The following is a 144,179-nucleotide window of genomic DNA, read 5'->3' as shown; positions in this document are numbered from 1 at the left end:
AGGCTGAAAAATTTCAATTGCATATCTCCCATCTTTTTATTCATGGTTTCTCTTCTCTGTTACCCATCTTCAAAGTCCATGCCCTTCTTTACTCCTAAATTTAATGTGGATTTAGTGGATGAAGGGCCAAACTTGGAGTTCTGAATCTTGAGTTCATACCCTACATTTATCAGCTGCGTGGCCATAGGCAAATCATTTAAAACTCTGGAGCTGAAAGGACCTTTTGAAGCAATCTAAGCCTCCCACCTCATTTCATAGATGAAGCTGAGGAGGCTCCGGGAGCTTAAAAGAATTTCCTGAGGTCAGACAGGTAGTGGGTGGTAGAATGGGGATGGCACTTAAAATGAGTTGGGTTAAGTTGGTTCTTCTAAATGATTTGTAATAGAGTAAGTAGATTTATAGTAGTGGCAAAAAGATTTTTACAATAGCATTTCCAAATGTCACGAATTGGAAACAACCTAAAAGCCCAACAAAGGGGAATGGTTAAATAAATTGTGCTAGATGACTATAATGGAATATTATAATGCAATTAAAACAGGCAAGTATGAGAAATAGAAAAAATATGGAAAGACCTTCAGGAAATAATGCAAAGTGAAGAAACCAGAGAACCAAAAGAATAGAGAACACACTAACTATGACCATATAAGAAGAAAAGTTAATTTGGAATAAATGGGCAAACAAAGAATCCTAATGGTGACTGAGAGGGAGTGACTGGGAAGTTGTTATGACATTTTCTTTGTTGAAATTCATTTATTTAAATGTAAATAGTTGCAAAGTAAGTTTAATTGGCTGTACTGATGTGAAATATTAAGTTTATAATAAATCATTTTTAAAATGTACTACAGGTCTTCCTGAGAAATAGTTGTTATCACTTCATTAAAATAATTTGACTGTTAAAATGTACATTATGTTCAAATATAAATCTTATTTGGATTGGTTGTTTTTAAGGGAAAAAATAGTAGTGAGAGATCATGGAATGTTAGAGCCAGAAGAGGCCTTAGATAATGTAGACCAATTAAAGAGGGGGCCAAAGAACAACTCAAAGAAAGAATTAATGATGTAAAAGAAAATGATAATGATGAAACAACATATCAACATTTTTGGGTTGCAGTTAGAGCGGTAATCATAAGAGAAGTTATATTCCTATAAACATATATTAACAAAACAGAAAAGGTAGGATTAATGGGCTGAAAATGAATTTTAAGAGTTAGAAAGCCAACAAGTGAACTCAAAATATGCACAAAAGAGTAGATAATGAAAAATAGAGGAGAAATAAACTGGAAACTAAAAACGCTATGGGAAATGATAAACAGAAATAAAAGCTATTTCTTTTACAAGATTAACAGACTTGATAAACCTTTAGCCAACCGGATTAAAAAGGAGAGAACAGAAAAACAAATCAACAGAAAGCAAATAGACACGGTGAAATCACAGCAAAACCAGAAGAAATAAAAATAATTATCAGAACCAGTATGCATAGTTATATGCTAAGAACTCTGAAAACACAAAAGATACAGGAGAATGACTTCAAACATATAAAATACCCAAAGACCAAAGAGAGATCCTAAACAATCCAATCTCAGAAAAGGAAAAAAGTAGTACCTGTAAAGAACTATGAAAGGATAGTGAGAGGAACTTCTTCCTAGTCCTGATGGATTCATATGAGAATTCTATCAAACTTTTAAAGAACAATTAGTATCAATACTTTACAAATTATTCTCAAAAATTGAGAAAGAAATAACTCTATCAGACTCCTTTAATAAAACAAATACAGTCCTGATACCTAAACCAGGCAAAAACAAAGCACATAAAGAGAACTATAAACCACAATAATTAATATTTATTTAAAAAAACATGTCAAAAAGAATATAATAATTCATTACAAGCAAATTGGATTTTTATAAGGGATGAGAGAATGGTTATAATGTAATTAATTTTATTAAAAATGAAAACAAAAATCATTTATTATCTGAATTTATAAGGAAAGCCTTTGACAAAATGCAATGCTCATTTATGCTAAATGTCCTATAAAGTATAAGCACAGAGGGAACTTTTAAAAAATATTAAAAAGGATCTATCTAAAACCAAAAGCAATCATCAAATGCAATGGAGATAAACTGGAACTTTTTCCAATAAAGCAGGAATAAAACATGAATAAAGCAAGGGTGTTCACTATCCTTTTATATAGTTTCAGAAATGGTAGCAATAGTAATAAGACAAGAGAAAGACATTAAGAGTATAAAAATAAAGAAAGATAAAACTATCCCTATTTGCTGATGACAGGAATCAGTAAGTATACGAATTGAGACACTTGATAGTGTCTACAATTTGTGAATTACAAATTACAAATTCAAGCCACAAAAAATCAATAGCATTTCGATATAATGGTAAGCAAATCCAAGAGGCAACAATAGAAGTGGAAATTCCATTCCAAATAACTACAAAAATGTGTAAAATACCTAGGAATCACTCTAACAAAGTACATAAAAGTTTGGCATATATTTAAGTACAAAGCTTTCTTTAAAGAAATAAAGAATAACTTAATTAACTGGAGAAATAAGACAATGCTCATGGTTGGATTGTGTCAATATGATACAAATGACAATATGACCAAAGTAAATTTATAGTTTTAATGCTATACCAGTAAAACTATTGAAGAAATACTTTAAAGGACTTGATAAAATAGCAAGTCATACGGAGAAACAAAAGATCCAGACTATCAAAGGAAATAATAAAATAAAAAGGTAGGTGGTAAAGAGGGAATAGTGCTTCAAGAACTCACTCTATCATAAAGCAGCCATCATCATAACTATCTGGTATTGACTAAAATTTTTTAAAAAGTAGATTAATGGAAAACTAGACAAAGAATAAGAAAAAATGAACTCAGTAACTGAGTGCTTTATAAATCAGAAAAGATAAATGACTTAAAAAAAATCTCCCTACTTCATTAAAAAAAAAAAAAACTTCTGGGAAAATTGGAAAGCTATCTGGAAGAAATCAAGCTTAGATCAACATCTTATTTATCCCACAAAAAATTCTAAATGGATATGTGATCTTAAGATCACGTCACAAAAAATTAGAAGACAATTAGAATGTATACCTTTCACAGCTATATGGTAGAGGATGGATGTATTCACAAAAAAATAATGGATAGAGACAATTATAAAAGATAAAATAGCTTTGATTATGAGAAACTGAAAGGCTTTTGCCTTTCAATGCTTCTATAATAATAAGGTAAACAAGTGAATGGGAAAAATCTTTGCATCAAGTTTCTCAGATAAGAGTTTGGAATCCAAAATACATAGACATCACATATATACATATATGCCATATGTGTATATGTATATATACAATCTATATATAAATATACATTTACATATGTACACATATACATATGAATGTATTTTTATGAAAAGCCATTCTATTAGAGAATGGATAAGTGTAAAAGGATACGAACAAATAGTTCTCAGAAACGAAAACCATTAATAACCATTTGAAAGAATGCTTCAAATAATTAACAATAAGAATAATACAAATCAAAATAACCTTTAGGTAGTACTTTAGATCCAACAAACTGGCCATGATGACAAAAGATGGGGATAGTCAATGTTAGAGGAGCTGTGGAAAGATAGGTAGGTTAATGAATGGAGCTATGAATTAATACAACTATTTTTGAATGCCATGTGGAATATGCAAATAAAGTGATTAAAATACCAATTTCCTTTGACCCAGATATCCTACTGCTAAATTTTTACCCCAAGAAGAGCAAGGACAAGAAAAAATTCCCCATATACACCAAAATATTTATTGCAGTACTTTTTGTGGTAGCAAAGAATTATAAATAAATTAATATTTATCAGTTGGTGAATGGCTAAACAAATTATGGCACATGAAGGTAATAGAATATAACTGTACTATAACAAATGACAAATATGATGAATACAGAGAAATATGGAAATATTTATACAAATCTAAGTAAGTAATCAGAGCCAACAAAACAATGCACAATGACTTCAAAAACATAAATGGACAGAATAAGCACAAAACAATAAATCGTGAATGTTTCAAAATTACAAAAAATGACCGTGGTCTCAGAAAAGCTAAATATGAAAACACTTCCATCCTACTCCTTTAAAAAGGTAGGATGTTGATGCCATAGGAAAATGCCTAGAGCATCAAAACTCACAGAAGAATGTGCTGAAATCATCTTCTAACCAAGAACGGCTTGGAAGGTCAGAAGGAGGGAGCTGCTGTGCTGATACAGGAGTCAAGCCCAACCCCACAGTCACCCTGACATGGATCCAGTCCCAGGAAGGCCTCACCAGAGAAAGACAACCCCCCAGAGCCTCTGAATCAGCTGCAGTGCCAGTGTCCTCTGGAACTAAGTTCACAGTCTGGTGAGAGGGCTGAGCCCTTGGCAGGGGGGAGACTACCCAGGGGTCTATGCTGGTGCTAAGGCAGAACTTGGATTTTTCACCCCTGCTGAGAACCAGGAGGTAGGCTTGAGTAGCAGTGACCCAGGTTGGGGAGGGGCACAGGCTCATCAGAGCTGACGAACACAACACACAAAGCTGGTTGATTAGAAAGTTGGTCTGGGGTCACCTACAGACCAGGGAACAGGCTAGGTGAGTGAAGATCCTGCTCCTCCTTAAATCATACCACTTGGGACCTTCTGAAGCTTGGGATAGTGCAGCCTGGAAACAGTGCCCCACTTTAAGGAGCTAAAAGTCAAGTAAAAGAAAGGCAAGATGAGCAGACAGAGAAAGGTTAGGATCATAGAAAGTTTCTTCAGTAACAAGGAAGACCAAGGGGCACCCTCAGAGGAAGATGTCAACATCAGGGCCCCTATATCTAAAGCTTCCAAGAAAAATATGAATTGGTCTCAGGCCATAGAGGTGTTCAAAAAGGACTTTGAAGATAAAGTTAGAGAGGTAGAGGAAAAAATGGAAAAGAGAAATGAGGATGATGCAGGAAAGACATGAGAAAAAAGTCAACAGCTTGAAAAGACAAATTGGCCAAATGGAAAAGGAGGTTAAAAAAAAAAGCTCTCTGATGAAAATAATTGCCTAAGAATTAGGATTGAACAAGTGGAAGCTATTGACTTTATGAGAAACCAAGACACAATAAAGCAAATCCAAATGAATAAAAAAATAGAGGGCAATGTGAAATATCTTCTGGGAAAAACTGCTGACCTGGAAAACAGGTCCAGGAGAGATAATTTGAAAATTATTGGTTTACCTGAAAACCATAATCAAGGAAAGAGCTTAGACACCATCTTCCAAGATATTCTCAGGGAAAATTGCCCTGAAATTCTAAAAGAAGAAGCTAAAATAGAAATTGAAAGAATCCACTGATCACCTCCAGAAAGAGATCCCAAAAGGAAAACTCCTAGGAATATTATAGCCAAATTTCAGAGCTCTCAGGTCAAGGAGGAAATATTGCAAGCTGCCAAAAAGAAAGAATTGAAGTCCTGTGGAACCCCAGTCAGGATAGCACAAGATCTAGCAGCTTCTACATTAAAGGACCGGAGGGCATGGAATATGATATTCCAAAGGGCAAAGGAAATGGGATTACAACCAACAATCACCTACCCAGCAAAACTCAGCATTATCTTTCAGCGGAAAAAATGGGACTTTAATGAAAAAGAAGACTTTCAGATATTTGTGATGAAAAGACCTGAACTGAATAGCAAATTTGACTTTCAAATACAAGACCCTAGAGAACCATAAAAAATTGGAGCTGGGAGACATACCTGGGGTCGTACAGCAGGTGACTGTCTTGTGTCTGAAGCTGGGTTTTGCCTGGGATACCCCTGGGTCCAGGGGGGGATGCTTTGTCCACTGTGTCACTTAGATAGGTACATCTTTAGGGTTAAATTGAGGGGTGAAGGGAATTCACTGGGGGAGGGGGAAGGACAGAGGTAAAATCCTACATGAAAGAAACAGGAAAAGGCTTATGGAGTAGGGGAAGAGATGGGAGAGGAGCAGGGCAGTAAATAAATTTTATACTCATCAGAAAAGGCTCAAAGACCTTAAACTCATCAGAGCTGTCCCAAAGAGGGACTAACTCACACACCCAACTGGGTGGAATAATCTATTTAATCTGGGCAGTAAATGAGCCTAACACTCATCAGAATTGGCTCAAAGACCTCAATCTCATTAGAATTGGCTCAAGGAGGGAATAATGTACACACTCAATTGGGTGAAGTAATCTCTCTAGTCCTGCAGGAAAATAGGAGGGGAAGGGGATAAAGAGAGAGTGGCAAAAGAAAGAAGGGCAGAGTGGGGGAGGGGACAGACAGAAGCAAATCCCTTTTGAAGAGTGATAGGATGAAAAAAGATGGATAATAGAATAAATATCATGGGGAAGGGAATAGGATGGAAGGGAAACAGTTTACAATAGTAATCATGAAAAAGAGAAAAGGGGGAAAATTGTACAAGAAATATTTATAGCAACTCTTGGTGGAGGCCAAGAATTGAGAAACAAAGGAATGTCCATCAATTGAGGAATGATGGAAAAAGCTGTGCTATATGATTGCGGTGGAATGGTCTTGTGCTACAGGAAATGACAAACAGTATGATCCCCCCAAAACCTGGAAAGACTAATGAACATCGATGTATAGTGAAGTGAGCAGAGCTGGGAGGACATTGTGCATAGTGACAGCAGTATTGTTCAATGAGCAATTGTGAATGACTTAACTACTCTCAGCAGTGCAATGATCCAAGACAATCCCAAGGAACTAATGAGGAAGCTTACCATGCACCCCTATGGAAAGAACTGATAAAAAGAACACTTGTGGATTGTACATATATAATCTGATTGTGATCTTGTGGAGGGGGGAGGAAAGAGAGGGGGGGAGGGAGGGAGAGAGAAAAATTTGGAACTCTAAATCTTATCAAAATGAATGTTGAAAAGTACCCTTACATGTAACTGGACAATAAAATAAATAGAGTTAAAAAAAAAGGTAGGATGTTTACAGTTCTGGTACACCACATATATTTTCAGACTTTTCTATGTATTAGTTGGTTTTACTGATTTTTTTCTTTTAAAAACATTGTTATATGGGATAGCTCTTGGGGGTAGAAGGGAAGTGGGAAGGCTCTTGGGAGGAATGCTAGTAATATAATATAATTTATTTATTTAAAAAAGATATACTAAAATTCCTACAGCCTACCAATGAGGAAAATGAAGTCCGCATCTTTTACCAAGATAAGTTCTAGATGAATATATGCCAAGATAGAAAAGGTCACATAGTAAAACTAGAGAAACAGGGAAGAAATTACCTTTCAGATCTATGGATAGATGAAGAGTTCATGACACAATACGAGATGGGGAAGATTATAAAAGATAAAATGACATTTTGATTACATAAAATTTCAAACATTTTGCAAAAATAAATCCAATAAAGCTCAGACTAGAAGTAAAGCAATCAATTGTGACAAAAAATCTTTGCAACAAGTTTCTTTGACAAAGGTTTCATTTTCAAAATATGAAATAACTAAATTAAATGTATAAGAATGAGAGCAATTCTCTAATTGATAAATGGTCTAAGCATCTGAATAAGAAATTCTCAACCAAAGAAACCCAGGATATCTGTAGCCATGTGAAAAAAATGCTCCAAATCAGTAATAGAGAAACGCAATTGAAAGCAATTTTGAAGTTCAATATCATACTTATCAGATTGGCAAAGAAGATTTTTAAAAAGGAAATGATAAATGTAGGAGGGGCTGTGGGTAAACACTTAATGATGTAGTTGAGTGGTGAATGAGTACAACTATTCTGGAAAACAATTTGTTGTTATTCCACTTCTCCCTCTTTTTTGCATCCCCTAACCCTGTTGTCCTGCACTACGATCTCTTCTCTAGCCATCTTGACCTTTTGGTGAAGCAGTTCATCTCATTTCTCAAGTTCCTTTTTTTTAAATCTACTGAAGATCTTGCCATCTAGTGAAACTGCTGTTTCCAAAGTTACCAATGATCTCTAAATTGACAAATGTAATTGCCTTTTCTCAAACAATATCCTTCTTTACCTTCCTGCAGAATGGTGATGTTCTTGTTTCTTTCCTCTGTTCTGCACCCCCAGAATTACATGTGCCCTATTTTGTATATGTATTCATAAGCATCCCCTAAGAATAGGAAAATGAGCATTATTTTTATTTAATGGATTTATAGTCCATTATATAGTCCATATGGTCCAAACAGTTAGGTTGTTTAATGATTTTACTAATGTTTTTATATTAAAGAATAAAGGCATAGATGGCATGCTACATGTAACACAAAACTGGAAAAAATAATTAAAGTATTGGGTGATGGTAAAGATCAAAAAAAGATATTCTGTTAGAGCCTTAGGCTGGAAAATAAGCTGAAACTGAATAAGGATCAATATAAAAAGTCATATACCTGGGTTTTTAAAAAATCAACTTCAAAAACAAGTTGGGAGCGGATTTGTTAAATATCAGTTTGTATGGAAAAAAAGAAATAGACATCTTGGGAAAAGACATCTGGGGCTGCTAACACCAAATCTGAATGTCTTTGTGTCACTCTAATTCAGTAAATAGTTGAGATTATCTTGAAGGGTAAGGGTGAAATATTTCATTTGCTAACTTGGCTACCCTGTTTCTCGGGAAATCTTTGGACTTCACTATAGCAGAGTTGCTAGAGATAGTTATAATTTGTTAATTATAATATCACAAGATCAAAAATTTATTGCAGGGGGGCATCTAGGTGGTGCAGTGGATAGAGCCCTGGCCCTGGAGTCAAGAGGACCTAAGTTCAAATCTGGCCTCAGACACTTAACACTTACTAGCTGTGTGACCCTGGGCAAGTCACTTAACTCCAACTGCCTTACAAAAAAAAAATTATTGCAGGAAGGGACCTCAGAAATAATTTAGAACAAGTCCTTTCTTTTACAGATGAGGAAACTGAGGCACAGAGAAATTAAGTTATTGATAAGATATGGGTAAGGTCATACCTGCAGTAAGTAGTAGAGCTGAGACTTAGATTCAGGTCCTGTGACTCCAGTTTCCCCTTTACTTATTCCAGTTCCTTGTAGTAAAACTTTGCTAGCTAAGGTAGTATGTATAATACTAGAAAGAACAGAGGCTTGAGAAAATTACCACTTTCCTCATATGTAAAATGGTTTCAATATTACTTGCATTACAACTCCACTCCACGGTTTCTTTAGGAAAGAACTTTGCAAACTGTAAAGACCTATCAGCAAGAGTTGTGCTCCTAAACGCTCCTAGAAATTATGCCAAGGGCAGTGGAAGGGCTGCCAACACAATGACATAGTTTGTATGGGATAATTCTTTGTAGCAGCTGTTTTGCTGGTCTATAAAGCCATCAGGCATCTTGGTGATGACAACAGAGTACAGACCAAATAGTTTCTTGAAGTATTCGTGGTATGACCCCCTACCTAAGGATGAAAGGCACAGGAAATTTTATCTGAGAAATATTATTAGACTGTCATGGGAAAATTGATGGTGGGCCTCCTCATAGACTGGTTTTTCTCTTTGAAAAGAGTAGGATATTGCAAACTCTAGGACAATGGATTTCGGCAGTCATTATAATAGCACTTACTATTGCTTAATGAATAGCTAACAAAACTACTTTTATTTACATGTTTACATTCCTATCCTGGTTCCTCTCCTCTCCAGACTTTGCCGTGTTCAAGCAGCCTTCTTTATCTGGACTCTGTCTCTGCATCCATCTCTCATTGGTCAGTTCCCCCTGCAAGTGTCCGAGTCACCACCAGCCATGCTCACTTTCTCAATCCTAGCTTGGTTCCACCATCCCCTGGTTCAGGTACCTTCTCTCCTTTCCTCCTGCCCTTCTGCTCCCTTACATGTGTTGTCTTCCTCCATTTGAATGGGAGCCCTTTGGGAGTAAGGACTGTCTTTTTGCTAGGTATTTTTATTACCAGTGCTTATCCCAGCGTCTGGCACATAGCAAACACTTAACAAATGTTTGTTGTGATTGTTGTGTAACCTAGCATGTGTGCTTACAAATGGGGAAATGGTGCCAATCTCCCAGGCTAACAGTTATCGTCCCCGGGTTCTAGGTGTCTAATTTGGCATTTACTGTTAGCATTCTCTCCAAAGGGTTACTTTCACTTGTCTTCCCCTCCCCCTAATTTACTACCCTATATTTGCTCTTGTAAAGAATCATAGATTTAAAGCTGGAGGGGATCTTGGTTCAACCTGCTCATTTTACAGATGACAAAAATGAAGTCCAAGGAAGTCCAATGACTTGCCCAGGGTCGCATAATTTTTCAAGTGTCAGAAGTAAGATTTGAACTCAGGTCCTCCAATTCCAGAGCCAGTACTCTTTCCATTATGCTGACTTCCTGAACATTTTTTTTTTAAACACCACTTACCTAATTTTCTGAACTTATTTAGAAATTTAAATGTATATTTCAGGGTATTGCCTTCTGTTCCTCAAGATTAGCATGGTTTACTCTCCCTTCCAGAAGATAATCTAGCTCGCTCTAGTTGCTCACTCTTTTTTTTTTTTTTTCTTCCCAAACACTATCGCTCCTCTGGCCCCAGACCTATCTATAGTGGGATGGTTTCCAACCATATCAAACAAACAAACAAAATTTCTTTTCCTTGTCTTCAAGTCCCCCTACCAACTTAAAAACTGCGTTTAACTATCCCCCCATCTATCTAATTTAAGGTTAGCATTAGGGACTGGAACTGTTGATTTTTTGGGTATAAGGAAAGAAGAAACTCCCTCTCCCAATGAAAGCTGCCACCTTCTCTGCAACTTATAATCTTAGACAGTTAGTTGTCTGGAGCAGAGATATCAAATATGGTAGTGGGCCACATGTAACTTACAATACTCCTTAGTGAAGCCTGAACCAGATTGAACTGTAATTGGGAAATAATTAACAAAATAAATAAAAATATAACAAATAAATATGAGGTTTTCTGCGTCAATATGTGGCCCACAGAGATCTTTATGTATGTATGGTTTAGGGGCTTTTATTTCTACTTGAGTTTGACACTCCTGGGCTGGATCCCTGAAAGTTTGAGTAATTTGCCTAAAGCTACAGAGATAGTATGTGTCCAAGGTGGGACTTGAACTCATGTCCTCCTGACTCCAAAGCCAACTATACATTCTATTTGCCCACATGAGATATAAACTTGCTGTGCCTGGCATTGTTTGGTGGCTCCTAGCTTTGGGATTCTACATCAACTATTGCCTCAATACATGAATGCCATGATTATTTGAATGATTGTATGAGGAGAGAGAATTCAGGCCTCCTCCCTTCACTTCTGCTATGAGTTCATCACAGAGAAGACAGCACATTTATAGCAATATGCACTAACAGTTTCTGCAACCACCCCTCCTTCCCTAAACTGCAACTTTTAGGACTATCTGCTATTTGATGAGAGTGACTTTGCCAGCAACTAATGTTGATAATTTCTTTTTTACTTTGATGGGGCATAAACTGAGATGGAGACTGAAATATGAGAGGGTTTAGGAGACAAAGAGCTGACTGCTCTGTGATCAGGAGAAACATGATTTAGAGTTCAGGGGCAGGGGTGGGGGGGTGGGGAGTGAACAAAGCTTAATATTGGTCACATTACAGGGCATCTAGTAGGTGCTAAGTATGTGCTTAATTAAATTCAAAAGAAATTAAAGTTTTTACTCCTAAAAGTTAGAGTGTTAATATGAAGTCATTTTATGTTTTTATCTTTTTCCTATCAGTGGCAAAGTTTTCTCAACCAACCTCATGAAATGTCCAGGCTCCATGTTAATTGAATCTCCACTAAAGTCCTCTGAGACCTTGTAGGTGGCTATGGAAGTCCTACTAAGTTAGAATGGTGTTACATACATCACACTGTTACATTTTGTGGAGAGACTCATCACAAGTAAGCCATCTTTTACCTTATGCTGATAGCAATCACATAGATCTTTATAATGTGTCAGTAATAGAAGAATATTTTTAGCCATGAATCTCATGGCAGACCATTAAATAAAGGCATGGATGGGTTGTGATCAATGTCAGTGAATAAAGTTTCAGTCATTTTTCAGTTGTGTTTGACTCTTCATGACCCTGTTTTGGGTTTTCTTGGTAAAGTTACTGAAGTGGTTTGCAATTTCCTTCTCCAGCTCATTTTACAGATGAGGAAACTGAGACAAACAGGGTTAAGTGACTTGTCCAGGGTCACATAGCTAGGAAGTGTCTGAGGCTAGATTGGAAATCAGGAAGATGAGTCTTCTTGACTTCAGACCAAACACTTTTTCCACCAAAACACCTAGTTGCCAGTGGAGAAAGTGTCCACATTAATGAAATCACAGCTCTTTTGATGTGTTTAATTATGTTCATTAAAATAACTTCCCCTTTGGGGCAGCTAGGTAGTACAGTGGATAAAGCACCAGCCCTGGATTCAGGAGGATCTGAGTTCAAATCTGGCCCCAGACACTTGACACTTACTAGCTGTGTGACAAGTCACTTACTAGCTGTGTGGCAAGTCACTTAACCCTCATTGCCCCACAAATCAATCAATCAATCAATAAACAAACAAATAAATAAAATAAAATTTTAAAAACTTCCCCTCAAATTTATTGCAAAAATACAGTATAAATTCCATGAAATAGCTAACGATTGATTCTTCTAGTAATTCTGGTATAATTGCTCCCTCAGGGATATTACTTCAGAGATTTGGGGAACTCTGGGATGCCAATTCTCACTCTCCACTAGTGTGTGTGTGTGTGTGTGTGTGTGTGTGTGTGTATGTATTACTTTCTGTAACATTTTGGCTCAGGTGTCATAATTGTTTTACTACTCTAATGAAAAGAGCTCACATTTCTGTAGTATTTCAAGCAGAAAGGCATCTTGAAGGAAAGACAAGAGACAGTGTAGGACAGATCAGCCAAACCATCACCACTAGCACCAACACCTTGGACACCACCTCCCCTCAGACCCTGATGGAGGCAGACCAGGACTTTGAACCTAAGAACCTTGGGAATAGCCGTGCTTCCAGCTCAGTATCCACAACTATCACCCTGGGAAGCAATCCCTGCCAAGATGCAGCCTGGCCACACCTTCTGTAGGAGCTATGTAGCCATAGCTACTGAAGACCCACAAAAGAAAGTTCTGGCCACCAAAGTCCTTGGCATCATCAAATGGTTCAACATAAGAAACTGATAATCATTTCATCAACAGAAATAACATTAAGGAAGAGGCATCGGGGCAGCTAGGTGGCTAGTACAGTGGATAAAGCACCAGCCCTGGATTCAGGAAGACCTGAGTTCAAATCCAGCCTCAGACACTTGACATTTAATAGCTGTGTGACCCCTGGGCAAGTCACTTAACCCCAATAGCCTCACCAAAAAAAAAAAAAAGAAGAAGAGGCATCACCACTGACTTCACTGCTGAACCTAATAACCATGGGTCTTTTCCATCTGACTTACAGTTGAAATCTGCCATCTATGTTATCTCTTCCATTATAATATAAGCTTCTTGTGAGCATGGATTGTCTTTCTTTTCTATTTGTATTCTTAGCATTTAGCAAATTATAGGCACATAGCAAACATTTACCAAATGATTTTTCATTCATTCTTTCCTTTACACTATGTTTTTCTTACCATGTGCCATGCAGCTGGTGGTGTAGTAGATAGAGTACTGGACCTGGATTCAAGAACTGAGTTCAAATCTGGCCTCAGATACTTATATGTGTGACCATGGGCAAGTCACTTAATCTCTATTTGCCTCATTTTCCTCAAGTGTAAAATCTGGATAATAATAGTATCTACCTTGCAGAGATGTTGTGAGGATCAAATGATAGTATTTATAAAAAGCATTTAGCACAGTGCCTGGCACATACTGGGTCCTATATAAATGCGTATCCTCTTCCTTCCTCACAAAAACCTTCTGAGGTAGTTAGTATTATTTGTCCATTTTACACATGAGGCAACTAAGGTTGAAAAATTGACCGATTGCCCTGTCCTCATGTAGCTCAAAGTATCAAAACTAGGATAGAAACCTAGTTCCAGCATTCTTTCCACGAAACTATACTGTCCTGACCATTCTGTTCAATGTAAAAAATATGGAATAATATCCAATTTATAAACATGAAAACAAATTGAATCAGGCTATAAAAAGTCATCTCTTTGTAATGCATTTAGGAAACTTGATTGTAATTTTTAAAAAGAATGATATAATTGTACCATAGTTGTCAAAGAATTAAAGTTGTAGCTAGCCAAGAGGCAAGGGAGAAAAACATGGAAGTACAGCTTACAGTCTACTGCCAATGATGGCTTATGAAAGAGATGAGTCATCACTATTACTACAAAGAAAGCTGACTGGACGAAGACATGGGCTGGTCATGTATGTAACAAGGATAAGAGATGACAAATAACCCATTTCATTGGTATTCATATAAAGAGATCCACAGGAAGTTCCCTAGTACATTTTTGGATTCATGAAAGTGTAGATTCAACTCCAACAGCCAGGTGAGGCAAGCTTTCCAGGTAATTTCAAAATCATGCTACCTGTCATGCCATCGTTTCCATCTCCCTAACCTTGAACTCCTTCCCTGGATCCCCTGGATTTGAAGAGCGAACTTGTGCCTTATCTTGCAGGAATCAGTCCCCTATGCCATTCTCTGGGTATCTTCACACTATGTCATCTTCAGTAAAGCCATCACTCTTACCTATCAATATAATCTTGGATTCTGTCCCGAGTTCCCTGGCTCTGAAAGGCCACATCATTTTCTGGGACATTTCCACACAATACTATCTGCACTCCAACCATCATCTCCATCTTCCTCCCTCCAAGATCTTGAGAGCCTTCCCCAGGAAGGTGAACTTTCACTTTAGGTTACTCAGAACTAGGCTTCCATGTCAATTCCAGGCCACCTCCACATCATGCCTGTGATAGAATTCCTCCCCATTCCCCTTTTTTAATTTCCCTTTATGTGTTGTTTTCCCTCTTAAACTGTAAGCACTTTGAAGTTAGAGATCATCTTATTTGCTTGTATTTTAATGCCCAGAAATTAGCACAGTTTTTGACACACGCTAAGTATTTAATAAATGATTTATGTGTGTGTCTATTTGTAGAATGAGAAGGTGTGATGGGGTGCAATCTTTACCACTTCAGGGAGTACCCACATTGATGAGATACCAGATCCAAAATAATGAAATCATCATGACAACTATAAATACCACACTATTCTAAAGATGGTCATGCAAAGTACATCAAAGTCAAATCTTCATTACATCTTTATTCTGTTTTCATGAATGAAAGAATAGTAAATATTGTGGGCCACAGTATTTCTTTTTTTTTTAATTTTTTTTTTTTTAGTGAGGCAATTGGGGTTAAGTGACTTGCCCAGGGTCACACAGCTAGTAAGTGTTAAGTGTCTGAGGCCGGATTTGAACTCAGGTATTCCTGACTCCAGGGCCGGTGCTCTATCCACTGCGCCACCTAGCTGCCCCAGTCCAAACTGAACTGGCTTAGACATCTTGGTGAAGTGAGTTGAAGCAAATGGTATGTATACTCAGGTTATTAATTCTTTTATTAAATAAAAAATTATTAAGCACCTAGTATGTGCAAAGACTAAGCTGTACACTGTGAGGATAATGAAAGTAAGACATGATCAATCAATAAACATTTATTAAATATCTACGTGCCAGGCATTATGCTAAGTGTTGGGAATACCCAAAGAGGCAAAAGACAATTGCTACCCTCAAGAGGCTAACAATCTAATGGAACATGACAACTATAAACCAACTACTTATATCGTTGAGTCATATCCTTGCCACAATTTCGTACATATGACTCAGGGTTTGTATTTTATATACAGTTGGTTTAAAAATGCTCATGATTGTGGAAACATTCCAAAGCAAGAACAGTGTTTACATGCCTGGGGATTTATATGGATAAAGCATACTAATTTGATTACTTTTTGTGCTTTGTACCCAGTGGATGCCCCAATTAGGTCCACTTGTCTGTAAAGGACATTCACGCACAATATGGACAGTCACAAGTTGATAAGTCATACAATTTAACATAAATTTAGAATGTACAATCTAATGGTCCTCTTGGAATTTTTATTTAGGTAGAGGGGATGGTAAATGTTTATAAATAACTATAACATATATTACAATGTTGGGGCAGCTAGATGGCACAGTGGATAGAGTGCTAGGTCTAGAGTCAGGAAGATTCATGTTTCTGAGTTTAAATCTAGCCCCAGATACGTACCAGTTGTATGACCCTGGGCAAGTCACTTAACCCTGTTTGTCTTAGTTCCCCATCTGTAAAATGATCTGGAGAAACCACCCCAATATCTTTGCCAAGAAAACCCCAAATGGGGTCATGAAGAGTTGGACGTGACTGAAATGATTCAATAGCAACATATTATAATATTAAGGATCATTAAGAGAGGTATAAGTTGCAATTGGAGTTCAGAGGTGAGAGAGATCATATCCACTTTTAGGGATCAAAGGATGGGCAGGTAAACATGAGGGTATAGAATAATTAAGAAGAAAATAGTGAAAAAGTAGAATCAACTGAATTTGATGACTGATTGAATGTGGAAGAAGAGTAAGGGGGATAGATGAGTCTCATTGTTATCAATAGGTTTTTATAGTCCCTGGCTCCAAAAGTACAATTACTCCTTCCTGACTCATAGATCATGTAGGATCACAATGCTTGAAGGGCTTTCTGTGCTCATATAATCTAACCAGTGATGGTTCTTTACACAGGTAAAGAAGCTGAGTGAAGCCCAGAAAGGTGAGATTTGTTTCCCCCACCCGAAATGCCCTTTCCCCCAGATGCTTATCCAAATTTTACACATCCTTCACAATTCTACTCATCACTAATGCAATCTCTTTCATTCTCCATTGTTCTCTTCACTTTCTCAGCATCTCATGCATTTACTCTACTATTCATCTTGGTGTGTAACTATACACGGTAATGTAAAGACAGTGTTATTTGAATTTTCATGTATGTTAGTGCATTTTTTCTCCTTCTAGTTCTAGTTCCTAGAAGGCAGACAGATCTATCACCTGGCACAGTTATGCTAAATATAGTAAATATTCAATAGTCGATCAAATATTTATTGAAGGAATGTCTGCTTTTGATGGTTAGAAGATTTTCAGAAACCTATAAAGACTACAGTGGGGAGGGAAGATCCATAGCAACTTTATAAAGAGATTGATCTCCATAAGAACAGGAATTGAAACTTGAAGGCAGTGAAAAAAAGTCACTAAAGTTAAGAGAAAACTAGAAGAAAAAATGATTGATATGAATCAGACATTTCATAGATGCCTGCTTTTTTCCCCCCTTTCTCCTTACATTCCTGTGCTGAAGATAATCCTCTACCTAACTTTCCTCTCCACCCTTCTCATTCTTTCTTCTTCTCTTGTCACTTCCTCCTCATTGTCTTTTTATCTGTTGACAAGTTGGGGTTTTAAAGCTACTGAATTAAAAATGCATCCAATTTCGCTATTAAGACACTGACATTCAGCAGTTCTTTTTTTTTTCATGTCTTTTTTGCTGTGTAGACAATGAATATGGAGCCAATGAAAGACAAATTAAAATAAATTGTATAATGAGACTAATTATTCAGGGGCCATGTGTTCTTTTGGATAGTCTCCTGAGAATGGAGCAACACTCTCTAAGTAGCCCTGCTACAATGCTTTTCTAATGCCACCCTCTGAGTGGTCAAGGCCTCTCAGACTCAGCAGCTGACTACAGGCCACTGGCCTCAAAAGGGCATTAAGAGGGGGAGAATCAAGCAACTGAGGGATGACTCATGTGACATACTTTCATTCTACAGAAAGGGTCCAAATGGAAAAAGGGTTCATCATCATCATGTTATCAACCAGAGAATTGTCCTGAAGATTAAATGATTTGAGAGATTTTGTTATTTAATGACAAATTCACCAAACCTGTTCTTAAACAGAAGATTAAATCATATGTGATGTTTTAGTAAATCCAGAGACACGGAGAGTTGTGTGACATCTACAAACCAACTATTTATATAGTTGAGTCATGGCCATGCCACAATTTTGCACGTATGACTCAGGGTTTGTATTTTATATACAGTTGGTTTAAAAATGCTCATGGTTGTGGAAACATTCCAAGAGCAAGGATAGTATTTACATGCCTGAGGGATTTATATGGATAAAGCATACTAATTTGATTATTTTTTGTGCATTTTACCCAGTGGATGCCCCTCTTTATTATCTTTGATCAGGTCCACTTGTCTGCAAAGGACATCCTTACACAATATTGACTCAGGCACACATATCATAGATTAAGAGAAGGAAGGGCCTGTGGAGGTTACTGGATCCAATGCCCTCATTTTACAGATAAGTAAACCGAGGGCCAGAGAGGTCACATAGTAAGTGGCCAAGGCCACATAGCAAATGACAGCCTTGGTATTCAAAGCCAGGTCTTCTGAATCCCAAACCAGTGATCTTGCTATCTTGCCTTTCATACTACTTCCCATATTCTCATAGGCACAGAAAGGGAGGTACCAGTGTACCTCTCTCCCAACTCTCTAATCAGAGATGAGAAATAAGGAGGGAGGTGAAATTGGGTTCCAGGGGATTATGTATCAAGTCAAGGGATTAGGGTCTTGGATGTGGGTAGTGGGGTTGACCTAAGGGAGAATGTAGACAAAACTAGAGAGTGGGAACAGGCATTAAAAAAAGTAAAGGAGGAAAGATTGGATGGGCGAGTACTAGGGACAAGGAAGGGATCCATGAAGTAGGCCTGTCCAAGGAACATCAAAAAGAATACATTTTGTCTTGTTTTGTTTTTGGCAGGGCCATGAGGGTTAAGTGACTTGCCCAGGGTCGCATAGCTAGTAGGTGTCAAGTGTCCGAGGTTGCATTTGAACTCACGTCCTCCTGAATCCAAGGCTGGTGCTTTATCCACTGTGCCACTTAGCTGCCCCCAAACTAATACATTTTTATAAGATTAAACTTGTTTCCTTGGATATCTCTAGCTCTGAGCTGATTTGTATATAATCATAAAACTAAACAAAATGTAATATTCTTGATTTTGGCAAAACATTTAATAAAATGTTAAGAAATTTCACTATCAATTAATTGGATTTGGCATCTCACATTAAACAATAATTTAACCTTTTCCCCAAATAACAAATGAAAGCAATTAAATATATCATGATAAAATGACTCTTCTATCTGAAGTAAAGAAACTATTGGATACTTTTCTGGGCAGTATTGTCTTAATAATGAATCTGGTTTAGCTCAGTGAGACATCAATCAATGAATCAACCAATAAGCATTTATTAAACACCTACTATGTGTGAGGCAGAGACTACGGGATACAAAGATAAAAAAATCCGCATTTGGATTTATGGCTTTCAAACTATAGGGTGAGAAAATATATACCTATATAAGGATGTAGAAAATTAATACATGCAGAAAAAATAGAAAATGAATGCAAGGTAAAGAGGAAAGATCTTAGAAGTTGAGAGGATCTGAAAAGATATTTTTTGGGGAGAGGGCTGGAAAGTACTAGGTATGAAAATAGGAGACAGAGTACTATATATGTGAGGAACAGATAAAAGGGCAGTTTGGCTTGTCCATAGAGTATAGGAAAGAGAGTTTGTATAATGAAGTTGAAAATTAGTATAGGTCTAAATTGTGAAGAGTTTTAAAAGCCAGAGTAGTTTGTTTTTTATCCTAAACACCACTGGAGTTTAAGTATGGGAGTGACATGAACGGATTTGTATTTAAGGAAAATCCCTTTGAAATCTGTGTGGAAGATGGATTGGAGTGAGGACATACTTGAAGCAAAGACACCAATCAAAAGGCTAGTTGGTGGCGCAGTAGATTCAGTGCTGCACCTAGAGTTAGGAAGACCTTATTAGTTCAGATCTAGCATCAGACACTTACTAGTTGTGGCAAGTTACTTAACCTCTAGATGCCTCTAGTTTTCCTCAACTGTAAGTGGAGATAATAAAACATCTACACTCCCAGACTTGTAAAGATCAAACAAGATATCTATAAAAAATCTAAATGCTCAGTACAATGCCTTATATACTGTGGAGGCTACATAAATGCTTATTCCATTCCAGTTGCAATGATCTAGGTGATAGGGATTAAGAGTCTGAACTAGGATGGTGGCTGTGTGAGTAGAGAGAAGGGATCAAATCCAAGAGATGTTGTACAGATAGAAACAGCAAGATTTGTATATATGTGTATACTTATATATACACTTATATACAAATATATAACATGTATATATAAATACAGAGATACATGCATACATTAAATAATTATACATTATATATGTGTATATACACATACATATATACACACACACCCACCCATAAACACATATATATGTATGTATATGCCACATATACACACGTGTGTGTGCCACAATAAAGCACAACAGAAAGAAAAGTGCAAAATCACTCTTAGTTCTCTGTGACCCCTTTCCACTTCTATAATGATAGTGGCAGAATGCTGGAAAATGGGACTGAGAGTGATAAGAATTACACAAGTCTGAAGACTGTGTATGAGCATAATTTTCCTGTTAATATTCTCAATAGGAGCTCCTCTTGACATATGACAAGTGGAATTGAATCTTATCACTCTTGGCCTTCTTTTAGAATGACAGTCAGACAACTGATCCACCACTCATCCAGCACCTACTGGGCATCAGGCACTGGGCTAAATTCTGGGGATACCAGTAACAAGCCAGCAAGACAGTCCTAAAGGAGCTTCCGTTCTAATGGGAGAAAACAGTGTATAAAGGGGGAGCTGGAAAGAAGGAGGGGAGTGAGGGCAATGTGCACAGGTAAGGAGAAGGAAGAGTTTTGTGGGAGAGTGAATGAGGTAAAGCAGGACTGGAGTCATTAAGATGGTGACCCCTGAAGGGAGTCACTCCTCAGCAGAGGATGGACTCAGGGCTAGAAGGTTCTCCAGAGTGAGGAGCTTCAGAGAAAGAGAAGAAGAAGAAAGAAGGCACAACTAAACAGAAGGGTAGTTTACAGGATCCCTTTAAGAAGCCAATCAAGGAGCAGTAGCATTCATTCAGGATCAAGGAGCATTCATTCAGATAACAAGAAAGATGATTTCATGCAACCTTGGGTCATTTTGTATCCTAGTGCTCATGGTAAGTTACTACAAAAAGACCATCTGGAAAAGAACTGCTTTTCTATGTACCAACATCTGTTGCAGAGAATGAATATGAATATAAATTCTATAAGGATTTTATTCATATACACCAACTTAGCAATTTTAGTGCAATAGTGAGGAATGGGCAAGGATAGCAAAAAGTATGTTGGGAAATATGATTCAGAAATAAGGAATGAGAGAGTCCAAAGACTTGTATGATACAGAGAAGCTTCATGACTAAGTAACATGGATACGTTCTTTTAGAAAGAATCAGAAAGCACTAGATGAAAGCACCAAGTAATATCACAAAATGAAACTGATTATATTTAACAGATTTTTAAAGATGACTTGTGACTAATGCATGAGTCATCTTTGAATTTGTGTAGTGTTCCATCATTGACATGTTACAGACTACATCAACATTAATAGAAGCCTGGGAAGAATAATTAAAATGAGAAAGAGATAAGGCACCAAATGAAAACAAGTAAAATGTTAACTATCTAAACAAGTTGGAGTTAAGGACATTAACGTCACTTACAGAAATTTCATACAAACTAAGGTTCATCTGTCTTTTTAAGCTAATCATGCAGTACTCACCACTACATGTTCTTTGGTCTAGCCAAATTGGCCTTCCTACAGTTCCTAATGGATATCATTCCATCTTTTATCTCCATGTTTTAGCCTGTCTCCTATAACTGGAAAGTACTCTCTTCCTCTTGGCCTTCAAGGCCTCCTCCTTCAAGCCTCAGCTCAAATGCTATCTCTCATATGAGGTCTTTCCCAATTTCCTTAGTTACTAGTCTCTCCTCCCAAAAACAACCTTATATTCATATCATAAGGATACATGTTATTTTCTCTAACAGAATTTAAGCTTCTCAACAGCAAAGACTTATTTTTTTTGCCTTTTTTAATCCAGCATCTAGCACAGTATGGGCACATAGTAGGCACCTAATTAATGCTTACTGATTGATCAGACTGCTATAACAAAGAGACCAAAAGAATTTTTAATGTGCCTTAAAAAAAACCAAACAAACAAAAACTTGACTTGCTTGTCAAGTGTAAAGATATGGCAGCAAAGGACAACATTAGTTTAGAATAAAAACTCATTTGTAAAAGTTTGTAGTTGTTAAGAATGTTGAAACATTATAAGCAATATCTCATTATAAGACAATGAGCAGCAGTGAAAAGGGAAAACTTATTAAAAGAACACTTGACTTAATACCTAACTAAGAAAAATTATTCAGAAAGCTTTTAAGGATGAAATAGGAAGGAGGACAAAAAACAAACCAAAGATGGAAAAGATATGTAGAGATTTCTTGTTTTTGTTGTTGTTAAACTCTTTCGCCATCAAGGTTAGTAGGTCTGTGATCTACCACATATAAATGCTAACAGAGGGATAATACGAATGGCACTGAAGATAACAAAAATGGAAAAAGCACCTAGACTAGAATGACTGTACAGAAAGGAGGTCTGTGCTAGAGGTAACAATTTTGAGGGTGTTGAGAGATTGATTTTCAAGGTATCTAGGAGAGTGGTAAAAAATCTCAGCTATTATTCAAAAAGTTGATAGAGATTTACTTATCTATGCCTCTACTTTCATATACATATATATACATACACACATACACATATATTATATATTATATACATACATATACATACACATACATACATACATATATATAAACAGTGGGGACCAATTTTTAATTGGGGAGTGTTAGCTAAACACAACCAGGATCAGTAGGATCAAGGGAAAGGAAATAAAATGGGGAAAGGGAAATTATGTAACCTGAACATCACAGCTGCCCAGGAATCAGCTGAGAATACACAGCAGCATCCTGTCACCTTCCAGCTTCCAGCTAGAATGGTGAATCTCCTCCCTCCTTCCCAGCAGACCCCAGGCTGATCACACACAGTCCTCAGCCAATTGGCTGGCCGCTCTGACAGTCACATGACTGCCCTCACTAGGCCTCCAATCATTATAATTTTGCCAAGCCCACGTAGGCATCAGCGAGTGGTGATTATGTGAGGTGCCAGCGCCATGGTGACGGCTACAACCAGTGGGTGGAGCACTGTGCCCTTTGCGGAGCCCCAGAGGCAAGTGTGCGTGCTGAGGTTGTTTTTTTTTTTGTTTATTTCTAGCCAAAAGACGGGGTCATAAAAACCTCAAATAACAATTAATTCTTTACAATATATATAGAGTGAGAATAGTTTGCACATACCTTAAGAACATACTTCATAAGAGTTTGGGAAGGAAACTGGAGGGTTTCAAAAGCAACAGTCTATGGCAAACCATATATTTATCATTATAAAACTGACTTAAAGATGTGGAGAACACAAGTGCCTATTAATTATTAAATATAAAACAATTCAATTTGGTAGAGAAAAATATTTCCTTGAAGACTCCTATCTAACTAGGTGTGTTGTATATATTCCAAGATTATGTAAGATTTCTTGGAAATAAAACCCATAGCAATAGAGGTAACTTTATTCAACAACTTTCTGATCATTAATATCAGGTGATGAAGAAAACATGTCCTAATTAGTGATTGCCTCTGTTGCCCAGTACATCTAGACCTGGTCCTAACCACGTTTAATTTTACTCCCTGGTCATCTTTTCACCAACTGCCTTGCCACTGGGCACACATCCTCCATCCTTCTTCTTGGCCTTCCTCACAACCCTTCTCAGTTTTTGAACCATGATAAAATCAACTCTGTCATTGCTTCTGTAAAGGACATGTCAACAGACTCCTCCTATGGCTCTACCCACCATGTAACTTTCCAAAACACAATGTTCTTCTGCCTTGCTACCAGTCCCATATATCTCAAGCTTCTTTAGGCAAGGACTCTTCATTTTTTGTTTGTATCCCCAGCACTTAGCATAATGCTTTGCCCATAGTAAGTTCAGAATAAATACTTTTTCATTCATTCCTTCATTCAAGGAAGAGTTCAAATCCAAGGGAATTTCCTAGAGATGATCGAGTTCTTTGGATATTCTTGTTTGTGAACTGCATCAAGTCCCAGAACACTATAAAGTCTCATGGATGAGGTTATAATCCTTTCACAAAGAAAAATCAAATAGATTAAGAATGCTCACTGTACAATGACATGCAGCTTGGTGAACAACCTATAGAGATCATCCATATGTTGGGTTTCCTCAAAGCTTTAGGAAAACTACACTGATAGTTTGGGGATACCCTGTCTATTTTGTATGAACACTGAATGCAAATGGATAATGTGTTGGGCACAGGAGACTGTGCTGGATTATTTGGGGGAAATTGCAAAATTCTTCTGATAACTCTAAGCTTCTCCCCAAGACAAAGGTCCATCTTTTTTAAACATCAGTATTCTTGCAATGCTGTCATTAGGTTCCAAAGTATGGGATACTACAGCCTCTGAGAGACTGAAATGGAGACTTACTTATTCATAGGACAAGGAAGAGGACCTGGATAGTCACCAACAGGTTGCCATACATTATAAATATGAAACAAAGGGGAAATGGAATAAAGGATGTCACCAAAGAAATGTATAAGTAAAAATAAAGTGGGTTGATTGGGTGGAAAGAGGAAAGAATAATTGTTGAACAAATCATGGTGTGCTCCCATGACATTCTTGGGATATCATGAGAAAGCAAGGGGGACCTTCACCCTGGGCATTGGGTGGACCCTCATTGGTGAACTTTGGGAAGAACATGGTCAAGACTCATTCAAAATAGGCGAGCCTAGATGAGCTGTAATCTGTATCATTGTGCCGTACTGATGAGATCACAGTTCCATTTGAACACATGCAGTAACCTTATTCAACAAATAAGGAAAGTTAGCAGCAATCCAAGGTTTGTGAATTTCTGACAGTCACCTACTCAGGTATGTGTAATTTAATTGAATTTTTCTGGCTTTATTGTTTATGTCAAGCAAAAGCTACAAAGCTGTATGAATTGTCTTATTTTATTTTCTCTATAACTTTCAATATTCCTTTATTACAAGAGGTCAAAGAATCAAAGAGGAATAGAAATTTAAGAGGATTTTCGGAGACTGTTCTTAAGGTAGTACTAGGATGAATTTGACTCTAATCAAGAATTCAGGAAAAGAAAATCTTCCCATGTTAAAATGCCATTTGAGGTAAGATGTACTTTAAAGTGGTTGGTGGAAAAGCTGGTTGATTGTTCTCTTGGACTTGGAGAAGTGGCCTTAATTTGAAATAAGCAAGTCAACATGAAACTGACACTACGTGATTTATTGCTGAGTTTTCTCCTTGATGAAAGCCAAATTAAGAATTAAAATATATTAAAAGTTAGTTTAGCCAGTTGTTTTAGGAAGTATGATTTTTCTTGTTGTTGTGGGTAAAAGAGGAAAATGAAAAGAGGATGCCATCTATAATTATGAAAAGTTATAGGAAATAGCTCTGATTAAGTTTATAACTGGTGAGGTACTTAAACTACTTTTTAATTGAATGAAATGCAAATTTAATTTAAGATCTATGCTAGTAACTTTTAAACTCTATTCTAGTAACTAGGGCAGCTAGGTGGTTCGGCAGATAGAGCACCAGGGCCTGGAGTCAGACCTAAATTCTAATCCAGTGTCAGACTCTTCCTTACTATGACCCTAGGCAAGTCACTTCACCCTGTTTGCCTCAGTTTCCTCATCTGCAAAATGAGCTACAGAAGGAAATGGCAAACCACTCCAGGATCTTTGTCAAGAAAATCTCAAATGGGGTCCGAAAGAGTCAGACACAACTGACATGACTGAAAAACAACAGGCTATGCCTGACAATACATTCATAGACACACAGATTATATTATCCATAGGGACTTTCACAGATTAAGGAGTGCCACTGGAGTGACAATAAGTACTTTGGGATGATTACAAAGTTACTTTGAAAAAAAATCTGTATTCTTTTATAAAATGAGCAGTTTCTCTAATTATTGTCTTCCTATCATGGCACATCTAAGCAACTCCTAAAAATCTAGATTTCAAGGACAGAGCCTCTGGAAGGCCTCTGCATACAATACACTGTGATCTGAAGCAGAATTAACAAGGCGAGTTAAAAGAAAGAATTTTAAGAGATGGTAAAAGGAACTAACAACAATTTAATTAAACAAATGCTCATTAATGACTATTTACAGGGTAACCTTAGGCACTGAGGGGAGGTCAGAGGTGAATATCAAAGTTGCTCTCTTTAATGGATTTGCGAAAGATTTTTCAGATAACATTTAAAAATAAATGTCAAGGGAAACAGAAAGATTAATATATTGTGGATTTCTTTGTTTAAATGAGAAGATCATCAATTAGAATTTAGGCAAACTAGGTTATATTCTACACTTGTGATTATAATAAGTAGTTAGTAATAGCTAGTATTTGTGTAGTGCTTTGGATTTCGCAAAGTGCTTTATATGCTGGCTCATTTGATCCTCACAGCAACTCTGTGAGACAGGTACCCATTTTACAGATGTGGAAACTGGGGGAAGATGACAGAGGTTAAGCAACTAACTTGCCCATGGTCCTAAGTATCAGAGGAAGGAGTTGAACTCCAGGTTCAGCACTAAGCTGTCCCACCTAACTGCCTTTTATCTTCAAATGCAAAAAATGTTTCACTGCAGACACTGATCACTATTAAGTGGAAATTTCATTTACCTAAACAAAAAGTTTGGAAAAATTTGAACAAATCTCTCATTGAATCAGGCTACAGCCCAAGTTGCATTTATGCCCATAGCAAGGCAAAGTGGAGGACCTTTGCCCTTCCTCTACCTAGATTCAAGGTTCCCTTGGTAATTAATTCTCAGGAAGGTGAGTAACTGATACTGGTCCACTACAGGTTTAGGTGTTTTGGCTCAAAGTACATGCATCTACATCTGGGATGATTGACTTACAGAAATTTAGGACCTTAGAGATTATCTAGCCTTGGTCATCCATTTTACATATGAGGAAACTGAGGCCAAGAGACATGAGTTATCCAAGGTTATCAAGGCAAAAAATAGCAGGGCTGAATCCTTTGACTACAAATCTGCCGCACTGCACTGAACCGCCCCTTTTCTATACCTCGATGGTGCCATGGAACCTTGAAGTTTGAGTTGAAGCCATGGCCAAAGATCCAGAAAACCAGAGAGTCTTAAAAAGGTTGGGTATATCAAATAATTTTCAGAACCCAAGAACTTTGAGAAGGCAGTGCCTCCTCCATTCTAACCCTCCTTCTAGCCCAGGCACTTGAGCAATCATTGAAGGGAGTAATTTTGAGGAGGAGCCCACCTTCTTCACCACCAACACTACCTGCTGACCAACTGCCCAAGAGTACTAGCCTCTGCTGCACACCCCAGATCACTTGTCCTACTTTCATCCTGAGTCCTACAGGCAACGTTTGGGGAAGAAAACTCTAGAGAAGTAACTTGCCATAAAGTTACTGAAGAACCAGACAGGAGAGTTCTTGCTTCCAAAATCCTTGGCATTGTCAAATGGTTCAATTTCATAAATGCATGTCATTTTTATCAATAGAAAGGATTAAAGAAGACTCACTACCATTTGCTCTGTTGCTGTATCTTAAAGACCATGGGATCTTTCCATTTGACTTATAGCTGAAAAGTCTTAAATCTCCATTAGATTGTGAGCTCTTTGTGGGCAGGGTTTGTTTTTGTCTCTCTTTGTATCCATAGCATGTGGCACATAGTAGACACTTGATAAAAGCTTGTTGACTTGACTTGATTCTTTCATTCTCCCTCTCTCTACCTTCTTCCTTTGGTGATCTCATTCTTCTTAAGTTTTAAACTATTCCTCTAAAATATGCACATCTATCCTTGATTGCATTTGCAGCTGCCTACAGGCATATTTTCCCCTTTTTGCTGCCACACCTGCTGTTCTTATGGACTTAGCTTTTAGTCAATGGCTTCATTGTACTCTTAGTCATACCTGCTAGAAACCTTATTATTGTCTTTTAGTCTTTGCCTCTCCATCACTCTCTTCTCTTCTCCAACACCATTTGCAATCAAACTGATTCTACCTTTGCAGTACCTCCAATATCTCTGGATCATCTCTTCCTTTCCATTTCCACTACTGCTCCCCTAGTTCAGGCCCTCAGTATTGCTTGTATGGTCTATTTTGATTGATTCCTAACCATCTGACTTCTAATTTATCTATAGTTTTAATACATAATGCTACAATCAGGTTAACATTTCTAGCGTACAGATTTACGCATGGCACTCTGGAACTCAAAAACCTAATGACTAAACACTGCCTACTGTTAAAAGGTCAAACTCCTTTATCTGACCTTTAAAGTTCATATTCTGACTCCAACAAACCTTTCCAGTCTTATTTCCCACATATGTTGTAATCCAGCTAAAATGGACTAACTTCCATCCCCTGAATGCAACCCATATTTCTCTGCCTTAATATTTTTGTTTACACTGTACCTTATGTTGGAAAGTCCCTTTTTTCTTTTAAAAAAAATACATTTTTTATCCATCAAAAAAACTTCTACCTTCTTCTACCTTTTAACCCTCTCCCATTGAAGAAGTAAGATTGAATTGGTCATGTCAAAAATCATGGCAATCTGCACTCTGAATTCATCACCACTCTCTGGAAATGGGCAGCATCCTAAGTCCTATGAAATCACTACTGGTCATTGCATTGATAAGAGTCCCTAAGTAGTCCACAATTATATGTCTGTACAACATAGTTGTTATTGTTTACATTGTTCTTCTGGCTCTGCTCACTTCATTCTGCATCAGTTACTACAAGTCTTCCCAGTTTTCACTGAAACATTTTTCTTCATTTTTTCTTATAACACAATATTATTATTATTTCATCACATTCATATAGCATTATTTATTCAGCCATTTCCCAATTGATAGACACCCCCTCAATTTTTAATTCTTTGCAACTGCAAAAAAAGCTGCTATAAATATTGTGGGTGTAAAAAATTTTTTTGTACATGTGGGTTCTTTTCTTCTTTCTTTGATCTCTTTGAGGTTTAGACCTCTAGGAATGGTATCATTGGGGCAAAGGATACGTACCATTTCACAGCTTTTTTGGACATACCTCTAAATTAAGTTGCTTTCCAGAATGTCAGTTCACAGCTCCACCAATGGTGCATTATTATACCTGTTTTGCTGTCCTAGTTATTCCCTTTCACTCTTCAGGCTGAGCTAGAGGCTGGAACTGAGATGCTGATTGGCTCCTGGGTTCAGGAGTACATAGCTGCTGCTTGCTTTTGAATTTATTTCTCACTCAGTACTCAGCTAAGGACTTCTCATGGCTCTTCACCCAGGAACTTCGCTTGCTATTTGTAGGTCCCCTCCTCAATCTGCCCTGGATTCATGACCCAGAACTGTATACCCTGTGGCGAGTGCTGCCTCTTGCCACCAGTTCCTTCAGCCTGCAAAATGTTATGCCCCTTTGTTTGGGTCTGGGACTTCTTCCTGTCCTCATCCTCTTTCAATTGGTATACTGGAAAGCCATGTACTCCTGGCTAGACTCCAGCCCTAGACCTCTGTGTCTGTTTCTCTATGTCAACCTGCCAAAAATGGCTTGTAATTTCTTTTCTTGGATTTTGCAACCAGAACTTGGTTTGGTGCATATTTTAGATCTTTGTGGAGGAGTTATGGTGGGGAGCTAGGCTAAATATCGCTTCCTCTCCCCTTTCTTTTCTTTTTTTTTGGGGGGGTGGGGTGGGGCAATGAGGGTTAAGTGACTTGCGCAGGGTCACACAACTAGTAAGTGTCAAGTGTCTGAGACTGCATTTGAACTCAGGTCCTCCTGAATCCAGGGCTGGTGCTTTATCCACTGTGCCACCTAGCTGCCCCATGCTCTCCCTTTTCTTGATAAATCTATCTGTTGAAAATTCTTCAAGGTCCAGCTTAAATTTTACATTCTCCACCAAGTATGCTGTGATCATTTCCCCACAGATATGAGAGGTGATGTCTAACTCTTACTTTACCCCTTGTTTGTAGCTTCTCATTCACTTTTCATATTCTAAATTGTGTGATAGCTATTTGTATTTTAGTTATCATATCTTCCACAGAAGGTTGTAAGGTCTTAAGGGCAGAGACTATGTCTTATTTGTCATTGTATCTCCCCTTTTACCTGGCACAGGATATGCTACAAATGGCCTAGTTCAATGCTTCTCTTGTATGGTAGGCATTTGAGGTTCTTAAAGACTATGGTGGCAGAACCCAAGTTCTGGAAGAGTCTACCAGCTGTAGTTGTTTTGAGTATGGTTTCAGTGATAGACTTTGCTGTTCAAAGACAAAGCTAGCTACGTACAATGAGGGTCATCTCTCTTAGATCGGTCACTGGATAATGAACTGATTGTTGATATACCTTGCAAAACAGAAACTAATAGAAAATGGTCCTCAAACTTATACATACTATATACAGTGCTGGTGGTAGAGAGATGGAAAAGGAGTTAAAGGGACAAAGAATCATAGTTTTTAGAACATTTACAAATATCAACTATGGGTATTCTAAATGTGAGATCTTTGTCCTCTGAAACTCTAGTAGATAACATGAAATAAATTCACATTTCATCACAGAATATATAAAAGGGAAGGAAAAATAATAAATGCTGAAATCCTTGTGCCAAACCCAAGAATGGCCAGTCTCAGTGTACTTAACATATGAAACAGAAGGGAAAACAACAAATCTGTGTAAAGTGTAACAGATTTTTTCTAATGTTTTATAGTAATATACTCTCATTGCAAATAACAACAGAATCATTGCGTTTGTTTTCAAATGACTCAGTACTCAATGGGCTTGACTGTGGGGACGTGAAAACAGAACCTAAGGAGGTAAGATCATGAAATATCGTTGAGAGCTGAGTCTGTGTCACACTTTTAAAGACAAAGCAACAAACGCTAAAGAAGGGGAAGTTTCTAAAGAGTAGGAAAAAGGTACCAAAGAAATGACTGAGTAACACCAGAGGATTATCATGCCATGTACCTATTTTTTCATCTTAATAAAATGAGAATTGTCCGTAAGGTACATGCTCTGTATATATCTTTTGGTAAAAACGTTTTTAGGGAACAGTTAGGCTTTTCCAGAAGATTTTCTAAAGTAGACCACATCCTCACAGTTACAAAATTTCCAGAGAGTGGAGGGAATACAAGATTCCTCTGTGGCCATTGTTTGCTGATTATAAGAAAACATTTTATTTGGTAGAGCAAAATACAGCCTTAGATGGCATTATTGCTAGTCTGTTGGCAGGTTCCAACTTGAAGAATTGGGTCATTTCCATGCCACAATGAGGCATCAGAGGAGGTCTTTAGTGAAGACTTCCATATTGTTCTAATAATAATAACTCACATTTGCTGAGGGCTTTCAGATTGCAAACTGCTTTCCTGTACAAGTTGGTGACTGTGAGGGCAGGTACAGTGTCATTATTCCTAGTTTACAGATGAGAAAAGTGAGGTTCGGAGAGTTGAAATCATTTCCCCCAGTCACACAGATGGTAACTGAAGAAGTCAGAACCCAAAGCTTTTTTGATTCCAAGTTCAGATCTGCCTATTTTCACTATACTGTACTTAACTACTGATTTTTACTTTTAGAGTGAAATAACATCCTTCACTCTGCAGAAGTGGCAAGAAAACTTTAAGGAAATACAGCTTAGTTAAATGAAAAACAATACAGCTTTGGAGAAGTATATGTTTTCAATAGGTTAAAAGCCCCCCCCCCCCATATATATATGTATGTATACATATACCATATATGAGTCGGATATCTAGGTTCAGTGGATAGAGTGCTGGGTCTGGAGTCAGGAAGACCCAAGTTAAAATCTGGCCATAGCCACTTGTTAGCTGTGTAACCCTGGGCCAGTTGCTTAACCCTGTTTGCCTCAGTTTCCTCATCTGTAAAATGAGCTGGAGAAGGAAATGTCAAACCACTCTAGTATCTCTGCCAAGAACTGTCCCGCCACCCCCAAAAGGAGGTCATGAAAAATTGGGCATGACTGAAATGACTGAACAACCACCACCACAATATATGAATATAACTGCATTTAACGAAATTCCTTTCTATTGGTTGTATTGGAAGCAATGATAAATGAGAAGCAAGGCGGAAATACAGCATTAATATGTAAAACTGCTTTAATTAGCTATATTATTGACCAAAAGCTACTGTCTATCACTTATTCCCCATGTGATAAAGGGCACCATAAAAGTTTCTTAAGTAAAACCAGGTGGAGAAACACTGATGTAGCAGCTGTCTTCACTTTATGTTTCTCATTGAAAGCAGTTTCCCTGTACTTTTCATTCAAATAGCTTGTCCCCAGAATCTAACTTGAAAAAAAATAATCAGACAGTTTTCTTCTGGAAGGTCTCCTGACTTATTATCATTGCTTTTTGGTAGAAATTGAAATCAGAAATTGTTACAACCAACAGAAACAGGTGTCAACAACAGTGATAATCATAAAAGTTCAGAGGCAAGGAACATTTAACAAACCCTTTTCATTTTACAGATAAGGAAACTGAGGATATCCTAAGCCTAAATCACAGCTTGCTCAAGCAACCTGACATCTACAGATTGAAGACAATGCTTCTGCAGTATATTTCATAAGGAGGCAGCTAGACGTCACAGTGGCTAGAGCATGCGGTCTGGAGTCAGAAAGACCTGAATTCATATTTGTCTTCAGACACTTACCATCTGTATGACTCCAAAAAAATCATTCAACTTCTACTTTCCTGGGTTTACTCATATGTAAAAGGTGGATAATAACTGTACCTAGATTTCAGGGATGTTGTGATGATCAGATGTGATAACTGTAAAGTGCTTAGCATACTGCCCATCACATAGTAAGAGATATAGAAATGTTAATTATTGGTATTTATTTTTATCATTAATTATTGTACAAAGATATGGTTGAGGAGACTACTAATAACCTTCAAGTATTAGTTACCACATAGGAAGGGTACCTTACACTACCTCTCTAGCCATCTCAGAGTCTCCATTTCTGGCCGAAAATAGGCTTCTGAGCCAACACTGTGATGCAAGTGACATAGCTGTGGGCATTTTCTATTAAACTTTTGACAACACAAGGATTGAGATCCTTGGCAGTACCACTGTAGAAATCATTCCCTTTTTGTTGTTTCAAGTCTAACATCTCCATTCTAAGGGTATTTGGGCTTGTGATTTAATCAATGTGGGAGACTCTCAGTGTGGAAAAAGTCCTCCACTGATGCCAATCGGCCACTCAACTACAATTTATAGTCTTGGGGGATTGCTAGGGCACTGGGAGTTTAAACAACTTCCCTATGGTCACACAGGGACAGTGTGTAATTTTGATGTTAGATGTTTCCAACTGCAAGGCCAGCCTTCTACCTGCTATGCTACACTTCTCATTTCTATTACATAGAATGGCAACCAATGCATTTAAATTGCTAGACTACTTTCCCCACATAAGTAAAGGATTTATTAAGCAATAACTATGTGCCAGGCACTGTGGTAAGCACTGGGAACACCCACCACCCCAGTTTTGGAGTTATGAGTTATATTGTTACGTAGTAAAGTTTTACAGTAACATTTTAGGAAGCAATATTATTTAGGGGAAAAAATACTGTAACGTACCTGTTTTTCCCAGTTCAAAGTCTTTGGTGTAGTGAATAGGAGACAGGTGGACTTCTTAGTTTATCAATGATGTTATTTTGCTATGTGAATGCGAATAATTTAGAGTTCTTTTGAAGAAATAACCAATCTTATGAGTTTGTCAATATCACCTTCATTTGGGAAATGGATATAACATATCTGGCTGTATGCCTTAACACAAAATATTTTCTTTTTGTCATTTTGGGAGAATGTTTTTAGTAGATCCATATATTATTACATATAATTATCTCAGTATCTCCTAAGATATAATCACACGCTCTGTGTGTGTGGTAGTGGTGGGGTTCCTGCTCTAAGATATTAAAAATTTGTACTTTTTTTGTGTGCCTTACAATTGGGAAAGCACTGTCTCTCTGTCTCTGTCTTTATCCTCTTCCCTCCCTCCCTTTCTCCTTCCTTCTTCCTTTCCTCTCCTCTCTCTCACACTCACATACCTCTGTATGTCTCTTTCTATCTCTGTCTCTTACTGTCTATCTCTCTGTGTCTCTGTCTCTGTGGCTCTATGTCTGTGTCTCTCTCTTCCTCTCACTATTCCCCCCCACCTCAACATTACATACATGCAGATATTAACTAACTTTAAATTCACTGAAAGCAAATGGCCTTTTCCTCTTTGGTCCACATGCACCACCTGGTGGTGATGTAAAGCATTTCATACACAGGAGAGGTTATGGGGAAGGGAGCATGTTAATTTAGGGAACAGAACTGGCATCTATCAAAATATTGACTCAGAGTGACAATTATATTACCTTGCAGAAGAGAGTTAATGAAATACTTGGATATCTCAATGTATAACTTGGCCCAGGAAGTCAAAGAAGGAAATGACTCATGTTAGGAAGTAGAATATATTTTTCTGTCAATCACATGTTTATATCCCTTGCATTTTTACATGCTGCCATTAATGTACTGTGCTACTTTCTTTATAGATGGATGACTTCATAAGAGTACCTAATCTGTAAAACCTATTACTATTTTCCACGAAGATATTTTAAAGCCAGCTATGTTTTCTCTTGCCTGAACTAAAATGAATTATGTCATAGTTATCAAATTTTAGAGCTGGAAGAGACCTTTGGGAGATAATCTAATCCAATTCCCTTATTTTACAGTTGAGGAAACTGAAGCCCAGAGAGGTTGATTTTCCCAAGATCATAAAGTTAGTCAGAGGTAGACCTCGGACTATATATTCCAAGTCTTCTAACTTCCAGTTCATCCATTTCAAATGTAAAAAAAATCATCTATCAGAATTGCCTCATATAAAACAACTAATAGCCTTCACATGAGAATAATACATGCTTATGTTAGATGTAAAGTAAATTATATAGCCCTTCTAAGTGAGCTAATATTACCCAATAATTTAAGTCTGACAGTCCAGGGGCAGAAGTATAGCATGTACACATGAAACTGTGGGAAGATAGGCTAAAAAATAAAACAAACCCTGCATGTATGAGAAAAAGCACATTTTTAGTCTGAGAACATAAAACACGTGTTGAATTGCTGTAAAGGGAGAGTCTGTTTTTCCTTTTTCTCTGCCTCATCCTTTTCATAAGAATCAGAGCAATTTGTTTCTAGAAAGTAAGTACCAACTTTGAGATTTCAGTATAAACTATGTTCATAGCTCCCTCTGATGACCATTGGACACTACACAAGTCTCCTTTTATTCTTGCTGGTGCATTCAACTAACAGCTCACTGGTTAAGTTTTAATTGCTTCCAATGAGGTCAGCAAAGGTATTTATCGAAAAGCACTGAATAACAGACTCTACACACACGAGCACGCATACACACACACACACGCGCGCGCACACACACAGAGAAAATCCTCTTGCGTGTTGATTTATGGAAACAATTATGATTCTGCTGGAGTCTCTCAGCTGAGAAATAGTTTTTAGCTACAGTAGAGAGTCTCATGTTGCAAAAGGCAGACAACAGAAATGGAATACTTATATATCCAGCTGTTATCAAGAGAAACAAGTAAGTTATTGTTATTTGTCCTTTAAAATAACGTTTAAGGTTTTCTAATAGTTAATTTCTTTTTCTCTTTTTGTTCAGAACTAGAGGGGAGAAGCAGAGTTAACAGATTTTCTAGGCATGCTGTTAAGATCTATAGCAATTACCCTGCATATAGCTTATGTAAAGATAAGGTTGAAGCTCTCCAGAGCAATCCTGACATTTAAAACCAGACAAATGTGGGCAGTTCTGTAGAAAATAATTGGTTAACCACAAAAGTGAAAGCATGAAATAAAGAAATGTAGAAGCATTTGCACTTAGCTAAGAATAAGTTGAGAAGTTTATTTAAAGCAATAGCCTTAAATACAACATTCTTATTAGGAAATAGCAAATGGAAATGAATAATATAACAAGGAATGTATCTGTATGTATATGTATATACTAACATAAAATGTATAGACAGTCAATTTAAGAGATTGACGTCCTCTTTGGGAGTACTTTTTGTGTGAGTCAGTCTTTAAAAAGTATAAGTTAAACCATACCCACTAATAAATGAAATTGTCTGCTGAGATTTATATATGCAACTTTTCACTCCTTCCTCCCCCCCTTCCCTTTTTTATTGCTTTCAATACAAACAGAGGATTCAAGTAGCAAAGCAGGTCCAGACAACTGAGCTTATTACAACCTGTTTTTTGAAGGATATCTCAACTGAAAGGTACTGGAGGAGCCATCCTCCTGATATCAGTGACTAAAAAGGATAAGGATCCCCATTTGGAAAGAACCACCAATCTCAATTAAGTAGATCGACCATTCACTGCCAAGGTAGAAGGAGGTCAATGACCTAGGAGCAACGGTCCAACTTGAGATTGGATTTTCATTATGGTATTCCTGAACACCCAGGGCACTGCACTATAATGCACAAATGGATACTGACATGGATCCTGCCAACTCTGCTCTACACATCATGCTTTCACATTATCTGTCTAGTGGGCACCATAGCTTTCGCTTGCAATGACATGACTCCAGAGCAAATGGCTACAAATGTGAACTGCTCCAGCCCTGAGCGACACACTAGAAGCTATGATTACATGGAAGGAGGAGATGTAAGAGTGAGAAGACTTTTCTGTCGAACACAGTGGTATCTGAGGATTGATAAACGAGGAAAAGTAAAAGGGACACAAGACAAACAAACTAATTATAGTAAGTATGCCTCTATTTTTAAAAAACCTATAGTTTATAAGTCTTGAAAGTATGTAAAGAGGTAAATTTTCAGTAAGTCAGATGAGTCCTCTGTTTTCTTTTTTCTTTCCTCACATTAATCTGAACAAGCTTTTCTCAATTATTTAATATTGGGGTGTTTGGATTGTGTCAATGTAAATATTTCCTTGGTGCAGTATAGATCTACTGATATAATCATCCTAGCTGGTAAACTGAGCCAACTTGAAAAAATAAAATTACATGTCTTATTCTCAAAGTGCTCATGAAAGTCAAACAAAACGTAAGTGGAACCGTTCACAAAGAAATGATTTAATATTTTCAAGTTAACTTAATAGAAGTCTAGTTTGGTATGAAGTGCTCATTAAATGATGACTGAAAAACCTTACCATTACTTAGTTTTTAAACAATCTATTTTATGATTGAGTACTATACTCTCAATAGCAATGCTTTACACTTATGTAATAAAGAGGAATCTGGGTGTTGTTTTTTTCATCAGTTCATATTGTTATCGGTATATATTAAGTTCCTGTCTACTGGCCAAAAAAACCACAGGCTGATTCTTCTCTACATTTTGTTTATTTGAGGTCTTCTTTGCATGAGTTCTATTTTATTCTATGCATATATGAATGCAAAACATTTCAAGAAAAAGAAAGCTAAAGTTGAAGAGGTGTTAATACTCATGACTTAAAGGTCTTCCATCCCTCCCCCACTATTTTCCATTTAAACTACCCAAATGACAAATTCTATTTTCTGTTTTGAAAGTCTATTGCTGATTATATTAGTTCACTTAATGAAAGAAAAGATATTACTTTTAAAAAGAGTAAAGGGACCAATTTCCTCAAATAATATATAAAATGCTTTGGGAGAAAAACAATTGGGGGATAAAATTACCAAGAGAAACTAGATTTTATTTGTTTGCAGCACTAAAAAGCAGATGCTGCAATCGTATTTCATCTTGGCACTGTGTGTAGTAAGTTCCACTGAAAATGATCACATCAAAATAATGATAAAATATGCTTTTTATTATAATTTTATGCTATTCCACCAAATAAAGTACAGTTACACAACTTTTTGTATTAACTATAGGGTCACTTTAATGATTTCTTATTATCACTTAGGATTTAATCATCACCCCCTCTGATTTCACTAATTGTATTATTTTGGTTCCTGAAGAAGTCCCTAGTGGTAATAAATCTTGATTCGTTAAAAATTCATTCTGGGAATTTTTTTAATAGATTTCCTCTCATGAGAAAAACCAGAGTATTTACTATAATTATCTAATCTAGAGGCTACTGAGATGTCATATATTTAACTAAGTGCAGGGTGGGAGAAAGCATACTGGCTTTTGGGAAACCTGGGTTATACTTCCATTTCTGTCACTAACCAGCTTGTGCAATACCTTCTGGGACTCAGTTTCCTCATTTGTAAAATGAGACTTTTTTTTTTACTAGTTTATCTTGAAGGCTCCTTTCAGATCTTAAATTTTATTCAAAATCTATCTATATATGCATGCATATATATATCTAACTTTCCACATAGGGGTATGTAAATGCTTATGCCTCAGCTCATTTGATAAACTTTTCATTTTATAAATGAGATAACCGTGTATTCACTCATGCATAGTACCACAACTTATGTATAAATTGTGCTACTTTATATTCAGGAGGCCATTATATACATGTGAATATATGATGTTGTTAACATTTGCACCCATATTTGCTTTTCTACACATGTATGTGCAGTTTTTTTTTAAAGGACCTATTAGATACTTATCACTCACAAGGATTGAACAATTAGATGCGAATATAATGAAAAGTGGGCAGGATGGCAAGGGTTTTAATCCTTGTTTCCCTATTAGCTATCTGTGTGATTTTAGACAAATTAAGAAGTTTCTCTAGGTCTCAGTTTCCTCATTTGTAAACTAAAGCATTTGGATTAGATGACATCTACGATCTCTTCCAGAGCTTAAGATTTCTGATGACAAGATAAGCTGTCAAAACTAATTCCATGTGGCAGTGAGAGCGATTTAATTGACCTGGAATGGATCTTGGAGGTCATGTAGTAGTACTGCCATGTTCTCCACTTCATTATGGTTCTAAATAACACTAAAATATTTGCATTAGAACAGAAGAAAAAGAGAGAAGAGATGGGCAAAGGAAGCATAAAGTTCAGTGTCAAAGCAATAGTGTACATTTTAAAAATGGCACTTTGAGAATCTAGTTGCATTGTCATTCAATTCAGAATGCAATTGTATTGTATTTGTAATAAACTTAAAGTATGGATCCACTTGGATTTTCTTAAAACTCTAAACCCAAATCTACTGTACCTGAGACAAACTATGATTTGGACCCAACATGGTATGGATGAACTCTGAATAGTCAAAAAATTAATACCAATTTGGTAGACCATCTCTTCTTTAAATTATTATTTCTATAGTTAAAAGAAGAAAGACTAGTCTATCTTAGTCTAAATTAGAATGCCATGAGACCTTTGTATGTGAAATGGCATAATATACCTTAGATAAATTTTGATACTAAGATTTATCTTGATCTTATAAGCTATTTCCTACACAGAGAGTGAAAACCTTGCTTCAGAAGGTAAACTTTCCAGGAAAGGGTACAAATCAGATCAGAAACTTCTGGCAAACTCTTTGCTTGCAGCTGTTATCAATTTTTTTACAATTATGAGAACTTATGAAATACTGTCATTTTCACATCTGAGGCTGATTTCTTTAATAGTAATAATAATAGCTACAATTTGTATAGGACTTTAAGGCTTGCAAAGCACTTCAGAAATATTATCTCCTCTTAGGCTCACAACCCTGGGAGGTAGATGTTATTACTTACTTCCATTTTGCAGATGAGGAAACTGAGGTATACAGAGGTTAAGTGACTTGCCCAGGGTCATACTATCTGAGGCTAGATTTGAACTCACGCCTCCTTGAATCCAGGTCCAGTGCTTAATGTATTGTACTACACATAGGTACCCCACAATATCTTGGAACACACTATAGGTTTCCCTATAATCATAAGAAGATCAAGTACCTTGCTGCTACAGGATATTGGTGTTAGGTAGAAAGAAGCATTCTACTTGAATTAGACAGAATCGATAGAAAATGATGCTAGGAAATTCTGGGGATAGATAAAGATCTTGACAACCATAAACTACCACATGAAAGTTGGAGGAATTTACTTGCATCTTTAATGTTTTCTGAAAACAAAAGGTGCAGCTTGATAGCTTTGGAGTTAGAATACCTTCCCTTTATGCATTGAGTAGATAAAAAAAACGGGGACCATATCTTCAAACTGCTTTGTAATCACAACACTAAAGAAATACAGAAAATATGGAAACAGCAATTTAATGATGATTACCACCCACATCTGTTGCTTCCCCTTTCATCAACAAGAGGTTGAAAGCAAATTAGGAATCTGAGCAAGTTGAAGAGCAGAGTTAATAACAGTGTCAATCAGACAGTCAATAAACTTTTATTAAACACCTACTATGTGCTAGGCCCCGTGTTAAGTGCTTGGGATATAAAGAAAGGCAAAACATTTTCTGCCCTTGAAGAGCTTCTATTCTATTGGAGAAGACAACATACAAACAACTAAATACAAATAAGATATAAACAGGATAAATTGGAGATAATCAACAGAAAGAATGGACCAACATAGTGTCAAATAACAAAATCAGTGACTTTATTTGTAATCTCTAAAATTTATTAATTACTAATGAGTTCAGATACCTTTTGTCAATGTGCCTGTCTGAGACAGTTAAATTTCACATGAAATTCTGGTTGCCGACAAAATGACCAACTTTGTTAAACAGAATTATTACTCTCTCAGTTATTAAGAATCTTCTCTCTACCACCATCATATACCTGACTTGAAGGAGCAAATGATGCTGATGGATGTGGACCGGGGTTTTGGCAAAGTGGTAATTTCACTAGTACAGGTAGCATAGAAGTTAAGGCATAGGAATCAGCATTATGAGGGATTGGTAAATGAAGGATTGGTGCTCGTAAATTCTACTATAGGAGAATTATTATTACAGGAACTCAGACTTATGACTATGATATCCCGAAAAAGGGTTTTGGGATTGATGCTATATGTTACATTCATGTGTGTGTGTGTGTGTGTGTGTGTGTGTGTGTGTGGTCAGGGGAAATGGGATAGGGTGTAGACTTGTAATTTCACTAGTGTGGGGAAGCCCTGTGGATTCAGCCTATTTTAATGCATAAGAGGACTGCTTGCAAGCATTTAATAGTTATGTGATTTGCTTGGGATTACACAGCTAGTATATGTCAAAGTGAACCCAGGTCTTCCTGACACCAAAGCTAGTGCATTTTATATTGTATGAAGAATGAAACTGAGCTACCTTAGGCTGCTCATGCCCTTTTTTTTAGAAGAGAGAAGGAAGTAGAAAACTATTCTATTGCCTCTGAGCAAGAAAACTTCAAAATGGGTTCATGAAGAGTGGAAAATGACTAAATTAATGATGAACAGCAACAACAACAACAACATGGGAAAGTGGAAAGAGTATTGGATTTGAAGTCAGAGGAGCTCGGTTTTAATCCTACCTTTATTGCTTCCCACCAGAGAGATTTTGAGCTAATCATTTAATCTGCTCGAGCTTCAGCAATCTCATCTGCTTGGTCTAAATGGTTTCTAAGGTCTCTAATAGCTCTACACTTATGATGCCTTGATCTGATTTCAGATTCTTCCCTACCTGTGCCTGTATTGGGTTTTAAGTAAAAATCAGCTTAGCTTATTAGATGTTTTATTTAAACTCAGAATCTTGGATATATAATAGACAAGTGACAGATAGGGCATCATGCAAGTAAAAAGAAATTCTCAAAGAAATTCTAAAATAAAATCATAACCAGAACATATTATTTATTTATTTATTTGAACATAGGGCTTCTTAAGGGCTAGGGAGAAGATGGGTCAGGCTGTCACTGCCAGGCAGGATAGATGCTAGAGAGGTAGTCTTGGAGGAAGTAAATGCAAAAAAGGTGTGTGTGTGGCGGGGCATGGGGGGGGGGTTGTCTCTTACTTATATCAAGGACTAAGAAGTCCCTGACCATTTATCCTCTCTGGCTATTCCAGACTTAGCCGTTATGCTGGTTACAGAAAAATAGACCATTAACTTGGGTCTATGTGAAACAGAGTAATAAGAGCAAAATGGATCTTTACAACTCATGACCCAAACTGAAGAACCAGTTACTTCCTCTGAAGCAGGATAAATATTATTAGGCATAGCAAAGACCCTGTTTACAGCTGGTATTCTATTGCTGGTGTCTCAGATCTTTTCCTGGGAGACTGGGCTGGAGGGAGGGGTGGGAGAGGACGAGTAGAAGGGACTGCAAACAAGAATGGCCACCAGCAGCCAGAGGAAATCACTCTGCACCTGACAGAAATAACACTGCTATTTCAGTAGGGGAATTGAGGTGCCAAGTGAGAACCAGCAGAAGCAGCACATTGAGAAGCTCATAGCAACTTTGAGAGACAAATGTGATGGACAGTCCAGATTATCCCATAGAATTTTCTTGCTTTCAGCATCCAATTACAAGAGAGTCAACTCCTCCTCCCCAATGGTCAATATTGCCGCCTCCTTTAAAACAGCAGAAATGTTTAATTGCCACACACCACAGCTCTGAGAGGAAGTATCCCTCGCTTAGTTATAATTGAGCACCATAAGTTCTGTAGTGAGAGAAGGGATGGGCCTTCTGAGGAGCAGCCAGCAATTTGGCAATAGTCTTGGACAGTTCCACTATGATGGGATGTGACCTAAGAATTGGACGGGGGGGGGGGGTGCGGTGGGGGGGATGGGGTGTGGAACACAATGGTGTTGTCGGATAGGATTTGGCAGAGAGAACTTGAGGAACTCAATTAGTCAACAATTCTTTGGGTAGGATCCTGCTCAAGAGTAACCTCTGCTAGAGACTGGTAAATATAATTTTCAGTCCCTAAATGTGGAAGTTGTAAGATCTCTTACTTTCCAACCTACTTCTAGCAAGTGATTTACTGTAGAAGGAAAGAAAAGTCACAACAATTTTTTCAAAAGGCAAAAGTAATACTTTTTTTTAAAAGGTAGGCCACTAGGACTTGCCTATTGAATCTGAGTCAATGGACTTGATTCAGAAGGTAGCTAATTCTAACCTGGTGATCCTTTGTAGCCGTTCTTGGTAAAGTAGTCAATCAATAGTCAGCCAGTCAACAAAGCATTTATTAAATGCTTTCTATGTGCCTGACACACTGTGTTAAGGACAAGGGATACCCCCCTAAAATATAAACACAGTTCCTGTTCTCAAAGAGCATATTCTAAGGAGAGAGACAATACATAAATAACTAGGTACCTATAAGATGTATTAATGTGAGGAAATATGGGAGGGGGAAGCAGCTCAGAATCTCAATTGCAATGTCTCCAAAGTAGGTGAAATAGACATTATTACTTGTGGTAGGTCTTAGAAAATTTCAAGTATCATTTTACAATTTTTCATTTTACAGATTCCCTATACCCTATTTCCTACATAATTCCTTTAAATTTTGGTCCCCATTAGCTTATCCACCTCTACCTTTGTAGATCTTTGCCTGACCTGTCTAGGACCCATTAGCCTAGAGAGTCAATGCCCTCTCTTGTTTTCTAGATTATACATGCGGGAAGTGGTGATAATTGAAAGAACTGCATATCTTGAACCATTAAGACTCAGTTCTCTGGTGCCCTTACTCACCTTTGGACCCTTCTGTCCTTCCCTGAGGTTCACAGGTGGTGATATAAGGGGAAGAAATTCCTGCTCAGATGACACCAGAAAGGATGGTAACTGTTAATCTAGAGCAGGGGTTCTTAACCAGGAGTCCATGGATAGATTCCAGAGGATCCATAAATTTAGATGGGGGAAAAATTACATCTTTATTTTTACTCACCTCTAGCTGAAATTGAACATTTCCTTCAATTATAATTGTAGGTATCTAACCCCGCTAGTATCAGACTGCCCAAAGCATCCACAACAACAACAAAAAAAATTAAGAATCCTTGGTAGACAGTCCTGAGCATGGTGAAAAGAGCATTAAACTGGAGACACAGCTTGTGTACAAGGTTGGAATGAAGCAGAAAAATGATCATAATGTCCTTTATTTTTCTTTGTTTTTGCAAAGGCTTGTTCCTAATTCCTTTAGATCTGTATTAGCAAAGCAGTTTCAATGAATTAGGTAAAGAGTACCCCTAGGACTGCACTGGGGGAAGGATTTGGATTCCTAAGATTTCTTAAGGAGAGCTCCCCACACCCACTTTCTTCTTTCCCAAAGTGGAAAATCAATCGGTAGGAAGAAAAGGCATGATCTTTGATTATGTGAGCTATTTCTTTCCAACACAGTCCAGTAGCTTTAGGTAAATCAAGGGGGCTTCCCTGCAAACTTCTATTTTCCCTGTGGTATATTCAATTTCCTTATAACCAGTGATACTGGAAAATAAGCCTCCAGAAAGTCTGAGAAGCTACATAAAAGAGCCACTACAAATATCTTTTATTGTTTAACTCTATTTTGGCCCAGTTCGCAGTTTTATCATTTGTCAAGTGAGGAGGTTGGGATCATATGATCTCTAAAGTCTCTTGAAACTCTAAATCCTATGATCCTATTGGCTTTGGAGATTTCTATCTCAAGGCATGCCAACTCAGTAAGTAAAGTAAGTCTCGTCTTGATTCTCATACTGTGTGAGTGGGGATGCTAGAGTAACATTCAATTCAATCCAAACATTTATGAAGCTCCTACTATGTGCAATGAACTCTGATTGGTGCTGTGGACATAAAATCTTACACAGAAGTTTCTGCCTGCAAAGGGCTTACCTTCTGCTTCTTGGGATACCACCCACAAAGATACATATATGAACAAAGGGAGTACTGGGGGCAAAAGAGATTTAAGCAAAGTGCTGGAGAAATAATTTGAGGAGGGAGAGATCACTTTCAGCTGGGGTGGGAGGTCAAGAGAAATTCAGTGGAGGAGATAGCATGTAAGACAACTCATGGTGATGGGAGAGAAAGATTCTGAAAGGTATAATTAAGGAAGGAGTTCATTGCAGGTACTGAGGGAGTGGTCCCGCCTGGAAATACGTGAAGCATCCCAAAGTATTAAAAGTGGGGTTCTTGTTTTTTTGGGGGAACTGGTTGTTAGGGATCCTTCAGTAATGTGTAGATACATATCAATAATAGAGGGAATGAGGAGAGAGGAAAACTAATTCAACACTGATGTCTTGGTGTAGCATTACCATGTTTAGGCAGTGATACTATCTTCACAAGGGCCATGCCTGAAGAACAGTGAGCAGGAGCTAGTTGTAGCCAAAGTAGAGTGATTCGTTTGTATTCAGGTTAGCTCCTCTATGGAGGAGTCAATGGAATCACTTTACAGGGAAGAGTTTAGGGTACCTCAAAATCTTTTAAAATCAAGAGTTTAATTATGTGTATGAGGGAAGGGTCAAGAAGAGAAGGGGGAAGGGGAGGGAGGAGAGAAAAAGAGAGAGTGAGAGACAGAGGAGACAGAAAAAGAGACAGACAGAAGACATAGAAAGTCATAGAAACAGAGATGTAGACAGAACAATAATTAGATTTTTGATTTATAGTGATCATACCTTCATACATGGTAAGTACTGAAAGGGCTTAGATATATTGGAATCTCAGAACATCAGCTCTAGGATCTTTCTTCAGGAAAAGGTGGGTGGGGAGGAATTTCCTTTTAAATTTATAGTGACCATAGCTTTATATAATAAGTAATAACAAGGTCTAAAGATAGTAGAATATCACAAAACATCAGTTCCAGGACCTATTTTTGCTAGGGATAAGGAAAAGGGCCAGAGCTAAAATTTCCTTGTTCGTCCCTGTGGCAGTGGGACAGGATCAAGGAACTAAAACAAAACATGAACTCTGGGAATATTGGATTTAGTTTAAGACTGCAGGGACAGAGTTTAGAAGAGATTAGGGTAGTTGACTGTTATAGTTGTTTCTTGGACAGGAGGTGTATTTTTATTAGTCACAGTTATAGGGAGCATTGAGCTTTTAGTAACCTTTGCTTACTATTCAGGATCATTCTAAAAACTCATTTATCTTTCAAGGATAATGGAAGGTGAAATAATGCTTTACAGATTTAAAAAGCATATTTATCATGTTTTAATCAAAGATACCACATTTTCCATTTTATCTGTTTACAAGATCAGTAATTAATGTTGAGAAAATGAGTTGGGACCAATTTGTACACAACTTTACCCAATAACTTTTCCCCAAATTCTAACGATTGTTTAAACCTAGATTATGACAAAGTTCCATTCAGTTAGGGGTTTGTTTCAATTGTTGCCTAGAACTGGTTTGAGTCGATGTTGTAGTTAGTGACAGAGAGATGGGGTGGGGGAGAGGGAGAAAAGAGGAGAGGGGGAGAGGTGGGGTGGGAGGGAGAGACTTGCCAGAGGTTTTTATTAGAGGTAGATAGTCAAGATTTCATACTGAATGAGTTGTAGTATGACTCTACAAATCACCATATCTTCCCCCCCCCCATTTTTGTTTTTGGTGTGAGGCAATTGGGGTTAAGTGACTTGCCCAGGATCACACAGCTAGTAGTATTAAGTGTCTGAGGCCATATTTGAACTCAGGTCCTCCTGAATCCAGGGTTGGTGCTCTATCCATTGCGCCACCTAGCTGCCCCGCCCCCATTATTTATCTTCTACTAGATAAAGGCTTTTGAATCTTTTTTTGGTGTTATGGATCCCTTTGGCAGTATGGTGAAACCTACGGACCTTTCCTCAGAAAGATGTTTTTAAAGGAATAAAATAAAATGCATAGGATTACAAAGGAAACCAATTACATTGAAATAGTTATCAAAATTGAAAAAACAACAACATGACTACAGGTAAAGAAGCATAGTAAGACTGTTGGTGAATGACATTAGGTCTATTATAATCTAGTTCTATATTGCTTTTCTTATGGGCCATGGAGCACATTCTTTACTAGGGCAAAGGAGGGAGCTTCCTCCATTTCTGAGCAACATTCTCACCCACAGCCTGGGGCTGTATAAGAATGCCTTAAAGCATGAATTCATCTTTCTTGTATGATTGAACCTTTTGGCAATCTAGTGAAGCCTATGGGGCTCTTCTCAGAATAATGTTTTTAAATGTACAGGATTACTAAGGAAATCAATCATATTAATATACAGTAATAAAGGGTTTTTTTAATTAAAAAGGTTCTTGAACCTCATTCCAACTAACTATGCCTTCTAGGTGCCCTACTGAGTACAAGCATCATTCTGAATTCTTGGGGAATGATCTTATCTGCGTATTTAGTCATTGTATGCCCCTAATACTTCTAACTATTATGCCTTGAGTTAAAAATAATAGTTTTGAGAAGAGCTGAAAAAGGGGGCAACTAAAGGTTAGTACTCTAATCTATAAAGAGGAATATGATTGCAAAATCTTTTCAGGCACAAATAGGACAAATATTTAACAGTTTGCCCAAACTCAGAACACTGGAACAGGAAAGGAAACTTTAAAGTGAAGGGCATGGGACAGGAAAAAATATAGGAATTTTGCTTTCTAGTGATAATAAACCTTTGGATATTATTAACCCCAAAGTCTCAAGAGACTAAAAATACAAAACAACTTCAAGGATTCATATAAATTCACATAATCATTACCATTCTCATCATCATAGCTCACATTTATGTAACGCTTTAAGGAATGCAAAGAGCTCTACATATATAATTTCATTTGATTCCCCACAACAACCCTGAAAAGTAGGTGCTATTATTATTCCCATTTTACAGATAAAGAACCTGAGGCTGAGAGAAGTTAAGTGACTTGTCCAGGGTCATACAGCTAGGGAGTGGCAGAGGCAAAATTTGAACTCAGATCTTCTGACTTCCAATACCAACACTGTGCCATCTAGCCACTGGAGAATTGAAAAGGCTCTTGAGAGGTCAATTTGATTTGAGCTTCTAGAAAAGTGTTCCATATCTTTAATAATTTTCATCACTTCTCTTAATCTCAATTTTCTTCACTGCACTGGACATGATGCATAAGGGCTTGAGTATCATGAAAGAAGGACTTTTTCCAAATGTTTAGTCTCCATATCCCTTGATACATAGTCTTATTGGCTTCTTTTTTTTCATCAGGGTGCTGCATCGTTGACTTACGTTCAGTTTGTGATCAGCTATGGACAATATGTTTTTCTGTTCTGTTCTTGTGCCAAGTTAATCAAGTTAATTGGCATCCTATTCTGGAATTATTATTTGCTTTTATGTGTATCCCCTTCACTCATTCATTTGACAAGGATTTAGTGCTAGGCACTGTTTCAAACAGTTCCTGCCTGCAAAGTTTATAGTCATTTGGGGAGAAACAGCATAAACACAGATAAGTAAATACCAAATTTATATTATGTAATGTAATTCACAGGGGAAAGGGCACAAGCAACTAACTGGGAAAGATGAGGATAAGAACCTGTGAAAGAGGTGACATTTGATCAGAGCCTTACATGACTTTGGAGATTCTATTTGGAAGGGAGGAGACAGTGCATTTCTAGCTTGCACAAAGTCATGGAGATGAGAGATGTAGTATCTTATATGGGAAACAAAGTAGGCCAATTTTGCTGGAACATGGGGCAGAGTAAAGGAGAACACCGCATAATAATTTAAGAAAGGTAGTCAGGAGCAAGACTGGGAAGAACTCTCAGTGTCAAATAAAGGGGTTTTGTATTTTGCCCTAGAGGCTAAAATAGAAAAGGCCTGGAGAAACCATTAGAATTTCTGGATAAGGGAAATCACACACAGATACCAATGTTTTAGGAGTATTATCTTGGTGGTGGTGTCGAGAGTGGACTGGAGAAAGAAGAAATTGGAGACAGAGACCTATTATGAGGACATTGCAATAGTCTAGGCTGTGATGAGGGCCCCCTCAATGTGAATGGCAGCGATGGGGATGAAAAGAACACAGTGGATGATGTGGATGCAGAAGTGACAATACCTGGCAACGGTGTGGATATGGCAGAGAGGATAGGGGAAGGAGAGGCAATAACAGATGACCCTGAATTTGTGAACCTGGGTCATTGGACGGATGGTGATGTCCTCAACAGAAATAGGGAAGTGAGAAAGAAGGGAGGGTTTTGGGGAAAAGATAATGAGTTCTGGTTTGGACATACTGTGTTTGAGATGCTTATAGGATAAATAATATGTATATATTTGTGTATATATATATGTGCACACATATATGTGTGTACTTTTGTGTGCATATATATGTATGTGTATATATAACTATTTGCATAAGATGGTACTTGAAGCCACAGAAGCTGATGAGATTTCCAAGACAGAGAGAACAGAGTAGAGAAAAGAACATCATCTAGTATTATTTCATCTTTTTTTTTTGTTAGGGATATTCATTCAATAATCATCTTTTTTTGTTATTGTTGTTGTTGTTATGTAGAGTACCAATTACCTCCCCTGAATTTTAGATCATCTGAAAATAAAAGTAGTACACAGCTGGGTGGCACAGAGTGCTGCACCCAGAGTCAGGAAGACTCATCTTCCCGAGTTCAAATCTGGCCTCAGATGCTTACTGTGTGACGCTGGGCAAGTCATTTAACCCTTGTTTGCCTCAGTTTCCTCATCTGTGAAATGAACTGGAGAAGGAAATGGCAAACCACTCCAGTATCTTTGCTCAGAAAATTCCAAAATGAGATGATAAAGAGTTTGAAATGACTCAACAACAACAAAGAAAACGAGCATATTCTTAATTCTTTGTTACACATTATAAATAAAAAGGTTTTTGAAAAGAAATAGATATAGGACTGGTACCTGATGCAAACTGCTTAATAAATCTCCTTCCCTCCACTCTAAGTTTAGGTTTAATCACTACTAATGATCCTTTGGGTGTAAACTTCAGGTCAACAGAAAGGACAAGAATGGACTTCCCTAGTATGTTAAAGAACTTTCACATAGAATGATACCAGAAGCTTGTCTGAATTCAAGGCAGAGCACATCTATTACTTTCCCTTTGTAAGCTCCTTGGGGCAGGATTGTTTGTCTTTGTATACCTAGTACAGTGCTGGGTACTTGGTAGCCATTTAATAAATGCTTTCTGTTTGGTTGATTCTCTGTCATAAATGAAAAATTAATCCTACTGGGAAAAAGCCATGCTCATTCCATACTCTTTAAGGTAATTGCAAATTGATTGTGTGTTCAAGTTTGGGGATCAATAATGGTCACCAGGGGAAATTTCTGCTGTAGATAACATTTGTTTGGGGGTGTTCTACCCCATCCTATCTGCCCAGGTGCCCTATCCTGTTCTAGTTCTGCCTGATATCAACAAATTCCTGATAATCAATGTATTAATTAATAATGGATTATGCCATGATCCCTCCTTGGGAGACATAAAGGAGATGATGGAAGATAGAAACACTTTTATGAGCCAAAGGATTTAGGCAATCACAGGGCAGGTGGGGAGGTTACACTTTGGGTCTGGGGGCTACTACTGAAAAGATTAGGCCTAGGCTCAGTGGCTAGAATTGTAGGGAAAATTTATCTGATGGCACGAGGGAGATCCTACCCTTATGTCATCTTTACTCCTGTTCTGGTGAGCTAGATGGTACAGTGGATAGAGCACCAGGCCTGAAGTCAGGAAGACCTAAATTGAAATCCAGTTCCAGACACTTACTATCTGTGTGACCCTAGGCAAGTCACTTAACCTTGTTTGCCTCAGTATCCTCATCTCTAAAATGAGCTAGAGAAGGAAATGGCAAACCATTTCAGTACTTTTACCAGGAAAACCCCAAGTGGGGTCACAAAGAGTCAGACATGACTGTAAAACAACTGAACAACTCCTTTTCTAGGAGCCCAACTATAGGTCCCTAACTATGTCTTTGCTGGCCAGCTTGGCCTGACTTTTTTCTACTGCAGGACTTTTTCAGAGAGTTTCACTTGTTGGTTGTTAGACTTCTCTTATTCTCCTATGAGGAGATGAATAAATGAAAACTAGGCATGCCACCATTCAGTTGTTAATTCACCCCTACTCTAATAATACCCCTTAATAACTCACGTTTACATAGTGATTTAAGGTTGAAAAAGAGCTCCCCAAGGGGGCAGCTAGGTTGTGCAGTAGAAAAAGCACTGGCTCTGCATTCAGGAGGACCTGAGTTTAATCTGCCCTCAGACACTTGACACTTGCTAGCTGCGTGACCTTGGGTAAGTCACTTAACCCTCATTACTCACCATCAAAAAAAAAAAGAAAAGAAAAGAAAAAGAAAAGGAGCTCCACAGCAGGCCCTGTTATTTTGGGTACATTCTTTTTTCTAATACCCTTTAATTATATCTTTCTCTATTTTTGTTTGCCTTTATATCTTTTTCATAACTCATTTACATCAGTCAGTTGTGTACATATATTTTCTGTAAAAAACAATCACCATTATTAATCATTCTTCCTGATAGTTATTAAATGCTCAGGGCATCTCACTAACCTCAAAGATGAGCATTATTCAAGGCCACTTCCACTCTCTTTCACAAAAAGTTCTTGGGCAGTACAGTTAGAATTCGAATATGGGGGGCAGCTAGGTGGCGCAGTGGATAAAGCACTGGCCTTGGATTCAGGAGGAACTGAGTTCAAATTTGGCCTCAGACACTTGACACTAGCTGTATGACCCTGGGCAAGTCACTTAACCCTCATTGCCCTGCAAAAGAAAAAAAAAGAAATTGAATATGGGATCGAAAGGCCAAAATGAGAAGTTACTCTGGTGTAGGTTGCCGTTTAAGAGCTCTCTGAAGTCAGCTGTATCTCTAATTCTTGTGTTCAGTGTAATTATACAATATTTATGTACAGAAATAGCCAGTGACTTAAATGATTACATCCAGAACTCCAACATTCTACATACAGTTTGGTCATTTCAGGAAACATTGGGGTGGTCAGCGAACTCGCTACCCAGAATTATGTGGCAACTCAACAGGAAACTCAATGAGTTCAGTGTGTGGTTACTCAACCAAATGTCTAGTTATGCATTAAAATATGCTCTCACTTTTCAATTTTGCCTTAAATATTCAATGTATTACTAATAACTGTGCACAATGAAGTTGAGAATGCCACAGGGGAGGTGGGAACAAAGAGGGAAGAAGACTGGTTTCCAATAATATTTCTTCTTATCTTGAAAAAGGCAGGTTATACTGACTCTAGTTAGCTAAGTGACTTAGAGCTAAGAAGAAATAAAGGAAATAAAGATGTATTAAACGTCTACAATGTGCCAAGCACTATGCTAAGCACTTTAAAAATATTACATTTGATCCTTATAACTACTCTGGGAGAAAAGTTCTCTTATTATCTCCATTTTAGAATTGAGGAAACTGAGGCAAATAGAGGTTAAATAAACTTGACCAGGGTCATACAACTAGCAAGGGACTGAGATTGGATTTGAACCTTAGGTCTTCCTGATTTAGCATAGAGACCACTCTACCTACTTCACTTCCTAGCTGACTAGATAATAATTAATGGGCCAATGGTATTTAAAACCATATAGTAATTTGAAACATGTGGTAAGAAAAATTGCATCTGAAGAACTACATAAAGATTAAATGGTTTGGGTGTTTGCCTCCTCATCTTTTGTGATTCTCACTCATGTTTTCCCATAACTCTTCTGTAAGAGGTACTAATCTAATTATTAAATAACAAAAATTTTACTCTTAGTCTCCTTTTTACAAAATTTCCATGTATTTTCCTCCAAGTTGGCTCAGACACTTTAAATTTATTTTGTTTACAAGTTGCACTATGATTATATTTTTACACCTCCCCGACACATGAATGAAAAGATATTTGTACCTATACTCCTTATTAAATTTATGTATAATTACTGCCAAAACGATTTAAAAAATTCAGTGTGCAAGTCTTTCTGGTCTGTCTTAGAAATTAGGCCCGATAATTCTCTTCTCAACAGGCTCCCAAATCCAAATAGAACACAAAAATAAATAAAGCAAAAAGCAGAGCATTTATTCTAACAAAAACTATTGAAGAATAAATTGATAAAGAAATAGTTGTTTGGTAAATTGTTTCTGTAGTTGGCCATCATTAACTATTTCCTAATCCTCTTTGGAAGGATTCTTGTAAGAAAGGGTCAAAAGAAAGAAAAAGAACATAACCAGTCAGTGCTACAGTAAAATATCTGGAATTTTTGCTTTCTTACAGTACTGGGTGATCCTGGAAAAAAGTAAATCCTGGACAAATTGCCTGACTTTCTTGTTCCTTATTTTTTCTGAAAACTGAACACAAAAATATTAGTCATCTACTGACCTCTCTAGAAAGATTCAGGCCAGTGCCTACTAAAATTACTTCCTTGGCAGGTTCAGGTAGTTGCATTCTTTTAGGTCGCTAGAATATTTTTTAAAAATTACTATGCTTAGCATTAATTAATCCTAAATCAGAGCAAACTAAATTATCTATACTAATGTGGAGCCAGAATAACCTACTTATAGTAGTAGTGAATAGAAAAAATGACCATAAGTAAGAAGACCTGAATTCTTTTTTGGCTTTGCTTTCTATGGGATGTTATCCAAGTTATATTTACTCCAGGCTCCAAGTTTTTCATCAATAAAATGAAAAGATTGAACTAGGCGATCCTTAATAGCCTTATGTTTTGTAATTCTAATCTGAATAACAATAATATCCAATAATAATAATTCTCACATATATCATTTTAACATTTACAGTCTTGTCACTCCACTCCACCAGACAAGTGTTTATAGAAAATTTGTTGTTTGCTGAGTTGCCTTAGAGTTTTCCCTTGGATTGATGATGCTCAAGCTGACTTTGAGGAAGGAGCAATGATCTTGGGGAGGCAGATTAAGGTGAGATCGAGGGTACAGGTTGAGGAGACAGTCTTGGCAAGAAGGAGAGAGGGGACCAGAATGAATGTAGAGAAATTTTTAAGTAGAGAAGATGGGAAATGTGGTATAGTGAGAAGACCATTAGATTTGGAGTCAAGGGACCTGGGTTCAAATACCAGCTTTACCACTGACTACCTATGAGACTTTGGGCAAGTCATTTACCTGGCCTGGGCCTCAGTTTCCTTGTTTGAAGGGGTTAGGCTACAAGTCCGTTTCAGCTCTATGGTGCAGAGATAATTGCTGTGAAATTAACTTGATTTCAGCAAAGTAAAAGGTTGATCTACTTAGAGAAAAGAAGACTGGGATGAAAAAGATTCAGACTGGTCATTTTTAGTTTCTTGTTCTTGTGGTTGTTTTATTCCCCATTTGGTTACTCTTATCCATTCAATGAATGTTTTCATTCCATTAAAAAAACCACACACATTCATGATGTGTTCTAGGTACTGAGACTGAAGATAAATGACAAATTAATATAATTTTGAATCCTTGAAAACAAGGACAATTGTTTCTTTGATATCTTCAGGGCCCACAAAATGTGTCTTTATACACAGAAAATGTTTAATTATTTTTTTCCCTTTAGGATCTTTCACCAGTGATTCCTTTTCATATTTCTTCACTCCAGTTGTTAATTCACTTGCCATCCCAACTAGCAACAACTTATTATAAGGCATTCTGTATGACATACCCCTATCCCCAGTCTGGGACATTTGAACTTATCACTTACTGGTCTAGTGTTAATTGTAACTTTTCAACACATTTTCCCCTCTAGGTTGTCACTATACATAGTTTGTGAAATGGAGAGTTAAAAGAAGCATTTATTCTACCTGGGGCAAATTCAACATGTGCTTCAATTAATTACAATTTTCAAACAAAAAATGTTTAGATCCCCAGTTATCTGCATAATTGCCATAAAAGATAACTTTCAAGTTTATAATAGATATTCTTTCACAAACTCATAGCAAGAGAGGGAAATGACATATCTAAGGAATTTTTAAAATAAGAGGTTATAGGAGTCAATGAATGCATTCTTAATGAATGGCTCATTTCTAATCCAACAAAAGGGTTTTTTTTAATGAATAAATAGGTTATTCAATTTATAACAATACCTTTTTTTGCCTTTTTAGTATATTTAATAGAAATAGTTGAACTACAAAGGATATGCATTTCTAATTTCAGTTTTCTTTGGTCAGTTTGAGCTTAAAAATAAATCATATACACACACATTTTATATATGTACACATGTGTATATATGTACATATAGACATATATACACACATATATCTAATCTGTGTGTATTGTCAGCAGCAGCCAGGATTTGAACACAAATCCTTTGACTCCAAATCCAGTTCTCTTTCTCTTATCCCATGATTTGATTATAATCTTGTATATTCTCCATGAATCTAGAGGTAAGTAGGTAGTGCAGTGGATGGACACACACACACATATACACAGTTGAATATGATTTCTTCCAATCTTTCTTTGAATATATGATTTCTGCAGAAACATATATATCTTTCACATACATCATGCATAACACATAAAACCACAATGTATATTTTGCATATGAATACACACGTAGATACACATACATTTGCATATATACACATATACACAATACCTATGTGTATATGTGCATCTCTCTCTCTCTCTCCCCGCAAATGCCACTGCTAGTGACAGTTCCTAGTCTGGGATATGACTGAAAAGGCCAACCTATGAATAATAGTTGTTTGAAAGACCAAGACTATCCCTTTGACTTACTGCTAAAGGTAGTATTGGTGAATTCTGCTGCTATTGGCAACTGTTATGATCATATACTTCTTGACACATTTGTACAAAGAGAGCCAATCTATTTTCCCTTTCAACATGTTTTTGTTGATGTGTGTCAAACTTAGCTACTTATTTTACTTTTCAACAGTTTCTGGAATTATTTGAAGTTGTGTTTTGGTATGTAACCTTAAGATTTCACTTGACTATTTGTAGTTGTTTCATCACTCTCAGAATGATTGGACCATGGAGCTAGTGTTCTCTACTTTATCCCCATAATAATAATTGCCAGCATTTATACAGAGATAGTGCAGATTTGGTTCTAGACCAACATAATGAAGTGAATATTGCAATAAAGCAAGTCACATGAATTCTTTGGCTTCCCAATGCATATAAAAGCTATGTTTACACTATACTGTAGTTTATTAAGTGTGCAATAGCATTATATCTAAAAACAATGTACATAACTTAATTTAAAAATACAATTCATCTGAACCTTGAGTCAGTTGTAATCTTTTTGCTAGTAAAGGGTCTTGCCTCCAGATTGATAGCTGCTGACTGATCAGGGTGAAGTTTTGGGGGACTCTGGCAGTTTCTTAAAATAAGATGACAATCAAGTTTGCCATATAGATCGACTCTTCCTTTCACTTCAACATTTAGAGTCTGTTGTAGGGTTACTAAGTGGCCTCATTTCAATATTGTTGTGTCTTAGGAAATAGGGAAGCCTGAGAGGAGGGAAAGAGATGGGCCACAGCAATCAGTGGAACAATCAGAACAGACACAACAACATTTATCGATTAAGTTTGGAGTCTTATATGGGTATGAGTCATGGTGCCCCCCAAACAATTACAATAGTAACACCAAAGGTCACTCATCACAGATCACCACAACACATGTAACAATAATAATGAAAAAGCTGGAAATATTGTGAGAATTAACAAAATGTGACACAGAGATGATGCAAGTACATAACTGTTGGAAAATGGCTCTGTTAGACTTGCTTGGCACAGGGTTGCCACAAATCTTCCATTTGTAAAAACCACGATATCTGCAAAGTATGATAAAGTGAAGCACAATAAAACGAGGTACGCCTGCACACTACTTTAAGGTCTGCAAAGCACTTTACAAATATGATCTCACTCATTCCTCACAACAAATATTACCTCACTTGATCTTCCTACCTGGGTGGTAGGTACTATTATTATCTGCATTGTGGTGATGCAGTGGACAGAGCACAGGGCCTGCAGTCAGAAAGACTCATCTTGGTGAGTTAAAATCTGGCCTCAGACACTAGCTGTGTGACCCTGGGGCAAGTCACTTAAGCTTGTTTGCCTCAGTTTCCTCATCTGTAAAATGAGCTGGAGGAGGAAACAGCAAACCACTCTAGTATCCTTGCCAAGAAAACACAAAATGGGGTCACAAAGAGTTGGCCACAATGGATAAAACAGAACAACATCAACAACAGAAAAAGAAACTGAGGCTCAGAGATTTCCTCAAGTCCAGAGTCAGCAGCACAGCCAGGATTTGCCCACAAGTTGTTTGGTTCCAAATCCAGCTCTCTTTTTCTTTTTCCATGATTTTTTTATCATCTTGTGCATTCTCCATACATCTAGGGGTAGCTAGAAGGTGCAGTGGATAGAGGGCTAGACTTGGAGTCAGGAAAACCTGAGCTCCAATATGTCCTTAGACACTTACTAGTTGTGTGACCCTGGTCAAGTTATTTCCTCTATGTCAGCCATAGTTTCTTCATCTGTAAAATGGGAATAGCAATAGCACCTGCCTCTTAAATAAGATATTTTCAAGTGATTTGCAAGCCTTAAAGTGCTATCATTTTAAGCTATTACTATGATTGTTATTGTTATAAATATTAGTGTGGCAAAGATGTGAAGAAGCAAATATTGAATCAATGAGGGCAGACCAATGAAGTCCCAGGACCTTATTCTTTGTAATCCTGTCTTTGGGGGCCCCTAACTGTAATGTACTCTATTCACTAAAATCAGATCCCCTTCAAGACAGCGTCAAGGCAAGCTACAGCCACCTACCCCATATTTCTTACTGAAATTTGCTCTTGTTTCCTCTTCTACTTTGATGAACTAGGTTGGCCAACCCACTGTAGAATGAAAGCTGGAGGTCCCCATTGCCATCTTCCCCAGAGTTTTGACCCTCATTCAAGCTCTAAGCTTCCAAAGGCAAACTCATTCAAGACAGGAAAAACTTAAGAGGTTATAAGCAATACAGTTTCCCTCCTGGAATATATATAGAAGGGTGGCATCTTTTATTCCTATTTATTATGAGGTAGAAGACTGCTTCAATGACCTACCAATTTCTACCTCTTTCCATACTTTTTCATCTTTCAAGTCATTGGATTTAGCTCTTTACTTTCTCTCCTTCTCACGTTTTTCACCAGTTGTGTGGTCTTCATAAATTCCAGGACCCCTCTCTGAGAAGTTTTAGGTATATGGAGCAGGAGAGTAAACCTATAGTGTTTTCTTATTTGATGTTAAATAATGGTGGATAAGTGATAATGACAAAATGGCTCAAGAAAGGATACGTGATGGTTATGATAAATCTAAGTTTTCTAGTCACATAAATGATTCCAATGCCTATTACTGTGCCTTGCACATAACAAGAAGGAAGAAAACAAGTATTTATTAAGCACCTACTATATACAAGGTATTATGCTAAGCACTTTACAGCTTATCTCATTTAAGCCTCTCAACAAACCTGGTAAGTAGGTGCTATTATGATCATCCTTTTCCAGTTGAGGAAACTGAGGCAGAAAGAGGTTTAATGACTTGCCAAGGGTCACACAGCTAGTGTCTGAGGCTGCATTTGAACTCAGGTCTCCTTCACTCCAGTCTCAGTACCCTATTCACTGAGCCACTTATGTAGGTGTTTCTTTTCTTTTATTTCTTTGTGTGTGTGTGTGTTTTTGTATTTTTTTGTAGGCAGGTGTTTCTTAATAAAGGTTTGTTGACTTGAATTCCTTATTATTCTCAGTTAATTCTATTTGCTCTGAGACTTGACATCATATTAGTTGCTGGCCAACAACTCTCTCCCTGCTATACTTCTAATCACCCAGGCTCCCACAAGAAAATAATGATCTTATTTATTTTATGCCCTGTATGTCATTGTAATACTGAATCACGTATGGATGGCTATCACTAATGAAGCCTGCTATAGGTTGACAGCACAGGACTTTGATTTTCAGGCTTATGTCTCTGAAAATAACAGACTCTGTGTAATTGTCCAAAAATATTAGTAGCTCTCCTTGAATATTCAAGGCAAAAACAAGGTAATGAAGAGAGGGGAAAGAGGAAAAGAGGGAAATGGAGGACTGGCAACTTAGGAGAGAAAATAATCTTAAATTGTGGTACACATTCAAGAAATTCCACAATCAAGTCCTGATTCAATTTAATTGAATTAAATTTCAGGCCCACGTTTATTAAGTACCTACTATGTGGTGGGGATAAAAAGAAGAAAAATAATAGAGTCTCTCCCTGGATCACACTTTGTGGGAAGGCACAGATGATGTACTCAGATGTGTGTGTGTGTGTGTGTGTGTGTGTGTGTGTGTGTGTGCGCGCGCGCATGTATGTGTATACACACATATAGATAGATCAATAGATGGATGGATAGATGGATGAGTTGAAAGAATGTATATGGAGAGTGAATGAGTTCAAATCTTGCCTCAGACATTTATTGGATGATGATCATGGTCAAATCACTTAACTTCTCTGTATCTCAGTTTCTTCATTTGTAAAATGAGTAGATTGGACTAGATCTCTAAGAATACTTTTAGATCTAAATATATGATCTCATGATTCCATGTTGGAGGCAAAGAAGAAATGAAGACAAAGTATTCCAGGAAAGGAGCACCTAGGTGGCCCAGTAGAAAGAGCACTGGGTTTGGAGTCAGGAAGACTCATCTTCCTGAGTTCAAACCTGGCCTCACTTACTAGCTTGTGATCTTGAGCAAGTTACTTAACCCTGTTTGCCTCAGTTTCCTTACCTGAAAAATGAGCTGGAGAGGGAAATGGCAAACCACTTTAGTAACTTTGCTGAGAAAACCCCATTTGGGGTCATAAAGATACATAATTTAAATGACTCAAAAACAACAAAAATTCTAGGAAAATTTGAAGAGAGAATTTTTATTTGGGGGATCTAGGAAGGAAGACTTCATGAAAAAGATGGTAACTGAGCTGAGCCTTTGGGGATGATGAGAAATAAGAAAGTTGGAGATGAGGAGGCCTGGGAGATGGCTTTTGTGAATACTTGGAGATAGTAGTTGGCATAATGAATTTGGGGAACAATGAATGGTCAAGTTTGGTTATAACATAGAATGTGTGAGGGAGAGTAATGTGAAATAAGACTAAAGAGATGGGTAGGAGTTTGATTGGGGAGGCTTTTAAGCACCAAGCTAAGGAGTGCACATTTTATTCCACAAACACTAGGAAGTTTCTGAAGTCTTTTGGGACCTGAGCATGCTCAGACCTGTGCCTTGGGAAGATTATTTGGATTGCTGTGTGAAGGATCTAGCCCCCCCCCTCCACTCTAACTCCCCACTATTTCCCAGTGCATATCCTCTGCTCAAACTGTGCTGCTCTTCACTGTGATACCTTCTTCCCTTCTCTCCATCTGCACCATTCCTACCCATTCTTCCAGATTTAGCTTTTCCCCCTTTTCATCCATTCTTTTTCTCTGTTAACTCTAGTTCATGGCTTGCTTTCCCTCCCCCCACCCCCTTTTCTAGAGGCAATCAGAATTAAATGACTTGCCTAGGGTCACAAAACTAGTAAATACCTGAGGCAGGATTTGAACTCAGGTCTTCCTGACTCCAGGGCTGAAGCTCTATCCTCCATGCAACCTAGCTGCCACCTAGCTGTACCCTCTTCCTCTAGAACTTGCTACATGTAATGCTAGTTTCATACCCATCAAATACTGCCTTGTTTTCATGTGCCTATGTATTATATTTTCACCTATATTTTAAATTCCTCTGTCAGGGGCATCCTTTTGTACTTCTTTATATCCTTTAAAGCTTTGTGTAAAGCGGATATTCAGTGATTATTTGATTAGCTTTTATCCTTGGTTCCAAAGCAGCATTGCATTGGCAAATATTTAATAACCACCTCTGATAAATCACTTCCTAGTTTCTTTTCTTTCTTTTTTTTGGTGGGGCAGTGAGGGTTAAGTGACTTGCCCAAGGTCACACAGCTAGTAAGTGTCAAGTGTCTGAGGCTGGATTTGAACTCAGGTCCTCCTGAATCCAGGGCTGATGCTTTATCCACTGTGCCATCTAGCTGCCCCTCACTTCCCACTTTCAAGCTTAATCTGCATCATGAACAATTTCTCCATCACTTTTTAAAGTCTAGGCAAACCCAACGATGAAGCTTTGATTTGTATCATTTGCCAGTTTCTGAGGTATAAATGCTTGTGCTTAAAATTTAACCACCATGTCTGGCCAGCCAGTACAAGCTGCTTGTTTGAGCTGGCTTCTGCACACCCTGGGTTCTAACCCCCAGATCTTCACACAGTTAGAGAAACAACCAGTGGAGTTGTATAAGAATTCAGTCATGTACAACAGCAGCTCTCTTTCATTGCTGTGTGTACCATCCAGTCCCAGACTCCTTGCTCTTGCTTGTCATTTATTCTTGTTCTGTGTCTTGGTTGACACCTACTTTATTGCCCAGACTTTGATACCCACCAAAAAATCTCCAAGCTCTGCCAGCATCTTTCTATGTTGCTCATCTCATTAATCAGGTGTGTAGGGGCTTGGGGATTGCTAGAGTCATGGGAAGTCACTTAACTTGATTTGCCTCAGTTTCCTCATCTCCTTTAGTGAGTAATTAGGATGGATGTTAAGAATGACAGTGGGATGAGCAGTAGTAATTCTGGGGAGAGGGAGTGCTCAGGGCTAGGGAAGTAGCATTAGGGTAGCAAAGCTCTTCTGGGACATGGAGCAATTGACCACATTTTCTAAAACTAATGACCAGGAGGGAAGTTAGGTGGTACAATGGATAGAGTGCTGGGCCTAGAGTCAGGAAGACTCATCTTCCTGAGTTTAAATCTGGCTTCAGACATTTACCAGCTGTGCAACCCTAGCCAAGTCACTTAACTTGGTTTTCCTCAGTTTCCTCATCTCTAAACTGAGTTGGAGAAGAAAATGGCAAACCATTTCAATACCTTTGCCAAGAAAAAACCAAATTGGGTCACAAAGAATCAGACAACTGAAAAAACAACTCAACAAAGTGACTAGGAAGGATAGGAACAGAAATGATGGTGTGAATAGGAGAAGGCAGGGGTAGATAGTAGAATTTGAGGATAAGAAAGAGGTTTAGAATGGGTTTGGAAAACAGTCTTAAGCAGTCAAATTACCCCAAACCATGTGAAACATGAAAGCAGGAATGAGGAGGCCTCCTGGACAAAACATTTCGTCAAATCATAGAACAATAGGTTTTGAGAACTACATGAACCATTACTTCCTTCTTGAACTGTATGTTGTTGTTGTTTAGGGTTTATTGTGACTTCCAAGACAATGGTAGAACTGAGACTAAAACCTCATAGTCCTGTCACTAAGTCCAATGTTTATTCACAGTCATTTCATCCCTCTACCAGTAAAATATGCTTGCTATAAAAAGAATTTGATTCTCCAGTGGGAGAAAAACATCTGACTGAAACAGTGACAAACTTCATGCTGTAATATGAAAAGTGAAAGCCAAATATAGAGCATTTCATATATTTTCCTTTTAAAACTTTCTATCAGTAATTCCAGGACACTGAAGGAATAATATTTAGGTATTAACTAGAAATTATAAAAAAACTGATGGTTATTCAATTACATTTAGTTAAAGAGACAATTATTTTGAGGATATGTGAAGGAAAATCATATCCTAAAATAAGAACTCCAAAGAAGACTTATTTGTCCAGGGAAGTTTAACAAAAATCACACTGGGGCAGACTGATATTTATCCAGCACGAGACTGATTTTCTGACAGTGGCCAAGGTTTTTTCTGTGGGATATCTCCCTAAAAGTAATACCTTTGATCATAGTAATCTCCTCCCCTCTCATTTCATCCCCTTTTTTCTTACTGCTGACCACTATGCTCATCTTAAAAACATACCCCCAAAACCCTGTTTGACCCCGCTAGTCCCTCAATTTATCAAGTTTTCTTTCTTTTTTTAATTTATTTTTTTTCAACCTTTATTTCTTCTTGGATTGCCAAACTCCTAGAAAGAATCATCTACACTCACTGCTTCTGCTTCTTCAGCATCCACTCACTTTTCAATCTCCTGCAGCCTGGTCTCCAACCTCACCAAATGATTGAAGTTTCACTTTGAAAGGTTACTAGGGGTAACTTTAAGGTGAAATCTCATGGAGTATTTTTCAGTTTGCCTAATTCACTCCTCGGCTGATTTTAATATTTCTGATTACCCCCAGGAAACAGAAACTGAGAGAAAAAACATGGGGAGGGAGAGAGGCTGGTAGAAATGAATACCGGTTCTTTATATCTTATCAATCTTGTTGGATGAGCTGTACAATTATACAGCAGTAAGTAATGAGGCAGCTAGATAGATGGTTCAGTGGATAGAGCACTGGGCCTGAAGTCAGAAAGACCTGAGTTCAAGTCTAACCTCAGATACTTACTAACTCTGTGATCTTGGGCAAAAGTCACTTAACTTCTGTTTGTCTGAAGAAGAAAATGGCTACTCCAGTATCTTTACCAAGAAAACTCTATGCTTCGTGGGCTCATGAAGTTGGACACAATTGAATGACTGGACAAAAACAAGTAATGTATAATTAAGTTGGGAAAATAGGTAGAGAACAAGTTGTGTAGGTTTTTAAAAAACAAACAAACCCACTTCTGCTTCTTTGTAGAGGTGGAGATCTATGGATGTGGAGCACTGTATATGATATCAGACTTTTTTGGATATGTAAGTGTAGCTGAACTGTTTTTTCATCCTATTTTTATTCTTTCTCATAAAGGAATGTTCTCTGGAAGGAGGAGGAAAGGATACATTGGGAAATACAGGTGATGAAAAACCAAAATATAGCAATAAAATTTCTTTTTAAAAAGCCTAACAAAATAATTTCTATTTTATCCCAGAGGCAATCCATTGGGGATTTACTGAGCAGGGGTGTGGCATGATCACATTTATGCTTAAGAGATATTATAAAGGCAGGATTGTCAAGATCTGGCAATTGATATGCTGTATGGGATGATGGAGGGTGAAGAGTCAAGGATAATTTTGAAGCTATGAATCTGGAAGGGTGGAAGGATAGTGGTGCTTGCAAAAGAAATGAGAAATTGGGTAGAGAGCTGAGTTTTGGTTGAAAGACTATGAGAACTTCTTTGGACATGATGAGTTTAAGAAGTCTCTAGCACATGTGGCTTGAAAGGTACAATAGGCAGTTTGTGGTGTGGGACTGGGACTCAGGAGAATGAATGTGTGAGTGCATGCATGTGTGTGGATATATGTGTGTGTGTGTGTGTGTGTATTATGCAGAGAGAGAGAGAGACAGACAGAGAGACAGAAACAGAGAGACAGAGATCTGTGAGTCATCTGCAAAGAGATTATATTTAAACAAGGAGCCCCACAGGGCCAGGTCCTTATTATCTATGGCCAGCCCTGCTCCCCAGACATGTACAATAATTTAACTGTTTCCCCCTTTTTTGTAAATTCGTTATGGAAACAATTATAAGCTATAACAAAAAAGAGAGCCAATGAGGTTATCAAGAGAAAAAGCATAGGTAAAGAAGAGGATCTAGAACAGAACCTTGGAGTATAACCAAAATTAGGGGGCATAAAGTGGATGATGAGTCAGCAAAAGAGACAGGATGGAGTAGAACCAGTAAGAGTAATGTCAAGAAACTCTAGAGAGAAGAAAATAGACGAAGATGGTCAACAGTTTCAAATAAAGCAGATTCATAAAAATATGAGGAATGAGAAGATACCATTGGATTTGGTAGTTATGAAATTGTTTGTTAACATTGTGAAGTTCAGTTTCAATTGAGTGATGTCAGAAATAAGATTAGTAGCCACTTAAGAAATCCTTATTGCTTCTTGATTGATTCAATTCACTTTCAAAGAAAGTCAGGAAAATTCACAATGTCACTAATATGATGCTACAGAAGCAGCTCAGTAATTCAGTGAATAGAGTCCTAGTTTTCTGAATCAGGAAGACCCAGGTTCAAATCTTACCTTAGACATATACTTACTGTGTGACCTGTTAAGAATTCTTATGGAGAAGCAGTGGATTTTATAAAACACTATGAAGGACAAACATTTCAAACCAATGAATGGGACAAATCCCTTCACCTATGTCAGCCTGTTTCCTTATCTATGAGATAGGATAATAATATATACTATGACATAATAATATTAACATAACATATAATAATATAACACCATAATACGTCACAGAAAAATTGTGAATATCAAATGGAAAGTACTTTGCTAGTTGCTATTCATACCACATATTTATACTACTCCTCTAGGTTGGTTGCTAGGTAACCACTTTGGAAATCATATATTCTTGCCACCCTGACATTGACAGGCAATTACCTTTTTTTTTTTTTTTTGTAAGTTCCTACTTTCTCCCTGATCAGTAGGTGCTGTTTTTGACAGGCCTTAAATGTTCTATGTTAGATCCGTGTCTTGTCATCTTTGCACAGTTGATGTTTTCCCCTCTGAAATCTATTACAGTAAGCACTATTTTGACCTTACCATCTGTTGCAGGCAAGTTTTAACTTGTTTTCCTCTGTGCATTTTCTTATACACATATCTCTTTATTGAGAGTAATTCATTCACTAGTTTGAAATGCTGGTGTTTAAGGTGTTTTATAAAGACCATTAAGTTTTCCATAGGAATTTTCAGTAGTCTATCCTGCCAATAAAAATTAACAGGGGAAGCTTCCTCCATCAAAATTCTTGCTCAATCTTTTACTTTTCTGATATTTTCAAGTTCTTTGTTAATGAGTAAAAATATATCCTCAAATCCCAAACTGTATAATTTCCCATTTTATTCACAAACACATATTGATACAATCTTTATCTGTGAAATCTTTTATTTCTCCTCTTTGACTACATTATTGCACATCATTGTAGAGTCACAAAAAGCCACATTTTAACTATGCTAATTTCATTGCTTTGGGGTATCTGGGGACTAAATCAATGAGAAAGAAAAGAGAAATTTAACCTGTTAGTTAATCTTGGTTGATGCAGTTGGTCATTTCACCAGAATTCAATTAAGAGTGAAATTTACCCATTTTGTACTAGTTAAAGATGGATTAACTATCAAGAACAAATCATAAGAGTAAGCATCAAATTAGAAATAACACATCGTGGGGCGGGTAGGTGGTGCAGTGGATAAAGCACTGTCCCTGGATTCAGGAGGACCTGAGTTCAAATTTGACCTCAGACACTTGACATTTACTAGCTGTGTGACCCTGGGCAAGACACTTAACCTTCATTGCCCTGCAAAAAAAAAAAAGAAAGAAAGAAAGAGAAAAAGAAAAAAGAGAAATAACACATCTGACTAAAAGCTCAGTTCACAGAGGCATAAATTTAGAACCATAAGGGAGCTGGGAAGCCATTAATCCAACTCTGTCATTTTATAAAGAAGAAAATAAGAGAGGTTAAGTCATTATTATCTGTTTATTTACAAAATCTCGATCCTAAGGTGCTATTGTTAAAAAAAAAAGAGTGAAGTGAATGAGTAACTACCAAATACATTTCTGGGGGTTTTTATTTCTGAAACCAAAACCAATTATTCTAACAAAGGAGATTTATTATAGAATAATGTTTTTCTCTCATTTTAGTCAGTGATTCCAACAGAGAATCCATATTCACTATTAAACATTTAGAAATCTAGTTTTTAGTGCTCAGGCAAATGTATAGTGAACCCAGTGGTAGACAGCACAACGGATATTTCATTTGTAATTAGCAAAAAATATAGAGAACCCCTTTTGTGGCAATATCTTATATAGCAGTAGTATTTTCCTCAGTGAATACAGACCATAGTCAAGTCCCCATTTTTCTGCTATCTTACTTTACCACTCAGTTCATTTGACACTACTTAATGAATAACTAAGATTTAATTCTCAACTTACTCATTTGTCAACTTCTACAGCAGGATTCCATGTGGAGAGAAACTTAGAACAATAACAAGAAATGGGAGAAAGAAATAACCAGAGTATGGAACATACTTACTAGATTTTCTAGGAATCAACCAACAATAAGCAATTATTATACACTTACTATGGGCCAAGCACTCAGCACTGAGAGATACAGAATTAAAAGTAAAATAATCCTTGATCTAAAGAAGCTTACATTCTAATGAGGGAGATAACATGAAAATAGATAAGAATATGTGTGTGTGTGTGTGTGTATATATATATATATGTATACACACATATAAATAGATTTTATATATATACATATATATACATATATATACATATACATACACACACACACACACACACATATATATGCTAAATTAAGACTATGTAAACTGGAAAGGGAGTACATTAGCATGGACTGCCTTTTCCTTCTGTTTCTGTTTAACACAATGCTTTTGCACACAGTAAGTGATTCATTAATTAGTTTATTAGCACCTGGGAGAACAGGAAAGGCTTAGTGCAGAAAGTGGTGCTTGAGCTTAGTCTTGATGGAAACCAGGGATTCCAAGAGGCAGAGGTGAGGGAGAAAGCACTCCAGGCATGGGAGACAGAAAACAGGAATGCCATGTGTGCAGAATAGCAAGTAGGCTGGATCACAGAGGAGTAAGCAAGGGAGTACAATGTAAGAAGACTGGAAAGTTTGGGAGGGGCCGGGTTGTGAAAAGATTCAAATGTCAAACAGAAGAGTTTCTGTTTGGTCATAGAAGCAATCGAGGGTCACTGGGGCTTACTGAGCAGGGATTGGAATGATCAGACCTGTCTTTTAGGAAGATCACTTTGGCAAACTGATTAATGGATAAGATTGGAGCAGCGAGATGCTAGAAATAGGAATACCAAATAGGCCATTGCAATTGTCCAGGAAAGAGGTGATGAGGACCTGAATTAGGCTGGTGGCTGTGTGGCTAGATTTTCAAACTCTCTGACTCCAATATGCTTCCAAAGAATCTGAGGTTTGGAAGGTATCTCAGTCAGAGAATCATAGAGGGTGCTAACAAGTGCAGTTATGGTCATTAAAGGACCTGTGGTACCTGTTCCATCACTAGGTGGGGCATAGGATCACAGACATTCCAATTTGGAAAAGACTTCAGAGGCAATCTAATCTAAACCACTCCTTTTATGGATGGGGAAACTGAGCCCTAGGGAGGGTTAGTGACTTGTCTAAAGTGACACAGGGGCAGCTAGGTGGCGCAATAGATAAAATACTGGCCCTGGATTCAGGAGCACCTGAGTTCAAATCCGGCCTCAGACACTTGACACTTACTAGCTGTGTGACCCTGGGCAAGTCACTTAAACCTCATTGCCCTGCAAAATAATAATAAAATAAAATAAAAATAAAGTTACACAGGCAGTAAGCATCAGAGCTAGGATTTGAACAAGGCCCTCTGACTCCTGAGCTGATGCTTTCCCCACTGTATCATGTTGCCTTCTTACCAATTTATCCTCCAAAAGTCATCTCAAAAAGGATGGCAAATGATCAAGCAGCCTCTACTTGAAGACCTCTAATGAGTGGGACCCTATTATCCCCTGAGGAATTCCATTTCACCTGGGGATACCTTTCATTGTTAGGAAGTCCCATCCCATCCCCCATGTCCAGTCCCCCCTCTCCCCACCCCACCCCGACATTAAGCCCAAATCTGCCCCTTTGAAATTCCACGTTAACTTTTGGTTTTGTTCTCTTGTGCCAAATAAGTCTAATCTCTTTTATGGATGATGGCCTGTCACATTCTTGAAGTCAGTTATCACAGTAATACTAATGCAGTATTTATAAAATACTTTAAGGTTTTGCAAAGATATATGTATATATATATATAAAATACATAAGATGAGTATAAAATTTAAAAAGATATAAAAGATGTGTGTAGATAGATACATGTATCTATCTCTTCAATCTCACTTGATTCTTACAACCATGTGAGGTAGGTACTATTATCATTCCCATTTTACTGATGAGGAAATTGAGACAGAGATATGTTAAGTGATTTGCCTAGAGTCACACAACTAATAAATACCTGAGGCAGGACCTGAACTCAGGTCTTCTGTACACTCAGCTCCACACTCTCTCCACAGTATCACCCAATTGCCAATCATATGTCCCTTGACTCTTCTTTCTCTGGGCTAAGCATCCCCAGTTCTTCTGAATGATCCTCATGTGACAGGAGTCCATCTCATCATTATCCCATCTGCCCTCCTCTGGAAGCTGACTGCTTTACCACCAAGCACATGTAGCTCTTAGAACTGAACACAACAATCTAGGCTTGGTCTGACCAGGGCAGAGCACAGCTGGAAAATCAGCTTGTTATTCCTAGAAGCAATGCCTCTCTTCAGCTCAGGACTGCATTCACTTTTTGTGTCTGTCACATCTCATTGCTGACTCACATTGACCTTGTAATACATTAAAGAGCCCCGTTTTTTTTTAAGACAAACCGCTATCTAATCATGGTTCTTCCATCTTGTATTTGTGAAATTATTTTTTTAAAATCCAAATATAACATTTTATATTTAATTCTCTTGAATTTCATCTTATTATATTCACATCACTATTTTAGCCCCTTAAGATCTTTTCAGATCTTGACTGTCATGCACTTTGTTAATTATCCTTTCCAGCTTCATGTTATATACAAATCTGATAAATATCCAATCTATGTCTTTGTTCAACTCATAAGAACTATTAAATAGGATAGGGTCAAGCACAGATTGCTGAAGACCTTCTGACAAGCTAACACTGAACCATTCATGACTTATTCCACCCGATAGTCCAATTAGATTCAGAACTGGTTGAATATCTTCTATCCCACATCACCATCTCTCTCTGTTCCTCACTGTCTCTCTGTCTCTTTCTCTCTCCCTGTCCCTGTCTCTCTGTGTCTCTCTGTCTCTAAAAGTATGAGACACTGTATAAAATGCCATGAATCTTCAAATCTCATCACTAGCACATACTGGCTGTGTGACTCTAAACAAGTGATTCAACTTCTCAGGGCACCAAGCAACTTTCTAAGACTATATGAGTTGCAGAATAGTTGCCAATTTGAATTGGTAGAGGAAGTTTTCTGGTTAGGGAATAGCCTGGAATGATTAACTCTTAGGTCATAAAAAAACCCCAACAACACAACAAGCATCAGCTTTATACAAATGCAGAAAAGCTTGCTTGCACACTACATGTAGCATTTCTATTTAGCCCAAGGTCAATAAACAAATAAGTAGTCTAATAACTAGGGAACAATGTAAAATAAACATAAAAAATCTACCAACTTGCTGTGAGTTTGCCCTTCTCCCCAAATCCAGAAATCTACCTTCCCCATACATAGCATTCAGTTGGGCCCAGGAGTGCTAGGAAATGTATAGTATTAGTTTATTATTAGTACCCTAGTGCCATTCTCCTTCAAGTGGACAAAGGAGTTCCCATTTGGATCTTGACTCCCCATATGAACTCTGGTTCATGGAACTATGTTCATAGAACTGAAAATACAGGGAATTGACTCATGATCCATGTATACTGGGGATTCTCATCCTACTTACACCACGGAGTATTGAATTGTATACAAACCGGAAACCAGGACATTGATGCTTTCCCCCTTTTCAGTAGCCTGGTCACTGGTGGAAACCTCTTGACTTCCTCTGGTCACAGTTAACATCATGGAGCAGGCTTTGCAGATTCAACAAGTGACCTTAGCAAGGAGCAATGCTTCTATTGCAGGGCCTAACACTGTTTGCTATCTGACTTCCAGTTCAAACATGGACTCCCTCTAATACTTCCTGTCCTCAATGTTAGCCACAATCACTGCAGCTTTAATGGAGGGGAGAGTTCAGAAGGGGCAACTAGATGTAGAGCTGGGCTACATCACAAAAAGCCAACATCGCTTCAGAAAGAATAGGCCATGCCAGATTAATCTTATGTTACTGCAGTGGCAGCCAGTCAAGCATCATTTATTAAGTACCTACTATGCCAGACACTGTGTTAAGCACTATGAAGGATAATTAAAATTTATCTAGATTTTTAGAAAATTATTTTTTTCTCCCCATCCCCTTCCCTTCCCCTTTTCTTCCCCTTTCCTTCCCCTTTCCTCTTTGAAGGGCAATGAAGGTTAAGTGACTTACCCAGGGTCACATAGCTAGTTAGTGTCAAGTGTCTGAGGCCGAATTTGAACCCAGATCCTCCTGAATCCAGGGCCAGTGCTTTATCCACTGCACCACCTAGTTGCCCCAGCAAATTATTTGATAGTCTTTCATAGCATTCTTGAGGAAAAGGGGAAGAAATGAGGGCTAGATGATGGTACAATCAGATAGATTGGGTATTGGTTAAATGGTTAAACCCAAAGACTACTGGGTAATGATTTATAATTTGCTTTAACTATGGTTGACTGCTTTTAGCATGGCTTTAATAATTATTTAATTCAAGTATTCATATCTCGTGCTAAAAATTCTTTAAAATTTAGTGCTTTGTTCAGATATGTGAAGGCCTGCCAGTGGCAAGTTTAGAATGAAGTGCCAGAGAAGATTCTGACATAGAAATTATTCTGAGTTCATGGGAATCTATTCCTGAGGGAACATGTGAGGGCATGAATTAGGCACGGGTTAAAATGAACATGGACGGGAAAGGGCATTGCAAAAATAGTTCTACATTTTTCCTGCATTTACTATGACGAGTAAGAGTGAGTAAGTATACGAATGAGATGAATAGGAGAGTGACTGACATTTAAAAGGTTAATATGGTCAGTTTTATCTTTGCACATTCTGATTATTTAGAGCTGTAAATGTTTACCATTTCATCTGGTAAGGTTTCTAGCACATCTTACTTTCAGCCATGCTGAAAATACACAGACAAACCCCTCACTATTTATAAAGCTGCTTCTGTATTTCCCTTTCTAGCCAAATTCTGGGGGGAAAAAATCATGGACACATTTAAAAAACACACAAATATTTTCAAATAGATGAAGCTTTGATTCTAGGTTAGTGTAGGACATAAGGTATAAAAAGCATTTTCTCTTAATTTATTTCCTCCTCTGATGCAATTAAGATGCAATTAAGATGCAATTAAGACACTTAAATGATTTGTGATACTTGCCCCAGACAAGGTAGGGCATAGAATCCTAGACTTGCAATTTGGAAAGGACAGCAGCGGTCACTGAATATAAGCTTGCCCTGATGCAAGAAGCCCCTCTAGAACAGACTGGACAAGTGCTCAAGTTGGCCTCAGCATGAAGACCTATGCGGAAGGGAAAGTGACTGATTCTCAGGGCAGCTCACTGCATTTTTAGGTCACACTCACTGTTAGGAAACTACTACTACCACCACCACCACCACCACCACCACCACCACCACCACTACTACTACTTCTCCTTCTTCTTTGGCAGGGCAATGAGGGTTAACTGACTTGCCCAGGGTCACACAGCTAGTAAGTGTTAAATGTCTGAGGCCAGATTTGAACTAAAGTACTCCTGAATCCAGGGCCGGTGCTTTATTCGCTGTACCATCTAGCTGCCCTGGAAACTTCTACTGCAATAGGTTCAATGCTCCTAGTCCAATCCTCTAGAGTCAAGCAGGACAAAGATAATATCCCTTCCACCTGTCAATCCTTCTGATAGTTAAGGGTTTCTTTGTGAACTTCTACTAATAAGCAACGAAGAAAAGGAAAACAGAGATTTCAGAGTCAGAAGGAATAAAATGTAAGTGATACTATGATTTGAAGGGGATTCTAGGCTAGACATTTTAAAAACTAAAAAAAGAAAAAAAAGTGAAAAGTGGCTGGTTAGAGGACAGAATTAATAGTTTAGAGCCGAAAGGAATGTAGTTGCTTCAGTTCAATGTATTCATTTTATGGATGAGGAAATTGAGGTTCTGGGAGGCTCTGTGAACTTGCCCAAGGTCACCCAGCTAGTTAGCAGCAGAGGCAGGATGAAAGCCAGCCCAGTTTTCTTGACACAGACTAATGTTCTTTCTAATGTAACATGCTGCTCCAGACATATTCAAACATCAACATTAGAAAAATTCTTTTTGTAAAAATCCAAGAGACAGACCTATGAAGGTGACAAGTAATATAAAAACAAGACTGCTTTTAAAAATATTTTTTGTATTTTATTGTAACAACAGTAAATCATGTAGAAGCTTTTCTTTTACTTTTTAGAACTGAAAGCTATAGGAAGTGAGGAAGAATCAAAGTAATAGAAATTCTAAAAGCCTCCAGATTTAGCTTCATTATGGGGCTTCTTGCAGGGCAAACCCACATGCTAGGGCTTGAATCGGTTTCATGGGCCACAGGGGAAAGCCTAGAGGCTGGTTCACTGTTACTAAAATCCTGTCATTCACAAGAGATTACTTTTGTGACCTTTGCACAAGTAAAAAACAAAACAAAAAGTGATATACCCTACCCTCCAAATATGTTAGACATAGGCAAAGTGAAGTGGACCGTACTTTCTCTTTGCATGGGGTAGAGTCTCTATCAATAAGTTCTTAGTCACAATTTTTACTGTGTCACATGGTATGCAGAACATTGACAGATAGGAACTCTTAAGTCCTGGATGTGAACTGAGGAAAATATCCTGAAGATTCTTTAGCTCTGTGATACCCAAACTAACATGGCCACAGAACACTTTTGGCCTTAAAACATAAAACTGTATGCAGAACATACAGATCATGAGATCAAAAATGTAGAATTGAAAGGGACCTCAGAGGCTATCCGGCGCAAACTTCTCATTTTACAGATGAGGCCCAGGGAGGACAAGTGACATGTCCCCAAATCACATTGCTGTTAAGGGTCCAAAGTGGGATATGGACACAGGCTTTACTCTATAGCCAGTGTTCTTTCCATTGTATTACATAGAGATGTGGATATATTTTCACATGAAATATATGTATATATTTATAATATATATGTACACATGTATGTGACCTTTTTGTATGAAAATTGGTTTTGATTTCCTCTGTTTTGCTCCCACATTTCTGTGAACCTCATTAATCTAGAGCTAGAAGGGATCTTGGGGCAGCTAGGTGGCACTGTGGATAGAGCACTGGGCTTGGAATCAGAAAGACTCATCTTCCTGAGTTCAAGTCTAGCCTCACATGCTTACTAGCTGTGTGACCCTGGGCAATTCACTTAACCCTGTTTGTCTCAGTTTTCTCATTTGAAAAATGAGCTGGAAAAAGAAGTGGCAAACCACTCTGGTATCTTTGCAAAACAAACCCCAAACAGGGTAATGAAGAGTCATACGTGAATCAGTAACAACAAAATAAGAAACCTTAGAGGCTTTTGGATCCCCTGGGGCAAAATGTTTGTGTCAAAAAATAGTATGTAGGGGGCAGCTAGGTGGTGCAGTGGATAAAGCACTGGCCTTGGATTCAGGAGAACCTGAGTTCAAATCCAGGCTCAGACACTTGACACTCAACTAGCTGTGTGACTGGGCAAGTCACTTAACCCTCATTGCCCTGAAAAAAAAAAGTATGTAGATACATATGAATACACATATAACATATACATACATATACATATATTTCTTTATATCCAATGCATACAGGAATATGATTAATTACCTCATATAATCCCTCAATTTCCATAAGATGTAGTTCAAGCACTACCTTCTATACAAAGTCTTTCCTTATCTGCTAATCTGTTACTACCATAATTACCTTGAATTTATCTACCTTATATTTGTTTTATATTTATTCTTTGTATTTCTTTATACATACACACATATGTATCATACATTCCCACAGCACAGTGTGCCAGGCACCTAGCAGATATTTAATAAGTGTTTGTTCATTGATTAATTTAATTAAGTCTATTTTCATAGAAAAGGCTGCAAATAAGAAATACTTCTGATGCACAAATTATTTTCTTTAAAATTTTCTTTTGTTCTCTAGTTGTTTCAGTCGTGTCTGACTCTTTGTGACTCCTTTTGGGAGTTTTCTTGGCAAAGACACTGTAGTAGTTTGCCATTTCCTTCTCCAGCTCATTTTACAGATGAAGAAACTGAGGAAAAGAGGTTAAGTGACTTTCCCAGGGTCATTCAACTAAATAAGTGTTTGAGGCCGGATTTGAACTTGTGTCTTCCTGACTCTCAGTCTGGCACTCTATCCACTGCACCACCTACCTGCCCTTAAATATTTTAGTTGGAGAAAATATTGCTGGCATTGCAAATTTGTCAAACAGTTATCATTCAAGTAGCATAGAACTACAGGATTCCACAAAATATAATTTGGAATATTGTCCTCCAAATAGGAAGCAGTACAGTTCTGTGGCTAGGTGATAGGACTTGGAGTCAGGAAACCTAGATTCAAATCTTGCCTTGGCCCCTTACTAGGTACATGACCCTGGCTAAGTCATTTAACACCTTAGTGCTTGAGCTTTCTCATCTGGAAAGTGGGGATAATAATAGTACAAACTTCACTGGGATGTTGTTAGGCTATAATAATTTATTTAAAGTACTTTCTTAAAGCAGTATAAAAATGTTATCATCACGTCAAATTCCCTTTTAAAATAGGGAGAGTCTGGATCTTTGATTTCATTGATACAGGGAACACTCATGTGAGGAAACTCTCTCTACCAATGCACTTCCCTTAAACTTATAGGCTTAGAGAGTTGCTTTGAACACAGAGATGAAGTGATTGCCCAGGGTCACAAAGCCAGGATGTGTCCGAGATGGGATTTGAACCCAAGTCTCCATGGTTTGAAGACCATCTCTCTTTCAATTGTGCCAAGCTGTCTTTCTTTTTAAAAATAGTATCTTTTGATGAGTAGAGAACATTTTCAATTCAAACATAGCAAATATATTGTAAGTAAAACAATATCCAGGGAATACAAGATCATTTTAGCACAAGGAGTTGCATATCTAAAAACGGATTAAGCTGGCTGATCCTTGGATGGGGGTGGGCGGTACAAGGGTGTCTTGGGAAATTCTACAATATGAGATAGTAATTGTGATAGTATCAACATGGTATAGTGAGAAAAATACTGTACAGAGTATCAGAAAGCCTAGGTTTTATTCTTGGTTTTACCACTAATTCATTGTATTACTTTGAACATATTTCCTCACCTCTCTGGTCCTCTGATGCATCAGAGGGTTCTAGTCAGTTTGACAAACATTTATTAGGCCCCTGTTCTTTACCAAGAGTACTGTATGGGACACTCAGAGAAGTTGTAAAAAAATCTAGATAAGACAGGATCTCTGTCCTCATAGGGCTTACAGTCTAGAGGATAATATGACATATACTCTTATAAGACAATTGATTCAGCCTGGATAGTGTTTGGTAACAGTGCAATCATGTACAAAAATACTGCTATCTTGGTTGTGTGTGGACAAATATGCATGCAAGCACGTGAAGCATGTGTGTGGTGGTTAGTTACAAGTCCTTAAAGCTACTATGCATCTATTGTTTTTAAAAAAGTTAAGTACATTCAAACAATTAATCAACAATCATTTAATCCATGGTACCTACATAGAGGAGGAAGGTTTTGTTTTCAGCTGACAAGAATGGATAAGGAATCATCTGGTGAAGAGAGGGGAGGCAGGACAATCCAGGATCACAAAAACAGCATAAGCAAAGGCCTGGAGGTAGGAAAATATAGGGTATGCTCAGGGACAGAGTAGTCTCAATTAGCTGAAGCAGAGAGAAGATATGTGGGAGTAGCCTGAAACAAGGCTAGAAAGGTAGTGAGCTACCATATGTAGAGAGCTTTACATGTCAGGCAAATGGGCTTAAACTTTAACTTGGTTAGTAGTAGAGAACCACTGAACCTTTTTTGTCAGAGGAGTAATACAAACAGATTTTATTTTATTGAGAAGAAGAGTAGTTTGGGGAAAAAATAATTGCATCTGGCATCAGAAGACTAGAGTGAAGATCCTGACTCTCTTACTACTTGTTTGACCATAGATAAGTTGGTTCATTTCTCTAGGCCTCAATTTCCTGTTTTGTAAATTTTAAATGGTAAAGTTGCAGGATATTAGCTCTGGGGGCCCTTCTAGCTGTAAATATATGATTATTCATTTATCCAGAAGGAAGATTAATTTGTCAGCAGTATGGAAAATTGATTTGAATGGGGGAGAGAATATAATTGAAAAGATCTGCTATGGGAGTAGTCTAAGTTGGCCTATACTAGGGAGGTTGCAGTGGGGATAGAGAAATTTTAGAAAATTGGGAGATGTGATAGAAAAAGAATTGATAAGACAATATTTGATTGGCTATAAAAGATGAGGGAGAGTTGAGTCAATGATAAAATCAATGTATAGACCATGGGACCCTAGCTGAACAGACAGAGATAGAAACAATTAAGTGAGAAGGAGATTTAGGGGAAAATAAAATAATCTTAGGTTGGGATTTGCTAAATTTGAGGAACCAGTTGCTAGGTGGCATAATGGATAGAAAGCTGGACCTGGAATCAAGAAGAACTGAGTTATAGTGCTACTTCAGACACTTATTGGCTGTATGATCTTGAAAACATCACTTGACCTGTCTTATCACAATCAAACATTGTTCTAGGCACTGGGCAGTTCGATCATCTTCAAGTTAAGGATAATAGCTACCATCTCATAGGTTTGTTGTGAGAATGAAATAAGCTGGGGCAGCTGGGGGGTACAGTGGATAAATCAACGGCCCTGGACTCAGGAGGACCTGAGTTCAAATTCGGCCTCAGACACTTGACACTAGCTGTGTGACCCTGGGCAAGTCACTTAACCCCCATTGCTCAGCAAAACCAAAAAAGACAATGAAATAAGCTAATCTACATAAAGCAATTTGAAAACCATAAGGCATACACACATATACATATGTTTTATATATATAACACATATATAACATACATACATATATATACACACACACACATATATATATATGTATGTATGTATATATAAAACCTGCAGCTACTACTACAATGATGATGACAACAATGGCTATCTGCCTAAGGTATAGATGTAGGCAGCTGGGGAAGCAGATTGAGAAGTTTCATATAGAAGTAGTAGCCAGGTCTACAGATACAGGGCAGGTAGGTGGCACAATGTACAGAACACTGGGCTGGGAATCATGAAGATTTCTCTTCATGAATTCAAATGTGGCTTCAGACACTGGCTAGCTGTGTGACCCTGGGCAAGTCATTTAACACTGTTTGCCTCAATTTCCTCATCTGTAAAATGAGTTGGAGAAAGAAATGGCAAACTACTTCAGAATCTTTGCCAAAGAAAACCCCAAATGGGGTCAGAAAAAGTCAGACACAACTGAAACAACACAGCAACAACAACTGCAGATACAGATTTGAAAGCTATCTAATAGGAGTGTTAACTAATGAGGCTAAATGGCACTGTCAAGGGAGAGAACAGTTTTGGTAGTGCAGTAGAAACTGAAGACAGAGCAGATAAATAGGGTTGAACTAAATGATCTTTCAGGTCCCTTTTAGCTTTAACATTTTTAAGAAAATAGGGCCTAGTCTTCACTTATATAACAATAACAACACGAGCTTTTATAGCGTGTTTTAATTTCAAATTGATCATCATCTTTCATACCAGTCTGCTTATAATACAGTGAAACAGAACAATTATGACTCTCTCAACTTTACATGTTGGGAAACTAAAACTTGGAAGGGTTAAATGATTTGCCTAATATTATTTAGCTACTTGACAGAAGGGTCAAGGCTAGAATCCAGCTTTCCTGGCTAGTGTTTTGTTCCTTCTGCCAATCCTCAGCTGCCAGGAACACATTCCAGTGGGTTTCACAAGGGAACTGTGGATAGCAGCCTTCCATTATGAATGTTGAGAAGTTTCATCTCAAAGTATGGATTTCCATATTGGGGTCATAGATTTAGAAATGGAAGAGAGCTTTGAGATCATCTCCTTCATTTTAAAGTTGATGAAACTGAGGGCTACGGAAGCGAATGGGTTTCCCTGACCTCACACAAGCGATAAGTCATAGAGACAGGATTTGAATCTTGATTCTCTGATTTATTCTCTCACCCACAAGGGCCTAGAGAAAATAAGTTAGATCTTTATTCAAAGAACTTTCAATACTTGGGTACAAATAAGGCAAAAGGCAAATGAAATCAGGACAAATGTGAAATTTATCTCATAACACAGAACCGATATTTAATATAGTTACATGCTTAACTTGTACTGTGACTGATTTCCATGTGTAAATATTGATTGAGCAAACCAGTGCTGGGAAATATAACATTTGTTCACTTTATACATAATTATGATACCGAGTATTTCTCTAATCAATAGGTCAATGCAAAAAATGAACAATCAAGCTGAGAGTGGAAAATATAATTGTGCCATTAACAAAACCATTAATAGTTATTTCCTCTAAATATAATATAATTTTCATTGGGAAATACAAATATAAAGGGAGTATTTATGAAGTGTATATATATATATATATTTACAGTTTTATATATTTACCTAAATTTATATAGGGGCAGCGAGGTGGGAGAGCAGATAGAGTACCACTGTCATGAAGACTCATCTTCTGGAATTCAAATCTTGCCTCAGACAGTTACTAGCTGTGTGACCCTGGGCAAGTCACTTAACCCTGTTTGCTTCAGTTTCCTCATCTATAAAATGAGCTGGAGAAGGAAATGGCAAAGCACTCTGATATCTTTGCCAAGAAAACCCCAAACAAGGGTCACAAAACGACTGAACAACAGCAAAAAAAAATTACATATCTTTATATAGCGCTATAAGGCTTATGAAGTACTTTACAAATATTATGCCACTTTATTCCTACAACCATCCTGAGAGATAGGTGCTATTATTATCCTTATTTTACAGATGAGGAGACCGAGTCTTAGAGAGATTAAGTGACTTGCCCAGAGTCAGTCACACAATTAAGGTATGAAACCAGAATTGAAATTAGGTCCTCTGTTTTACCACTAGGCAACCTAGTTGCCTCTAACTTTTTATAATTGCTACATTCATGAAAAATTGTGTGAGAAATGAAATTTTTGTTGTTGTATTGTGAAAAGTATCAGACAGGCAGCAAGAAGATGTGAGTTTTTGTCTTGCTGCTAATTAGCTTTGTCACCTTGGGTAAAGCACTTAACTTTAGAGAGGAAACATGGCTTAGGGGATAGAAAGTTGGCTTGGAGACAAGAAGAACTAGTAAGGCCCACCTCTAACACATAAATGCTATGTGACTAAGATTCTTACGCTGCGGAGAAAGTGCTGCCTCACCTATAGGGGAGGAAATTCCTGCTTTCAGCTCTAAAATTTCACAATTTTGTGAATCACCTTTTTCTCCCATGTTATAGTTTCACAAACATTTTAATCTTTATTTCTGATTGATCCCTAAGTGTCATTGTTTGCAAGCAATTGAGCTTTAGGCTCCCTCTCTACCCATAATAATCTTAAACATTTAATTACATGACAAATATATTGATATATTGTTTCAGGATTTCTAAAGCACCCATTTCTCAAAAACCTGCTAAGGCAGGTACTGCCAATATTACATATCTCCATTTTATAAAAGTTAAAATATAGGTTGTGATCCATCCATAAAGACTTAACATGGGAGTATCCAAGCTATGGCTCAAAACCAGATCTTCAAATTCAACTAACTCCAAACTTGAGTATATACCAGGGAACTGAATATTTAAGGCAATCCTTGACTTTTTGGGACTTGAGTTTTTGTAAAAGCAAGGACCCTGCTATAATGTAAGTTATGAACCCAGACGTTATCACTATGAGAAAGTGATGCTTTTATACACTGAATTTCCATTACTGGGTCACATCGGTATTGTTGTTTTGTCTTTTTCCACCCTGTTCTCTATTTCTTTTGTTAATGTTTTTGCTTAGTTTCATGGGTATAATTCATGTTCCAAGGCACACATTTCTTTTTTAACACAACTCAATTTGCCCTGGGGCTACATACATTACACTTGATAATAAAATGTTAACCAGCTATTTCAGTTTCCACAAGCCTGACAAGATTGTAACTGGGTGTGTGAGGGGCTCTAACAGAATTGCTCTGGAATCTTTTTATTAACATCCAGCGTCATCTAGCTATGTGCTGAAAGGTAGCATCCATCCTGCTTCAGGTGACCCCTTGTCATGTGATCAGGCCTTATTATTACCCTAATGATAAGAGATTTAGATGATTATCAACATAGTTACATTAATAGGGACATTAACTTGACCCAGAAATATTGGTTAGATTTATTTCGTCACAGCTGAAGAAGAGGATGTATTCTAGAGGACAGAACCTTGGGTAGGGTGTTCAGCATATGTGAATCTACTAGTTATTATCTGTGTGCCTTTGATGGGTCATTACTTTTCTCTCAGTTTCTTCATCTGTATGGCGATGGGGTTGGACAAGATGACTTCTGAAACCCCTTCCCATTCTAATATTCTTTTACCTCATTCCTCTCCACTCACTGTACAGTCCAGTTAAACAGGCTTCCTTGCAGTTTCTCCAACATAACACTATCATTTACACTGGCTGCTCTCCCATGCATGGAATGTTCTGGCCCCTCACCTCAAACTCTTGGTCTTCCAGACTTCTTTCAAGACGATGCTCAAAACTCACCTTCTTCAGAAGGTCTTTCTGTAGCTATTGATGCCTTCCCCTTTCAAATGACCTTCCATCTTTGTTGTTTGGTCACTTCAGTCACATCTGACTCTGTGACTCTATTTGGGATCTTCTTGGCAAACATACTGCCTTGCCATTTTACAGATATGAAAACTGAGGCAAACAGGATTAAGTGACTGGCCCAGGGTCACACAAACGCTAAGTATCTGAGGCCAGATTTGAACTTATTTGAAGATGAGGCTTCCTGACTCCAAGCCTGACACTTTATCCACTGCACCACTGAGCTGCTCCTATATACTACATAGATCTTACATGTACCTAGTTCTTTACATGTGGTTTCCCCCATTAAAATGGATGCTCCTTGAAGACAGGGACAGTTTTTGTTTTTTCTTTATAGCCCCAGACTTGGCAAATTTTCTGACACATATTAAGTTGTTTAATAGTTATTTGTTGAGGGGGGCGGCTAGGTGGTGCAGCAGATAAAGCACCGGCCCTGGAGTCTGGAGTACCTGAGTTCAAATCCAGCCTCAGACACTTGACACTTACTAGCTGTGTGACCCCAGGCAAGTCACTTAACCCTCATTCCCCCACCCCAAGTTAGTTATATGTTGATTAATAAGCTGCTATGTTAAGTTGAGAAAGTTCATGGGACAAGATAGATGGGGTACTGACCTGTCAGCAGGGGTTAGCTAGAATTTGATATATTTATAACATCTTTAACCTATGCTCTTTGGTACATGAGAGAAAGCAAAAATGGAAGAAAATGAGTCCACTAAGGACAGGTAGATGTCAATGAAGTCCAGGATGACAATGGGAAAACTTCTGGGAAGGATCCAGGTGGGTGCTTGTCTAGTATGCCAACAATTAGGATTGCAGAATAGAGTTACTAAACTATAAGTATGTACCTGACCACAACACATTAAGGGCTTGCATATAGACCAAGGATTCCTAGTCTCTGACCTATAGTATAACTAATGATACTATTTATTCAAGTATCTTATAAACAAAATTAGGTTATCTATCAAGCATGCCCAGATCTGACTGCTAGATCCTTAAGAGATTTTGATCCTTTGTAGGCACAAAAGGAAGGTGAGAAGAAGAATAAATGGGGGTTAAGAATCAGAGGGAAAAAAGATCAACTCTAAAAAGCCTTGTGGTAGGGAAAGGAAAGAAAAATGACAAAAGTTGTTGGGGAAATACAATAAAAATTTCATTTTAGAGTTATTCTTTCTCGAATCCCTGGTTATTTTGGTCTTAATCTAGTTTTTCTAAGCTACCACTGCCTCTTTAGTGACAAAATGATGTTTTAAATTCATTAAGTTCATTAATGTACATGTATATAGAGAGGAAGAGAAAGAGTGGGAGATAAGGAGGGAGGGAGAGAGGGAGAGAGGGAGAGAGGGAGAGGGAGAGGGAGAGGGAGAGGGAGAGGGAGAGGGAGAGGGAGAGGGAGAGGGAGAGAGAGGGGGAGAGAGAGGGGGAGAGAGAGGGGGAGAGAGAGGGGGAGAGAGAGGGGGAGAGAGAGGGGGAGAGAGAGGGGGAGAGAGAGGGGGAGAGAGAGGGGGAGAGAGAGGGGGAGAGAGAGGGGGAGAGAGAGGGGGAGAGAGAGGGGGAGAGAGAGGGGGAGAGAGAGGGGGAGAGAGAGGGGGAGAGAGAGGGGGAGAGAGAGGGGGAGAGAGAGGGAGAGGGAGAGGGAGAGGGAGAGGGAGAGGGAGAGGGAGAGGGAAAGGGAGAGGGAAAGGGAGAGGGAAAGGGAGAGGGAAAGGGAGAGGGAAAGGGAGAGGGAAAGGGAGAGGGAAAGGGAGAGGGAAAGGGAGAGGGAAAGGGAGAGGGAAAGGGAGAGGGAAAGGGAGAGGCGGGAGGGGGTGGGGTGGGATTTTGCTAGATATTAGGAAAAGTCTCCTAAGGAATCTAGAGTTTCCTGGACATGGAAGATGGCATAGAGAGGCATAACACATACAGATTTAAATGAACGAAAAAGTATTTACCAAGTTTTTACTATGTGGGAAGTTTCATTCTAAGGGCTGGAGATTCCAAGAGAAAAGTCAGAGTCTTGGCTATCCAGGATCTCCCATCACATCCTAATTGGGAGGGCAACACATAAAGCAGATTCAACTGCAGGATGGAAAGAGCCTATGGTCCTCAGGGTCAGTGACAGGGCTCTTTTCACTAAAGCTAACACACTGAATAATGGAATATTGTTTTTCTTTAATAACATATGACGTTAAATAAACTCAGCCTAGAAAAATAAAACCAATAAAGACATTTCTTATGTTCTTACTCTTTAAAAAAAGTCACAGAAATCCTTTTTGGAATTAAATGGGAAATTTCCCCCACTGCAAATAAAAATGTAGGTGAAAGGAGGATATAATTTTAAAAATAAACGTTATGCTTGATTAAAGTTTGATTGCTGAACTTGCCTGTGAAGTCTAGCACCTTTTGATGACAGTGTAAAGCAAACAATGACTCTCTTGGTCTTGTTTTTGTGCCTAGATGAAGTAGCCTCAACTAAAATTAACTTGGGTTGTCAACAAACTCAAGTTCTGCTCCAGGATTTCTGTAAAATGCAATTTCCTGAGGCATTATATCTCAGAGAAAGATTCTCTTGTTACAGTCTGGGATATTTTGGCAGTGTACTTTTATCTAATTATCTTTTATTTATTTCTTTTCTTCTGTTTTTTTTCTGTTACCATTCCACCAAAGTCCATGCCTGGGAAGAGCTAAGACACCTAGCTCTGCAATCCCTTGTCCAAGCAGCCTCTTTTCCCCATTGGCCATTTTCTACTCTGCCTTTGAAAGCATAACCCCCACCTCACTCCATTTCTTCTGCAGGTGTCATCAAATCACCCTACCATTGCTTCTGGGAAGGGTACATTCATTGATTATCCATTGCTCCACTTACCAACTTGACTACTTTCCAGGCCATAATTCCCTTCGCTGGCTACTACTCCTTTATATCATCTCCCCTATTAGAATGTAAGTTCCTTGAGGACAAAGACTGCCTTGCATTTGTATTTGTATCAACAGTACTTAGCATTGTGCTTGACACACAGGGAACATTGTATAGATGTATTTTTAAAAGACTTTAAATTCATTTCATTCCTATACCATAGAATTTTAGCCATGAAAAAAATCAAGATCATTTAGTCTAATCTTATTTTACAGATGAGAAAACAGGCACAGAAAGACTAAGTATCTCACCCAAATTATAGAACACCACTACCACACCAACACCACAGAAATCAAAGATTTATTAATCTCCTATTGTGTACCAGACACTGGGGATAGAAAAACAAAGTTGAGGGGTAGCTAGGTGGCACAGTGGATAAAGCACTGGCCCTGGATTCAGCAGGACCTGAGTTCAAATCTGGCCTCAGACACTTGACAATTACTAGCTGTGTGACCCTGGGCAAGTCACAACCCTTATGCCCTGCAAAAGAAAAGAAAAGAAAAGAAAAACAAAGTTGAAAATAAACAAACAGGAGAGCTGTTGTTAGAACTGTGGTCTTAACACCTGAATTCCTTCTGCTCTACCCCACTGACTAGGCAAAAGGAAATTAACTGACAAATACAAACAAAGGAGGATAAGAAATTAAAGATGATCTGAGAAAAGGTTACTGTGGTAAATGATCAAAGACATGTTCAAATTCCATTTTATGGTGGAGTAAATGTAGACTCAGAGAGGTTAAATGACTTCCCTAAGGTCACACAGACAATGAGCAAGAGAGGTGGGATTCGAACATAGGTTCTCTGAGTCCAGAGCAGATTCTATTTCCATTGATCCATACTGAACCCAAAGGAGTTTAAAATAATTGATCTGGTTGCATGGCATATTCAAGAACATGTTAAAGTCATATTCTCTTCAGAAATAAACAAAATACTGGTCCTAGAGTCATGAGGACCCAAGTTCAAATCCTGTCTCAGACAATTACTAGCTGTGTGACCCTGGGCAATTCGCTTAATCTTGTTGCTTCCAAACAACAAAACAACAAGAAAATGCCTGCTTAAAAAATCTTTTAATTGTGTCATGAGAAGTATAGTCATGTCTGTGACCGAAAGTGTTCTGAAATTTCCCTGTTTCATCTAGAATTCCTACTTTACTTGATAACCAAATGTAGAGAGGTGCACAAGGGGATGTGCATCGTACAGTTCCAGTTTATCTTTGCTATCATTTCTTATCTAACATCTATCTTGGTAATCCAGAATATGCAAACATTTAAAAAATCAGAGGAAAAAGCCTTTACAAACAATGAAGAGCATCAACTGTACAGAATATTCAATTGTGTCTTTGTGACTGTATTTGGGGTTTTCTTGGCAAAGATACTGGAGTGGTTTTCCATTTCCTTCTCCAGCTCATTTTACAGACGAGGAAACCAAGGCAAACAGGATTAAGTAACTTGCTCAGGGTCATAGGGGCCTAAGTGTCTGAGGCCAGATTTGAAGTCAGCAAGATGAGTCTTCTGGATTCCAGGCCCAGTGCTCTGACTACTTAGCCACCTAGCTGCCCCAGTATAGGGTATAGATGATAATGATAAATTAAAGTATCATCAGATAAATTTAGTTTGTCAGAAAGCATCAAGCCCCTCATGCTCATTCAGGTTGTTTGGTCCTGCATTTTAATCTGGTTCAAAGCTCTCGTGTGTTGCAGGCAGGTCACATAGGCCCTACTTTTGACACCTCATTCTTTGAAGGACCTCATCTAGCCCTCCCGTCTCACGACCTCACTATCCAACAATGCTAGGGACACTGCCTGTGAAGTCCAACCCCAGTATCTCTAGACTATTTTTCCACTCAGATCATTTTTCCTTGGTCTCTTGACTTTTGCACCATTTGGTTTTCCTGTTTTCTCTAGGCCTGATGCTTAACCAAAACCCAATCCATACCAGCCTTTTTTTTTCCTTCTCTGGTTTCCAAAATTGTAGATTCTTCTTTCTCTATCCATCTATTTTCTGTTGAAAGGTGAATTTTCTGGGAAAGGTGAATTTTGTTACCTGTATGACATTGGGCAAGTCATTTTATCTCTAGGGACTTTGGTTTCCTTTTCTATAAAATGAGGGGGTTGGACTAGATGGCCTTTGAGATCCCTTCCAATTCAGATCAAGGATGGAATGATTTCTGGTTACCTGATTTCTAGTGACGGGAAAAAGGAGGTTCCCCAAGGCAGCTCTATTTACTGGGTTAGCGGTACCATGCAATAAGAGACAACATGGTAGAGAGGAAAGAACATTGGATTTAGAGTCTGAGGAACTGGATTTGAATCCAGGTTCTATTACTTGCCACCTATATAACTGGGCCAATAATTTCACCTCTCTGAGTTTCAGAATTTTCTCATCTTTGAGGTTATACTAGATAACCTATAAGAGGTCCTTTATAGCTCTAACAATCTCATATCTATAGGGGGGAGTATTTATTAATCACTACTATGTGCCAGGAACTGTGCAGGTATTATTTTGTTTGATCTTCACAACAAACCTTGAATGGTAGCTACTATTATTACGTACATTTTATAGTTGAGAAAATTGAGGCACAGGTTAACCGACTTGCGCAGGGTCACACAGCTAGTAAGTATCTAAAGTCAGTAGGGGGGGGCGGGCAGCTAGGTGGCACAGTGGATAAAGCACCGGCCCCGGATTCAGGAGAACCTGAGTTCAAATCTGGCCTCAGACACTTGACACTTACTAGTTGTGTGACCCTGGGCAAGTCACTTAACCCTCATTGTGCTGCCCCCCCCCCAAAAGGGAGATCACTTGGTCTCCCAAGATAAAGTCAGTACTGACTCTAAGCCCAAGAATCTATTTATTGTGCCATCTAATGCCTATTAATTGAATGGTATTAAAGAAATCTGCGTTGTAGACAGAAGTCAGTTAAATTGTATCATTTGTTTTTTTGGGGGAAGGGATCATACTACCTTTCAATTAAACTCTTTGAGTTTAGTTGATTAATACATTTCTGTTATGTCACATAATAGATGTATCAAGAAATTTCAACCTGTTCTCAAAATCACTTTACTACATAGGTTTTAAAAAAATTGATATTAGTATTTTTAAAGCCTTCCTCTTCTATTCACACAGAAGGCCCCTATGCTAGATACTGTGAAAGCTATCAGTGGTATCATGATTTAGGAAAAGGGCAAATGTCAATTTTCAAAACAATGGAATCTATATCTTCTAGAGCTGACCAATGAGCCTGACTTTGAGTGGTGGTGAAATTCCAAAACATTATCAAAGAACTGATTGGTGAACATCTAGAGGAAGAAGCATCTGATTATGAAGAATCATCATGGCTTCATCAAGAATAAGTCATAACAGAATAACTTTTTCTCCCCCTCTACAATAATTTTTTTTTTGGGTGAGGCAATTGGGGTTAAGTGACTTGCCTAGGGTCACACAGCTAGTAAGTGTTAAGTGTCTGAGGCCAGATTTGAACTCAGGTCCTCCTGAATCCAGGGCTGGTGCTCTATCCACTGTGCCACCTAGCTGCTCCTCTACAACACTTTTTGACAGCCTAACTAAACTGGCTGACTAAGGAAATGCTGTAGATAATAGTTCACTTAAGCTTTAGCAAAGACTCTCTTAAGTCTCTCATGCTACTCTTGTGAAAAAAAAGGTAGATGTGGGCTAGATTATATTCAGGTAATGTGTATTTAGACCTTGCTGAATGTCTTCATGTTTCCCTGTCAACTGGGAAGCAGGTCTCCATTGGAGTGCCCCAGGAATCTGGGCTGGGCCCTGTGTTGTTTCACATTTTTGTCAATGACTTAGAAAAAGGCAGAGATGGTATACTTCTGAACCTTGCAGGTGATATAAGGTTGAGAAGGGTGGTTAAAGCATGGGACAACAAAGTTGAGGTTTAAAAAGATCTTGACAAGCTAGAACACTGGGTCAAATCAAGTAAGATGAAATTTTAAAATGATAAATGTCAAATCTTATGCTTGACGTGGGGTGGCAGAAATGGATAGACAATAGCTCCTCTGAATAAAAAGATCACAGACTTAAGAGTTAGAATGGGTCTCTGAAGTCTAGTCCAACCTCTTCATTTTACAAATCAGAAAAATAAAGTCTAAAGAGATTCAGTGACTTGCCCAAGGCCACACAGTTGGTGGGATTGTAACTCAGGTATTCCTGACTCTAGGTCCTATAGTCTATCCACTATGCTGATCTGGAGGCTCCCCCCTTCCCCCAATTAACCTGTGAGCTCCTCACCAGCAGGGACTGTCTTATACCTTTCCTTGTGCCCCCTGGGCTTAGAACAGTGCCTGGCACATAGTAGGCATACAGTGACTGACTCCATATGAGATAACAGTGTGAAGTGGTCACCGACAAAGCTGAAGTGATTTTGGGATTCATTAAGGGAAACAAAAATTCCAGGAATAATGAAAAACGCTACTCTGCTTAATTCTGCTCAGATTACATCTAGAATGTCTTATTCCATCCTGGGTGCCACATTTTAGAAGAGACTGAAATGAGAGAGCATCTTAAGGAGGGAAAAGCATAATGGTATCAGGGCTTCATGCTATTTCCATATGAAGACTGGTTACAGGGACTGGGGATTTCTAGCCTGGAGATGAGCCAACTAAGGGGGAACATAGAGCTCTGTCTTTAGGTATCTCTGAAGGTCTGTCACTTGGAAGACAGATCAGACTTCTTCTATACCCAGAGAGTAGAACCTGAAGCAATGCATGGAAGTAATAAAGGGACAATTTTAAGCTTGCTGTAAGGAAGAACCTTTTAGAAACTGTTCAGTTGTTCAGTTGTGTGACCCCAAGGACTTTGATCCTTCCTTGGCAAAGATACTGGAGTGGTTGGCCATTTCCTTCTCCAGTGTGTTCCCATTTTACAGATGAGGAATTGAGGCAAATAGGGATTAAGTGACTTGCCCAGGGTCACACAAGTAGTAAGTGTCTGAAGCTAGATTTGAACTCAGAGTTGCCTCATTCCAAGCCTGGTGCTCTATCCATTGTACCACCTAGCTGCCCCTAGTCGAAATAGATTTACAAGGACTGTGTAAAAATGGAATAGGTTGTTTCTACAGCTAAATAGCAGGTTCTCTCTGTGGATGAAAGCAGTTGAAGTCTTCAAATAAACATTAAATGACTAATAGTTAAATATGCTATAAATGGGAGGCTTTCAGGTCACTTTTTTGTTTTGTTTTGTTTTGTTTTGACAGGGCAATGAGGGTTAAGTGACTTGCCCAGGGTCACACAGCTAGTAAGTGTCAAATGCTTGAGGCTGGATTTGAACTCAAGTCCTCCTGAAACCTGGGCTGGTGCTTTATCCACTGAACCACCTACCTGTCCCCCAGGAAAGATGTTCCCTGTCCTTAAGGAGCGTATAATCTAGTGACATCAACTAGGAAATACCTAGTACATTTAAATAGTGACAATTAGCAAATAAGCTTTTTCTTGGCTTGGAGCCATCTTTAAAGGTCATACATCTCATAAATATGCATTTCCAGCATGTTTCTAATTAGTTATTGTTAAAAGGTTTCATTTTTATTTGGATTCTTTTTTATCCAAGTTTTTCCTGTAATTTTTCCAATTTAAGATTCAACACACTGTACACATTTAAAGATAATATTCATGAGAAGAAATTGTTTATGAACTAAGTGCCTAGACATCACTTTATGGCAATGCCAAACTCTTGTCTTTATAGAAATCATGGTGAACTTTATGCTCTCATACTTGCTGACTTTCATACAGAGTACAAAGGTATAAGGCAAAAAACCCCTCAAAATCAAGTTTCATAAAGCAGTGTGATTAGTTACAGTTATTGTGAATTTCTTTGAAGTTTTAACAATACTTCTTTTAGAAATTTAGCATATGAAGTGAATTTTATAAAGACACGTCACCCTTAAAGATAAGTACCTACCTACAGGTATATTTTACCCACTCTTTCCTAGGCTATATAATTTTTACAACATCTTTCATTCCTGATTTGCTAAAAGTTACATTTTACTTATACATTTGGATAGATCTGTTTTCTTCTTGGGGTAGGTACTTCTTTCCACTGATTCAGGCCACAACTCCTCTGTAGCTCCTTATACTAAATGATTCTTGTCCCAGGGGCAGCTAGGTGGTGCAGTGGATAGAGCAAGAGGACCTGAATTCAAATCTTACCTCAGACACTTAATAGCTGTGTGACCCTGGGCAAGTCACTTAACTCCAATTGGCTTAAATATCAAGGGCCATCTCCAGTCATCCTAATGTATTTCTTGCCACTGGACCCAGATGGCACTCTGGAGGGGAGAGTTTACTCTGAAGGTTGGTGACCTTGCACAGCCCTCTTCCCTTAAAAATCCAGTTCAGTGTAAGTCATGACATCACCCTCACGCCATGGTCCTCTTCTAGAATGAAGGACAAACAACAACAATTCTCATCCCTGTCTTTCTATAAATCTTCAAAAGAGGGTCCATAAAACACACTGGAACCGTTCCCCCATTGTACTCATGCCATCCATCCATTATCTCTCACTTTCACTACATGGCCAATCTCCAACCTCCTTTTCCTGTTATACATGTATGACCTTGGTGAAGCAGGTCGCCTTGGTACCGTGCTGCAGCCTATTTATACTACGTGCCTTCCATTGCCCTGGGATGATGTTATTTGTAATCTTGTCTCTTCCAAGGACATTGTATTCCAGGGTTTGTAGCAATATAGCACTAAAGAGATAATTTGGTGTTAAAGAAAAGGTTTTTCACAGCAGTGAGCAATCTGTGTTTACAAACTTCCCTCCCCTCTTATTCCAATGCCCATGGAAAGCATTTATAGGTTCTTCCAAGGCTGAAAATCTTCAAAGACGAACCAAGCTAATAGACTAAATGTATCCAGCCTAGTTAAGTCTGGCTGCTGAATAATACACTTTTCAGCAGAGAAGCTTGTGAAGACCATATAGATGGGTTGTCTGGTACTCATAGCATACTGAATATGTAGCAAAAGAATCAATGGACTCATTCGATGAGTTGTCCATCCAGCTGCATGCTTCTCACCATCTGCATATGATGATTCTCTCCCCTATTTTGTCTATTTAGTAGTACATGGCTATCTTTGACAATATAAATAAGAAATGAATCCCTTTGACTTTGCTTAAGGATTATGATTTTATTATTCTGTTATTATCTGATTAATGCTTAACAAGATCCAACTTTTCTGTAGGGTGAGGTTTTGCCAACTCCTGGATTTATCAGGAGTCTCTTGGAATCACAGAGTCTTTTTAGAATTGTCTAAGTTGCCTCCAACTATAGCGCATGGCCAGGAGTGTGACATAAAATGTTTAACAAGCTACTCTCTGGGGGAAAAAGTATTCTGGATATACTTTTAAGTTTAATCTACATTACCGACATTTTCTCATTCATTTTTTGGGGGGGCAGGGATGGACAATGAGGGTTAAGTGACTTGCCCAGGGTCACACAGCTAGTAAGTGTCAAGTGTCTGAGGCCTCATTTGAACTCAGGTCCTCCTGAATCCAGGGCTGGTGCTTTATCCACTGTGCCACCTAGCTGTCCCCCAATTCGCTTTCTTAAGTCTAGATCATCAACAAAACAATAAATGAAGCCCTGCTTTGTAGTATTTGCTGGCTTTTCAAGGTGTAAATGATCACACTGAAAATTTAACAATAGCTCTCATGAGCTGGTTTTAATCTGACTCCAGTACACCCTGACAAATCAGGTTTGTTTTTTGTTTTTTGTTTTTTGTTTTTTGTTTTTTGTTTTTTTTTCCCGTGGGGGTCATACTATTGAGTAGTAGTGCAGTCATTTTGTACTAGCAGGCCAGATTAGGAGAGCGTGTGATGTTGAAGAGTGAAGCAGTAATATAAGTTGCTCCTTCCTTTTCACTAGTAGAAATGGTAGAGTAGTATAACAACCTGTTTCCTCTACTCTCTGCTCCCTTTCATAGGAAAATTTTTTAAAAATCATTTATCCAGTGCCTTCTACATACTGAGCTTTGAAGGGATATGGATTAGGCATGAGATATGATCTCTGTCTTGGAGGAACTTCAAATCAAATTGGGGAAAGAGATGCAACAAAAAGTGAAAAGTGAACAACAAAGGAGTAAATTATTTTCTAGGTCTCTTATTCTAAATGTTGCCCATTCTATTCACTGACACATCAGTGGCACTTTATTCATCTGATTTGTTTATTTAAAAGAACCTGCTTCCTCAGTGTTCAAGGATGTGGGATTTGTTAGTGTGAGTAGGGACTTCATTGATGCAGGTCACAACTCCTTTAGAGCTTAGAGGACAAGAAGAGAGGAAATCATCAAAACCTACATTTTTCATATGACCAAAAGAACTCTTCTTCTGCAATTAAGAAAAAAAGCCACAAACATTACCCCCCTCCCCTTTTTTTCTCCTAATAATGAGCCTTGGGACATGTCACAGGATTGGTATTTGTAAACTTTAAGGTATTCTAGTAACATTAATTAATACTACTGTCATATTAATATTAATATAATGATGAAAAATCTGCTATGTTGATTTTTGAGATCTTTTTAAAGATTTGGTTATTTTACTATGACAAGCATTCATTGCTTTTGGAGGGAGTTTCTTGCAGATAGCTTGTCCATTTTCATCATCGGCTACAATTTCTTTTTATGTCTGTGTAGTTCTTTTGATCATATGCTTCTACCTAGTATTTCTGACATTACCTTTATTTTTCCCCCTTTACTGGATTTAATTTTTTTTCCAAATACTTTTCCTTTAAAGAACACTCAAGGGGGCAGCTAAGTAGTGCAGTGGATAGAGCACCAGCTCTGGAGTCAAGAGGACCCAAGTTCAAATTTGACCTCAGACACTTGACACTTACTAGCTATGTGAGCCTGGGCAAGTCACAACCCCAATTGCCTCACAAAAAGAAGCAGAAGAAGAAAAAAACACATTCAAATTAAGACCAATTATACTTGTAGTAAAGTTTATGTGAAGAGCACTGGGTCTGAAATCAGAGGATGTGAATTTGAATCCTGCCTCTATGGAGGCAGTTCATATATTTGGGCCTCAATTTCTCTCCAAGGTCCTTTCCAGCTTTAAATCCTATGATGCTCTTTGGAATAAACTAGATTCCAAGTTTTTGAAGTCAGAATTATAGGAATTGATGGTGGTTTGGGTAGAATGGACACATAAGAATGGCATTAATTTTTTAATGTGAATATTTTATTCCTCAGGAAATCAGCAAATGCTACAAAGCAGGGCTTCATTTATTGCTTTGTTAATCGTATAGACTTAAGAAAGTGACTGAGAAAATTTTAATAATGTATATTAAATTTATAACATGCATGTGTTGCTTCCCCCCACCCCCCGCCCCTCAGAAGGCTGCTTGTTAAATATTTTCCATCATAGCCATGCCTATGGTCCACAGTTGGAGGCACCTTTGAAAATTCCAACACTCTTGGTAACTCTAAGAGACTTCTGATAAATCCAGGAGTTGATACTACTACCATAAGCCATACAAATGTTACCACCATCTTATACTGTGCCATGTATTGAGCCTTCTGTCTCTACTTCCATAGACACTTCCAGAAGTCAAGGGTGTGTGTCCCTATGGTCTAGGGAGTGCTTGGATTCCATAGGGGCAGCTATCACCAGATAAGTGCAGCTTGACCTCCTTGTCCTTGTTGTTCAGTCATGCCTGACTCTGTGACCCCATTTGGGGTTTTCTTGGCAGAGGTGGGGTCACGAAGATTAGGACACCACTGAAATGACTGAACAACTACTTCTTGACTCCAGGCTCAGAACCTTATCCACTGAGCCACCTAGCTGTCATTTCATTCTCCAGCTCATTCTCCAGATGAGGAAACTGAGGCAAACAGGGTTAACACAGCTAGTCAGTCCCTGAGGCCAGATTTAACTCAGGTCCTCCTGACTCGAGGCCCAGCGCTTTATATGCTGTACCACTTATCTGCCCCACTTGGCCTCCTTAGTACACAGCCATTCCCAGATGATGCTCCTGCTTCATGGGCCCCCACCTACAAGGGAGTCTCTGTCTATGGAGACCCTGGCCAGTCCTCCCCATGCCACTGGTTCTGTAGTTGCTCTTTCCTATTTCTGAAGCCTGGGCAGAAGGGTGAAGGTCAATCAACCCTAATGCAGAGTCAGGCTCTGTATCTGCACAGTGGGCAGCAACCATGAAGAGAAAAAAGAAGCTACTGAAGCTTCCTCTGTACCCTCTGAATAACCCAGGGTAACTAGCAAGGGGACCACACTCCATTTATATCCAACCACAGAGATATAATAATAGTTTACGTTTATTTGTACAAAGCACAAATACTGTGATTATTGATGGTTTTACAGATCATGGAATTGATGCTCAGAGAGTGTAAGAGAATAAAATGACGGGTAGGGAGAAGATGCATGTTGCGTCAGGGCAGATGGCAAGATAATAGCTAGCTGATGTTTATATAATGTTTTAAGGTTTTCAAAACTGCTATAAATATCTCACTTGATTCTCATAACCCAAGTGTGGTAGGTGCTATTATTATCCCATTTTTTTCAGATAAGGGAATCAGGGGTGAAACAGGTTAACTGACACAAAGGTCACAGAGCTAGAATCTGAGGAAGAATTCGAACTCAGGTCCCTTTGTGACTTTCAACACTTTATCCATCACACCAAGGAGGCAGGTACCTAGATGCCCAAGTAGTCCTGATTTCCTGGTGTGTAACTGGCTGGGATAAGTAGCATGTTCTAGACTCAGATAGAGAGACTGGATTAGGTTAATTTGTACTCACTCAATTCACCACTAAGGATACCTCATCCCTAGGGCTGAGCACTATTAGGGAGGGAGGACTTGGGGTCTGGTAGTTAGGCCCAAAGGGTGTCTGGGTATTCCATTTGGGCGGATGGGAATGCAAGGAGGCAGGACAGTTGGCAAGTTGCCTGGGTAGGCCTTAATTTCCTGTTGTATGACTGGATGCGCTGGCTAAATGACTTGCTTACGACCACATCAGGAGGAATCGAATGAGCCAGGAATCAAGCTTAGTTTCACCACCTCACTCCCATGCACATGAAACTCCTGTGTCTCCCTGTTACTGCCATGACCCAATACAAACTCATCCATTTTGGTATTTAGAACTCTTAACAACCTAGCTTCATCCTACCTTTTTAGCCTTGTTACCACAGGGTGTCCCCAAAGTCTTAATTGTTCAAAACTGTACTAAGACTTTTGGGATATCCTTGTATATCACTACTCTTCACACACTCTTTGGTCTAGCCAAAATGGCCTTCTTGTTCCTAACACATGACATTTTATTTTCCACTGCCATGCCTTTGCCCTGGCTGTTCCCCACACATGTAATGCCCTCTCTCCTCATCCCTACCTCTTAAAATTCCTAGTTTTCCAAACTGTTTTGCATGAGGTCTTTTTCTGATCTCCATAGTTGCTAGTGCTTCCCCTGCAAAAGGGCCTTGTACATTTCTTGTCTATATCTATATGTTTACATGTTATTTATCTTTATACAACATTAAGCTCAATCTCAGTAGGGATTAATTTTTGTCCTGTATCTCCAGTATCTAGCACAGTACTTGGCATGTAGCAGGTGCTTAATAAAGGCTTTTTGAATGATTGCTTGATAATGATAGAGTAGAGGAGCGCGAGCTCTGGAGTCAGAACAAGACCTGGGTTCAAATCCTATATCTGATTCATGCTACCTTGTGACCTTATTTAACCTCCATGGGCCTCAGTTTTCTCATCTGTAAATGGAGGGAATTGGGTAGATGGCCTCTGAAGTCCCTTCCAGCTCTAAATCTGAGATTCCATGTCTCCAAGTCCACTGTTCTTTGCATTTTTTCATGTTGTTTCTCATTTACAATTTCATATACATGTAAATATACCTGGACCTATGCCGTATGTCCCAAAACTCTTGGTGTAGTTGTCTATTATTAAAAGTGTAAAGCTGCACTAAGGCTAGAGTCAGGAATTTCCTGAGTTCAAATATGGCCTCAGACACTCACTAGATGTGTGACCCTGGGGAAGTCACTTAATGATGTTTGCCTCAGTTTCCTCATCTATAAAATGAGCGAGAGAAGGAAATGGCAAACCACTCTAGTATCTCTGCCAAGAAAATCCCAAATGGGGTAAAAAGATTGGGACATTACTGAAAAGACTGAAAAACAACACACTCAGATGTTAAGATGCTTGAGGGCAGAGAATGACGTCTTATGGAAACACTTCCCAACACTTAGCACAGTGTTGTAAATAGTAGGGGGTCACCTCCTTCATGAAGTTTTCCCTGATACCTTTCTCTCACCCAACTAAAAGTGATTTCTTCCTTCCTCTGATTTCTTATAACATTTTGTCTAGAGCTCTCCTTTCCCTTTATCATGTCATATTTTACAATACTTATTTATGAATATATCTCCTACTATGAATTACCATAGTTATTTACTTTGAGGAGATATTTTTCATATTGTAATAGCTCCATCAAAAAAAAACCACCTCACACAAATTATATTCTTTTTTAGTTGAAAAAATAAGAAAATCTTGGGATGCTGATTCTGTGTACCTATCAAATATTATCTAAGAGCTTTTACCTCTACAGTTATTTTGGAACTCAAAACTACATGAGGTGAATGCCGCTACATGTACAGATTAGTTTTGACTATGTGGATTATGACAGTGGTTGTATCCAGTAAGAACAGTCCCCTTACTATCACATGCTCATTCCCATTTCTGCAGTTGCATCCTCTTGGGATGCCCACTCATTCCTTAAGGTATCAAAATCCACCTTATCTATAAAGTCTTCCCTGATTATTATGGTAACACTCCAGTCACTATTACAGTCTAATCCTTTTGGAATTGTCGTAGTGCTTATTACTGTTGTTTTACGCTTTGAGATTGAATTAGAACATCTTTTACTGAAAGTCTTGTGCTATTATTTGTGATGTGGTAGAGAGAGCACTGGGCTCAGAGTCAGAATGCTTGGTCTGAGTTCCAGGTCTGTTACTGACTAACTGTATGAAACCCCAAGAAATTAAGTCAATCACTCATTTAATCTTTCACAGCCTCTGTTTATGCATCTGTAAAATTAGGTGGTTGAACAAGGTGATTTCTTAAGTCCTTTCCCGAGTCTCACTTTCAGTCAAGATTTTCAGTCTGCTAAGAAAAGGAATCGTGCCATAAACTTCATTTGTAAAGTGTAAGAAACTCATTGTCAAGATTGTTTCATTCTTTGTACTTGAACCCCCATGCCTTTAACATAAGACCCAGTATATAGTAGGCCTTTAATAAATATTCGTTGATGAATTTTGTGTTCCAACACTACTGCTAAATGCCTTTTGGCTTTATTTTTTTTTGTGTTAATTAAAAAAATAGTTGTTTTTTAGGACCAGAGCCTTTGAAATTTATGTCTTAATGTGTTTCTCTGGGTCCTTTGGATTCATTTTTATTTAATTAAAATTTGCTGGTAGTAAAGATATAGTCTTAACTATAACAATCTCAGACTCACCAGTCAACCAGGATGCTTTGATACCTGAAGAGAGAATATGCCTTAAAGTCATGTCAGTTGGATATTATGGCTTAATGTTGAATAGAGCACTTAGGCATTTTGGATGTACACTTAAGTAAACATAATCAATTTGAAAAAAATGCCATATGATTTTTCTAAGGGGAAGATTATGCCTGACAATTCAAGTAGAAATCTTTTTTTCAAGGAGATAAATGTCAGATGTAATTTCTTTAGACATGCAAAATGCCTTTGACACAGTTCCACAAATGAGGCTATTAATAAGATTGAGTTACTAAGTTTACTGAAAGACTGGGGGAGGGAGTATGTTTTGTAATGGATAAAAAACTGGCTTAGAGACAAGAAACAAAAGAAAGGGATGTTCACATATGTGAATGGAGAAATACTAACAGTGAATCTTCCTCCTCACCCCCCAGGGTTCAGGGCTTGGGGGCAGAAGGGAGCATATGAAAATAACAATCACAACAACGAGCTTTTTAGAGTGCTCTACAAGATCCACAAAGCCCTTTACAAATATTGTTTCATTTATTCCTCACCACAACCCTGTGATGTGGGTGCTATTATTATCCCCATTTTACAGATGAGAAAAACTGGGTCACACAGTTCCTAAGTGTTTATGGCTAGATTTGAATGCTGATTTAGGTCCAGCTCTCTAAATTCCAGGTCTCTCACTTTATCTACAGTGCCACCAAGCTAGTTCAGATAATTTCCTAAGGAATCATCTGAAAGATGTATTACATAGTAAAGATTTCAATTTGCATCACAAAAGATCTTCTTTTCATCAATGGGGTAAACTGTAGAAAAATACAACATGGCTATATGAGTAGGCAGATGAGTTTTAATGCATATGAGATACATGAATTTGGATGGGAAAAACGTTATATTTTAATTTTCACTAACTTTTTTCCCTTTGCAATCCTATATATTTGGTTTTAAGCATTTAAAAACACTATTCTAAGATGAGGTCCATAAGCGTCACCACACTGCAGAGGAATCCATGATAGCCTAAAGCACTTGTGACCCCTCTGATGTGACTATTTCATTCATTCATAGTGCAGATCACAAGCCAGCCACAGCTGTTGTTGTTGTTTGTCCTTCATTCTTCAAGAGGACCATGACATGGGGGTGATGTCATGACTTGCAGCGAATTGGATTTAAGTGAGGGAGAGCTGTGCAAGGTCACCAGTCTCACTCTTTCCTCCAGAGCTATCTGAGTCCAGTGGCCAGATGTACATCAGGACGACTAGAGTTTAATGTTTAAGGCAATTGGGGTTAAGTGACTTGCCCAGGGTCACACAGCTAGTAAGTATCTGAAGTGAGATTTGAACGTAGGTCCTCCTAACTCCAGGGCCAGTGCTTTATCCACTGCATCACCTTGCTGCCCAACATGAGGCAGCTAGGTAGCACAGTGGATAGAACCCTGGATATGGAAGCAGGAAGACAAACTGAGCCTCAAACACTTATACTATCTATGTGACCCTTGGCAAGTCACAACATCTGTCTCTCTCAGTTACCTCATCTGAGGATCATAATTCCATCTACCGCCTAGGATTATTGTGAGGATAAAATTGGATAATATTTAGATAATGTTTTACAAACCAGAAAACATTATGTAAATGCTATCGCCATCATCATTATTATATTATACATTTTTATATATTACATAATATATAATACATTATATATGTATGTTATATATTAGATGCAATTACAAATTATATATGTTATATTAGAGCTATTATTATTGTTGCTTTGATAAACATTAGGCAAACTACATTTATGAAATTATAGGCTTTAGGTGAGGACCTAAGACAGGAATATAAGAATACTCTGCTTTGGAGAAAAAGATTGTGGCTTAATGAAAAGAAGGCTAGTTTTCTAGTCCAGAGAGATCTAGCATCAAACTTTGCTTTTGCCACTATTTAGGGGTATTTCCTAGACACGTCATTGGCCCGGAGCAATTTAGCATTTTGGTCAATAACTTGGATGAAGGTGCAGCCTCCTTTGCAATTATGCAGATGCTAAAACATTGAGAGGGATTATTAAACTTGTTGGATAATAGAGAAGGGACCCCAAAAGATCTTGGCAGGAAAGATCAAACTCAACAGCCTCTAAAATCCTTTCCAACTCTAAATCTATGATTCTATTATCCTAAGAAGGACGGGCCTAATCTATGAAATTTAATAGAAATAATTGTAAAGACCTACACTTGACTTAAAGAAAAACAGTTTTACAAGTATAAGGGAGATGTGATCGGACAATTATTTGTATGAAAAAAGAACAAAAGTTTTTGAAGGCCTTCAAACTTAATATGAGTCAAGAGTTAAAGATGGCAGCCAAAAAAAGCTAATGGATCTTAGGCTACATTAAGAAAAACATCACGGTGAGAAGAAAAGTAGCTGTAGTTGTGATCATATCACAAACACAGTTTGATTTAGGGAAGGAGATTTTAGGAAGGATACTGGCAAGATGGGCAACATCCAGAATAAGGTGAGAAAGGGTGATGAGGGGACTTGAAGTCACGTTATGATCAGTGGTAGAGGAGATGAGGATGTTTATACTCAGAAGACTTTGGAGGAGAGGCATAATAGTTATCTTCAAGTATCAGAAAGGATGTCACATGAAAGGGCAATTAAACTTCTTCTGTTTGACCTCAGAGAGCAGAACCAAAAGCAATGGTTACAATTTTTAGAGACAGATGTCTTTTCAATATAAGAATTTTATAGAAAGTAGAGTTATGCGTAAGTGAAATGACCTGTCTCTGGCTAGGAGTGAAGGTGGGAGGGAGAATCTCCCTCCCTGGAGATCTCTTGGGATAGCTGGCATGGCCACTTGTTGGGGATTTTCTAGAAAATACTCTTAAAAAGCAGAGTTGGCTAAATACCCTCTCCAGTCTGTTATAACTCAGTTTAACTATACAAACTTGAGTAATAAAACAAAGTTAGTTATAAAACAAAGAACCTAAGTTCTGCATTGTAAGAAAAGTATTACATGTAGGAAACTTATCCAAAGAACGTTCAGAGATTAAAAACTTCTAAAAAGCTTCAAGAAAACTTTATATAAAGTCAGGGAATACTAACCCATAATATAAAGAAAATTAGGGATATTTGTAATACATGACAATTATATGGTGGTGGAAACATCGAGGGCTACATAAGTTAGATGAACCATTGGATGAACCATTGCTTACCTAATATGTCATTTTAAAAGTCCATGCTCTAAAACCGACAAATATTATTTAGAGGTTTAATGTACATATTTCACCTTCTCTGAATTCTTCTGACCTTTGCTTTCCTAGAAGCATATTGACTCATTAATGAGGGAACCACTGAAAACTCTACTTGTTGATTTATTATATAATGCATGTTAGTTTTCAGTTTCCTTGTCTAATCATCATTTAAAAAATACTGCAGGGCCACACAGCAAGGTGGCATAGTGGATAGAGCACTGGACCTAGGGTTAGGAAGGACTGTGTTCAAATTTGACCTTAGACACTTACTAAGCCGCATGACCCTAAGCAAGTCACTTCACCTCTCTGTCTGCTTCAGATTCCTCATCTGCAAAATGGATATGATAATAATAGCACGTGCCCTTCCAGGTTGCTTTGAGGGTTTGCAAAGAGCTCCTTAAACTTTAAAGCTTTGTGTAAATGCTATAATAAATTATTATTAATATTATTATTACCTTATAGAAAGCACAATGTTTGTTACTTGGGGTACAAAGGAAGATGAGGTTTACTACTTGCTTACAAGAAGCTTATAACGCAGCCGTGAAGACACTTTACATATATAATATATGTATATGTATATATATGGGACAGCTAGCTGGCACAGTGGATAGAGTACCAGGCTTAGGGTCAGGAAGAACTGAGTTCAAACCCGGCCTCAGACAATTACTGGCTATGTTACTCTGGCTGAGTACTTAACCCTATTTGATTCAGTATCTTCATCTGTAAAATGAGCTAGAGAAGGAAATGGCAAGCCACTTTAGTATTTTTGCCAAAAAAACCCCAAATAGGGTCAGAGTCAGATATAAGTATCTTTTTTTTTTGCTGGGCAATGAGGGTTAAGTGATTTTCCCAGGGTCACACAGCTAGTAAGTGTCAAGTGTCTAAGGTCAAATTTGAACTCAGGTCCTCCTGAATCCAAGGCTGGTGCTTTATCCACTGCGCCACCCAGCTGCCCCCACAGAATCAGATATGATTGAAAACAAATGAACAACAGTCTATATAGGTATGTATTTAAAAGGAAGAAAGTGTTGGATATGGAATAAGAGGACTTGGGCTAAATTCTTGCTACTTAAAACCTTTATAACCTGGGTCAAATTTTTTAATCCTGCTGGCACTGTTTTCTTCTCTACAAAATCAACTAGAAGGACTGGAGTAGGTGGCGTTTTAAATCCTGTTCAAGTTTAAAATCTAGGACTTTGTATACAAAGACACGTACAACAATGATAAGTATCAAGTGGATGATACAGACAAGAATTCAGATAAAAATGACAACTCCGGGTTAGGATTGTAAGGAAAGTTATGACAACAAAAGGAAGAGAGGTTACTTAAAGTAGGTTGAATGTCACAAGCAAAGTTGTGGAGGTGGGAATGCATGTTTGGAAGGGGGAGACAAAATAGACGATGAATAGACTGGTAGATAGGCAGTGGGTAATTCACACAGACTAAGAATAGTGGGAGATAAGGGAAGGAGTAGCTACTGAGGGCAGGAAGACTTGTTAGGAGTATTTTGTTTTTGTTTCTAAAATGTATATAATCCAGGTACAAGGTGATGAGAGCAGTTGTGGCAAAACGAAAAGAAAGGGAGAGATTACATTTGGTAATAAAGGCATGAAAGCAGAAGAATTAAGTAACAATCTTTACTTTTGTTTGACTAATGAAGAATTCATAGGTAGTCTTTTTTAGGGGTAATCAGTTCAAATATTTTAAATTTGTCCCTCCTCAAACTCAAAAGTCTAATTTATTTCTTTTTCCTTTTTCCTTGTGTTTTGATTTCTAGGAAAAACATTTTCATCTTTGCTTAGAACTAATTCTTAGCTAGTCAATAAGGTTGTTTACATAAAAAATCCTAATGAACTCATTAACTAAAATGCCAGGATTGACATAATTAAGCCAACCTGACATAAAGGAATATCCAGTGGCAATTTGGGGTTAGAATTTTTTTGTTCCTGGAGTAGTAGAGAATAGAATGAAAAATGTAGGAACAAAAGGAAAATAAAAGTTATATAAGGAAACCATTAAATGGCAAAATTTAACTTCCCACATATTGAATATAAGGAGTTGAAGCATCAGAATGCTAAAGTGTTAGTGTAGAGTACCAGATAAACAGGTTACTTTGTGAACTAAATAAAAATAGTTCCAGAAATACTATATAATGACTCCAAAAGTTAGGCCTAGGCAAAAATTTGAAGTAGGTTAGCTTTTGATACCCTTAAGCCTAATTCCCCCTCCTTTATTTCTGTTTTTTTGGGGGGTTTTGGGGGGGGCAGGGCAAAGAAGGTTAAGTGACTTGCCTAGGGTCACACAGCTAGTAAGTGTAAAGTGTCTGAGGCCAGATTTGAACTCAGGTCCTCCTGAATCCAGGGCTGGTGCTTTATCCACTGCTCCACTTAGCTGCCCCATCCCCTCCTTTATTTCTTCAGGACTTCAAAGCCCTTCTGTCTTCCTTTTATTCCCCTGTCAAATATACCTTTTAAGAAAACATTAGGGGCGGCTAGGTGGCACAGTGGATAAAGCACTGGCCCTGGATTCAGGAGTACCTGAGTTCAAATCTGGCCTCAGACACTTGACACTTACTAGCTGTGTGACCCTGGGCAAGTCACTTAACCCCCATTGCCCCGCAAAAAACCAAACAAAAAATTAGTCACTTAAGTGTGAATTTATGTATTTTTTTTCCTCCAAGTGCTACATGTATTTTAAATCTTATGTTTGTTTACTGGTGGCCTAAAAGATTATGTTCCCTGTTAAAGAAATGTTAGGCATCAGTGAAGGAGCATGAAAGTCATAAAGACTTCTTAGTGGAAGAAGATACCTTTCATTTTTCATAGCAGAATTATATATATGCATATATAAATATGTGTACATATACACACATACATACATTTATTTATTTATTTATTTATTTATTTATTTATTTATTTATTTATTTATTTATTTATTTATTTATTTATTTATTTATTTGCGGGGCAATGGGGGTTAAGTGACTTGCCCAGGGTCAAACAGCTAGTAAGTGTCAAGTGTCCAAGGCTGGATTTGAACTCAGGTACTCCTGAATCCAGGGCCAGTGCTTTAACCACTGCGCCATCTAGCTGCCCCCCATACATTTATTTATACAGAAAGAGAGAGAGAGAGAGAGAGAGACAGTCAGTCTATGCAGCATGACAACATCTTTTAATCAGCTGTTTGCTTTTTAAAAAATTCCATTCTCAGAGTTAAAGAGAAGACTACTACTAGAGAAGACAGCTATTCATAGGCCAGTAGATCAGGAAGAGAAAGTCTCCATCTGTAGAATGGAGAATTTGAACTAGAAGATCTCAAGGGTTTTACAGCAAGCATCAAGAATCTACAAATTTAGCAAAGAATGTGGGAGAGGGAAAACAGAGAGATTCTCTCCTTCTGAGTTTAGGAATTGTGTATTTCCTGGCAAAAAGGAGAAAAATGGGCCTCATGTTCCAGAAAGGCCTATAAATGACTTTACATGTTGAGACACAAAGCAAGGCCAGAAAACTGGTACAGAAATATAACTCTGTACAGTACACTTGAGCTAAGCTCCCATGACATTCTTCAGCAATGTACCATTGGACTCACTCTATTTATTACACAACTTAATAGTTTGTCTTCAAATTCTGGCAGAGTTCTAATCCCACTGAAAGAAGCTGTTGCAACCTAAATACTTTAAAAAGAACACATTACCACCACTGTACTGTATCCTAATTTCCTGTCCAAACATTGTATACTATCTGTTTTACCTTTTTAAAGTCCTTCAATGAATTATAACAGATAGCGATTCCTTTACCCAACTGATAACTCATTTAATGTTTTCGACTACATTATAGAGACACAATTGATTAATACTGTAAATAATCTCTTTCCTGATGTTGATAGCAGTGTGGGATCAACTCTCATGTTGCAGTCTATTTCAGTCACATTTGATACCACAATTATGCAATCATGTTGAACTGTTTAGAATTTCATTTTGGTTTGATGGGAATTATACTTTCTGGGTTTCAATCATAATCTGTCTGTTTGTGTTTCAGGTTTTTTTTTTGTCATTGGCTCCAATTTCACTCCTTTCCCAATTCTTTTGGTGTTTTCCAAGGTTCTGTCTTAGATTTGTTATTCAGCAGCTACAGTATATGCTTCCTTAGGGTAAAGTTATCCAAAGACAGGGCTAACTGCATCACATGTGCTAAATGTGGTACAGCAGCAGGAAACCTATCTTTGGGGTTTGGGGGAGGGGAAAGGAGCCTGGAAACAGATTCTTATCCAATGTGTTCAGTGTTCTTTGCACCCCTCAATATGCTTTATGCTGCCTATAGAAAAGGTCTGAACTCATAAGCTTGGAATAAAGTCCAAGGCTGTCAGGTTGGCATTTGTTACCCTTCACAATTTCGCCTCCTTTTCTATACCTCTCTTACTTTACCTTCTATCAACACTCCTTTATGAATCTTGTCTTCCAACTAACCTAATCTATTACCTGAACACGTCTTTCACATTCCCTTACCTGCATCATCGCTCATTTTATGTTCTGGAGGTGGATTTGCCTCCTTCTTACATATCTAGTCCTAACCTTTCTTCCAGATTCAGCTCAAGTCCAAAAATGCTTGTTGAGTGACTCCATGAAACTTTCCCTCATTTCCCCAGTTCACAGTGACCTCTCTCTTCTCTATATTCCTCCAATTTTGGGGAGAGGGGTCCACATCTTTCACTTAACAAATGCTAATTTGTCTTATTATGTTTCAAGTAGTGTGCTTATTCATTGAGGGCAGAAACCATACCTCACATCTTTTCTCTTCCTCTACTCTAGCACATGCTTTTTATATAGCCAAGTAAGTGTTTGTGAATGGAGTTAAAATGGAATTAATCTCTATGCTGTATTTATAGACCTGACCAATACATTAAATATCCATAAAAGAACTTTACTATTAGTAAGTAAAAGCAAAATTTACTGTTCTGACTGGTTCACCAAAAAAAACAAGGTAACTCCCAAAAGGGTTAGTGGGCAACAGTGTTTGGATGGGTTAAGGATCGGAGTTCCTGGGAGAAAGTCAGATTGATCCTAGGCATAATTGGTTGTGTTAGTTGTTGCTAGTTATATGTTAGTTATTGCTGGATGTCAAGGATGTTCAAAGGAAAAACTAAGGCTGGGCTCAGGGTAGATAAAAGTTATTGCTGTGTGAATAAAATTTTTTAGGCATCACCTAGAAAGGACAAGGTATGGGACTGGTCAGTAGTTCAAGATCAGATGTGTCAGATGGGCACACATTGTCAATGTACAGTAGTAGAATGAGGTAAAATGGCAATTTCCTTGTTTTTGCTGTGGGTGGTCTATAGCACCCTGAAACAGCCTTTCTTCCTTGCAAGATCTTCAGACCTTAAAGACCTGCTTTAGCTTTGCTTCTAGGGCCTTTGGATCAATCACTTTTTAAGGCTGAAGACATTCCTTTGCCTCAGTACTGGGGCTTTCCTGATTTAGGCTAAGGTCTAGGAAATGAGCTTGTCGTGTGGAATGTCTGACTGTATGAGAGTAATCTCTCTTCATCATTGGAGCCCTTGTTGACTTGGCCATGATTTGGTTAGCCCGAGGTAAAAGTATAAGATCTTGGGCTTTAATGCCTATGTTTGGATGCATAATAGGGGAGGGTGTCTTGTCTAATTCATTCCCATGTTACTTAGCCTTTGCTATGCTTGATGTTGCCAATAGACACCTGTTGGTAGATTGGAAAAATCACCCAGGAATCCTAGTCTACATTTGGCTAATGATGCTCTTAGAGAAAATACACAGTGTTGGATTTCACTGATTTGCAGAATTACTTTGTAGAACTGGTTTGGTCTTATAAAGCAGAAGTGTCAAAGAAAAGCATGTTGATATATGGTTTTCTAAGTCAATATGGGGCCCATGGGGATCCTTGTTTTGGTTTAGTAGTCCCCATTTCTATTTGAGTTTGACATCATTGCTATAGATTAATGACAATTCAGAGGAACACTAAGGCCATATTTGAAGCTTTTTATCAGTAGGATGGCTCTAGAAGTCATTCAATCAATAAACATTAAATGATGTATATACAAAGTGAGGCAAAAAGTAATCCCTACTCTCAGTGAGCTTACCATCTAATGGAAAACAACATGCAAATAACTGTACAAAAAAGCTATATATGGCAGAAATTGGACATAATCAAAAGAAGGATAATACAAGAATAAAGGGGGATTGGGAAAATCCATGGAAGGAAGGGTTTTATCTAGGATTTGAAAAAATATGGAGTCCATTCACATGCAAAGTGAAGTTCCTCAAGGTGTCCAACATCTCTATTACAACAATATATCATACTAGATTCTATAGGGCATGTTCCATATAGGTCAAACCTGAAAAAAAGCCATCTCCTCTATGAAAGAAATCCCTTTGAAAGTACAAAAACATAGTTACATATTGAAAAATAAACACTATTTAGGTGACACTCTGGTTTTAGACAAGATTTTAGGCTTTTCTCCAACCCTGTATTTGGTAGTATACAGCTAGGTGATACAGTGGATAGAGTGTTGGCCCTGGAGTAAGGAAGATTACCTGCTTCCTGAGTTCAAAATTAGCCTCAGACTCAGACACTTATTAGCTGTGTGACCCTAAGAAAGTCACTTAACCCTGTTTGCCTCAGTTTCCTTATCTATAAAATGAGCTGGAGAAAGGAAATGACAAACCACTCCAATATATTTGCCAAGAAAACCCCAAGAAAGGTCATGAAGACTGTGTCAGAATTGACTGGAAAAATGAATAAATAACCACAAACAACATTTGGTAGTAGTCTTGGCTCTCTTGATTAAAGGTCATTGTGATTCCAGAGTTATGTAACTGTAAGTACGACTTCTCACTAGAGAACCTAAGATTTTCATCACTTATGTGGCACTCAAAGTCATCAACAAAGGAATTCACCTAGGGTCCAAACATCCAATGTTGACAAAATATAATACAATCAATAAAGTTGCCATGTCATTTAGGAGGTTGTTTGACTGAATATAGTACTCTCATGGCACTCTTTAACCTACTCTATAACCATGAGACTCGGATACGCTACTAACTTCAAATCTACTTTCCTGAATAATGCCATCATCCCCATCTCTGCTACTGAAGAGATCATCAGAAATGACATTCTGGAATGTAACCAGCCTACCATCTTTGAGATGATGTTCAACACATCACAACCCCAAAAAGCCGTTCGAAGGTCTGAAAGGGATGGCATCAGGATGCTGAACAATGAAACAGAAAGTCAACAGTGTAGTAACCAGAAGCAAGGAAGACAGAATAAGCACCTAATAAATGTACAGAAACTCAGCTTCAACCTAATGTGGAACTACTCTTAATTTTTAGGATACAGTAGTAGGTAGCAACATTTGCAGGTACAGATATAAGCAATGAGGTGCTCTTTCTTTTTAAAGACTTCAAACAGTGTGGTATAGAGGAAAGAATGTTAGAAATGGAATCAAGACAGATGATTTTAAAATCCTGCCTCTGACACTAAATGGTTATATGACCAGGGTCAAATTTGCCAGTGCCTCAGTTTCCTTACCTGTAAAATAAGGATAATGATAGCTGTAGTGCTTAATTCAGAGGCTGTTTGTGAGGCTCAAATGGGATAATTTATATTAAGCATTTTTCAAACTTTAAAGGGCCATATTCTTATGTGTATGAGGCAAGATTAGAAACAGCAAGAGGACAAGAGCTAGAGATCCTAATTGAAGGAATGGTTTTCGGTGTGCTCAGTGTGGAAAAGATTGTCAATCTTTCCTTTCTCACTAAAATTATTATTATTATTTGAATATTTATTGGAAAAAAATTTGAGTTTCAAATTCTCTCCCTCCCTTCCCCCAAGACAGAAAGCAATCTGATATAGGTTATAATGTGCAATCATGCAAAACTTTTCTTTAAATAAAATATTTTGTTTTCTCCCCAATTACATGTAAAGGCAATTTTAAACATTCATTTAAAAATTGAGATTATTATTATTATTATCATATTATCATCATCATAGTATCCTCTTCTAGAGATAGCCTGCCATAGTGAATAGAATGCTAAAACTGGTGTCAGAAAGACCTGGGTTCAAATCCCTACTCTGGCACTTATTAGCTATGTGACCCTGGTCATATATTTAATCTCTATGTGGCTCATGTGACTTATCTATTGTCATATATGACTGAGACCTGAAGCGAGTGTTCAGAATTCTCCACCCAGGAGTTTCTCTGTGCTAGCAAAAATCACCGCTCTTCTGCGGACCCATGTATTATTATTTTCAACCACATCCTTGCACACAGATCCCAATCAGTAATATCCCATTTTAAATGAGACATCATAGAATATCCCAATCACAGTATTTAAGTAGACTGTCAATGCGCCATGTTTTGCTGCCTCTCAAACAATCCATAATTTTAAGCATACCTCTTTAAGCAACTAAATTTCACAGTGAAGAGAGAATAGGGCTTAGAATCAGGAAGACCCTAGTTCAAATCCCAATTTAGACACTTAATAGCTGTGTGACCCTAGTGCCTCAGCTTTCTCACCTGTAAAATGGGGATTAAAATAACACCTTGTTCCAGGGTTGTTGTGAGGGTCAAATGAGACAATATTTGTAAAGTTCCTGGCACATGAGAAGTGCTTAATAAATGTTCATTCCCTATCTCCTCCTTCCTTTGAACACAGTGGAAAGAAGACTGGATTTGAGTCAGAGGAGCTGGATTCAAATGTTGGCTGTCACTGATACTTATTATCTATGTGAACTTAATTCAGTTAATTTTTCTGATCTTCAACCTTTATCATCTGTAAAAATAAGGATAATTGTCACATATAACTCATAGGACTGCTGTAAACAAAGAGCTCTCTCAATCTGAAATCACTATGTGAATGTGAGTTATTGATGCCATACTATGTTCTTAGCACATAAAATCCTGTAATTACTGTATTATACATGCTGCCATGATATTTTATTCTAAATCCTGCTTCCCTTTTGCTGTGGTTTAGGTTCTGTAAATAAAACACAGTAAGGACTTATAGGTGATTTCTAGAGCGTTGTTAGGCAAATTTGATTTAAGCATTTGGGAATGTCTTATTTAGCTTCCACAAGTTCAGTCAACTAAGACTGTATGTATGTATATATAATTTGTAATTTCAATTTTTATATTGATATAGAAAATCAAGTCAATTTAACAAAGGTTTATTAAGGCCCTGTGTTTACCCTCTTTTAAAATAGACACTACAGAAAATGCAAGAGAAACAAAAGCATGGTCCCTGCCTTTAAAACCTTAAACCCTGAATGGAAAGGCAAAATTTATGTATACAAAATAACTAGAACATGGATAACTATATGGTCTGCCTTCTTAGTAAGGGACATGTTCTTAAAACAGTGTGTAAAAGGAGAAAAACCAAATTTGCCAAAGTCTAAGAGAGGAAAATAATTACATGAAAACATGGCTTCTTCCTGTCGTCATGTTGGATCTTCTACATTGATAATTATTGAGGTGAATTAATAGAAGCCATAATATCCAGAAAGAAGGGAGGGGAGAGAATAGACCCAATGTACTCTGCCCTGGTCAGACCCCACTGGAACACTGGGTTGAGTTCTGGGCATCACAATTTAGGGAAAGACATAGATGAGCTGGAGTGTATCCAGAAGAGGGTGAGTGTGATTAGAAAACATGGCCTACAAGGACTGAAGCAAATGGAAATGTTAACTTCAAGAAGAAAGGATTTAGTGGACCATAATAATTGTATGTAAAAAAGATCTTAAATTATCTGGGCCTCAGTTTCCTCTTTTGTAAAATGAGGGGATTAGACTTGTTGTAGCCTAAGGTTCTTTCTAGCTGTAGAATTAAGAGTAAGAGGCCGGCCTATATCTATTTCCATAATTCTCTCTAGCTTCAGATTTCAACTTGGCAACATGGCCAGGAATGAAATATCAATTATTCTTCTTTCAAGACAAGGCAGGCATAGATGTCCTTTTCTATGACACTTTTATAGGAGTTTGTTGCTGGAAGTTACACATATAGAAGTACTTCTGTGTCCACTTTCATTTATCTGCAAGCTCCAGAGTTTGATCTTTAGCTCCCCTAGTAACCAAAGCCTTCATCCTCTCTTCCCCTTAGACTCCTTTCACCTAGTCCTCCTTATGAAGAGAGACAGCTTTCCAACTTTTTCTCTACTCTGTGGGCCCTAAAAATAAAAACATATCCTCTTTTAGGTTTTCAAAAGTTTTTTTTCTTCTTTTTTACTAACAAGCAGAATGAAACACTCTTGATGGTGATGGACATTACAAAAATCGGATGAAATCTTAACAACTTTCCCTTGTCTTGAACCTAAATGTATGTAGATCTAGACCTTAATCATTAGCCTCCCCACCACCCCCCTTCTTCCACCTCGCCATCACTAGCTTCTTACTTTTGGTTATTTTCCTTGGAATACACTAACCTAAAACTTTTCAAGGTTTCAGACTTGTAATAAAGACTTGGGCTGGCAAGGCTACCAAGATGTTTGGTTCCTTTTAGAAGCTTCTGGTATTATTTCAGAGACTGGGGACCCTGGCTTGAGGAAGTCCCTTCCTCTCTCTGAGCTCTAAAGATTCCTCCCTCCTATAAACTTCAAACCATTTTTGTTTGTTTGTTTGTTTGTTTGTTTTTTTGCACGGGGCAATGAGGGTTAAGTGACTTGTCCAAGGTCACACAGCTGGTAAGTTTCAAATGTTTGAAGCTGGATTTGAACTCAGCTACTCCTGAATCTAGGGCCTGTGCTTTATCCACTGCACCACCTAGCTGCCCCAACTTCAAACCATCTTGAAGGGATTCCAATGCTCTCATCTGCTGTTTCATTTGTAATGGCCATGACTCCAGAACTTTTGGGAGCCCTAACCTTATACCTGGCCACCTAGAATTATTATTTTATATAATATTTAATTCCCCCTCCAATTATATGTTAAAATGATCTTTAAAACATTAAAAAACATTTTGGATTCTAAATTCTATCCCTCTCTTCCTCCCTTCCCTTTCTTCTTTCCCCCAAGATGGTAAGCAAACTGATATAGGTAATACATAAGCAATCATATAAAGCACAGAATTTTTTAATTTTTTTTTTTAGTGAGGCAATTGGGGTTAAGTGACTTGCCCAGGGCCACACAGCCAGTAAGTGTTAAGTGTCTGAGGCTGGATTTGAACTCAGGTACTCCTGACTCCAGGACCAGTGCTCTATCCACTGTGCCACCTAGCTGCCCCCAGAATTATTTTTAAAGGCATTTTTTGTATACCCCTCCAAAGACTGCTCCCATGGTCTACAGGCCTTTCTGAATTAGCCTACTTTATAATCATTAGAAGTCTAAGTGGTTCCAAATTCTAGAAAATCTTTCGCCTTTAACTTTTCTCCATTTTCCTGAAGAAAATTCACAAGTCTGTTGTTGAGGTTGGTCCTATACATTATGTGAAATTTGTTATCTGTTTCTAATGTACTGATGTTCTTTGCTCTTTCTAGAGACTGGGCACTTCTCAATGGCCATTATCTAGAGTTTGTCAACAATGTAAATGCTCCTTTCCACAGCCCACAGCAAACTTCCTTTTTAAAAAATTCATATCCCCTGCCAGATTTCCCACTAACATCCCCTGCCCCCTTTAAACAGAGGACTTTTTAGTTGTTAAGCTAATTTGCAGAAAAGAGGTAATAGAAGTTCTGAAGTCCAGTCATTCATGTCCTTTACTGCTCTTTTCTTTTCCATGCTAATTTGAATAACTTATTTCATCTGTCTACCCTTGTACAGATACAAGAAGAGTAAGACTTTTCACAATCCTGTTGCTATATGTTTACAACAATAACAAAGACCAATGCTGAGCCAATGCATCTAGAACTGGAAGGGACATCAGATGTCATCTAGTTCAACCTCCTCATTTTAGAGTCTAAGAAACAGAAACCCAGAGAGGTCAAGTGATTCAGCCAAGGTCACAGGGAAGGATCAATGGATAGAAATTACCCATATTTTGTCTTCATGTTCACATTGCTAATGTGTAGTTGTGGAAACAATCAATAGCTTAGTAGTATTGTTTTTCCTTTGACCCAGAGAGGAAATTGCAGTTGGGGGGACTATAAAGTACAGGACTTTTTGTACTGTACATCTAATATGCAGTGATTTTATATCCTATCTGTAGAATTATGCCCTATGATTCCCACTCCTGAAGACATCTCAGGAATTCTTATAAACTCTCTCCTTCCCACATAGGGAGAAAGGAACGCAGTTTAACATGTGAGATATGTGTGGGAAGGATAGATCAGAAAAAGAAATTCCCCCTCTCTGTTTATAGTTCTTTTATATTCACCATAGCAGGCCGTAGGGGAAAATTCGTAGAAAAAAAAAATCTACATTACATCATAGCTAGCGTAATTAATCAGGTATTGAATTTTAGATAGCAAAAGATGTGGTATTTGCATATGAAAATCCTTTGCTATGCTTACAGTGTTGTCAGAATACTAAAATCATTGCCATCTGTAAAGACATATTTTTAGCCTTATTTTAAAATTAAAGCCACATTGAAATTCAGTTAGTAACCAAGCATGAATATTCTGCATAAGACTATTTACTTATTGTGTTCTCAGAATTCAGTTAAATTTTGTAACTTGATAAGTTGCATTATTAAGAAATTCTCTACACATTATGGGGGTACATTACACATTTGAGTATGTATGTGCCGTGTATCTATTTATGTATACCCACATGTATATGGCTTCCAAGGGAATTTGAAGCCAAAGATATATGGCCACACCATGTTTTACAAAGTACAGTCAAGTCTCAATGAGATAGAATGGGAAAAATGAAATATTTTTGGATAACTAAAGGTTTTGGAAAAACATACAAATCCAATAAAGATGCTGAATCTATAATGAAAAGATCAGATGCCTAGCCATATAACCAACAGTTGAGCAAGATTAAGGGTGGGGGGAGTCCTGCTATTTGAGGTTTTATCATGTATGAAAACTAAACTTTTGTCACGATAATAAATTCTAAATAGGAACACATTATTCAATTTACAAATTGTGCCCTAGCTAAAGAAGAAAGGTGGATTTACACAGTTTGCTCGTGGCCTATCACTCTGTATGCCATTCTGATATTAACTTTACTAAAATGACTTCATTTTATTAATTACCTGTTCAAAAGCACACACTGGTTCTCTACTACTGATAGGATAAAGTCTAAATCCCTTATCTTGGCTTCTGAGGCCCTTCATAATCTGGCCATAATCCATCTTTCCAGTTTTTCTTACTATATGAAGTCTTATGTTCCAGTCTAACTTGTCTGTTCACTGTCTCCCAAATGTGCCTTCCACGTGACCATTTCCACACCTTAACACACATGGGTTCTGTCAACTAACAATGCTATACCTCTTTATCTCTGCTTGCCTGGATTTTATCCATCTTTCAAGGCCCAGTCCAAATTCCATCTCTCTCCTTGAGTCCTTTTCTGACCCTCCTAGATCACACTAATCTCTTTTTTTTTTCTCTTCCAAACTCCTCATAGTACTTATAGTCACTTAATATAGGTTTACACACACACACACACACACACACATATGTGTATGTGTGTCATGTCTGACAAACCACATAGTAATCTTCTTGAAGGCAAGGATTTTGTCTCATAATTTCGAATGTCTTCCATAACAGCTAGCTAGCATGTAGTTTGACCTTGATATATATATTGACTATTGCTGAATTTTCATCAGTGATCTAGGTTTTTTTTCCCCTTTAATTTGAAAGCCTTTAGGATACATAAATGAAAGCCAAGTCTCCCTTCCTTATTTTGGCTTGTATAGAGGGTCTCTTCCAATGGCAATAGCTGGTAGGCACTTGTGTCACTAATCATCATAACACATTTAGGTAATAATTTTCAAAGTGCTTTTCTCCCCAAAATGAGGTACGTAATATAAGCACTCTTGGTCCTGATGTTACTTGGCTTTCTAGTGCCATCTAGTAATTTTTTCCCTGCTATAACATGAGCTGAACATTTCCATTAAATTTTGTTTTTTGTTTTGTTTTTGCGGGGCAATGGGGGTTAAGTGACTTGCCCAGGGTCACACAGCTAATAAGTGTCTAGTGTCTGAGGCCGGATTTGAACTCAGGTACTCCTGAATCCAGGGCTGGTGCTTTAACCACTGCGCCATCTAGCTGCCCCCCATTTCCATTAAATTTTATATATAGGCTTTAAGCTTAAGAAAACTCTAGCTAAAATCAAAAGTTCTGAAAAATTTCTCTTTGGGGAAAGAATTGTTAAGCTGGGAAGATTCCTAAACTGACAGAGAATTCTCACTGCCATCAAACTAGGCAAGGAGTCCTATGGTAAGTTGGCAAATTAAACTGCCCTGTGTTATAAGAGCTCTTATAATAAGCAGTTTTCTTTTTTAATTTCTCAAAAATATCTTACATTTCTGATTAGTGTTAAGTAACACAGTCTTTGCATACAATACTCCTTTTAAAAATGCTTCAACATTAGAGCTTGCTTACTAAGATAGCATTTTTCTAAATAATTTTCTAAACAATATTACCTATTATCCTAAAGTCTTTCCCCCCTTCATTGCACAGTTGTGAAAATAACTTTTCACACATGTACATTTCTTTCCTCTCTGTGTAATACCTATGTAATGGTCTTATTTATAACCATTTCTCCAATTTCTTAAAGTGAGTTTTAAGCCTTACTTATCTTCTTGTGTTTATACTTCCTAACATAGTATCATCCACAAATTAAGTTAGCAAAATATTTATTATAAAATATCATCAAGTAATTAGATTTGAGATTGATTCTATAGAACATTATTATTGTTCAGTCATGTTTGACTCTTCATGACCCTGGAGATCATACTGTTCATGGGGTTTCCTTAGAAAAATAGATATTTCCTTCTCTAGCTCATTTTACAAATGAGGAGACTGAGATAAACAGGGTTAAATGACTTGTCCAGGGTCATAGTGTCCAAGGCCAGTTTTGAACTCAGTTCTTCCTGACTCCAGGCCCAGAACTCTATCCACTGAGCTACCCACCTGCCTCCTGTAGAATATTATCCATTCACTTAGGATAACAGTGAATAACAACTACATATTAGATAATGAGATAACATAAAGAACTTTTAAAATCTTAAAGCCCTATATAAATGTGAGCTATGACCATAAGTGTGTAAAGAGCATGGGAAAAGTATCCGGCCACACCCAGCCCGAGCTTTATGCATGATGAGCTTCCTAAAAGTTATTCACCCAATGGATCATAAAATAAGTTATATAGCTTATTCTAGATCATATTGTGCTGGCTTTTAAATGAATGCCATGTGAAGAATCAATAGCCTTTCTTAGCCCTCAATATATAAGTATAATTGTTCTCAGACAACTATCTAGGCTTGACAACAAATCATAAAACATTTTAAAGGAAATATTTTTGGTTAATAATACAATGTAGCTGAGCAGGTGGATTTGGTTATGGCTGAAATGAAATATCTGGAACAGCAGCATCAATATCAAGTTACTAACTAGAAAGCTTTAAAATATATTTGGGTTGTCATACTGATCCAATCATACTAATGCTACATAATAATAACTAACATTTAAATAGCACTTACTATATGCTAGACACTGGGCTAAGAGCTTTGCAAAGATGATCTCATTCGCTTCTCACAACCACCCTGGGAGAAAAGTGCAATTATTATCCCCATTTTACATATTAGGAAAGTAAGGCCAAAAGGAGTTAAATGGCTTGTCCAGTCACACTGCTAGTAAAATGTCTGAGGTCATATTTGAACTCAGGTCTTCTAATTCCAGGCAGCTAGGTGGTACAGTGTATAGAGCTCCTGGCCAAGAGTCAGGAAGACCCGAGTTCAAACCCCGACACTTAGTAGCTGTGTAACCCTTGGTAAGACACTTAACCTTGTGTGCCTCAGCTTCCTCGACTGCAAAATAAGCTGCAGAAGGAAATGTCATTATATCTACTGGCGTTCTATCTACTGAGCCACCTATGGCATGTATATATTGTAAGAACTTAGTTCTAAGTAAAATTATTCTAAAGACAAATAGAAGTAGCATCTAATCAATGTTACATGGATAGTACTGAAATTTGGTGAAGATATTTTAAAAGTTTTGTCACCAAATTAAAATTTTTTAAACTATTATTCTCAATCATATTCACAGTGATCCAGAAACATTGGCCTTCTTGCTGTTCCTTCCACACCAGCTCCATCTCTTGATTTTGTGTTGTTGTTTTCCTAGCTGTCCTCTTTGTCTTGAATTCTCTTCATCTCAATTTCCTGGATGCTCTGGCCTCCTCTAAGTCTAGGCTAAAACTCCACTTTCTGCCACCAGCCTTTCCAATCTTCCCTTAATGCTCTTGCCTTCCCCCTGTTCATTGGAGAGAATCAGCAGAGGTCAGGGACAATCTTTTATCTTTCTTTGTATCTCCAGTGCTTATTGTGATAACCTGGCAAACATCGTTGTTTGTCCTTCATTCTCAAAGAGGACCACAACATCTGGGTGATGTCATGACTTGCACTGAATTGGATTTTTTAAGAGGGAGGGCTGTGCAAGGTCACCCACCTCACTTTCTCCTCCAGAGCTGTCTAGGTTTGGTGGCAAGATATACATCAGAACAATGAGAGATGGCCCTGAATGTTTAAGACAATTGGGGTTAAGTGACTTGCCCAGGGTCACCCAGCTAAGTGTCCCAGATGAAATTTGAACTCAGGTCCTCTTGATTTCAGGGCCAGTGCTTTATCCACTGCCTCACTTAGCTGCCTCCTCGGGAAACATTAGGCATTTAATAAATGCTATGACTGACTGACACTAACAGTATAAGGGCTCAGGAAAAGCTTGCAGAAATGGGATTTTTAGCTGAGGCTTGAAGAAAGCCAGGGAAGTAACATACATGCAGAAACTGGGATCTTGAGAAATAAAGGGAGCTTGCCAAGTCACCCATTATTAATGGATAGGGGTTGGAATTCTAACCCAAGACTTCTGACCACAATTCCACTGCTCTTTCCATGATGCTACACTGTTTCCTCAATCAGTGTAGAATGTTACCTCTTTAGCCCAATGTACTATTGAAGGCCAGCAAAACATAATGAATGTGATCATGCATTTCATATTTCACTTATATTTATGAATGGAAAAAATTTATTAAGTACTTATTACATACCAGGCTCTGGGGATACAAATATAAAAGCAACATTCCCTACTCCCAAAGAATGTACATTCTAATTAGAAGAAGGGAAAGACAATATGCACAAAGGAGGGGAGACTTGAGGGGCATTTTGGTCCAAATGGTTACAGGAATGCTAAGTAGGATAACAGGGAGCTATATTGACACATGGGGCAGCGAGGTAGTACAGTAGATAGAGTGCCTGGCCAAGAGTCAGGAAGACCTGAGTTCAAATCCAGGATTAGACCCTTAGTTGTGTGACCCTCATTTATGTCAGTTTCCACATTTGTAAAATGAACTAGAGAAGGAAATGCCAAGCCACTCCAGTATCTTTGCCAAGAAAACCCCAAATGGGGCTGTGAAGAGTTGGATGTGACTGAACAACAACAACAACAACATACTGACACACGTCCCTATCAGGAACAATGGCAGAGTTGATTTGATCATGGTTCCTGGCTCCAGAAGTAGAAGGGAGTAGAAGGATTCAGCAGAGGTTATTGTTAAGGATGCTGTGGTTAGAGAGGAGAGAGTGAAGGACCACTCAGGTTTTTCTGAGTGTTCTGGGAGAGGCAGTCACTCATCAGGAGGAGGAGGGTATTAATAGGAAGAGAAACAGTTTTTTAATGAAAACACAGTCCAACTACAAATAGAATATTGGAAGCATTTCTACCTGATATAAGAAAAGTCTAATAAAGCTAGGAAAAGGGTGGTAGAGGCAAAAAGTGATAAAACAGTGGGTTTTGTATTATAAAGATAATCTAAAGCATATAGCTTTGTTTGATCTGAAAAGAAGGGCCCTGATCAAAATTTATAAAAAGCACAAAAGATATAGTTGAAAAGATGAAATTTTTCACTAAATTGCTGAACAAGGGGGTACCCCCTGAAGCTTAAAAGAGGTAGTTATAGGACAAAGGAAAGGAAGTACCAGTTTACAGGGAGTTAAAAATGTATGGTATTTTTTTTCTCCCCAAAGTGATACAGGCCAGACACATATATGGATTGAAAGAAAACTTCAGACAAATTCACAAATTGATTTGTCTCCAAAATGAAACTACTCAAGGATTTATTTCTAACCCTGTGAAGCTGACATAGAAGGCAACATAAAACGTTCATTAGTACCCCAGCAAAAACAGATGGGACTGTGAGGGCTTCGAGTCTAATTCGATGTGTTATTTCTCATATTCTAAGGGTTCTGAGATAGGATAATTTATTTATTTATGATATGAACTGGATTTCTTAAGAGAACATCTGTGGCTTTCCAAAGTTTCAACATTCATATTGTCAGGGAAGTTAACACTGAATCATAATTATAAACTATTATGCTAACATGTAATGTGCTCTGCCTTACACATCAGATAACTACTTTAATTCCAGTAGACCCTATACTCATAAATTACTCTTACACAAATGTAACCTCCCCCAACCCCAAAACAAAAACCCAAACAAACCAGATTCCAAATGAATAGTAAATTCATGGATTTGTCTTACACTAGTCACCAGCAGCAATGACAAATATAAAACTGACTTTGTTTTAGTGGTTAATTTAATCTTTTATACTATATATTTTTAATAGTACATTTCCTGAATAAATCCGTAACCTGTGAATTGGAAGTCAGGGTATCATAAACCTAAGAAAGTAATCAACCCTTCCACAGGCCTGGTCAGAAATGATGGGCCCATTTTTCTGAGCAACTGTAAACTTTGCTGCTTGACTCTTGAATTTCCTAGAGTTGGAGAAGGAGGGGTAAAGTAAGGTACAATTGAAAGATGGGGTTTGAAAGAGAGCTCATTCTGTTGGTAGAGCTTATAACCCTCCAGAGCTGAATTTTAAAGTTGTTGATTTTCACAGAGCAGGGGGAAAACTGCTTATCTACCAGGAATCTGGAAGTAAATAATTTTCTGTGGCAAGGATTCTTAAATTGGAGTCTATAAACTTGTTTTGTTTTTAAAAATAGATATGTTGCTAACTATCTTTCAACATAATTGGATTCTTTATTCATCCTATATTTTGTTTTGTTCATTTAAAACCATTATTCTGAAAAGGGGTCCATAGGCCTCACCAAACTTTCAAAGGAGAACATCACATAAAGAAGGTGAGGCCAACTCTATGGTCAACTGGGCATAAACCCAGGAGCATTTGTAGAGTCATGAGGTTGGTTTTGTGTCCCCTATGGCTTTGGAGGTACGAAGCCGTGCAGTGTGGTGATAGGAGGGGGAGAACTGGATATAATTATAAGTACATAGCACATTGGATTACTTCATTCTATTAAGGACCATATTCAGTATTTGGCATGGTCCTTAAATGTTATGTGGGGATATAAACCTCCAAATCTACTGAAAAAAGATATATCATAAAATCTGCATTTCATTTTCACTGAAATCTGATGTCTGGTTTGGATTTGAGTACAAGATAAAGTAAGGCCACCTCTTCCCCATCAGACTGACCACATTTTAAAGGTAGAATGAACAGATGTATAAAAATCTAACTATGGAACAGGGATTTTAAAGAAATCCATAAACCAACCAAGCTTATGGGAGAACTGCATTTTTCATCTTGGCTAAAATAAGAAACTCAGAAGTTTGGAGTGTCAGATTTCATTGTGGTGATATTTCCCAAGAGAAGGGGCCTTAGAAGCTCAGTTCTAAAGTTGTGCTTTTGAGCAAGCCACATCAGTTTTAAAGGCAAATTTACTGAAAACACTATTAAGTTTCACTTTGAAATCTAAAGATTATAACAATATAAATTAATACTCTGAAGCAAAATGGAGGACTAAAAATAAATAACAAATAAAGAAAGGGAGATAGAGGTTTGGTAAAATTAACTGGTTGGGTTTTTTGTTTATTTGTTTGGTTCCAGTCTTGCCTTTAAACCTCCTTCAGGCCTGTGTTTGGAATATGCCCTGTCTTCGAGTTCACCATGCCTTTATCTTCTAGGAAGATGAGATGGGCAAAATAATGTTTTATTCTTTTAATCTTCAATCACACAAAATGTTAATTTTCTAATCATGATTTTGAAGTTTAATTGCATTATAGCTTTAAAGGTAAAATCCTAACATAGCAAATGCCATTAAAATGAAAGGTTCTATATATTTATGAAGTCATTTTAATATCCCAGTGGAAGGCCTAAAGAAATAGTATCTTACTCATCTGGTTATAATGAATTGCTCCATGATGAATCATCAGATCCAACAAATGTTTTTTCTTATCTCTATCCTTCTAATAGTTACGATCTCTATTTAAAAATGACTAATAGTGCATTGTGTACTGTATGGGGAGGAGGAGGAGAGTTGAACTTTTTTACAGCTCATTTGTTGTTCTTTCAAGTGGCACCTGTCCTTCAAAGTCCCTTCTCTTTTTTTTGCCTCTTCCAAAGAAGTAACCACCTAACTTTAAAAATCATCCATGAAATAACTCAACATACAATAACATATGGAAACTTAGGGGAGAAAAGTATGTATATAATGAAATCCTCTTTCTTCTTTGGACTCTCTATTTTTTAAACTCGCTAACGAAACAGAAAAAGGTTGAGTATAGACATCCTGTTTTGCCTTTTGCTCCCCCACATTATAGGTCTTAGTAATTGATAAATTTCTGAGCATTCTGGTTATAACTTCACTTAAAATTTTGGGTTCAATTAGATGCTCTAATTGGAGTAAGGAAGAGAAGAAGAAAAGAAGAGGGGGAGGAAAGAAAGGAGAGGAAAGAAGGGGGAGGAAGAAAGGAAGGTTTATTAAGTGTTAACTATGTATCAGGTACTGTGCTATATATGTCATTTGGTCTTCAAAACAATGTGGAAAGGTAGGTGTTATCCCCATTTTGCAGCTAAGGAACTAAGGTGAACATAGAATCAGTAATTTGCTGTCACTTAACCTCTGTTTGCCTCAGTTCCCTCATCTATACAATGAAGATAATAATGGTAGCCACCTTGCAGGGTTGTTGTGAGGATCAAAGGAGATAATATTTGTAAAAGTGCTTGGCACAGTACTGGGCTCATTGTATATATAATGCTTATTCTATATAGATGCTTATTTCTTTCCTCCTCTTCCATTTCCCTTCTTATTTAATTCATTACTGTGACAGGAAATAAGGATACAAAGCAAAAAATGAACTCTTTCTGTCCTCAAGGAGTTTCCATTCTACTTGAGGATAGGTCATGTACACAGATAAGTATATTCAAGCTATGTTTGAGAAAGGGAAGAATACTAGTTATAAGGGACAGAAAGAGGTGGGTCAGGCAAGACTTCATGGAGAAGATTGAACCTAGTATGAGTCTTGAAGGAAGATTCAGAGAGGGAGGGCTATAGAGGGAGGGCTTTCCTTGTCCAATTCAAGGAGCAGCTAGTAATCCAGTTTGGCTGGAACACAGAGAAGGTGAAAAAGAGTGATGTGAAAAGGCTGAAAAGGTAAATAGAAGAAAGACTGTGAAGTCAGTCAAGAAACATTTTTAATAACTATGGCTAGATATGAAGCAAAGTACCGGGGACATAAGGAAAGGCAAAAAATAGTCCCCACCTTCAAGGAGCATACATTCTAATGGAGGAGACCACATGTAAATTATGAATTGAAGGTAACAGCTGGGGAGCTAGAAAGTCCTTTTGCAGAAGGTGGGCTTGGAGTTAAGTTTTGAAGGAAGGCAAGGAAACTAAAAGGGAGAGGGGTAAATCAATTGGGCATTATGGGCATGCAAGCCCCCAGTGTAAAGGCATGGATATGGAGTGTTTTATTTGAAGAACAGCAAGGAGGTCAGTGGTACTAGATGGTAGACTGCTGGGAAAGAAGAAATACATAGGGAGACCAAAAAGGTAGAAAGGGGCCAGCCTATCAAGAGCTTTAAATGACAAAAAGAGGATCACATATTTTATTCTAAAAGTAATAAGGAACCACTAGAGCATTCTAAGTGGTGGTGGTGGGTGATGACATGGTCATGGCACTTTCTAGAAAAATCACTATGACAGCTTAGTGGAGGACGGGATGGAGTGGGGAGAGATGTGAGGCCAGAAGGCCAATGAGAAGGTCAATAGTCCAGGAGAGAGATCATGAAGACTCAGACTGGTGTTGTGGCTGTTTGAATGCAGAGAAGGGGATGCACGCAAAATTAGCTGCACAGGTCAAGATGACACGATTTGGCAATGTATTAGATGCATGGGATGAGTGAGAATGAGGAGTTGACCTGGGTGACTAAGAGGATGGCAGTGCTCTTGACCATAATAGGGAAATTCTCAAGCAGAAGGAGAGTTTGGGGGTAAAGATAATTAGTTCTTCTGGGACATGTTAAACTTAAAATGTTACAGAGGCAGTTGGAGATTCATAACTATAACTCAGGACAGAGATTAGGGCTGGATAGAAGATCTGGAAATCTTATATGTATAGAGATAATAACTGAAGCCATAGGAATTGATTAGATCACCAAGTGAGATAGTATAGAATGAAAAGAGAAAGCGGTGCAGGGCAGAACCTTCAAGGACACATATGTTAGAGGGCATGAAGTGGATGACAAACCAGTAATGAAGGCTGAGAAGAAAGGATAATGAGGAGGAGATGCAGGAGAGAGCAGGGTCACAAAAACCTAGAGAGGAGAGAATCTATGAAAGGAGAAGGCCAAGGAGGTCCAGGATTAAGGCCATTAGATATGGCAGTTAGAAGAATAGTGGTAACTTTGGGGAGAGCACTTTTAGTTGAATTAGGAAGATGAAAGCCATATGTCGAGGATTTAAAAGAGAGGGAAAGGAGAGGAAGCAGAGGCAGCTAATACAGATGATTCCCCGCCCTCCCCCCCCTCCCAATGACATTAGCTAAGAAAGGAAAGAGAGATAACATGATAGCTAGAGAGAGAGGGCAGGATCAAATGAGGGCTTTTTAAAGATGGGAGAGACATGGGCATGTCTATAGACAGCAGGGAAGGAGCCAGTAGATCAGGGGAAGGGAGAGGGAGAAGAGGAGGGAGAGAGGAAAAGGGGGAACAAGACTGGGAGAGAAAGAAGATGGAGAGGAGAGGGAGAGCAGTGGAAGAGGGGGAAGGGAGAAGATTGAGGAAGGGAAGAAATTGATTATACTGTTCAGTGTTCTCCCTTGAAGTTCATTATCCCAGCAGATGGTGATGTGTCCTGCGACACCCCAAAAGCCAAGTTGAATAATTTGTATTTTGTCTTTTAATGACAATAGCGAGCCATGACATTTTTTTGAGCAGTGAAATTTCATGGTGGAGTATTTGTTTCGAGAAAATTATTTTGCTGCTGTAGATGATGGATTAGACAAGGGAGAGATTAAATGGTGAAACCTATTAGGAGTTTTATAATAATCTGGATGAGAGGTAATGATGACCTAAAACTAAGGTGCTGGTTAAATGAAGAGAAAGAAGGGAATAGATGGGAGAGATGAGGGGCTAAAGTCAGATGAATTTGAAACTAGTTTAATATGGGGATAAAGGAAAGAGAGAATTAAAGATGACTTCTAATGTATGAAGTCTGTTGATATTGCAATGATCCTATCATACCAGTGTCAAATGAGTTCCATTTGAACTAATTCCCATTATACCAGTTCCATATATGGCAGATGCTCTGAACACACTAGCAATGAACCTAATATGTATTTATTTAGCACTTGGTATGTGCCAGGCATTGGAGGACACAAAACCAAAAGTCAAACAGCTCATGACACAGTCTCTTCTATTAGTTGGACAAATCATAATTCTAGTGGAATGGAGAATGGCAGACAACCAGGAAAGAGAGATCCCTGAAGCTCAAAGGGCAAGTCAGAGTTTTTCAGAAAGGTACACGCTTGGAAGGGATTTCAAGAAGGTACTTAGAGCATCCTTTCCCCAGAGATGATTATCTAAATCACCAAATAAATGGGTATATTGTATTTTAAGGAAATTATAGAAATGTGCTATCTATAAACCTAATAAATGATATTTCATTTTAGAACACTAATTTTTCACATATGGCCTAAATCACCCTGTATACAAAAAGAACTAGTTTTGCCTTACTTTGTCTTGAGTTGAAATTAAGACCAATTAGTTATAAATATCTTATACATACATATATGCATATATGTATGTATGTTATTACTTAATTTTCTCTTATCTACTTCATATTTAGTCATACATCTTCCTGGAATTTTTCTACCTCTTCCCTAACCTTAATATTCCATATTTCCCTCAACGTGTTTTTGAAATTATTTGTTGATGAGCTTCTCTGTTTTGCTGTATCTATTGTATCAGAAATTCTGAGAATTTAGAAATTAGGACTAGTTTTTAAAAATATAGTCCCAAATTATAGTACAGTTCTAAACCTTTTGAGAATACTCAAGTATTATTTATTTGAGGTTAAGTAGCATCAATTCCTTTTAATTTCCTTCATATGTACTTTTTCCAAATCTAATCATATCTTCTTGCTTTTTTCTAAACCTTTTCTAAGTTCTCATCACTTCTGAATAAGGTAAAAATACAGCATGTGGCTTTATCTATTTGTATGTGTATATATATCAAGCCACTAAATATATAATATTTACTCAGTATTATGCTATATAGGGAAAATAAAAGGTCAAAACTGGAAGACACATGAAACACGTATTTCTACTGTTTAACATTTTACTACAAATAAAATCAATTTCAATTGTTTGGGTAGTATCATAAAATATACATGAAAATACTTCAAAATTCATTTGTGTTTATTGTTGTGTCCCATCTTGCCATTTTACTATCAGTTTTTAAAAGCTCTTTATCTAAAATAATCTGATCTGTTTTCCATCATTTGCACCTCCTTAAGTATATTTTACTCCAGAAAGGTGACAAGGAAAATATCTCAAAAAATGCTTTAATTGGCATCTTTGCTCAATTTCATCCACCCCAAATATATTCTGCTTTCAATTATTGTTTCAAAACAGTGAAGGTTAACGTGACTTCAACACTAAGAGATATTAGCTTCATACATACATACACACATATATTGTGTGTATTATTTTTGCTATTTCATTTTATTTTTGCTAGTATTTTTCCCAATTATGTCAAGACAAATTTTAGCATTCATTTTTATAAGATTTTAAGTTCCAATTTTTTCTCCCTCCCTCCCTCCTGTCCCCTCTTCCTAAATGGTAAGCAATTTGATATAGGTTATATATGTGGAATTATTTCCATATTAGTCAAACACATTTCCATATTAATCAAAGTTGTGAAAGAAGAAACAGATCAAAAGGAAAAAAAATGAAAAAAGTGAAAAAGTATGTTTTTATTTGTATTCTGAGCCCACCATTTCTTTATGTAGATGTGGACAGCCATAATACATTTATATATATATATATATATATATATATATGTGTGTGTGTGTGTATATGTATATATGTATATGTATATATATCACATATATACACATAGAGATGTACATATGTACATTAGACATATACATATGTATATATACACACATACATCTCTCTCTATATAAAATCATAGCAATTTAGGAACTAAGTTCTAGAAATAAGAATATAAAATAAGTGAAATTGTGGGTGCCCAGGTATCCTTGCTAAATGAAGAAAGCATAAAGTAGTCTGCACTCCATATGTGTCATTACAAGGGTTACATTGGGTCCTTTGTGTGTGGGAGTAGGGTGGTGGTGCATGTTTTTAATAAAAACTGTCCTAATCATTTTAACAGCTTTTAAATGAAACTAAGATGATTAAGAACAAGTCTTTCATGGCTAGACTGCAAAACTAAATGAAGAGCTTACAGACCCTTTTTCTGTGATTCATTGCAGATATTATGGAGATCAGAACAGTGGCAGTTGGAGTAGTGGCAATCAAAGGGGTGGAAAGTGAATACTTTCTAGCAATGGATAAAGAAGGAAAACTCTATGCAAAGGTATGAATAACATTTGCAATAGTATATGATCAGTGCTTTACATTTTATTTGATTATAAGGCATCTTTTCTAATTTTATAGTTATGCCTCCTGTGATAACTTTGCCGACAAAGTATTGGTATCCCTCTCTACTTTGTATATTTTTATTGTTTTGTTTTTGAAAAATACTTTTTAAATTGAGTATGTCAGTAAAACCATTGGGGGGGTGCTCAGCCCCATTTATCAGTTTATCTGTCATATGGAAATTCCTAACTCAATGTTTTTGGGAAATTAGTTTGTAACCCATAATCTCAGAGAGCTGCTTAGGGCACTGAGTTTAAGGAAATAATTTACCCTTGAGTTCATGGCTAGGATGTCTTAGAGGCAGGTTCTGAATCTAGATATTCCTGACTCAAAGGATGGGCCTTCATACATTTGCCAAGTTATCTTTGAAAACCTAACAGCTTTACACACACACACACACACACACACACACACACACACACACACACACACACACGGATATATGTATGTATGCACACACCTATTTGTGTCTAATGGTAACCATCTCTAGGGCAGGGGGAAGAAGGGAGAAAGAAGGGAAAAAAATTTTTAAAAATTTACATGATAGTTTTATTATATATTTGAAAGGAATAGCAAGGTGTGCATGGCAGATTTGCAGTTTCATGCAATTTCATCATTTTCAATTGTACTATGTTATGAAAATGCTTGTTTTATTCCATAAACTAAAAAAAGATATAAAGTACAATGCATTTGCAAAAAACAAAAACAAAAAAGAAAACTAAAATTTAATATCAAACATTGGTAAAAACAAAAGAAAAACAAACAACAAACATATTATTAAATTTGACTTATGCTTGTTTTTATTAATAATACTCAAAGAAATTAAAAAATAGAATTGTACAAAGAGCATGGAATTTAGAGTCTGAGAACTTTGGTTTGAATCTCAGCTTGGTTACTTCCTATCTTGGTGACCTTGGGCAGCTACTTAAACAATCTGGGCTTCAGTGTACTCATTTGTAAAATTGGGGGTGGGAGGGGTTGGACCAGTTGACCTTCTAGCTCTAAATCTATGAGTTAATTTCTCATTAGTAAGCTGCTAGCCATGGGCTGAAGAAATGAACTCATAGGCCTGTGCAAAGGCTCTATTACCATATAATCTGTAGAAAGACAATGTAGTTCAATGAAAAGAGAACTGACTTCAGAGTCAGAAGTCTTTAGTTAGAGTCCCAGCTCTCCCAATTGCTGTCTTTGAAACATTCAGTGACAAGGACTATGAACCTCTATTTTTCATCTATAAGATGGAAATAATTAGACTTTTGTTGCCTCCAATATCTGATGGTCAAATGAGATAATGTCAGTAGGGAGCTCTGTGAATGAAAAATGTCATATAATTATGTAGCATGAGGACAACAGCAATCTACTCTCTCACTAAACACTCCTCTACTATAGAATATAATGAATGTTAATCTTCCCTAAAAGTTTGTTGGTAACCTGTTAACAGTGTCCATAGACAGATGAAGGGAGTGGTTCTATTCCCTACAACAAACATTACCGTAGAAAGAATAAGTTGCCCTCTCAAGGAACTGTTTCTAGATATTCCCAACAGATACAGACCATTGAGTGCTGACTATTTTAAATAAACATCAAATTCAAAAGTCTGCTGCATAGCTAAAAAGTAAAATTTCAACCTGGTCATCTGATTGTTTTTTTTTTGTGGGGCAATGAGGGTTAAGTGACTTTCCCAGAGTTACACAGCTAGTAAGTGTCAAGTGTCTAAAGTCAAATTTGAACTGAGGTCCTCCTGAATCCAGGGCCCGTGCTTTATCCACTGCACCACCTAGCTGACCCCAGCTCATTTTTAAGGATGAGTTTTTAAGCATTTTCATTCTACCTGATGTCTCCTACTTATGCCTCTTCTCATTATATAAAGCACTCCTTATACTTTTTTTTAAACAGAAAGTCTGCAATGAAGATTGTAACTTCAAAGAATTCATTCAAGAAAATCATTACAACACATATGCTTCAGCAAAATGGACACACAGTGGAAGAGAAATGTTTGTTGCAATAAATCAGAAGGGGTCCCCTGTGAAGGGCAAAAAGACGAAGAAAGAACAGAAAACAGCCCACTTCCTTCCTATAGCAATCACCTAACCCTATACAGGACATATAAGGAACCAGTTCCAGCAGGAAGATTTCTTTAAGTAGACTTGTAAAAAGTAACTAAGAAAGGCTGGAAAACTACTGAAAAACAAAAACAAAAACTGAACAAGCTGGACTTGCACGTTTATGTTTATTTTAAGAGACTGCATTAAAAGAAAGATTTGAAATTATACACAAAATCAGATTTAGTAACTAAAAGTTGTAAAAAATTTTAAACGAAGTTGTACAATCATGATGTTAGTAAGAGTAACATTTCTTTCTTAAGTTAATTTACCCTTAAGAGTAAGTTGCGACTTGATTGTCTGATGATTATTATTTAAAAAAATCTCTATCTGCTTATTAAAAATGGCTGCTATAATAATTAAAAAAGCAGAGGGTGTTATGTAAAATATGTTGGACTTAGAGGCTGCTGGAATGATTTGTCAGATCATCAAGTCAATGCTACCTGTGGAAGTTGAGCAAGGTTTGAGATGTTGCCGGTGAAGAAAAATTAAACCCCCTTTATTCAACCCAGAGAAAAATCAATGTTCTTAAAATTGCAGTATTGCATCAAAAATCTAGCTTGAAAAATAAAGATTATACCAATAGAAAAAACACACACTCATATGTATGAATACAAACAGTAATGCTGCTCAATTTAAAAGGGTATTTCTTAGAGGTCGTTTCACAATCTTGTATATAAAACCATAACAGTAATAATACCAATGTACTTCATCTCACTTTCTACAAAGTAGCATATTATAAACTCAAAAAATTAAAATTCAGACATCATTAGGTTTTTTATGTAACATAATCTATCTTTTGTATAATTCCTGTTAGGGCATATGGCTTTTTGAATATTGTTCTTCCCACCGTTACTCATGCTTTTTCTGTTGTTACCAGCATTAAACTTTATCTTAAGTTGTATTTGAACGTTATTGTTTTAAGTTATTTAAGTTTATGTTATTTATAAAAAAACTTATTAAGTTGCATCTGTTTCATATGCTTTTAATTCTAAAGGAATAACAAAATGGTCTGGCTCAGCTGCATGTTTTCCCCCCCTATGACCAGACACCAAGTCTAGTACACAACACTCATGCCAGCAAACACTGGATGGCAGACAAAAATGACAGCCTGCAGCAATTCCTACAATGGATGTCTCATAGGGAACAAGACAAAAATGTGAAAAATATTTTGCCCCATGCTCTTGCCAATGAAGTTGGAGAGTTCAGCCGAAATCACAGTAGATAAAAGAAGTTATATTTTAGAAGTAATCATTGATTCAAAGTTTGCAAATTAAAAAAAAACTTATTTTAAAAACAGACACTTCCAAAAAAACAAAAACAAAAACAAAAAACAGCAACCCAAGTCTATTATGTCTTCAATTTCCATAAAAGACTTATAGGTGGCCTGTAGAAATAAAAGGTCTTTTCCAATCAAGTAGAATTTTTAATGCCCCACATATAGTTTTTAGGTCCATTACGGAGGTAGCGCCCAGAGTAAGACCAACACATAAGTGTTGTATGTGACCAATTAAGTGATATGATTTTAGTAACACCATAAACCCCTACATGAACAATGATTGCCCAAAGAGATATCCTCCTGGGCCCCAGGGTGCTGTACTTAAAATGACACTGAATTTAGTCAAGTGACTAGAAGTCTACAGCCAGTATTTAGCTATATAACTTTAGGTAACTCACAACCTAAGGCTCAGTTTTAAAGTCTTTAAAATGAAGGGTTTTAGACTAGATTGTCTTCAATGCCCCTTTTAGCTCTAACATTTTGGAATTCTTACTTATTTGGCCTGAAATTACCATTAACAGAATTAAATTTGGGATTAAACAAAAAAATCAGGGACATTGTTTCTACTAGGTCATTATGGAAAAGGCTATATATGGCATATGAGAAGAGAGGGAAGACTGAGAATCTACTGTAACTTTCTTCTGTTTGAAATATTATAACATTGGTTAATTATCATTATGCTAGGAATAAACATAAATAACACCAATGTAAAGAAGGAAATTGCAGTGATAAGCTTTCCATTCAAATTATCATCATTATAGGTTATAGTTTTTATAACGTTGAGTAATTTCAGCTTTAATTGGCTAGGAGTGAAAATATTTGGCTATTTTATTTAGAAACTATAATAAATGATATGGTGATATAGTTTATATTTTATCTTTCAAAATGATTTCACATGTCTTAAGCAGGGCTAACAAATAATTCTGACATATCAGTTCCATTGGTATTTCTGGGGTTCATGTAAAAGACCATTCTTGCACACCTAGATTGTCTCTCTCCTACACACAGTCTCCTGGGAAATGAAACAAGTGATACTTTGCTGTTAATTCTGTGTCATGTTGATCTGGCTTAAATCATAAGGTCTAACTATGACCAGGTCTACATGTAATTACTCAATTGATAGTTTCATAACAGCTCAAAAGGTCTCCTTAAAGAGATGACAAATTAATGGAATTGGTTTTGTTGTGCACCCAAGGAAAACAAGAAACTTCGTGGGATTCTTAGTCATCGTGCCTTGTAATTGAAATTTTCATGCAATGTTCATAATAGTTATAAGAAATCACATCAACACAAACATAATTGTAGTCTGTACACCAACACCCAGTATAGAGGATGGAGTAAAGAAAAAAAAATAAGATTATCCAACACAGATTTTGACAATTTGGAAGGTGGAGTGGTACAATGGAAAGTGCACAGGATCTAAAGATTATGTGAATTAGGTTCACATCTCAGCTCTTCCACTTAATACCTATATTTCCTTGAGCACACAACCTGAGACTCAGTTTCCTCAATTTAAAATGAGAGACTTATTCTAGGTGGGCTCTGAGGTTCCTTTCAGCTCTATAGCTATGATGCTTCCATTTTTATGTACTTCATGCAAAAGTGAACACATGAGGAAGATCGAAAAACACTTTGGAAAATATAACTGGGGACCAAGGAAAGAAAGAAGTAAAAGGTTTCTCAGCTTATGCCTATATATTATGAATATTGTCTTCGAGAAGAGAGTTGGAAAGCACTAGTGATTAGTAACTAATGAAAGGCAAAAGACAACAACATACAATGGAATGGAACAATCTGTTGGTGCTTTCATAGTGATCTGTTCTCATCTACAACAATAATGGAGTCATGACACAGGCAGCACAATGCATGGAACGCTGTTCTTGGAATCAGAAAGATCTGATTTTGAATTTTACTGCAGACACTTACTAGGTGGGTAGCACTGGGCAAGTAATTTAATGCCTGTGCCTTTGTTCCTTCATGTGTAAAATAAAGGAGTTAGATGCTTTTGCCTACAAGGTCCAGCTTTAAGTTTATGATCTTATGATTTTAACCACCTCTGTATTCAATGTACTCTATGAAGAAGTAGAAATGGTCTTTAAGAAAAATGAAGATGAAAAGAATGGCTAGTCCTCACCATGTATATTTATCTATATGTATGTATATATGTCTATAGATGTTTATATGTTATATATATATGTTATATATATATGTTATCTATCTATCTATCTATAGATATATATACTTTTTTGGTTGAAAGTGAAATTTTGAAAGCAGGTATCAGTTCTTGAGTCATCTGAAGGAGATGCAAACTTCTTAAGAATCATAAAAATCAAACTGTAAAGGGGCAGCTAGGTGGTGCAGTAGATAGAGCACTGGCCCTGGATTCAGGAGGACCTGAGTTCAAATTCGACCTCAGACACTTAACACTAGCTATGTGACCCTGGGCAAGTCACTTAACACCAACTGCCTCAAAAAAAAATCAAACTGTAATACTAGTGAAACAGTGGTATCAGTAAATTTTCACCTCACATTCCTACTTTTTATCTCATATCTATCTCTATATAGAAATATATATTATAGATAGATAGATATAGAAATATATCTCTATATGTAATATTTTTGTTGTTGTGGGGCAATGAGGGTTAAGTGATTTGCCCAGGGTCACACAGCTAGTAAGTGTCAAATGTCTGAAGCTGGATTTGAACTCAGACCCTCCTGAATCCAGGGCCCGTGCTTTATTCACTGCGCCACCTAGCTGCCCCTGACAAAATATTTTTTTTAAATTAACTATGCTTGAAATAAAGGAATTTTCAATGAAAACACAAAGTGGAAAGGCAAGCTCTTGGAGATTTTTCTGAAGGAGACCATATCTCCAAGGTGCATGTCAATCTTATGGAGAGGTGAGGAGGACATAAGGTCTCTCTACTGCTTGCTAATTTAAATATAGGACTTGACTAAACAGAGCAAAACGTAACCTAGAAGATTTCCCACAGGAAAGGTATCTTTCAAATATATAACAAAATTATATAAGATGTCATAGCTACAAAGACAGTTCTGTTCTGTGATTTGCTAAGGACTCACCTCAAGAGAGGTGTTGAATAGAGAAGTTAAGCATTGTTTGTCAATTTTTTTTTCAGAATGGAACATACATTGTATAAAGTTGAAATAAGAGAATTTCCCATCCATGAGGTGATTTTCAATGTGTTATTTAAAGAGGACATGTTTTCCCATAAATCTCTGATAGAAGAGATATTCATTGTGAACTCATCCTAAAATGTTACTAAGCTTCCTTATTGAGACCCAAGTAATTAAGAGATCAATCTAAACATTCACACTGGAGAATAAATTTAAAAATGTATATTGTTGAAACATTGTTAAACACACATGTACAGAGCTCTATGTTAGACAGTAGAAGAATACAATTTTTAGGTAAGACATATCTCAATCTTGTTAAGTAGGGAAGTATGACACATGAATGGATGTAATAAAGTTAAATAACTTGCCCTAGGCCAAATAGTATCTATCAATTGTGTGAATTTAGGAATTCTACTTTTGAAAAGAGCAATTTTGAGTGGTATGACTTAATTTTAGGCATTCTGAATAAAAAAGATGCCAAAGAGATCAGATAATTTCTGGGAATGATTTAGGGATTCTGGCCTGCTCTAGGAAGGTTTGAAATAATCTCTTTCCAACCAGACTTCTAGACTGGTCATCCAAGATTAGCTTCTCCTCATGTCCTTCAGACTAGGGATAATCCAAGGCCAGGTCAGATTTCTCAAGGGCTTTAGGCCACAATTTATGAATACATCTGCACTCATATGAACTCGATCCCCAGTTACCGCCCAGACTCAGCCTAGCTTCAGGTATGGATTCAGGGCACGCAGCTATTCACTTCTCTGCATCCTATTCCACAGTTCTACTGCAAAGTGGAAAACTTTTTATGTTGGTTGTAGCCCTTGTGGCTATTTAGGCCAAACTCTTTTGAGTGATGACAGTTCTTATTTAGGAGGTTCTATAACATTCCAGAGCTTGAGGCAATCAGCACAATGGCATCCAAAACAGGAAACTTTGGAGAACCTCATTATCTATGAGGGGAATCCCTTTTTGGCAGGCGCTCCTCGCTGGATCTCTTTCTGCAAACCTTTGGCTAGCACATCTCCCTGTTTTATGCCTTGCTTGATACCGATGATCAGAGGGACATAGAATGAGGTTTGGTTTTTTTTTTTTTTTGCTATTATCTTTTAAGAAATTTTGTATAATTTTGACATATGCTTAGAAGACTACCATGATGGGGAAGCACCTTCAAGACAGTGTTTTGCTCTACCAAATAGAATATGGTTGGATGGACAACCTATAGAGCTCATCCATCAGTATATATGCCTTCTGCAGATAGACAATAAAGAGGGCCCAGAATTGAACAGGAAGAAGAGATAGGGCTAGATTGCCTTTGGAAATTTGATAAATTCCTCAATAATTTTAAGCTTCTTCCTGAATGAGTGCCATTTTTTAAAGTATTAATATTATTTCTGTTGTGTTTCATGTTAGTGAGTAATGGAATTATCCTCTGAAAAACCAAGATCGAGAATTACTCAAAGGGCAATAGAGAGACATATACAGTGTATGCTACAAAATATTATGAACAAGTAATTTTTTAGAAGTGGTATCATTAATAAAATGCATAAGTGAAAAAGAAGAGTGGGGCAGCTAGATGGCGCAGTGAATAGAGCACCGGCCCTGGAGTCAGGAGGACCTGAGTTCAAATCTGGCCTCAGACACTTAACACTTACTAGTTGTGTGACCCTGGACAAGTCACTTAACCCCAATTGCCTCACTAAAAAAAAAAAATTAAAAAAAAAAAAGAAGATAGGTTGATCATGAAGCAAATTTGAGAGATAGGCAGCGACAGTGTGTGTTCCACTGGTATCTCCCCAACATGAAGAAAACATGAGGAAGGGCTCCAGCACCCTAGGGGGACCACCTATGGTGAATTTATGGAAAGACATACACAATAGTTATACATGATAAGAAGATATGAAGTTGTGATTGGCATAACTGGAGGAAATTCCCAAACTGATGGGATCATAGATTCATTGCAATGTTGGAAACCTTGTCGAAAGGTAACAGAAGTTGTTTGAGGAATAGAAGCCAAAGATATTTTTAAACCCTCAATAATTAGCATCTTGGCCCTTTTTGTCACTCCTTTGAAATACCCCTGAAATATGTCAATTGACAAAAATCAATGAGAGAAAATTAATTTAACATGAGCATCTTCGAACAATTTACTTCATATATATCTTGACGTTTTTGAGAGTAGTGACTATGTCTTCTGTATCTTTTGTATCCCCTAAAAACATCTGCATATATGTGCTCCTTAAGTGCTTGGCAACTAATTGTTTGCTGATAAACGTACCTGACTTATGGTTTAAAATGTAACAAAAGTGTCTGGAATAAATTTTTCGTGTGTGGTTTTACCCCAAAGTCTCTTGCTGGTAGAGCTAAAAGCTAAAAACTAGGTAAGACTTAAGAAAACTTATGCTTTGCAAAATGCTATCTTCACACTAATGTTAAAACTCTTAATGTGGTGATAGACTACAATAAGAGAAATGAGCATTAAAAAGTTCAGTCTTGTAAATAATCTAATAATATACTGGCTGGGGGGAGCTGGCTTGTAAATCCTGAGGCATTCCAGATACTGAAATTCTATAACTGCTTACATTCCAATCCTAAAAAGGGAGATATTTTGCCGTTTTGTTTAGAAGGCAAATTTTAACTATCCACTGTCTGTTTATTTCATTAAAAACAAAAACAAAAAGTTCTTTTAATTGTAGAAGAAATCTACATTCAGTTGATAATGAGCACCTCAGACAGCAAGAAAAAATTATGTTTTCAACATTCTAGAGCAGGGGGTCATCCTCACCCTTTTTGTGTTATGGACTCCTCTGGCATTCTGAGGAAGCCCATAGGTTCCTACTCAGAATAATGGTTTTTTTTTTAAAGCACAAAATAAAATACACCAAATTGCAAAGGAAACAAAAGGCTAGTGAAAATAAAGATGTAATTTCCACCCCCCCCCTCACAGTTCATGGGCTCCTTGAAATCTATCCATAGATCCTTGGGGGTTAAGAACCCTATTATAGATGAAGAACCTCTAAGATAGTCCTAGAAAAAATTCATTCTACTGTTTATGGAGTTCAACCTACCCCAAACTCACGTTGCCTTGTCCCATTCCAGCTTTGCTTATATGGCTTTGCCTTGTCATAATTTGCCATTGGAATATCTATACACCCATACAAACACACAATCGAGTAAGCATCAAAAGATGCAGGTACAAAATAGGAGAAGGCAAGAAAAGAATCATAGGCTACCTTTCCTTATTGCTAATTGCTACTACTCATAAACCCAATATCACTGCAGAACATACACTGAAACTTAGCATAGGGCTTGACTTAAGATATCATCTAGTCCTGTTCTTACCTGAATCTTGAATAATTTCTACAAGATCCTCCATGCAGTCATTCTGTCTTTGATTAAATCTCTCTAGTGAGGAGGAAGTCAACACATAAGCAGTAACTTAAGGGTCAATTGAAGCGGGTGCTCTGAGCTTTATAGGCTAGGGCTGGTGATGCATTAACTAATTAACTGAAAATTTCAAAAGAGTCAAGAAACAACCCTCGCCCCAGTAGATCAACCAGGGAAGCTTTAGGCAAGAATAAAGCATGTGGTACTTTTTGGAGTGCTGAACAAAGGAATATATTTGAATGTTTTGAACATGCCCTTGGCTTATGGATGCCTCTCACATGCACCTAGAAACTCAAGAGCTTTCTTAAAGATGAGTTGGTAATAGATAGATAGGAGTGGCAAGGGAAGCTATGATAGGACTACAGAAGAAGTAGGAAAATATGATCAGGTATTTTGATAATACCTCCTAATTCTAGACACGTGGAGGGGCTAAGCAGCCCACACTTTTCCACTGGATTTGAAAGGAAAAGCCCTAGGACTCAGCCTTCCTGTTTCCCTGCCCCCCTTTCTTCCCACTGTTGAATCACATTGAATTTGCAGCCCACTAAAACCCCCAGCTATTTTTCAGAAAACTGCTGATCATGCTTCCCCCATCTTATGCCTGTGAAGTTGACTTTTTTTTCTTTTGGACCAAAGTGCAAACATTCCCTTTAGTAATCATGTTAAAAAATGAAATGAGATTATTCCGTCATGACTTTTTTTAAATGAAGCCATTCTGGCCTTTTATAATCACTTACTTTTCTAGAGGTTTACTATCTCTTTAATGATCCATTCTAGGTTGTCCTTGATACCTGAGTTCATTTAGCCACATGACAGATCTTTTCAACCCAAAGAGTTAAGATATAAAATGCAAATATTTCCTTACCAGCTATCACCAGAACTCTGATCCCCCATTTTTAGAAAAAAGAGGGAAAAGTCATCACAATGATTATTGGAAGAGAGCTAAAGAACAAGAAAAATGAAAGGGGGAGTAGTGTCTGGCCTAGCAGATGTACAACTGTCTGCTTGAGGGGTAGGGGAGCAGTTAAGTTTGGCATGGGATTTTTTAAGTATCAGGAAGTATAAAGAAAACCTTGCTAATAATGAAAGATATGTAAAAATAAAATGAGCTGCTTTGGGAAGAGGTGGGTTCCCCATTATTGGAGATTTATATAGAAAGTCAGATGATAATAGTTGTTGAATTTACCTTCCATTTACACTTTATATATCTTGTATGTACTTAATTCTTTGCATGTTGTCTCCCCCATTTGAATTTATGCTTCTGGTGGGTAGAGATTGTGTTGTTGTTATTGTTATTAGGGTTTTTTTTTTGGTGGTGCAATGAGGGTTAAGTGACTTGCCCAGGGTCACACAGCTAGTAAGCATCAAGTGTCTGAGGTCACATTTGAATTCAGGTCCTCCTGAATCCAGGTCTGGTGCTTTATCCACTGTGCCACCTAGCTGCCCTGTTATTGCTGATTTTTTTTTACACTTTCTTTATAACCCCACCATTTTTCAGTGCCTGGCACATAGTAAGCTTTTAATAAATGCTTATTGGCTGATTGCCTTATGAGGATTGTTCTAAGAAGCTGCATGGTGCTTTCAAGCTTTTCTCTGAAACAAAAGTCCATATTTTTAAAACTAATACTCTTCTGTCAATGCCATATGATTGCAAAACATGTAATAACACAGCCTATAAAGAAAAAAAGCAGACGGCCACCTAAAGCTCAATGGAGAGATATATCGTAGGTCGGCTACATCATATTATCAATGAAAAATTTCAGGGGAAGTGGAATAAGAGATCTTAGCAGAGATATTTCCTGCTTAGAAAAGAAAGTGAGCTGGTATTACAGTGGAAGATAATAATGGATAACCCATGTACTCCAGTGGTACCTACACAATGTTGAGAGACGGTAAAGAAGGTTCCAAGCATGTGGACATCCTGAGGGGGATTTGCTGTAGAGGAAGGAATAAGCATTTATATAGTTCCTCCTATGTGCCAGACACTGGGTGAAAACTTTACAAATAACGTCTCATTTGATCCTCACAACAATTCTAAAAGGTAGGTGAAATTATTATCCCTAATCACATGTCTAGAAAATATTTGAAGCTGGATTTGAACTCAGTCCTTCCTGATTTGGGGCCCAGCACTCTATCTACTCTGCTGCCCAGCTGGTTGGAAGGACATGTGTAAACATTGCACAGTATGCAAACAGACCAATAGGTTATGATCTTGGAGGATGTACTTCTCCACCACTACCCCACCCCCCAACCCCTCTCCACATACTAAGGTTCTGATTAACTATTTTCTACTAAAATTTAAAATAACCCCACTGGATACTTTGTGTTGACAAGAACAATTTCTAGAAAAGGAGGGCAGACAGTAGCCTTGTTTTCACTGGAGGAAGGATGGGGAGAAGTTCTGAGTTTGGGCAGGTGGATGGAGAAATCTTGACCATCCTAGTGAACCTACCTGGACAACTACCATTGAATGGTGTTGACAGAGAAAAGGGCATTAAGAGAACTAATTGAATACCATATCTCAAACGCTACATTATAATCTCTGTCCCATGATTTGAATTTAGGCATCTTTCAAATGGAAATTAGCCATACAAAGGTAGATTAAAAATTAAGTGAATAAGAAGCTTCTTTTTCAGTTTTTTCTTATATTCATTAAGTAATAATTCTAAGATAGGCACAACTGGAGATAAGGGTGAGTAACCTTTATAGTCATCTAAGATAGTGGTGTCAAACTCTAAAGGGATTACTAAACAGGATATAAAGATTCCTAATGGCTGAGTATTGATTTAGGAAACCATTTACCAACATTATCTATGTTCTATTGTATTTTTAAGAATTTTGTTACATATTTCCCAATCACATTTTAATCTAGTAGCAAGGGAAGGGAGATACTCAACAACAAGTAGCAGATGGGCTGTAGGTTTGACACCTCTGACTAAAGAAGTCAATAAAATATATATAAAGGTAATGAGAGAAAAGGGGCTCCAAGACTAACAATTCACCTTGAAGCCATGGTTATTACTATAGACTCCTGAAAGGCTTGGGCAGGGACCTTAGCCATCTTTTGGTTGAATGTACCTATTTGAGGATACTCAGATCCTGAGAAATAGTAACTTGCTCAAACTCACAGTTTGTGGCAGAGCCCAGACTATAACTCAAATCTCTAGACTTCAGGTCCAGAGTTCTGTCCAGTACACTGTGCTGTAAAAGAAGAACCATTATTTCTCTCATAATGAAGGACTTCTATCTCTCCTTTTCAGGTTGAATTTTTTTAGGATCACAGAAGCTCAGACATGGAAGAGCTAGAGGGAGCATCTAATCCCCTACCTGAACAAGAATTCTTTTCACAACTATCTATCCACCCTTAACCAATTGCATATCCCTTCTCAGATCCTGCTCTTCTCCTCAATATAGTAAAAAACAACAATAAAACCCCCAGGGACCACAAAACAAATCTTAAAAACAGAACAAAATAAAATTAATATGCCATCCTTAGTTTTCGTCTCCATCTTCAAATGTATTCATTCTATATATGCTAGCAAACGATAGAGCTCATCTTCCTGGGTTCAAATCCAGCCTCAGACATTTACTAGCTGTGTCACCCTGGGCAAGTCACTTCACCCTGTTTGCTTCAGTTTCCTCATCTGTAAAATGAGGTGGAGAAGGAAATGGCAAACCACTCCAGTATCTTTGGCAAGAAAGTCCCAAATGGGGTCATGGAGAGTCGGACACAACTGAAATGATTGAACAATAACAACTTTCTAGAAATCACAGTTATCTTATGTCATTATAAGAAAAATGGTAAAGGTGTTAATCATTAGGATGATTTTGTTGTTGTTGTTGTTGAAAGGATCTGTGATTTTTATTGCCATAGGGAAGCTCTAGTAAAGAACTTGCAGTGCGGAAACTCCATCTATCTATCAATACAAAATTGCAGCTGCTCTGTAACTTAAGCTCTCAGTTTCCCCAAACACTGAGAGGTTAAATGATTTGCCTAGGGTCTAACCAATACGAGTCAGAGCCAGAACTTGAACCCATGTCCTCCTGACTGAGAGTCTAGTCAGTTCTCTATTCATTCTGACAATAGAATAATGGATTTAGAGCCTGAAGGGAACTTAGAGAGCTGAACTCTGAACCCCTAAGTTTATAGATGACAGAACTCCAGCTCACAGAGGTTATGTGCTAGGTCCAAATTTATACTGGTATGTGTTAAGGATGTAAACACAGGTCCTCTGACTCCAAATTCAACACTGTATCAAAATGTTCATGAGTTATAGAAATGCATTTGCAATCAAAACATTAAGGTTGGGGGCAGCTAGGTGGTGCAGTGGATAAAGCACCGGCCCTGGATTCAGGAGGACCTGAGTTCAAATCCACCCTCAGACACTTGACACTTACTAGTTGTGTGACCCTGGGCAAGTCACTTAACCCTCATTGCCCCACAAAAACCCAAAAGTAAACAAAACAAAATGAAACATTAAGGCAAGCTAAATCATAATTAGTTGAAATTGTGCTATTTTATATAATAAGCTTTCCCCCCCATTTCCAAACAGATTCCTGGCCTACAAACTTTTTTTTTCCCCTAGCAGATTAAAAAGAATATTGCTTAGTAACTATGTTTTAGGTATAATAATCAGTGAATTACAAATATTCCCTACTAAGTGGAACTTTTTAGCCTTGAAAAATAAAAATGACAAAACTTAGAAATGTATATGGTCTTAGACAGAAGATACTTAAGATAATTAAGATAATTAAGTTTATTTTCAGTCCTCCACAAAAATATTCTCTGGCTTCACCAGCATTAACATTGGAGGGATTTCTTGAAGTGTCTAAGGTAATTTCATCTACTCATGAGCTAGTCAAGCTTTATTTTATCATCAAGTGTTAGAAATCATCACTGAAATGTTTTAAAGTCATTAAAACCCCAAATGAATTTTCCAGGTATTTCTTTTTTTTTTCTTCAGGTATTTATTTCTTCCATAAATTTTTTTTTTAATGTATGTTTAGGGGCAGCTAGGTGGTGCAGTGGATAAAGCATCAGCCCTGGATTCAGGAGGACCTGAGTTTGGTTCCAGCTTCAGACACATGACACTTACTAGCTGTGTGACCCTGGGCAAGTCACTTAACCCTCATTGCTCTGGGGGCGGGTGAGAAAAAAAAGTATGTTTGATAGAAATTAAAATGCAAATGTTTTCTTTGAATAAGAATATTCATTTTTTTAAACCTTGTAATTTAAATCTCTTCCAAATGTCAGGTTTTCAATTAGAATGCTTTTCCATTTTTACTTTGTATCATATGGATATTAAACATGAAATTAAATCAAACATTATAGTAGACTTTTGAAAAAATTCTGAATAGCAAGAGATAATGCCACCAATTACAAGTCTCTGGAATGAAAGGATATTTTTTTTCTTAGAAGAATAATCAAAGTTTAGAAATGTTTTCAGGTTTTCTTTAAGTTTGTAGAAGATTGACAAAAATGTATTTGATGTATATTAGCCCATCACAAACTTAGCAGTCAGGACCTAGTAAGGGAGGAGCTGAATATTATAAGACAGGGGGTAGATAGAGGTGATATTGTAAAGGTAGAAGGTAACACAATAAGCAAAGAACATTGATTTTTAAAAGGCATCACCTTAAAACTTAAAATTGTTTTTCTTGTTATTCTGAAGTCATGATCATTGGAATCATTATTCATTCCTGTTTAGTGAATAACTGCATTCGAATTTGCTGATAAAACTTTATCCCAGGATTTATATAAAAATTCACTTACCTTTACTTGTAATTTTTCTATTCAGAAGTCTTTGTTTTTTAGTTTGCAGCATCTTTTTAATGTTACCATGGATAGTATTTTCTTCTAATGTACCAAGATTCCATCGAGTCCAAATGCATTTTGGTGGTGTTAGACCTGTAACACCAGAATTATATTTAATCAGAAAAGAACTACCAAAACAAGATGCCTTTTGTTTAAACCAACAGAAATTTGGTAACTAGGTTACTGATTATTTTTTTTTCTTACTGCATCTTTTAATGAACCTCTCTCGAAAGGTTCAGAGAGGTTACAATCTACAATGGTGAAATGAATTGATAAATATTGATTAAATCATGGATCCATGAAATTTTGAAGAAAATAATAATGCCATTTAGCTTTTCAAACAAAGCACATACATATTTGTTGTCTCCTTTTACTCTTCAGAGTGCTCCTCATTTTATAGATGAAACTGATGCAGAGAGAGGTCACATATATTGCATAAAGGTCTACAAAAGACTAATAGCAGAACTAATAATCAGACATGGTTCTCCCAACTTCTACCTCTGGACTCCTTTTACTTCCCTTGATGATACTAGCATGATTAGAATTAATTTTTTGTTTCTTTGTATTTCATAAGATAGATGTTTATGAGGATTATATGCTATTTTGAAGGGCAGATGAGAATTTTCTCTTTTCTTCTAGATCTGGTGAGTGGCTACTTAGGATTGGTGATTGGTAACAGAGAATGAAGCTGTAGCAGAACTAGACAATAGAAAGGGTAGAAAATATACATGCCCCATGTTGGGTGGCCCAGTTTCAGGAGAAATTGGGAAGGGGAGATGGGGCAGTCATTACTGTGGCAATGTAATGTCTCAACAAAAGTACATTTCCAGAGTTAAGTGAGGATTGATGTTTGGCTAAAGAAGGATCTAATCCAGAAACTGCAAAAGAGATAAGGCTTTCAGTGGGAGATAGGGTGGAACAATTCATTCAACAAATTCAGGGAATTATGGTAGGAGGCCATGGAGATAAAGAAACTTCAAATTGAAGCAGACTTTTCCCTCAAGTAATTTCAATTGTATTGGGAGGGACATGACTTGTGCATGGATAAGTACAATACAAAGTAGAGGGTGATGGGAATTGAAGAAAGAGTCATACAATGTGCTTTAGTAGAGTGTTAAGGAGAGAAACCTAGTTTTGAGTGGTTTGTGTGTATGTATGTGTGTGATGGGATGGGTAGAGAGGGACCAAGGAAAGTGTGATAGAGGAGGTGGCAAAATCAGTTGTTGTGGTTGTTATTAATTCAAGTTTTCCCTTGATATTCATTTAAATTTCTCTTTATCTAAATACAATTTTTGTGTAGAAATATGTAGAATGCTTTCTCTTGGACCACAAGCCTCCTTAAGAGTGTCATTGGACTGGTACTTCTCTTCTCCCAGGAACAGCAATGCTACATATGGGTCAGCCAGTGACTTGTTATTGATGTAGATCTGAGCTTGATGTGCAGCCAGTCAAAGTATAACTGATGTGATCACCAGGGGAATAACAGTTCCCAATGTAAGAAAGGGACAGGGTGTA

The 144,179-nt window shown here is 37.5% G+C and overlaps 1 protein-coding gene across 2 annotated transcripts; it reads left to right on the top strand.

The window, feature by feature from the left end:
* Positions 1–35,472: 35,472 nt before the first annotated feature.
* FGF7 (fibroblast growth factor 7) lies at positions 35,473–129,956 on the top strand. Of its 2 annotated transcripts, none has more exons than XM_043986796.1 (4): positions 35,473–35,657; positions 36,621–36,833; positions 126,784–126,887; positions 128,846–129,956. In XM_043986796.1, the coding sequence occupies exons 1-4, from the start codon at positions 35,618–35,620 to the stop codon at positions 129,038–129,040; spliced, it is 552 nt and encodes a 183-aa protein (XP_043842731.1). In that variant the 5' UTR covers positions 35,473–35,617; the 3' UTR covers positions 129,041–129,956. The 2 variants fall into 2 exon arrangements, with proteins under 2 accessions (XP_043842731.1, XP_043842730.1); XM_043986795.1 differs by having other exon boundaries at positions 35,527–35,657; positions 36,272–36,833.
* The last annotated feature ends 14,223 nt before the right edge of the window (positions 129,957–144,179 follow it).

This window comes from Dromiciops gliroides, chromosome 2 (assembly GCF_019393635.1).
Source record: "Dromiciops gliroides isolate mDroGli1 chromosome 2, mDroGli1.pri, whole genome shotgun sequence".
Classification (NCBI taxonomy): domain Eukaryota; kingdom Metazoa; phylum Chordata; class Mammalia; order Microbiotheria; family Microbiotheriidae; genus Dromiciops; species Dromiciops gliroides.
The sequence above is the reverse complement of the archived record's forward strand: the minus strand, read 5'-3'. Positions and strand labels throughout refer to the sequence as shown.

Excerpts from the sequence above, each read along its gene's own strand:
- FGF7 (XM_043986795.1), top strand. The coding sequence starts at position 36,548 with ATGCACAAATGGATACTGACATGGATCCTGCCAACTCTGCTCTACACA. Across the intron at positions 36,834-126,783 it reads AGACAAACAAACTAATTATA|ATATTATGGAGATCAGAACA; the intron begins GTAAGTATGCCT and ends GATTCATTGCAG. Across the intron at positions 126,888-128,845 it reads AAGGAAAACTCTATGCAAAG|AAAGTCTGCAATGAAGATTG; the intron begins GTATGAATAACA and ends TTTTTTAAACAG.